General features: G+C 46.3%; 3 protein-coding genes and 1 pseudogene across 5 annotated transcripts; all 4 read left to right on the plus strand.

Moving 5' to 3' along the window:
* The first annotated feature begins 2,840 nt into the window (after nucleotides 1-2,840).
* LOC145337556 (E3 ubiquitin-protein ligase TRIM39-like) lies at nucleotides 2,841-6,167 on the plus strand. Of its 2 annotated transcripts, none has more exons than XR_013885369.1 (2): nucleotides 2,841-3,048; nucleotides 3,242-3,537. XR_013885369.1 is itself a non-coding variant. In XM_080182348.1 (2 exons), the coding sequence occupies exons 1-2, from the start codon at nucleotides 2,979-2,981 to the stop codon at nucleotides 4,703-4,705; spliced, it is 621 nt and encodes a 206-aa protein (XP_080038474.1). In that variant the 5' UTR covers nucleotides 2,841-2,978; the 3' UTR covers nucleotides 4,706-6,167. The 2 variants fall into 2 exon arrangements, 1 of the variants encoding a protein (XP_080038474.1); XM_080182348.1 differs by lacking the exon at nucleotides 3,242-3,537 and adding an exon at nucleotides 4,155-6,167.
* An 11,413-nt stretch (nucleotides 6,168-17,580) lies between these two features.
* Nucleotides 17,581-35,851, plus strand: LOC145337566 (zinc-binding protein A33-like; annotated as a pseudogene). The gene is made up of 6 exons (XR_013885370.1): nucleotides 17,581-18,051; nucleotides 18,139-18,234; nucleotides 18,328-18,561; nucleotides 19,067-19,089; nucleotides 20,850-20,965; nucleotides 35,250-35,851. The product of XR_013885370.1 is annotated as a zinc-binding protein A33-like (transcript).
* Nucleotides 35,852-49,381: 13,530 nt separating this feature from the next.
* Nucleotides 49,382-103,473, plus strand: LOC145337541 (uncharacterized). Its single transcript, XM_080182334.1, has 14 exons — nucleotides 49,382-49,792; nucleotides 49,884-49,979; nucleotides 50,073-50,306; nucleotides 50,852-50,874; nucleotides 51,885-52,000; nucleotides 65,627-66,169; nucleotides 72,506-72,575; nucleotides 79,784-79,905; nucleotides 80,138-80,619; nucleotides 80,702-80,797; nucleotides 80,891-81,124; nucleotides 87,384-87,406; nucleotides 88,538-88,653; nucleotides 102,923-103,473. Exons 1-14 carry the CDS (start codon nucleotides 49,382-49,384, stop codon nucleotides 103,471-103,473), a joined length of 3,117 nt encoding a protein of 1,038 aa, XP_080038460.1.
* A 19,918-nt stretch (nucleotides 103,474-123,391) lies between these two features.
* Nucleotides 123,392-126,317, plus strand: LOC145337564 (nuclear factor 7, brain-like). The gene is made up of 4 exons (XM_080182358.1): nucleotides 123,392-123,850; nucleotides 123,939-124,034; nucleotides 124,128-124,361; nucleotides 125,975-126,317. Exons 1-4 carry the CDS (start codon nucleotides 123,443-123,445, stop codon nucleotides 125,981-125,983), a joined length of 747 nt encoding a protein of 248 aa, XP_080038484.1. The 5' UTR covers nucleotides 123,392-123,442; the 3' UTR covers nucleotides 125,984-126,317.
* The last annotated feature ends 1,953 nt before the right edge of the window (nucleotides 126,318-128,270 follow it).

Consider the following 128,270-nt stretch of genomic DNA (forward strand, 5'->3'; position numbering starts at 1 on the left):
TGAGGAGTAGTTCTGCTGACTTTTTAAGCATCCTATATCAGGAAGACATCAAAGCATGAGAGAACCTGAGCCAGCTGGAGCTAACCTGTAATGATGAATGAGGCACATTAGACAAGTCAAAGAGATGAAGAAACTGCGAGTCTAAAATAAATAAGGAGAAGTGTGATGATTTTATTGAGGAATTGAAGCATGCTGGAGAAGATAAACAGGTTTAACACAGTCACAGCGTCAATAACAAACTAAGGATATCCTTAACCTTGCAATAGGGAAGGTGATGAGTCCATTTATATTGAGTGAGTTTGATTTTATGAGTGATTCCAGAGATCAAGCAATTTGTGAAAGGAATGCTCTCTCTTTGATCAGAGGTCCAATCAAACCCCGAGGTCGGGCTTCAGTTCCAATTTTGCTGGCCAGTTTTCCACGGGTTTGCAGTGAGGGGAAGTGCTTGGCAGTCCTTGAGGAAAGGGCGAAGTAGAGGAAAACCATCGACAACCCGGGGTGGGGTGTGGGTGGTGCCAGGATTATGGAATATGGTGGGTGGGATGACGAGACAGGAAGTAACATAGCGGCAAACAGCTTTGTGAGCAAATAACTCACCTTTTGGTCACATTGACATCATTGCAAAAGAAAAAAGAGGAATTTTCTGTGTTTTAACGTAGGATATTAGAAATCAATTTGCGAATAGTAAAGGCCCTGAAACAGCATGATGGTGTTGTTTTCGGTATAAATATTGAGCAGGAAACAGAGGGAGACTCCTTACATCATTTCCGATGGGAGTTTCCAGTGGTCCCTTTCAGACCAGTGATTGAACCATTGTATAGACTGTTCCTCTGGGTGGGGCATCACCATTCAAAGGAAGATCTAGATTGTATTGAGTCTCCAGTTATAGCAAATGTCTCCAGTTTGGATAGAGAATGAGGCTTCTCCTTGTGTTTAGTGTAGGAACACTGGATAACTATTTTGTTGCTGCCACGTAATTGTGGGTGTTTGATGACATTTGTGGGAAGCAGGTAGGGAGTACTGTGTGTGCATTTAGTCTCAGGGTTGCTCCGATTAAGGTTTAAATCGGGGAGATTCTGCAACGTAAATCATTCCCAGCCATTTTACCTGGAGGGTGTCAAAGTGAATGTGTCAGTGTTAACGTTGTTGATCTCGCTGGCGTATTTTGAAGAGATTACAGAGAGGGTCGATGAGGATAGTGCTGTAGATGTGGTGAACAGTAAATTGACTTCAGAAAAGAGTTTGGAGAAATAGTTTCGCCAGAAAAATTGTTGCTAATAGAACATAACGGACAATATACACAGGAATGAAGAAGTGGCTGAGTGTCAGGAGACAGCATTTAAACATATAGAACATAGAACATTACAGCGCAGAACAGGCCCTTCGGCCCACGATGTTGCGCCGACCAGTTAAAAAACAATGACCCTCTAACCTAAACCAAACCCTTGCCATCCATAAACCTATCCACGGATCTATTAAACGCCCCCAAACTAGGCGCATTTACAACTGCAGAAGGCAGGGCATTCCAATCCCTCACCACCCTCCGGGTAAAGAACCTACCCCTGACATCCGTCCTATAACTACCACCCCTTAATTTAAAGCTATACCCCCTCGTGCTAGCTTTCTCCATCCGAGGAAAAAGGCTATCACTGTCCACCCTATCTAAACCTCTAATCATCTTATATGTTTCAATAAGGTCCCCTCGTAGCCGCCTTCTTTCTAACGAAAACAACCTCAAATCCCTCAGTCTCTCTTCATAGGACCTCCCCTCCATACCAGCTAGCATCCTGGTAAACCTCCTCTGCACCCTCTCTCTTTGGCAAGGAAATTTTGTGTTTTGGGAAGTTAGAATGTTGGGGAGACCTATTAATTGTCAGGCCATCATGAATTTCCTGAGGCCCACCATGAACATCAGACCAATGAGCTGGGTGTTCACAACTTGAATTTGGGGTCACTATGTCGCCAATAGGTTAGGCAAGTCATACAAGAAGCAAAGGGAGAAGTTGACAATTAACAAGGAGGAGATCAAGAGGGGAGAGACTGGACAAGGAGAGCAATGGCAAAGCGGGTGATCGGATGAGCGAAGCAACTGACGGGACAAGATTATCCATGGGAACAATGGAGAAGGAAGGGATCAGGAAGGGAAGAACAGGAAAGTGAAACAAATGAAAATAAATTGAGGGAGGCTATGGGTGATAGCGAGCAGGAGGCAACTAAATGAATTGGGGAGGGAGGGGGCAAACCAGAAGTGATCAGAGAGAGCAGTGATCAATGTGGCCAAAGCATTAGTGTGGGGTCAGGAGGAACATTCTTGCACCTGCTGACTCAATATTCAGTTATGTTTTAACACATGCCTATTTTTATATCTACATCCATATTGGATTATTTACTCTAACACAGGAATAAAAAAGGGCGACATCAGCTGATTTCTAGGCCAAGCTACTCCCAGACCTGTTATGCTTGTCAGATTTTACAAGGGAAACATTTTTATATGGCTGAACAAAAGAGTTCTGCATGTCTTGTCAATTACTTCAGCCTTCCAACATGGATGGCAACTCATAAAAGAGGTGTCACAGTGGGTGATGGGGAACCCAGCAACCACATTCAGACTTGGGCTGTGCTGCCATGGTGCAGTCTGCCAACTCACCTGAGAAACGATCACAGCCAAACCATGAAAGTTGCAGCTCTTGGAAGCTCCCTGCCTAAAAAATCAGTTTGCACATCACAAATGCTAGTAAGGTGAGTGCCAACATTAGCACCAACACCCCCCGCCATGTCATTCTGTGACAAGTTGTGTGTCATTTATTCCCCCTGTGATCCATTTCCGCAGGGGCAACAGACCCAGTATGAGGAGGAGATTCTTTCCCTGAAGGAACGGCTGCAGATGTCTAACCTCAAGCTGGAGGAGTATGAGCGGCGGCTGATGTCACAGGAGGAACAAACAGGGAAGATCCTTCGAGAATACCAGACACGCCTGGATGAAAGTGAGACCCGTCTGCGCCGGCAGCAGGAGGAGAAGGACAACCAGATCAAAGGCATTATCAACAGGTAAACAGCAAACAGCCAACTCAGTAATTTTCTGGTTAGGAAATCTTCAAGTCCAGTATCACTTAATGGCATTAATATTGTCAATAGATGTTTTTCAGGCTGCAGGAAGGTTTAGAGTGGACTTCCTCAGAGGTCAGGATTATGTCCCTTGCTCTTCTTGAAATACATTAATGATCTATATCTTGGTCTACAGGGCACAATTTCAGCATATCTGCATGTTGTGAAGCTTGGGAGTTTTGTGAACTGTGAGGTTAATCGTGGAAAACTTCAAAAGGGCATGAAAATAGTGGAATGGATGCACATGTGAAAGACGAAACTAAATGCAGAGAAATGTGATGTGATTCGTTTTGCTAGAAAGAACAGAGAAAGACAACATAAAAAAAGATACAATTATGATGAAGTTGGAGGAGCAGAGTGTTATGGGTGAACACGTGCATAGGTAATTACAGGTGACGGGAAATGCCGAGAGTGTGGTTCATAAAGCATACAGTATCCTAGACTTAGTGAAAATCTCCCGTGAAAAAAGCCTTATTGCATGATTGACATATAATGAACGTTGTAAATATTGACTGCAATTGTACATGTAATGGGTATCATTCATTATTGGAACAAACTGATTTTTGGCACTTAATATACTGTCAGCTTTCAAGAGTAATCGAATATGCTGTTATAAATGTTAAGAAACAAATATTTTGAGAAAAGTGATACGATTTTGTTTGGCTGCTTCTTGACATCCACAGGGCAGTTTTTCTAATGTTGGCAGAATTCCCTCGTGAGGAGGAGTTTGCAGTATTAACTGGACAGGTTGTTTCGCTGGTGTTTCTGCTTCGGAGGTTCATGCTGAGTGATCCGTCCAGTTTTATTTTAATCACTCTTATTGTAGCGGTTTGACGCAACGATATCTGGGCCATTTCTGATGGCAGGGAAAAGTCACCCACATTGTTCGGGGTCTGGACTCACCGGCAGACTAGAGCAGATTTCAATAGAATGGAATATCCGGTGCGTGACGGAACAAATGTTAATCCACCTGTTCTGTGCCGCCGTCTATTTCCAATTTTACCCCCTCTCTCTAAATCACTGACTGTGTTATTTTAACCTTCCCCCAGCTCCAGCCTGTCTGACTCTGGATCCGAACACAGCGAATCCCCGGCTCATCCTGTCTGAGGACCGGACCAGTGTGAGACTCGGAGACAAACGGCAGCCACTCCCTGACACCCCGGAGAGGTTTGATCCCTTGGAATATATCCTGGGATCAGAAGGATTCACATCAGGGAGACATTACTGGGAGGTGGGGGTGGGGGAGAAGACAGAGTGGGAAGTCGGAGTGGCCCGAGAGTCTGTGGACAGGAAAAGAGTAATCCTCCTGAGCCCTGAGCCCGGGTTCTGGCTAATGGGGCTGATACCTGCAAGAGGCCATTTCGCCATCAACTCCCCGCATGAGACCCCCCTCACCCCGAGTGTGAATCCCCGGAAGATCGGGGTTTTCCTGGACTATGAGGGTGGACAGGTGTCATTTTACAATGCGGACAACATGTCCCATCTCCACACTTTCACCCACACTTTCACTGAGAGAATCTTTCCCATCTTCAGTCCAGGATCAAACATCGGTGATTATAACCCAACACCGCTGACAATCTGCGGCATTAACGGTCTCTAACAGATCCATCCCATAATTTCACACCGTCTCTCTGCCTCCTGCCAGTATGGGTCTCAGTCACGTGTGGAGACAGAAGCCAGGTTAACATATTCTGGGTATAAACCCTGTATGAGAACTGGGAACTGAAAGATCAGCAAGGACCCCTGAAGGGCTGGGGGAAAGAAGGAAAGGAAGGGAAGAAACAAATAGAAGCTCATTGTCGAGAGGAACTTACTGGTTTGAATGAGCTGTGAACTGCAGGAACCCGGTGACCTTCCTGCTTGTAATGTTGTTCTAATGGCGGTAGGTGGCGATAGATCACCGTGTTTGAGATGAATCAGTGCAGTGATTCTCAAACTGGGGACTGGGGAATCTTTACAGGAATCAAGGAAACAATTCCTTTGGAGGATGAAAACCAAAAAGAGGAACATAAGGGGGAAGAGGAAATGAAAGTGAAAAATCGCAGACGTTCCAGTTCACATGTATTCGTAGGTTTTAAGGGACAGACAAAGAGATAAAGACGTAAAGGGACGCGTAAGAGAGTGGCGAAAAAAAAAACCATGTCCCGCTTTGTATAAATTCCCAGTTGTCAGTATTGTTCTCTGAGAACACCTGTCAGCATTTCCATCCCAAACTTCCCAAATTCCCTCCACTCTTCAGTGTGATTGACAATTTCGGCTGCCATGGTTTTCAGCCGTGAGTCTGACATTTTCTTTGAGTAGGAGAGGAGGGGAGGGGAGGGGAGGAGGGAGAGCAGCTGCTGCTGTGATATTCGGATGTCTTGACTTTGAGCTCAGGCAGTGAACAAGTGCCGTTATCATGCTGCCTGGCCTGCTGAATAATCCCATCATTTTCTGACTGTCAGTTTGACTGACTTCAAACATTGGGTATGTTTCAGTAATGTAACTTTCTTTCATGATTAATCAACAGTGGCAAACTGGACTGCGTTTGTAATGGTCTGTAAAAATGGTCTGCCCAGAATGTAATGTCTAATTCTGTACTCCAACAAAATTGAGGGGAAGGAAAGCTGGGTGTTTCTTGGAGGTTTTATTTCACATTAAAATAGGAGCCTGCTTTTCGTCTCTTTAAGCAATAAGGTTCCTGAAGCAACACATTCCAAGCCCACTCCCGCTACCACCCAGAAGGACAAGGGCAGCAAGGGAATACAACGCCACAACCTGGCAGTTCCCCTTCAAGTCACTCACCATCCTGACTTGGAGATATATCGTCACTTCTTCACTGTCGCTGGGTCAAAGTCCTGCAACACACTCCATAACAGGACTGTGGGTGTATCTCAGGGACCACAGCGGTTCGAAAAATGCAGCTCAACACCTTCTTCCCGAGGACTGGGAATAAATGTTGGCCTCGACAACGATGGCCACATTCCATAAATGAATGAAAAAAAACGAAAATGATGTGACACTGCTGTGAATACTGATTTGGCAGTCTATCTGTATTGAGCATGATGTGTGAACTGATTGGATTTGTATGACATTAATACACAATGTTTAACCAGTAGAAAAACAGTTCAGTTGCTGCACTGGAATGTTAGTGAGGTCACAGTTATCATTTATCTCTGGTTTGTCCGGTCTGTCTCACCACTGACCACATCAGTGAATTGGCCCTGAAATCTGTAATGATTTATTATTGAAGCACTCTATCTATGAAAGCCTTTGATATTGTGGCTGTTATTAAACATTATAATTTACACTGTGAATCCAGATACATTTCTGAAGAATCAAAGGTGACAGGAGGGAAAAAGCTTTTTATTGAGGGGCAGCGTTTCTAACTTGAAATGAACGGACTGAGAGGGCGGTGGAGGCAGAGACAGTCAGGGCTTTCAAAAGAGGATTGGATCTTTATCTGAAGAAGAATTTTGAGGACATTGAGGTAAAGGCAGGGGAGTAACATTGATCTTGCAGAGAGCTAGCACAGACGAATGGGACCGAATGTCCTAATTTTGTTCTTTAGCCATTCTCTAATTCAGCGATTTTCCGAATTTTGATTCAATGATGATTGATCTGTCCGTCAGCTCCATTTACTCACCTTGTCTCCAATTCACTACAGTTTACATCAATCCCATCCAGAATCCATAAGAAATACCAACAGCATCCTCCTGTTTCTCAGGAAAAAGGGGACCTGGAATTCTGTTCATCATCACACGCAGTAGGAAGGGTGCAGAGGAGATTCGACAGTTGTTGCCTGTGCTGGGGCATTTCAGCTCTGAAGGGAGGTTAGAGAGACTGTTTTTTTCCCCCTTGCAGCATAGAAGGCTGGGAGGTGCCGGGTAGGGAACTTGTCGAGGTGAACACAATTATGACAGTCATAGATAGGGCACATCGGACGAAACTCCTCCCTTAGTCGATGCATCAATAATCAGGGACATCCATTTAGCGTCAGGGCAGGAGATTTAGAGGGGATTTTAGGAAAAACCTTTGCACCCGGGGAATGGTGAGAACCTGGAATTCACGACATGAAATGGTTAAAGACGATGGAACCCGCAAAACATTTAAGAAGCATTTAGATGAACACTCGAATGCCATAGCATGCAAGGCTACGGGCCAAGTGCTGAAAAGTGGGATTGGAATAGATAGGTGCTTGATGGCAGACGCAGACACATTTGTCAAAGGTCCTCTTCCTGTGCTGTAAAATTCTATGACCATATGACTCGACCGTCTGCGTCTGATGCAATGAACTATGGACTAGGTGCTGGGAGATTGGATTAAAATGAGCGGCTAGTTTATTTTTTCTCTGTTTGTTTGGCCCGCACAGACAAGATGGGCTGAATGGCTTCTTTCTAACTCATATCTTTTGAATGGTTCTGTGCTATAATACTCCATAGCTGCCTTCAGTCCTTCAGTCATTTCATGATGATATGTGAAGTGAATAATATTGGCTGAAACCTAGTCTATGTGATGTTGTAGACCTCAGGGAGAGGCCAAGTTTGACGCTTCTGACTGAAGATTGTTGCAAATGCTTCATCTTGTCTTTTGCACTGATGTTCTGAGCTCTCCCATCATCGAGGACTGGGATATTTGTGGAGTCCTTTCACCCTTCTTTAATTGCATTAAACTCGATATAATTCTTGTTGTGGCTCTCTATAATTCTTACCCACATAAAATCTTGAAGTTCCAGTTCTGCCTCTACCGGATACTGGATATGCATGACTACAAATTATATCAGAACCAGATTTTATGATAGTTAAGAAAAATATGTTTTTATTATACAAACCCAAAATCTAACTATAGTCATAAAAGCTTTCCTTCTGTATAAAAATAATTTGAGTTAACATACTTTTAATAAGCACGAATATTAAAAAACGCGCATATGTATCTCTGAGCTTTAGGCTTATTTGGCTGCTACGGATCAGAAGAAATTGCAAATTTGCATCGACACAGATTTGATATGGACAGTGTGGTTCCTGAAAACAAAAACAAAGAACAAAACAAACCTTTTCACAGCAGCAATCGGGCCTGAGCGGCCGGAAGACGGCAGCTGGTCACATTAAGAATTCTCTTCTTCTCTGGCATTCAACAGAAGTGGATGTAATCACGGTTCACTTAAAATGTGGACGATTTAATCAATGCCTCAGGCGGACCCATGAAAGGACAACAAGGAAGCAACCGTGTGTAGTATCAGGACAGACCCAAGTACACTGTCAAAGGAAAGCAACGTAAGCTGTAGGAGACCACAGCAGTGCAATAGTCTGAACTCATCGGTACAGGTTTACAGCCCTACCAATCTTACAGCTAAATACTATTTCCCAATCTGTGTTCAAACAGAAAATTCTGCGAATACTCAGCAGCTCGGGCAGCATTTGTGGAGAGACAGAGAACCAGGGTAAAGGTTTTAGTGGATGGAATGCTCATTTCTAATGAAAGCTCACACATTCTCATCGTTGGATCCATTTCACAAATTTTTTTCTACACGCTACCCCGATGCCTTCACACGCTCGAAACTGAATTTGCCACAATACTCGAGTTGAGGCCGAAACAATGTTGTATAAGGGGTTCACTCTGAGGACCAGTCATATTGAACTCGAAACGTTAACTCTGCTTCTCTCCACAGATACTGCCGGACCCGCTGGGTTTGTTCAGCATGTTTTGTTTTCTCTTACTTCTAATTCAGTGATATCTAGATATCAACATAGAAACCAGAGTATGCCATTCAGCCAATTGAAAATGTTCAGCCATTCATTAACATTGCTGTTGATCTCTATCTTAACTCCATAGTCCATATCCTGCAAGAAATGCTCTGAAATCCATGTTTTTCTGTTTCACAATGAAATTCCAGCTCTGGTAAAGACTAATGATTCTGAGAGACTGTGTGAGGGGTGAGGGTGGAGAGTGTGTGAGGGGTGGGGGTGTAGTGTGTGTGACGGGTGGGGCTGGAGAGTGTGTGAGGTGTGGGGGTGAGGACTGCATTGCCGCTTGGGGGTGAAGAGTGTGTGAGGGGTGGGGACCAGGGAGTGTCTCGATGTTGGCGGGGGTGTGGTGGAGGAGGGTCTTCTGGTCGTAGGAAGAGGGTGTGGCGCGAATGAAGCGGCGCACTGAGCCACTTCAACTGTTAATCCTTTGGCCAGGCTCCGGTTAAAATGACTGCTGTATTTTCCTTCATAGCGGATGCTCCTGAGATTGTGATTAATTGCTTTCGGGTGCCGTCAGTTTCTGGGATGGGTTGATGTTACAAAGCGCACCGCTGCCATCTGCTGACAGAATCTCGCTGCTGCAGGAAAGAATTCCCCATTGAAAACGGCCCAAAAAGTGGGGACTGTCTTTGAATTTGACAGTCCAGTCCCACGCGTTGGGTCTGATGTCCTTTCTCCGTGTTGGGTCATTCTCGGATTCTTATGTACTCTTAGATGTTATTCTGATCAAATCCACATCGTGATAATTGATTTCATTCGATCCTATTCTTTGATTAAATGTCCCGAGGTCATCATTGGGAAAGAGCAGCGAAAGAATCCCACATTAATATCCACAACCATGTGGAAAATACATACGGATTAGGATTCGCTATTAAAGTGTAAGTTTTGGTGAATACTGCAATATTTAGCTGACTCTGACTTTGCACCACAAAAATCATAAGAACATAAGAACATAAGAAATAGGAGCAGGAGTAGGCCATCTGGCCCTTCGAGCCTGCCCCGCCATTCAATAAGATCATGGCTGATCTGTCGTGGCTCAGTTCCACTTTCCCGCCCTCTCCCCATAACCCTTAATCCCCTCTCTTATCAAAAACCCATCAACCCGCTTCTTAAAAATATTTAGCGAGGCAGCCTCCACCACTTCAACGGGCAGAGAATTCCAGAGATTCACCACCCTTTGAGTGAAGAAGTTCCTCCTCAACTCCGTTCTGAACCGCCCCCCCTTTATCTTGAGGCTGTGCCCCCTAGTCCTACTGTCTTTTTTGAGCGGGAAGAGTCTTTCCACCTCTATCCTATCCATCCCATTCATCATCTTATACGTCTCAATGAGATCTCCCCTCATTCTTCTAAACTCTAACGAAAATCAATATGATTGACATTATTGTTCCTACGGAAGGGTCCAGTAATGTCCAGTAATGGTGGAGGACAAGTGATTGGTGAACTTACGAATTGAACAGGATCACTGGCAGTCTTGATATGGTGACAAGTCTCACAACACCAGGTTAAAGTCCAATATGTTTATTTGGTAGCACAAGACGCGAGCTTTCAGAGCGCTGCCCCTTTATCGGGTGAGTGGGAGTTCTGTTCACAAACAGGGCCTCTAAAGACCGAAACTCAATTTGCAAAATAATGGTTGGAATGCGAGTCTTTACAGGTAATCAAGTATTAAAGGTAGAGACAATGTGAGTCGAGAGAGGGTTAAGCGCAGGTTAAAGAGATGTGTATTGTCTCCAGACTGGACAGTTAGTGAGATGTTGCAAGCCCAGGCAAGATGGGATGTTACAGATCGTGTGACATGAACCCAAGTTCCTGGATGAGGCCGTCCTCGTGTGTCCTCTTGGGTTCATGTCACACTATCTGTAACCCCCACGACTTGCCTGGGCTTGCAAAATCGCACTAACTGTCCTGGCTGGAGACAATACACACCTCTTTAACCTGTGCTTAACCCCATCTCTACTCACATTGTCTGGACCTTTAAGATTTGATTACCTGTAAAGACTCGCATTCCAAACATTATCTTGTAAATTGAGTCTGTGTTTTTATATGCCCTGTTTGTGAACAGAACTCCCACTCACCTGATGAAGGGACAGTGCTCCGAAAGCTTGTGGCTTGTGCTACCAAATAAACCTTTTGGACTTTAACCTGGTGTAGTGAGACTTCTTACTGTGCTTTACCCCAGTCGAATGCCGGCATCTCCACAATCTCTATGTGGATATTTTGGATTGGGAAAATCAACTCCAATCTGCTACACTCCGAGTGTCGGTTCTTCTGATGAATTTTCAGCTGAAATTCACTCTGCAGAGCGAATTGTTTGACGCTCACCTCCGGGTATCTCCTTCGACAAGACAAAGGATAAAACGGAGAGGGGAGTTTAGTCAATGCATCGTTCACCCTGGAATATATATCTAAATTATGTCTTTGTATATTTTATTCTCATTTAATGAGTTCACTGTTAACTCATGTCTTACTTCTATTTGAGAATTTTGCAAGTATAAGAATAAAAAATACTGTCAGCAACTTTAAACAACTTTGCTGAGGCCACACTGGAGATTTATGTACAGTCTTGAAGACTTTATCTGAAGGAAACGGTCACTGCCTTTCAGACAGTGCCACCAAAGTTCTGTATGTGGATTTCTGGGGAGTGCTCGATGAGAAGGAATGAGTAGATTCTGTCGATATTACACAGAGTTTAGAAAAATCAGACGTGATCTCATTGAAATATAACATTCTTAAAGGACTGCAAAGGGATGACGCTGGGAGGAAGTTTCCCCTAGTTGTGGAGACTTGAACGAGAAGTCTCATCAGCAATTAAAGTAATGTTCCTGCAGTGGAAATCCAGAGGCTGAGATTAATGCTCTCGAGTCTTGAGTTCAAATCCCACAGCTGGAGAATTTAAATTAATTCATGAAATAAATCTGGAATAAAGAGCTAGTCTCAGTAATAACGACAATGAAAGAATGAGGTTGTTCCCAAGGAAGGAAATAAAGCGTCCTTACCAGGTCCAAGTCCAGAGAACTGTTGTTTACTCTGAAATGGCCCAGAACACCACTCGATTATACCAAACAGCGGTGGAAACGTCAAACAAGATTAAGTCAAAAGCAACTACTTGGCATTCACCGAGTCTTCAGATGTGGCAAAGGAACCTCGCACTGACATTTCGGGATTTGTGCCAAAATTGGGAGATCTTCTCCGCTGACTGGTCACTGGGGAGTTGTGAATGGTGCTAAACACTGTGTAATTATCATCTTCATTTCTGACCCTATGATGGATGGAAGTTCATTGATGAAGTAACTGAAGATGGTTGAGTTTAGGACAGAAAAAATGTAATCGTCCGATTGTGTCTGTGAACCTTCTCCACTTCTTGGGCCGTTTTCAAAGGGGAATTGTTTGCTGCCGTACCGAGATTCTGTCAGCAGGTGGCAGCGGTGCGCTTTCTAACAATAAAAGACTTGAGTTCACACATAGTCTCAACCCATCCCATAAACTTACTGCACCCGCAATGAATCACTCAGAGTAGCTACCCTACCCTTCACAGTAAATCCCACAGATTGTCCTCTGCTAACGGCACTCATAACAGCAGCAAGGTGGCACAGTGGTTAGCACTGCCGCCTCACAGCGCCAGGGACCCGAGTACAATTTTGGCCTCGTTCCACTGTCTTGTGTGAAGTTTGCACATTCTCCCCGTGTCTGCGTGGTTTTCAGGGGGACTAATAGGTTAAATACCAAGGGTTAAATTACCTCCTTCTGCACCGGAGGGATTCTATGATCCAATTCTATGATCATACTCCTGATTAATACAGAAAATAAAAATGACAGGGACACATTCACAATGCAGCTTTGTCAGTTTTGACAAAGGCTCATCTGCACTCGAAACGTCAGCTCTTTCCTCTCGTTACAAATGCTGCCAGACCTGCTGAGAGTTTCCCTTTTGGTTCCAGATTCCAGCATCCGCAGTAATTTGCTTTTTTCACATTCACAATGAACAGTGCAGATATTCTGTCCGGTAAAAACTGCAGCGGATGAAGCGGGTTGCGTTATTCTGGATGGTGCCAAATTTCGTGTGTGTTGTTGGAGCTGCACTTTACCAGGCACATGGAGAATATCACTTCACAATCCTGGCTTGTGCCTTTTATTGGATGAGCAGACTTTGGCAGATGAGTCACCTACTGCAGAATTCCCAGCCTCTGATCCTGTTTCACAATATTTATCTGATCCGTCCAACTGTGTTTCTGATCAATGACACCACAGGTTATTGATGGTGCAGGACTCAGCGCCGGCAATAGAAACATAGAAGATAGGGGTAGGTGGGGGCCATTCCGCCCTTCGACCCTGTTCCGCCATTTTTCACGATCATGGCCGATCGTCCAACTCAATAGCCTAACCCTGCTTTCTCCCCATAACCTTGGATCCCATTCGCCCCAAGTGCTATATCTAGCCGCTGTTTGAATACATTCAATCTTTTGACATCAAATACTTCCTGTGATAATGAATCCACAGGATCGCCACTCTTTGGCTGAAGAAATGTCTCCTCATCTCCGTCCTAAATGGTTTATCCTAAATCTTCAAACTGTGAGCCCTGGTTCTGGACACCCTCGCCATTGGGAAGATCCTTCCTGCATCTACCCTGTCTAGTCCTGTTAGAATTTTGTAAGGCTCCATGAAATCTACTCTCCCTTCAACTCCCCTCATTCATCTGAACTCCAGCGAAAACAATCCTAACCGAGCCAATCTCTCCTCATACATCAGTCACGCCATACCCGGAATCATCCTGGTAAACCATTGCTGCACTCCCTCGAGAGCAAGAACATCCTTCCTCAGAAAAGGAGACCAAAACTGCACACAATATTCTAGGTGTGGCTGCATCAAGGCCCTGTATAATTGCAACAACACAACCCTGCTCCTGTACTCGAAACCTCTCGCAATGAAGGCCAACGTACCATTTGCCTTTTTTACCGGCTGCTGCACCTTCATGCTTACCTTCAGCGACTGGTGCATGAGAGCAGCCAGGTCCCGCTGCACACTCCACTCGCCTAATTTGAAGCCACTCAGGTAGTGATCTGCCTTCTTATTTTTGATTCCAAAGTGAATTTAGCATTGCTGTTCCATATCACGGGGCGTTGGTTAGTTCTATGAAATGGTGCAGGACAGGAGAGGTTAAATGTCTAAAGGTGTAACGGTACAAAGTATAAGAGAATGGGGACTGGAGAATGGGACTGACGAAGAAACATAAGGTGGTTCCAGAGCAGTGTTAATGGTTACAGCAGAATGGTAACGGTGGTTAGAATCTGAAGTTCCTGAATTCAATGCTGAGGCTGAAAGGCTGGAAAGGGCAGAATGGGAATATTCCTAATTCCTGTCAGGAACATCTAACACTGCATGACCAGAACTGTGCATAAGGGCTGTTGGAAAGGGAGATGTGCCGATGTCCTTTTAGTAAAAAAGACATCAGTTAACAGTGAACTCAGTTAATGAGAAATAATAATTACATCAGAACGAAGTTTAGACGGAACATATCCAGATCACAGTCGATTTTATTGTGTGCAGTGACTCTCTGATCCTCTGGGGACTCTGATAGAGATCGTGGAGCGTTTAATGTCCAACATTTTATCCGGCAGAGCACATTCCATTGCGGTATTCAGATGAACAGACAAACCAGGAGTGCAGTAGATTGGAGTTCTTTTGCACAAGCCAGAGTCGCGATACCAAAACCGAAAGCGACCCTGTTCAGATCTTGAGTTCTCCAATCACTTGTTCTCCACGATTCCTGTTGTTAAATCTCACAACGATTTATATTTAAACGGTTTTCATTGCGGGTTTCTCAGCCAACTAAATGTCGCAGTACACACTGAGTTTTTGCAGAATTTTAATGCGTAATTCCTTCTCACAGAATGGTCAATATTAATGTGACATTCTTCCAATAACCTTTCCCACTAAGAGTCGGGGGAACGTCTCACCAAACAATGGGATTTACTGATTGGGATTTGTTAATCTGGATTTCATCAGATCCAATACGAAGAATATGTAACAATCCTAGTCTCCTACAACACAGAAGGAGGGTAATTCTGTCCATCGAATCTGTGATTCTTCAATGATAGTCTCCACTTCTTGGGCCGTTTTTAATGGGGAATTCTTCCCTGCAGCACTGTGATTCCAGTAAGAAATCTCACAACACCAGGCTAAAGTCCAACCTGTTTGTTTGGTAGTAAACACCACTAGCTTTTGGAGCGCTGCGCCTTCGACGGGTGAGCGGGGAGTTCTGATCACAAACAGGGCATGTAAAGGCACACACAGCTTACAGAATACTGATTAGGATGCGAATCTTTCCAGCTAATCCGCTAATCAAGTCTTAAAGGTGCAGACAATGTGAGTGGAGATAGCATTAAGTAAGTATAGGTTAAAGAGCTGTGTATTGTCTCCAGGCAGGACAATAAGTGAGATGTTGCAAGCCCAGGCAAGTCATGGGGGTTACAGATAGTGTGACATGAACCCAAGATCCCGGTTGAGGGCATCCTCATGTGTGCGGAACTTGGCTATCAGTTTCTGCTCAGCGAGTCTTCGCTGTCGTATGCCGTGAAGGCCGCCTCGGAGAACGTTTACCCGAAGATCGGAGGCCGAGTGCCCGTGACCGGTGAAGTGTTCGCCAACAGGAAGGGAACAGTCTTGCCTGGTGATTGTCGAGTGGTGTTCATTTATCCGTTGTCGTAGCGTCTGCATAGTCTCCCCAATGTACCATGCCTCGGGACATCCTTTCCTGCAGCTTATTAGGTAGACAACGTTGGCCGACTTGCAAGAGTATGTGCCGTGTACCTGGTGGATGGTGTTCACACGTGAGATGATGGCATCCATGTCGATGATCTGGCATGTCTTGCAGAGGTTGCTGTGACAGGGTTGTGTGGTGTTGTGGTCACTGTTCTCCTGAAGGCTGAACAGACAATGGTCTGTTTGAGGTTGTGCGGTTGTTTGAAGGCAAGAAGCTGGGGTGAGGGGATGGCCTTGGCGAGATGTTTGCCTTCATCAATGAAATGTTGAAGACTCCGGAGAAGATGTCGTAGCTTCTCCGCTCCGGGGAAGTATTGCATGACGAAGGGTACTCTGTCCACCGTGTCCCCTGTTTGTCTTCTGAGGAGCTCGGTGCGGTTTTTCGCTGAGGCGCGTCGGAACTGATTCCGTCAGCAGGTGGCAGCAGTGCGCTTTGTAACAGTGAAAGACTGGTGTTCACCCAGAGTCTCAACCTATCCCGGAAACTTACTGCACCCGCAATGAATTAATCACAAGAACAGGAGCAGCCGTCAAGCAGAGAGATTGTCACAAATGGCAGAAACTTCCCAGATTTTCCTTGTGTTGAAATGAAAATCAGTAAATTCTACTGCCCCCATTTCCCCCCAGGTCAGATTGTCCTTTCTGTTCTCCAGACAGGAGCTGTTTAACACCCAGGCAGTAGCAATAAAACCCAATGTTCAATACGGTCAGATGTATGAAACATTTCACAAAAAAACCAAACAATATCTCTGCAATCAAACGAGACATAGAATGACAATCCACATTGATTCTCTGTACTTCCCCAAGACGCCTTTACGTTATATTTTCGTAATTTTGCTAAAATGCCTGATAATGGATCTGAGCCATCGCAAAATTTCACAGCCTGTGATTTTTCTTGCTGGACTAGCGCGGATGTAGGGGGAAATTCTTCAGATTCAATCCCAATAGGATGTCGTTTCACCCCCTTCCATTTCCCATTGGTCTGTCCCACAGTCCTGTCCCCACATCCTGTGGTGAGTTTCCTCTTTATCAGGGACTGGGAGCGCTGCGCAATAAAACCTGTCTGATATATCAATACACAGACCCCAAAATCCCTGAGACCGAGTTGAAATATCTCTGGATTTTTCAATTTCCGAAAATGAGTTCAATTTTCTCAGACACAAAGCAAGCTCCACGTACATCCTGTGCGGTATAAAGTCATCTTGTAATTCAAGCCTCACTGTCAATGTATCAACTCTCTCTACCTCAACCACTCCATGTGACAGCAAGTTCCACATTCTCCCCATTCCCTGTGTGAAAAAAACCCGCAGGACATTAGAGGAGAGATTCCAATTCAAATGTTCCCTCATCAGTTCAAAGCAAATTACTGCGGATGTTGGAATCTGACGAAGAGACATCCAGACTCGAAACATTAGCTCTGTTCTCTCTCCACAGATGCTGTCAGACCTGCTGAGATTTTCCAGCATTTTTTTTTGCTCCATCATCAGTTGATGTTTCTCTGGGTTGGGGCCCCCGAGGGGCATCCATAAATATATATGAAACTACAAGATTTTCGTTCTAGAAAATAAACCAAACATCACAGATCGAACCCTCTAAATATCTTCCCTGTACTTGTTGTGTAAAATGTCTCCTTGACATTTGTGGCATTGTATGTTTTATTGTGAGCGGCTGCAGTCACGAACACAATTCACTTTCTGGATCTGGATCTCACACCGAGTTTCACCAGAGTGGTTTTAATCGACAGCGAGTTCAGACTGGTGAAAAATTCAATGGAATCTCTATCCCTCCCAACTCCACCACCTCTCTCTCTCCACTGCCAACATTCCCGGAGTTCCATCCACCCCCGACAGCTCAAAGATTTCCCTGCGCTAGTTCTCAGTTCGCGCCAGCTTTTATCTCCAGTGTGAAAGTGGTGAGGACATGGCCCGCTCTGTAATAATAATTCCCTGAGTGCTGCAGGGAACTTCATCGGGAATTAGCTGAACTGAGGATGTGCGGCAGTAACACCGAAACTGACTGCGGTTTGAATCAGGAAGTGCTGAGTGTGAAGATGGCTTCCAGACAACAAGCAGAGAGTTGGACCGAGGAGACAATTTGTCCCGTTTGTCTCGATTTCTTCACTGATCCGATAACACTGGAGTGTGGACACAACTTCTGCCGCTCCTGTATCATCCAGTGTTGGGAAAAAAAGGAGATAAACTCCTGCCCGGAATGTAGAGAGGAGTTTCGGGAAGAAAACCTTAGAGCCAGCTTGGCCTTAGCGAATCTGGCCGAGAAAGCTCGACAATTAAAGTTAAATCCGAAAGAGAAGAGAAGTAAATTTCACTGTGAGAAACATCAGGAAGAACTGGAGCTGTTTTGTGAAACTGAGAAGAAATTGATCTGTCTGATTTGTGTGACTGCGGAGGAACACAGAGAGCACCGCCTTCTGCAGATTAAAGAAGCTGTTGAAATCTACAAGGTAAAAGGGAAATATTATTTACCTGATAGTTATATCACTTTTCAACATCCAGCATTTTCACTCTGTGATTTTCTCACCCAATCCCAGGATCAGCTCAAATCTTCCTTAGATTCTCTCACAGAGAAGAAATCGGCGGTTCTACAAACAGAACAGAAACAGATACGGAAGATTTCTGAAGTTAGGGTAAGGTCTCTCTGTGCTGATTTTCTGGGATCTCGGTTAGTTTTGTTCCCTTTATCGCGGGACATTAATTATGTTTCACATTTCATTGGGTAGGAACAGTCGAGCAGTCTGCAGACCCACATCACATCCGAGTTCACTAAAATGCACCAAATTCTCATTGAGAAAGAACAGCGATTACTCAGAAATCTCAGGGAAGAAGAGGAGAGGATTCTAGAACCGATGGAGAGAAACCTTCGAGAGATTCAGGAGAATTTAAATTCTACTGAGGAGAAACTCTCAAAGTTGCAGAAACAGTTGGAGCAAAAAGACGAGCTGGTATTTCTGCAGGTGAGGAAATATATCGCAGCTCAGCTCAGGGAAACGTCACACAGTCACTAAATCACTGTGAAACTAATAGAGAATTTCCTGAAAAATAGCGAGATAATTGAACAGAATTTTGCGTCGAATCTGACGGCTCCCACACTGCTGATTCCTGTGAATACCTGTAATCTCATGAGAATGAGTTTTCTTGATTTTCACACTTCTTTCTGATTATTTCCGTGTTTGTCAAACTTAAGTTTTTCTTGAACTCCCATTGTAATCCAGTTCCAGTTCCATGTTGTGAGTGTGTGGGTGTGTCTGGTACGGTGTGTGAGAGTCACTGTGTCTGTGAGCGGGACTGATGTTCAATTCCAGTTTATTTGACTCTGCACAATCCTCCTTCCAAAATGCATCACTTTACACTTCCGTGTGAAATCTTATCTGCTCTGAGTCTGCTCATTTCACCAGTCTGTCTAACTGCTCCTGAAATCTGTTACTGTTACCCTCACTCTTCCCGATTCATTTCTTTTAGGAGGAAGCTCGTCGGAAGAGAAGGTAGGACATGTTCTTTACTGAAAATCTGCCGTTCGGTAAAATCACCCAGTAAAGTGTTGTTGTTTATTTATGTTTTTATTTCTTGTCACAACTTTAAAGGATATACAAAGAACAAATAACAACACAGCATGGGAAACAGGCCCAACGAGCCAGCGCTGCCATCTTAACAATGTGTTTTTCCTCCTCCACCCTTGACCCATGTCTATGCTTATGGTACCTCCATTGGAAACCAGATTAAGGGGAGAATAATTCAGGGACAATTTGTTACACCAATCAGCCTAAGAGCACATGTTTGGGGTGTGGGAGGAAACCAGAGCACCCGGATGAAACCTACACAACCACAGGGAAAATGCGCAAACTCCCACAGACACTGGCCCAAATCCATGTATCTGCACGGTTAGCAGTGATAGTCACTGAGCTGTTGTGGTACCCATCTGCTGGTCCAGTTTTAAGCATACACACACGACACAAAGTACTAGGCCACTCTCGAAACATCCAAGAGCAGCCACGCATGACCCACCGTGTGCATGCCCCTCGTTAGACAACAAGGTGGACCGACGCACCTGCGGAGTAAAAGAGAAAAACCATCAACAGATGTAACATTAGATTTCCAGGAACATCCCGAGGCTCTGATCCTTATTTAAAACAGTCTCCGATAACTGTTTCGCTCATGTGTCTATCTAAGTAAACCTTAAACAAGTCCAGCATTCCTGCTTTCACCACCTTACTTTGCAGTGCATTCCATACCCCCACGACCCTCTGTGTGAAAAACCACCCTCTAGCATCCAAATTATACCTCTCCCCCCTCACCCTAAGATTGTGACCCCTCGTGATATTTGTCTCCAATCTAGGAAAAAGCCTGCCACTGTTTACTCTATCTATACCCTTCATTACTTTATACACCTCTATCAGATCCCCCCTTAATCTCTGTCTTTCTAAGGAAAAGAGTCCCAGTTTACCCAATGTTTCCTCATAACCCAGTCCTTCCATACCAGGCAGCATCCTGGTACACCTCCTCTGCACTCTCTCCAGGGTCTCCATGTCCTTCCGGTAGTAAGGCGACCAGAACTGGACACAGTACTCCAAATGTGGTCTAACCAATGTTCTGTACAACTGTAGCATTAGACACCAGCTCTTGTATTATATACCCCTTCCTATAAAGGCTAGCATACCATAAGCTTTCTTCGCAACCTTCTCCACCTGTGTTGCCACCTTCAGAGACTTGTGCACTTGCACTCCCAGGTCCTTCTGCATTTCTATACTCTTAATAGGTCTACCCTTTATCATGTAACTCCCTCTACATTATTCCTTCCAAAATGCATCACCTCGCATTTATCAGGATTAAATTCTATCTGCCATTTATCTGCCCAATATACCAGCCTATCTATACGTTCTCCTGGCGCCAACAATTCACACACACTTCATTTGTTTGTATAATAAGTTTTTCCTTTATCTTTGCTCCACATGCTTTTTTGTAATGCAGCAAGTGGATAGGCTAAATGTTTATCATTTCCTGTAGGGTGTGATGTCTTGGTAACGAGTCTCTTCACAATTTTTGACCATTTTTCAGGGCACAGATTTTTCCATTCTCTGCCCATGAATTTCCAAGTTAGATTTTGTGCAGTTAGAGAAACAACATTAACATTTCACTTTGTACATTTTCTCTATCATCAAAAATGTTGCAAACTTGAAGATTTAACCAACTTCTAAAGTACTGTAACAAAGACAAATTTATGATATCAACAGTTTAATGTTCACAGGATTAGTGATGACATCAACACTCTCTCAGTATCTGCTGCCGCCCTGCCTGTCGGAAAGTACAAAGCTCCTTTACAGTACACAGTGTGGAGAGAAATGGTGAACTCCATTAACCCTGGTAAAAAAAAACATTAATTTTATTGATTAGCAGTCCAGTTACGAAGGGACTAAAGTGTCTTTAATGTCCCAGATTAAATGCTCAAATTGCCGACTGTTAATCCTTGGGCGGCACAGTAGAACATAAGAACATAAGAAATAGGAGCAGGAGTAGGCCATCTAGCCCTTCGAGCCTGCCCCGCCATTCAATAAGATCATGGCTGATCTGAAGTGGATCAGTTCCACTTTCCCGCTTTCTCCCCATAACCCTTAATTCCCTGACTATCAGAAACCTATCTACCCGTGACTTAAATATATTCAGCGAGGTAGCCTCCACCACTTCAACGGGCAGAGAATTCCAGAGATTCACCACCCTTTCAGTGAAGAAGTTCCTCCTCAACTCTGATCTAAACTGCACCCCCCCCCCCCCCAATCTTGAGGCTGTGTCCTCTAGTCCAGCTATCCTTTCTAAGCGGGAAGAATCTCTCTACCTCTACCCTATCCGTCCGTTTCATTATCTATAAGATCCCCCCTCATCCTTCTAAACTCCAACGAGTACAGACCCAGTCTATTTAGACTCTCTTCATAGACCAACCCCCTCATCTCTGGTATCAGCCTAGTGAACCTCCTCTGCACTCCCTCCAAGGCCAATCCTTCTGCAAGTGCAGCGACCAAAACTGCACACAGTACTCCAGCTGCAGCCTCACCAGTACCCTGTACAGTTGCAGCAAGACATCCCTACTTTTATATTCTATCCCTCTCGCCATAAAGGCCAACATTCCATTCGCCTTCTTGATCACCTGCCGCACCTGCAGACTGGGTTTTTGCGACACGTGCACAAGGACCCCCAGGTCCCTCTGCACCATAGCATGTTGCAGCTTTTCACCTTTTAAATAATAATCCCTCCTACTACTATTGTGACTAGTGCGGTAGACAGAGGGGAACTGGTGGATGTGGTGTTTTTAGATTTCTAAAAGGCATTTGACAAGGTGCCTCACAAAAGGTTGCTGCAGAAGGTTAAGGTGCATGGAGTTGGGGGAAGGTGTTAGCGTGGATAGAGGATTGGCTGTCTAATAGGAAGCAAAGAGTTGGTAGCATAGTGGTTAGCACTGCTGCTTCACAGTGCCAGGGACCGATTCCCGGCTTGGGCCATGTCTGTGTGGAGGTGCACGTTCTCCCTCTGTCTGTGTGGGTTTCCTCCAGGTGCTCTGGTTTTCTCCCATATCATGAAAGACATGCTGGTTAGTGGCATTGACCCAAAGAGGCACCAGACTGTGGCAACTAGGCGAATTTCACAGTAACTTCATTGCAGTGTTAATATAGAGCCTTACTTGTCACTAATAAATAAACTGCTCATATTTTGTTTTCTGTGGGTTCCCCCGGGTAAATGTCTGAAGCATTGTGTGTCAAAGCATTGAAAGGATCTGTATAACCAGAAGAGTGGAGTATGAATCTCAGGATGTGAAATAGAATTGCTCTAGGAGATTTGACTGGTCCCATCTCAGTCTGGGAAACAACTTTATCATTGATCAGGAAGGCACACAGACGTTAGAGAGCAAGTGATAAATGGCAGGTAACCTGTTCAGTGGAAGTGGAAACATGAATCAAGAGGAGGGGCTGCAGAAACTGCAAGTTTGCACTGTATAAGGGAGGGAGCGTGTTGATCTTTTTGAAATGTTCAAGGTTCAAAAAAAAAAGGGGTGATTGTAAACATCCATAGGTTTAACACAGTCACAGAGTCTAGATCAAAGTATGTACGGATTTAAATCTAGAATAGGGAGGATGACAGGGCAGTTTGGATTGAGTGAGGTTGAGTTTTTGAGTGACTCCATTGAGGTAGTGAACCAGTGAACCCACTGCTCACTCTATGAATTTGATCAGAGGCCCAATGCATTCTGAATGATGATCTTCAGAACAACGTCACTGGCCAGTTTCCCACTGGTTTGCAGTGTGGGGAAATGTTTTGTGGTTCCTTGAGAGGGGACAGGGACAAGTAATCCTCATGAATATGCAGCGGGGGTGAGAGAGAGGAAAAGGAGCAGTGAGCAGCAGTAAGCAAAATAACTCATCTCCTGGTCACAGAGAAATCATGAAAAGCTGCCTCAATTCCTGCATCGTGAGCTTAAACACTTCAGAACAACTGGAATAATTTTGAGGAACAATAATTGTGTGGGACCTTATCAAAAGCTTTCTGAAAATCTAAATACATTCCGTCCACCAGTTATGCTTCACTATTCTGTTGGTTGCATCTTGCACATTTTAAAAAGTCTGACAACACCAGGTTTTAGTCCAACCTATTTTTTTGATAATATACTCACTAGCTTTCGGGGTTACCCCCTTCGTCAGGTGAATGGAGAGTTCTGGCCTCAGACAGAGCATATAAAGCACAGACAGTTTAGAGATTACTGTGCTTATAATTACAGAGCATATAAAGCACAGACAGTTTAGAGATTACTGTGCTTTATATATGCTCTGTCTGAGGCCAGAACTCTCCATTCACCTGACGAAGGGGGTAACCCCGAAAGCTAGTGAGTATATTATCAAATAAATAGGTTGGACTAAAACCTGGTGTTGTCAGACTTTTTACTGTGTTTACGCCAGTCCAACGCCGGCATACCCACATCTTGCACATTTTCACAGTGGTTAGTACTGCTGCTCACAGTACCAGGGATCTGGGTTTAATTCCGGCCTTGGGTAACTATCTGTGTGGAGGTTGCACATTCTCCCCATGTCTGTGTGGGATTCCTCTGGGTGCTCCAGTTTTTTCCCACGTTCTAAAGGTGTGCAGGCTGGTAGATTGACCACTGTAAAATAAAATGTCCTTTAGTATCCCAAGGTGTGTTGATTAGATGGATTATTCATGGTAAGTATTTTGGGTTATGGGGAGAGGGCCTGGGTAAGATATTCCTCAGAGAGACACTGCAGAGGGCCAAAATGTCAAACTTCAGCACTGGATTCCCTTTCATAATCCATCTTGACAAAGCTTAAATTTAGCATTATTTTCTCCCACATCCTTTGTTAAAGATTCTTGCATTTCCTCTCCTACTGATGTCAGCTAATCAGTCTGTCATTTGTCATATTCTCTCTCTCTCCTCTCTTAAACATTGGGTTACATTTGCACCTTCCAATCTGCAGGAACCATTCCAGAGTCTGTAAATTTTTGAAAGATGACCATCAATGCATCTATTTTCTCTACAGTCATCTCTTTCCTCATCTGAAGTCTGGGAGAATTACCTACTTTAAATCCCATTATTTTCTCTACTCTTAGTCTTACAAGCAAGATAAAAGTAAGAGTCTCGCAGTTCCTCATTAATACCAGTCCCTTTATCGTCCATTCTTTATGGGAGGTTTTTGGTGATCATTGACATTTGGGTGGATTATTGACAATGGTTGTGTGTTCTACCTTGGTCGTTTAAATTAACATGAAGTTTATGGTGTCTGTGACCACATTTTTCCTGTTAATTCACACTTCCCTCATGTTAATTATTTATGTTAAAATATAAGATTTATAGTATTAACTGTTTGACTTGAACAGTAAAATTATTCTTCATTTTACTGCTCATCCTAATTTGGGATCCCAAGGAGTCAGACGCTATCCTACAAGGCACTGGGCATTAAATACAGTACACCTGGAACTGAACGCCAGTCTATCACAGGGCCTGCACTCACACACAAACTAAGAGGCAATCAACCATGGCCAGTCGACCTAACTTGCAAATCTTTGGTTTGTTCATGGAAACTGGAGCACCCAGTGAAATGGGGAGCATGTGCAAACTCCTCTCTGACGCTCAAGACTGGTTGGAATCAGGGTCCCTAGAGCTGTGAGGCAGCAGTTCTCACCACTGTGCCACCTCTAAAATTATTGTGTTTCTTTCACATTCGGGAATCTTATGATATTACCTATTGCAAAGGCTCATGTGACACCGGAAGATTGGGAAAATTTTAACGATCAACAAAGGCTCACTAAAAAAGATACAGAGAGCACAGATAAATTATGAAAGTGCAAAATATAAAAACAAGTGCAAAATATAAAAATGGACAGCAAAAGCCTCCATAAGGATGTAAAAAAGGAAAAGAGTAGTGAAAGTGAATGTTGGTATCTTGGAAAATTAGGCTGGAAATTAATGTTGGGAAACACAGAAATGGCTGAGATCCTAAATCAATATCTTGCCTCAGTTTTCACGATGGAGAATAGGAGTACCATCCCAATAACAACAGAAAATTCAGAGGTCATAGAAAGAGAGCAAATTGGGATTATCCTCATCACTAAGAAAAAGGGACATAGGAACACAAGTAGGCCATTCATCCCCTCTAACCCCACTCTGCTATTCAATGAGATCAATCGCTGATTGTGGTCTAACTCCATATACTTGCCCTAGGCTTATATACCTTGATGCCGCTGCTCAATAAAAGTATCATAGACTTAAAGTAGTGTGGCACAGCAGCACAGTAGTTAGCATTTCTGCCTCACATACCCAAGGACCGAGGTTCAATTCTGGTCGTAGGTAACTGTGTGGAGTTTGCATATTTTCCCTATGTCTGTGCGGGTTTCTTCCGGGAGCTGTGGTTTCCTCCCACGCTCCAAAAAAATGTGTGGGCTAGGTGGATTACCCCTTAATGTCAGGGAGATTAGCAGGGAAAATATATAGAGTTACAGGGATAGTTGTTGGTGCAGCCTTGATGGTCCAAATGGCCTCCTTCTGCATTGTAGGGATTAAACCTGACAATTGAACCAGCATCCACCACTATTTGAGAAAGAGATTTCCAAACCTTCACCACTCTGTACATGTAGAATTGTTTTCTACCATCTCTCCTGAACAACTTCATCCTAATTTTTAGATTATGGCCCCTGGTTCCAGAGCTTTCAACAATTTATTCTTATCCACTCTGACCTTCTCTGAATATTTTGTAGACTTCTATTAGATCACCCCTCAACCTCCTGAATTCAAGAGAATAAAGGCCAAATTTATCTAATCTCTCCTTGTAACTAAACCCCTGAATCCAGGTATCATTCTTGTACATCTGCTTGGAACTCCTTCCAGGGCCAAAACATCCTTCCTAAGGTATGAAGTCCTTCCCTGCTCATAATACTCTAAGTGGGGTCTAATGAGGGTTTTAGACAACTGAATCTTTGACTAATTTGCTTTGAGTTCTTCAAAAATGTAACAAGCAAAGTGGATAATGATGATCCTGTAGATGTAGTATATCTGGAGTTCCAGAAAGCATTTGATAAGGTGCCACACAAATGATTAGTACACAAGGTTAGTTCACATGGGGTGAGGGAATAATTCATTAGTTTTGATCGAAGATTGGCAAACGAACAGGTAGCAGTAAGTCAGGATAAATGCGTGTTTTCTGAGTTGGCAAGATGTAACTAGTGGGGTGCCACAGGGTTCAACCCTCAGGCCCCAACTATTTACAATCTATATTAATCACATGCATACAGGAATAGTGGATGCCATAGCCAAATTTTCAGATGACACTAAAATAGGTGGGATGATAAGTTGTGATAACAAAAGAAGAAATATATAAATGGGCAATGGTTAGTTTAAGTGAATAGGACAAAATTTGGCAGATGGAGTTTAAAGTGAATAAGTGTGATGCTATCCACTTTGGTAGGAAAAATACAAAGGCAATTTATTAGTGACCTGGGTGTCCTAATGCATGAATTGCAAAAAAACCTCAGATGCACATATAGTAGATCATAAGGAAAGCAAATGGAATATTTATATTTATTGTTAAAGGAATATAACAAAAGCCTTGCTGCCATTGTACAAAGCATTTGTGTGACCTCACTTAGAATATTGTGTACAGTTTCGTCCCCTTGAGGAGGGATGGAATTGCATTGGAGGTGGTTCAGAAAAGGTTCACAAGCTTGATTCTGGAGATGAAGGTTTTGGCTTATGATGAGAGGTTAGCCAGTTTAGGTCTATGCTCTCTGGAGCTGAGAAAAATGTGAGGAGATCTAACTGAGGTGTACAAGATGATGAGGGACATTAACAAAGCAGACTTAATGCAGGTGTTTCCTTTTGTGGGGCAATTTAAACCAAAAGGTGATAGTTTTAAGATACAGGGTGGCGGATTTAAAAGACAGAAGAGGAGAAGTTACAGGGGTGATTCCCCCACTGCAACACAGACGTATTTTGGAGGGTTGGGTCATGAGATGCATGTGTTAGCCATTTTGTGGGTTCCCCATGAGCCTTGTGCCCCATGCATATCTCCCAACCAGAGACCCGGAACACGCTGAAAACTGGCATGCCTCTGATTTGCATCATTACCATACTTTAGCATGCCATTATCGGGAACGACAGTCTCCACCCACGTTAGCATCTCCCACCTCTTTGACATGATGTCACACCCCAGGAACAAGTGCAGCCGCTATTTCCCCTCCAAACCGACCTCGGCCCACAAACCATCACATGACCCTTCCCCAGCCTCTCTCATCCCACCACCATATCCCCCAGAAACATCCAAACCTGTTAATGTGCCTGGGCTGGCAGTGGTTGTGTGTCTTGGTTGAAAGCTGGAGGATGATGACCACTCGCTGTTGTGCACACTGGGATGCTCTCTCTGGTGCCACTCAAGCCTGATTCCTAACCTTTACTCCGAATGTACGCTGCCACCCTGGCCCATGTAGCTGCAAGGGCTGGGGACATATGTTTGTTGGGCAATCAGGGGGTAGGGGTGGGGGTAGGGGGTGGGGCTCTGCTGCTCCCTGGACATTGGGAATCCCAGCAATGGCAGCGAAGCCTAGAGCCCGGGCCTCCTGCTGCACATGGCCCAAATCGAAGTTTATGTACTGCCCTGCCTGGACAAACAGGCAAACATATCTGTGCACGGAGGCTTGGGAGATCCCAATGCGGCCACCACTGGGTGCCTGAGATGAGCCAAAAGTGTAAAATTCAAGGCATCTGTCACCTTTACGTCCACAGGAAGCGGGTGGCCACCCCTCCCCTGAGGTACCAGGCTTGCGAACACCTTGCACCAAGAGTCTGGTGGATGTTGGGGAAGGTATGGCAGGTACTCTCTAACATGCAGCTGAGTCTCCAAGGGACAACAGACAGCACCTCTATGCAAAGGAATGGGGACCACTCAGCACTTTGCGAGTGGACGGGTGGCCTTCAACCGTGTCCTCTTAGTGAACTACAACTTTCTAACTTAGTGCGGTCTCCTGCTTCTCCTTGCTGTTATCCCAGGATGCACATTGGAGGTTGTGTCCAGTTGTGATGCACGCCCCGTTCCTGTGATGCCCTTGGCGGATGTCCGCTGTGTGGCCGGGACCTGGAGGGCCCCAGCTGCCCAGCAGATCTGTTCCTCCAGCTGGCCCTGAGATGCCCCGGTGTGAGGAAGGGGGAAATCAGAAGGTCTCGGGACGCCCAGGATCTCCCGGGTGGAAGGCCCAGCATGACCAAACCCCAGCCGTAGCCAACAGTTTCACCCACACGCTCCCAACACATTGGCTAAGGAAACCTGTGCCTCCTGGATGCTGCCCACACCCTCGCTCGTGGCCTGCTGTGTCTCCAGGTGGTCACAATCCTTGCAATGTTGGCCTGGTTCACACGCTGTGTCAGCACCACCTCCTGCACCAGCACTCTGTTGGACTCCCCTAAACTGCCTTGCAGTCGCAGCATGGTTGCTGTCAGACCTTCCACAACCCTCCGTGTTTCCTGATGCATCGCCACCAGCCTTGGACTCGAAGCTCGGCATCTGGCTTGGGGACAGCTGAATCCTCGCCTCTGGCTGACCTCTATGTGCCCGAGCCCTAGGATGAGCATCAGTGTCTGTGATGTGCTCACCAGATAGTGACTCAGAAGCCTCAACACTAAAGCTACCCACTGTGGTGATAGTCTCTGTATTCGTGGGTTGTGTGGTAGATGCCGGTGCCGTTTCAGTGGTGCTGTCCTCAGAAGATTCTTCAAAGTCTCCCTCCAAGGTATTCTCCAGGGGGATCGTGGGCAGTTTGCTCCAGAACAGCGGAAGTGGGGGTGGTGGTGGGATCACCAATACCCAAAGGGCCAGGTTCCCCTGGGTCCAAAACTGCAAACAAAACACACATTAGGAGAAGGGAGGTCAAACATTCAAAACAGCATCACACTTATTTCAAAGAGGACTTACATTGAGGGCTATGCTTATGCTCACTTGCAAACTGGATGCCGACCTGGCTGTCCGTCACCATTCTGGATAAACTATCTCCCCCTGCCAACTCCACGGTACGCTCTTCAACGCTGGTCAGCTGCTGCAGGTCAGGCACACCATCACCACTCTGTGCCCTCACGTAGCGGTTATGCTTTTCTGCTGTAGGAGCATGAGGTGTCTCGCAAGCATTAATATATTCAAATGCATGGTGTGTAATGTGTGCCTGTGTCTCGGGAGTTTTGTGCTGGCAGTTGAGGGGAAGAGGGTCACCACTGAAGGGTGCTTGTTGAGGGGTGAGGGGAAGGGGTTAGATTCTGTTCCTGGGGGAAGGGGGCCTTGTTGAATGCTCGCACAGGGTTTAAGATCTGTGCCAAGAAAGTGCGGAGTTCCATGTGGGATGCTCACTCACCCTTGCTGCTCAAAGAAGGTTGTACAGTTTTTTCTGCCCCTGCCGGCCAGAGCACAGTGTCAGGCTCCAGGCATTCACCACTTCTGCCACCTCCCCCCACAATGCCATGGTGACTGCACCCCTTGGACGAGGCACCTGGCTGGGGAAGAGCGACTGAATTCTCTCCTCCATGGCATCAAGCAGGCGCTCTTGGTCGGCCTCAGTGAATCTTGGGGCTGATTTGCTCAAATATATCTTTGTGGTGTGATTAGTTGTGTGTCCATTCCTGCAGTTTATATACAGCTCTTGGGGGGTGGCGGTTGCAGGGACTTTGGCCAGTCAAGGGACAGTTGGCAACAAATCCTTGTGAGAAATTTTGAAGGCTGCTTTCAATTGAATGTTATGCGTCCCTCGGGGTGCTGAGTGACTGCCATTCAATAAGCCGCTGTGTCCTGGGGGAGGTGCAATACTCAGAGCTCCGAATTAATAAGCTGCTGTGTTCAGGGCAGGTGCAATACTGAGGACTCCCATTCAAGAGAGGGAATGCTCACAAGCTGGGGTTGTGTATGGTAGCACAACGCAAGTTCTCTGCAGGGCAGCAGTGAAGTCAGCATGTTCAAGGGGTGGGGTATCCACATTATCCAGATCCGTGGGGCATGGGGTGAGTAGGTAGCAATGTCAGTGCGAGGGGAGGGGTGGGGGGGGCAGGGTGTGCAGTGATGTCTGTACAGCGGGGGTGGGGGGGGTATCGATGTCTGTCAGGAAGGGGCAGCAATGTCTGTGTGGTGGGGGAGGGATGTCACTCTGGGGGTGGGGGAGGTGGTGCAGCAAAGTCAGTAGTGGGTGGGGTTGCCAATGATAAGGCCGGTGATGTCTGCATGGAGATTGTCTCTGCGGGGGAACTGGTTTGGGGGCCACCGATGAGGCCAGCAATATCTGTGGGGGTGGGAGGGTGTTGTGGGGAGCAGCAGTGTTTGTCGTGGGGCTGTGGGGGCAGGCAATGTCTGAGGGGGTTGGAGGGCAGTGCTGGGAGATCTTTTCAGTGATCTCCCAGAGATGTGCACATGCACAGATTCCCGCTCATCTTACAGATTTCAGGCTGTTTGGTGTGAGTATGCTGTGCCCCACAGCATTTAATAATATTCATCATTGTGATTCCTGCAATGCACTGAATGTGGGAGATTCGGGTCTGAAGTTGCACTGAACAGACAGTTGTGGTTTAAACCAGTTTTCCCACCAGTTCCCTCACAGTCATCGCAGGCCTCATCGCTGACCCCTGAAACCATCCCACAGACATGATCGGGACAGATTTTTAATTAGTTTGGCATTGAAGGGGCAGGAAAGTGGAGTTGAGGCTCAGACAAGATTAACCAGGATTGTATTAAATGGCGGAGCAGGTTCGAGAGGCTAAATTGCCTACTCCTGCTCCTAATTCTTATGATTTATACTCTTAGTAAATAACAGGGATTTCAAATTAGATCCAAGAACTAAAACATGATTGGTCCTATTCTGGACACTATCAAATATTAAGGTTTCATCCAAGATCGTAACAAATTTAGGGTTTGGTCTGGTCTGGTATTGTACCAAGAGAAAATGCAGAATTCTAGGGTACAGAGGGAGCTGGATGTCCTGGTGCATAAATCAGAAAACGTTAGTCTGCAGGTCCAGCAAGTAATTAGGAATATAAAGAGGACGTTAGTATCTATTGCAAAGATATCCAGGTATAAAAATATGCAATTGTCCCTGCAGGGGCACAGGACCTTAGTGAGACCATATCTGGAGTAATGAGTACTATTTCTATCCCCTTCTAAGATCATGAGACCATAAGATATGGGAACAGATGGAGGCCATTTGGCCTATCAAGTCTGCTCTGCCATTTAATGTTACCATAACTGATCAAACAGAGGCATTTTCTCCTCACCTATGTCTTAAATGGGTGACCCCTTACTCTGAGATTATGCCCTCTTATCCTAGACTCTGCCACAAGGGGAAACAATGCCTTAGTGTCTGTCCTGTCAAGCCTGCAGAGAATTATATAGGTCTGAATAAAGTCCCCTCTCAATCTTCTAAACTCCAATGAGTACAGGTCCAACTCACTTACCCTCTCCTCATGAGAAAATGTCTCCATACCTGGAATCAATCTAGTGAACCTTCTCTGGACTGCCTCCAATGCCAGTATATCTTTCCTTGGATAAGGGGACCAGAATTGCTGTTGTCTAACTCGTGCCTTGTATAGATCGCCCTATTTTTATACTCCATTCCCTTTTAAGTAAAGATGAACATTCCACTTGTCTTTCCTAATACCTGCTGAACTTGCATGCTAGCTTTTTGTAATCAATGCATGAGGACCTAGAAATCCCTCTGAGCTGCAGCTTTCTGCAGTCCTTCTCCATGTAAATAATATTCAGCTTCTTTATTCTTCCTATCAATGTGCATAACTTCACATTTTCTTACATGATATTTCATGTGCCAAATGTTTGTCACACAGCAAACCTGTCTGTTTGTAGACTCTTTGGGGATGACATTACCATTATACCCCACCAGCTGATGGGCGGAGTGAGCTGGTAAGATTGCCAGAGAGCTGAGAAGTCAGGTTCACACCCGGTTTCTCACCTCACGCGATCTTACCGGCACCGGGCATCAGGCTCGATAAATCTTGCACCTGGAACGGATGCAAGGTTGAATGTATTATTTAAATTTATTGTAATACTAATTTAAACAGAATAAGCAAGCCTGGGATAGAATTATCTGGGATCACTTGCCTGTGTGGCCACACTCCAGTGAGGATCATGTATTGTCCCCCATCAATCTCTCCTTCTTACCTCAGTATTTTCCACTATCTCTCTCGCTACTTCACACAATCAATCTCTCTGCCAAGCACTTACCTTTCCCTCCCACTCTCTATCCCCATTCTCCATCCACTCTCCCAGTCGGCCCCTTCCCATGCTCTTATTCATTTTCACATACATTCTCCTCCTGCCCCTCCTCTTCAAAGAACAGTAAGATCAATAGGTTACATTGGGAGAGCCATTTGAAAAGCAGGTGGGTGTGGAGGGGGTGTTTCAGGAAGAGGAGAGACAGATGGAGAGGTTAAAAGAACTCTGCTCGCCCCCAGCCCAGCAACACATACTACCCCCATTCCCCACCACAGCTCCCCAGCAACTCACACTCCCCCTTACACGGTCCCCGAACAATGCACACTCCCCATATCCCCACACATAAGAACATAAGAACATAAGAAATAGGAGCAGGAGTAGGCCATCTAGCCCTTCGAGCCTGCCCCGCCATTCAATAAGATCATGGCTGATCTGTCGTGGCTCAGTTCCACTTTCCCGCCCTCTCCCCATAACCCTTAATCCCCTCTCTTATCAAAAACCCATCAACCCGCTTCTTAAAAATATTTAGCGAGGCAGCCTCGACCACTTCAACGGGCAGAGAATTCCAGAGATTCACCACCCTTTGAGTGAAGAAGTTCCTCCTCAACTCCGTTCTAAACCGCCTCCCCTTTATCTTGAGGCTGTGCCCCCTAGTCCTACTGTCTTTTTTGAGCGGGAAGAGTCTCTCCACCTCTATCCTATCCATCCCATTCATCATCTTATACGTCTCAATGAGATCTCCCCTCATTCTTCTAAACTCTAACGAGTACAAGCCCAGTTTATTCAGTCTCTCCTCATAGCTCAATCCCCTCAACTCCGGTATCAGCCTAGTAAACCTCCTCTGCACTCCCTCCAGGGCCAAAATATCCTTGCGCAGGTGCGGCGCCCAAAACTGCACACAGTACTCCAGCTGCGGCCTCACCAATGCCCTATACAGCTGCAGCAAGACCTCCCTACTTTTATATTCAATCCCCCTCGCTATGAAGGCCAGCATCCCCTTCGCCTTCCTGACCACCTGCTGCACCTGCAAGCTGGGTTTTTGCGACTCATGCACAAGGACCCCGAGGTCCCTCTGCACCGTCGCCTGCTGCAGTTTTTCGCCACGTAAGTAATAATCCTTCCTACCATTCTTCCTACCAAAGTGGACCACCTCACACTTGCCAACATTAAATTCCATTTGCCATTTCCTGGCCCATTCGCCCAGCCTATCTAGATCCTTCTGCAGACTCTCCACACCCTCCGCACAATTTGCCTTTCCCCCAATCTTGGTGTCATCAGCAAATTTCGACACCCTGCACTCGGTTCCCTCCTCCAGATCATCTATATAAATGGTAAATATCTGAGGCCCCAGCACCGACCCCTGGGGCACCCCACTAGTCACCAACCGCCAATCCGAATAGCACCCATTGACCCCCACTCTCTGCCTCCTATTTGACAACCAATCCTCTATCCACGCTAACACCCTACCCCCAACTCCATGTCCCCTGACCTTCTGCAATAACCTCTTGTGAGGTACCTTGTCAAACGCCTTCTGAAAATCCAGAAAGACCACATCCACCGGCTCTCCTCTATCCACTGCCCTAGACACATCCTCATAGAACTCCAGTAAATTTGTCAGACACGACTTCCCTTTAATGAAACCGTACTACCCACATTCCATCACAGAACTCACCATCACACACTTCCCACATTCCCCAACCCACAGACCCACAGCAACACACACTCCTTATACCTCCCCAGTACCCCTGCAATGCACACTCACCACATTATCCCCCACAGCTCCCCAGCAAAACATACTCCCCACATCGCACCCCCCCCCCCACCCCCCCGTCACAAGACAACCAGCAACACAGCTGTCCTCATTTCCCCTCCACTCACAAACACAAACCTTGAATCCATGCAGTCCAGGCCTGAAACAGCACTTCTTAACAAATTCTGAGGCTACAGCCCTGCCATTTCAGGGCGTTTCCAGCCCATTCCCCGCCAGCAACAGCCCTTGCTGCTGCCAGCACTAGGACCCAGATTCAGCAATAAGACCCAAGATCAGCGCTCAGACTTGGGTCAGCGTTGAGAATCCAAAGTCGAACCCCGTGAACAGCATCAGCCTCTCACCGCACTACAAAATGCAACCTGTACAGCATGAAACAACCTCCAGCAACACAGAGCCATTTGAAACCTGAGACTTACCTCCTCACTCACCCTCTCTGCTCTCTGAATGCGACTGGTGTTTTCCTCATTGATTCTAACTGCAGCAAATAAGCTGGGATGATTCAGAGTGAATTTTGTTAACTACATTGTGATGAATACAAATGATGCAAATTGATGCTTCACCCATTTTGTGCAGGCTCCCGATTGTGCCAATTTTTTTGGTGGTAAAATGGGAATGGATACAAAAATGGGCTCCATTCCAGCTGGTCATATCATGCCAGATTTTATGACACTTTTCCAGCACAAAACGGCCACAATGAGGTTGTTAAATTCTGCCCATACGCTCCACATCTTCATATTGTTCTCTTACAGCCTGCCACAATATCTGCCACCCAGTTGCTGTCTATACACTGTATCTAAAACCTTCAGGCTCTGACTTGCCCTCTCCCTCATGTTGCTCTCATTCTCTCTCTTCACCCTCCTGCTCCCTCTGGTTGCTGCTCTGTTTTCCCTCAGCCCATTTCAGTGCTCCATCTCCTTCTCTTCCTCCTCCCTTTCTCTCCCTTCATCCTCACATCTCCTTTCTGCTCTCTTCCCACTCGTCTCCCCTCCCTCTGTTCCATGCACCCATCATATTTCTGCTGTTTTTCCCCTCCGGCTCACAAACCTCTCTCCTCTCTTCCTCACTCCTCACACTCTCTCCCCTCCCCACCCCCTCTCTCTAAATCACTGACTGTGTTATTTTAACTTTCCCCCAGCTCCAGCCTCTCTGACTCTGGATGCGAACACAGCGAATCCCTGGCTCATCCTGTCTGAGGACCGGACCAGTGTGAGACTCGAAGACAAACGGCAGCCGCTCCCTGACACCCCGGAGAGGTTTGATTACTGGCCCTTTGTCCTGGGATCAGAGGGATTCACATCAGGGAGACATTACTGGGAGGTGGAGGTTGGGGAGAAGACAGAGTGGTTTCTGGGAGTGGCCCGAGAGTCTGTGAAGAGGAAAGGGAAAATCTCCCCGAGACCTGAGACCGGATTCTGGATGGTGAGGCTGAGACCCGGAAGAGGTTATTTTGCCCTCACCTCCCCCTCACCGACCCCCCTCACCCCGAGTGTGAATCCCCGGAAGATCGGGGTTTTCCTGGACTATGAGGGTGGACAGGTGTCATTTTACAATGCGGACAACATGTCCCATCTCCACACTTTCACCCACACTTTCACTGAGAGAATTTTTCCCTTCTTCTTTCCGGGATGGAATAACAGCGGGGAAAATTCGGCGCCGCTGACAATCTGCGGGATTAAAGGTCTCTAACAGATCCATCCCATAATTTCACACCGTCTCCCTGCCTCCTGCCAGCTGTAAACTGATGGAACCTGTTCATATTGTGGTTATTATATAGAATTATAATTTACATTGGGGGCTCCATGGTTACATTTGTAAAATGATTCTTCAAACAGAACAATCTGAGAACCACTGGAATAGAAACAGTTTTTCTCAAAGATTCCACAGTTCATCATTAAATCCAAGAAGCAGAAACTCAACATGTTGTTTGTGTCTGTCACTGAGTGAGGGAGGCGGGATTCCGGGGAATGGAGAAGTCGATTGGCCGCAGCTCCTGTCACTCTGAGTGAGGGAGGCGGGATTCCAGATTCCTGGAAGGTGATTGGTTAGAATCCCTTGACTCTGAGCGAGGAAGGGTCTGAAAGTCTATTGGTCAGAATGCCTGTCATTCTGAGCGAAGGGGCGGCCCGCCTGCGGAATCGGGAAGCGGATTGGCCGCAGTGGCTTTCATTCAGCTGAAGAGGCGGGTTTCGTGGGTCTCGGAAACGGATTGGTCAGAGCTCCTGTCATTCACAGTGAAGGAGGCGGGTTTGAGAGGAATGGGGAAGCCGATTGGCCGGTGTGGTGTTATTTACATTGAGGGAGGCGGGGAATGTGAAAGCTCATTGGCGGTTCCGCCTGTTCATCAGAGAAGAAGAGGGTTTTCTCGGCAAACAGAAAGCGATTGGTCAGAGCTCCTTTCACTGAGACAGAGGGAGGCGGAGATCAGGAAACTTGGAAAGCGATTGTTTGGTCCGCCTGTCACTCTGGGGGGATTGGGGGGTGAAGTGGGGTGGACGGGGGAGGGAGAGGAGGAGGGGGCGGTTGGGGGAGGAGGTGGGCGGTGGGGGCGAAGTGGGGGGGAGGGGGAGGAGGCTCTTCACTCTCACCTCTCACCCCTCACACACTCTCCACCCCACCCTCACACACTCTTCACTCTCACCCCCACACACTCTGCACCCCCACCCTTCACACACTCTCCAACCACCCTCACACACTCCTCATCTCCGCCCCTCACACACTCTGCACCCCACTCCTCACACACACTCCATCCCCACCTCTCACACACTCTCCACCCTCACCCCTCACACAGAGTGTGTTCAGAGTGAACCCCTTATAAAACATTGTTTCGACCACAACTCGAGTATTGTGGCAAATTCTGGGCATCGCAGCTCCAAGTGTGTGAAGGCATCGGGTAGCGTGTAGAAAAAGATTTCTGAAATGGGTCCATCAATGAGAATGTGTGAGCTTTCATTACAAATGAGCATTCCAGCCAATAAAACTTTTACCCTGGTTCTCTGTGTCTCCACAAATGCTGTGGCTATGCCGGCGTTGAACTGGGGTAAACACAGTAAAAAGTCTGACAACACCAGGTTTAAGTCCAACCGATTTATTTGATAGTAAACTCACTAGCTTTCGGAGTTAGTCCCTTCGTCAGGTGAATGGAGAGTTCTGGCCTCAGACAGAGCAGAGAAATCGGTTGGAATCAAACCTGGTGTTGTCAGACTTTTTACTGTCTCCACAAACGCTGTAAAAAGTCTCACAACACCAGGTTTTAGTCCAACCTATTTATTTGATAATATTCTCACAAGCTTTCGAGGGGACAGCCTCTTCGTCACCTGACGAAGAGGCTGTCCCCTCGAAAGCTTGTGAGAATATTATCAAATAAATAGGTTGGACTAAAACCTGGTGTTGTCAGACTTTTTACTGTGTTTACGCCAGTCCAACGCCGGCATACCCACATCATGTCCACAAACGCTGCCCGAGCTGCTGAGTATTCGCAAAATTTTCTGTTTGAATACAGGTTGGGAAATAGTATTTAGCTCTGAGATTGGTAGGGCTGTAAACCTGTATCGATGAGTTCAGACTATTGCCCTGCTGTGCTCTCCTGCAGCTCACGTTGCTTTCCTTTGACAGTGTACCTGGCTCTTTCCTGATACTACACGCGGTTGCTTCCTTGTTCTCCTTTCATGGGCCCCGCTGAGGCATTGAATAAATCGTCCACATTTTAACGAAACCACAATTAAATCCACTTTTGTTGAATGCCAGAGAAGACGAGAATTTTTAATGTAACCAGCTGCCGTCCTCCGGCCGCTCCGGCCCGATTGCTGCTGTGAAAAAGGTTTGTTTTGTTCTTTTTTGTTTTCAGAAACCAGACTGTCCTTTTCAAATCTGTGTCGATGCAAATTTGCAACCTCTTCTGATCCGCAGCGGCCAAATGAGCCTAAAGCTCGGAGATATATATGCGTATTTTTAATATACGTGCGAATTAAAAGTTTGTTAACTCAAATTATTTTTATACAGAAGGAAAACCTTTATGACTATATCTAGATTTTGGGTTTGTATAATAAAACATATTGTTTTAACTCTCATAAAATCTGGTTCTGATATAATTTGTAGTCATGCACATCGAGTGTCTTATAGAGGCAGAAGTGGAAATTCAAGATTTTATGTAGCTAAGAATTACAGACAGCCACAACAAGAATTATATCGAGTTTAATGTAATTAAAGAAGGGTGAAGGGACTCCACGAATAGCCCAGTCCTCGGTGATGGGAGAGCTCAGAACATCAGTGCAAAAGACAAAGTGAAGCATTTGCAACAATCTTCAGTCAGAAGGGTCAAACTTGGCCTCGCCCTGAGATCCACAACACCACATAAGCCAGGTTTCAGCCAATATTATTCACTTCACATGTCATAAGAACATAATAAGAACATATGAAATAGGAGCAGGAGTAGGCCAACTAGCCCTTCGAGCCTGCCCCGCCATTCAATAAGATCATGGCTGATCTGTCGTGGCTCAGTTCCACATTCCCGCCCTCTCCCCATAACCCTTAATCCCCTCTCTTATCAAAAACCCATCAACCCGCGTCTTAAAAATTTTTAGCGAGGTAGCCTCCACCACATCAACGGGCAGAGAATTCCAGAGATTCACCACCCTTTGAGTGAAGAAGTTCCTCCTCAACTCCGTTCTAAACCGCGCCCCCCCCCCTTTATCTTGAGGCTGTGCCCCCTAGTCCTACTATCCTTTCTGAGCGGGAAGAGTCTCTCCACCTCTATCCTATCCATCCCATTCATCATCTTATACGTCTCAATGAGATCCCCCCTCATTCTTCTAAACTCCAACGAGTACAAGCCTAATTTATTCAGCCTCTCCTCATAGCTCAACCCCCTCAACTCCGGCATCAGCCTACTAAACCTCCTCTGCACTCCCTCCAAGGCCAAAATATCCTTGCGTAAGTACGGCGCCCAAAACTGCACACAGTACTCCAGCTGCGGCCTCACCAATGCCCTATACAGCCGCAGCAAGACCTCCCTACTTTTATATTCAATCCCCCTCGCTATGAAGGCCAGAATCCCATTCGCCTTCCTGACCACCTGCTGCACCTGCAAGCTGGGTTTTTGCGACTCATGCACAAGGACCCCGAGGTCCCTCTGCACCGTCGCCTGCTGCAGTTTTTCTCCACGTAAGTAATAATCCTTCCTACCATTATTCCTACCAAAGTGGACCACCTCGCACTTGCCGACATTAAATTCCATTCGCCATTTCCTGGCCCATTCGCCCAGCCTATCTAGATCCTTCTGTATACTCTCCCCACCCTCCGCACAATTTGCCTTTCCCCCAATTTTGGTGTCATCAGCAAATTTCGACACCCTACACTCGGTTCCCTCCACCAGATCATCTATATAAATGGTAAATAGCTGAGGCCCCAGCACCGACCCCTGGGGCACTCCACTAGTCACCATCATGAAATGACTGAAGGACTGAAGCCAGCTATGGAGTATTATAGTACAGAACCATTCAAAAGATATGGATTAGAAAGAGCCCATTCAGCCCATCTTGTCTGTGCCGGCCAAACAGACAGAGAAAAAAAAAACTAGCCACTCATTTTAATCCAATTTCCCAGCACCTAGTCCATTGCTCTGCAGGTACAGCACTTCAGAAGCGGATTGTCGAATCATATGGTCTTAGAATTTTACGCACAGGAAAAGGCCCTTTGACAATTGTGTCTGCGCCTACCATCAAGCACCTATCCATTCTAATCCCACTTTCCAGCACTTAGTCAGTCGCCTTGCATGCTATGGCGTTCGAGTGCTCATCTAAATGCTTCTTAAATGTTTTGCGGGTTCCATCCTCGATCAACATTTCATGTCGTGAGTTCCAGGTTCTCACCATCCCCCGGGTGCAAAGGTTTTTTCCTACAATCCCCTCTAAAGCTCCTGCCCTGACCTTAAATCTATGCCCCTGGCTATTGATCACTCTACGAAGGTGGGGCGGGAATGAAGTTTCGTCCGATCGACCGTATACACGACTGTCATAATTGTGCACACCTCGACCAGCTCCCCACCCCAAGCAGGCACCTCCCAGCTTTCTGTGCTCTAAGGGACAAAAACAGTCTCTCCAACCCGTCTTCACAGCTGAAATACCCCAGCACAGGCAACAACCTGGCGAATCTCCTCTGCTTCCTTCCTAGTGTGTGTGATGATGGATAGAATTCCACGTCCCCTTTTTACTGAGGAACAGGAGGAAGCTGTTGGTATTTCTTATGGATTCTAGATGGGATTGATGTAAACTGTAGTGAATTGGACCTTAGGTGAATAAATCGAGGGACAAATTAGTCGCGATTGAATGAAAATTCGGGGGAGAAAACGGTGAATTAGAGAATGGCTAAAGAACAAAAATAGGATATTTTGCCCCATATTTGGGGTGAGGATGAAGTGTATGTGAGGGGTGGGGTGGAGCGAGTGTGAGGGGTGGGGTGGAGAGTGTCTGAGGGGTAAGGGTGAAGACTATGTGTGCGGGGGGTGAGAAAAGAGGGAGTGTCTCGGTGTTGGGGGGAGATTGTGTGAGGGGTGGGGTGGAGAGTGTGAGGGCTGAGGGTGAGGAGTGTGTGAGAGGTGGGAATGAAGAATGTGTGAGGGGTGGGGGTGGAGAGTGTGTGAGGGGTGGGGGTGGAGAGTGTGTAAGGGGTGAGGGTGGAGAGTGTGTGAGGGGTTGGGGTGGTCCACTTTGGTAGGAATAATGGTAGGAAGGACTATTACTTTCGTGGAGAAAAACTGCAGCAGGCGACGGTGCAGAGGGACCTCGGGGTCCTTGTGGATGAGTCGCAAAAACCCAGCTTGCAGGTGCAGCAGGTGGTCAGGAAGGCGAATGGGATGCTGGCCTTCATAGCGAAGGGGATTGAATATAAAAGTAGGGAGGTCTTGTTGCAGCTGTATAGGGCATTGGTGAGGCCGCAGCTGGAGTACTGTGTGCAGTTTTGGGCGCCGTACTTACGCAAGGATATTTTGGCCTTGGAGGGAGTGCAGAGGAGGTTTAGTAGGCTGATGCCGGAGTTGAGGGGGTTGAGCTATGAGGAGAGGCTGAATAAACTAGGCTTGTACTCGTTAGAGTTTAGAAGAATGAGGGGAGATCTCATTGAGACGTATAAGATGATGAATGGGATGGATAGGATAGAGGTGGAGAGACTCTTCCCGCTCAGAAAGGGCAGTAGGACTAGGGGGCACAGCCTCAAGATAAAGAGGGGGCGGTTTAGAACGGAGTTGAGGAGGAACTTCTTCACTCAAAGGGTGGTGAATCTCTGGAATTCTCTGCCCGTTGAAGTGGTGGAGGCTGCCTCGCTAAATATCTTTAAGACGCGGGTTGATGGGTTTTTGATAAGAGAGGGGATTAAGGGTTATGGGGAGAGGGCGGGAAAGTGGAACTGAGCCACGACAGATCAGCCATGATCTTATTGAATGGCGGGGCAGGCTCGAAGGGCCAGATGGCCTACTCCTGCTCCTATTTCTTATGTTCTTATGACTAGGGAGTGTCTCGATGTGGGCGGGGGGTGTTGGTTGGTGGGGGGGGGGGCGGGGGTGGAGTCTTCTGTTCGTTGGAAGAGGGTGTGGCTCAAATGAAGCGGCGCACTGAGCCACTTTAACTGTTAATCCGCCACTGTCCTTGGGCCAGGTTCCGGTTAAAATGACTGCTGTATTTTCCTTCATAGCGGATGCTCCTGAGATAGTGATTAATTGCTTTCGGGTGCAGTCAGTTTCTGGGATGAGTTGAGACTCTGTGAAATCAAGCCTTCCATTGTTACAAAGCGCACCGCTGCCACCTGCTGACAGAATCGCGCTGCTGCAGGAAAGAATTCCCCATTGAAAACGGCCCAAAAAGTGGGGACTGTCTTAGAATTTGACAGTCCAGTCCCACGCGATGGGCCTAATGTCCTTTCTCCGTGTTGGGTCATTCTCGGATTCTTATGTACTCTTAGACGTTATTCTGATCAAATCCACATCGTGAAAATTGATTTCACTCGATCCTATTCTTTGATTAAATGTCCCAAGATCATCATTGGGAAAGAAAAGCGAAAGAATTCCACATTAATATCCACAACCATGTGGAAAATACATACGGATTAGGACTCGCTATTAAAGCGTAAGTTTTGGTAAGTACTGCAGTATTTAGCTGACTCTGAGTTTGCACCACAAAAATCAATATGATTGACACCATTGTTCCTCCAGAAGGGTTTAAGTCCAGTAATGGTGGAGGACAAGTGACTGGTGAACTCACGAATTGAACAGGATCACTGGCAGTCTTTATACGGACATATTGGATTGGGAAAATCAACTCCAATCTGCTACACTCCGAGAATCGCTTCTTCTGATGAATTTTCAGCTGTAATTCACACTGCGGGGTGAATTGTTTGACGCTCACCTCCGGGTACCTCCTTGGACAAGACAAAGGATGAAACGGAGAGGGAAGTTTAGTCAATGCATCGTTCACCCTGGAACATAAATCTAAATGATCTCCTTGTGTATTTTACTCGCCATTTACTGAGTTCACTGTGAACTCATGTCTTATTTCTATTTGAGAATTTTGCGAGCATAAGAATAAAAATTACTGTCAGCAACTTTAACCAACCTTGCTGAGGCCATACTGGAGGTTTGTGTACAGTCCTGAAGATCTTACCTAAAGGAATAGATAATTGCCTTTGAGACAGTGCCAGCAAAGTTCTGTAGGTGGATTTCTGGGCAGTGCTCGATGAGGAGAAATGAGTAGATTCTGTCCATATTACACAGAGTTTAGAAAAATCAGACGTGATCTCATTGAAATATAACATTCTTAAAGGACTGCAAAGGGCTGATGCTGGGAGGATGTTTCCCCTAGTTGTGGAGAATTGAACGAGGAACCTCATCAGCAATGACAGTAATGTTCCTGCAGTGGAAATTCAGAGGCCGAGATTAATGCTCTCGGATCCTGAGTTCAAATCCTACAACAGCAGCTGGAGAATTTTAATCAATTCTTTCAATAAACCTGGAATAAAGAGCTAGTCTCTGTAATAATGACAATGAAAGAATGAGGCTGTCCTCCAAGAAAGGAAATCTGCCGTCCTTACCAGGTCAGGCCAGCCTGTCCAGAGAACTGTTGTTTACTTTTCTCTCCGAAATGACCCAGAAAACCACTCGGTTATATCAAACAGCGGTGGGAAAGTCAAGCAAGATTATATCAAAAGCAATTAACTGACATTCACCGAATTTTCAGATGTGGCAAAGGCAGATTCTGCTCAGACAACGCATCAGAGACCCTCGCACTGACATTTCGGGACTTGTGCCAAAATTGGGAGATCTTCCCCGCTGACTGGTCAGTGGGGAATTGTGATTGGTGCTGAACACTGTGTAATTATCAGCGAACATCTTCATTTCTGACCCTATGATGGATGGAAGGTCATTGATGGAAGGTAACTGAAAATGGTTGAGTTTAGTACGAAAGAAATGCAATCGCCCAATCGTGTCTCTGAACCTTCCCCGCTTCTTGGGCCGTTTTCAATGGTGAATTCTTTCCTGCAGCACCCAGATTCTGTCAGCAGGTGGCAGCGGGGCGCTTTGTAACAATAAAAGACGAGTTCACGCAGCGTCTTAACCCATCCCAGAAACTTACTGCACCCGCAATGAATCATTCAGCATAGCTGCACCACCCTTCACAGTAAATCCCACAAGTATCCTCTGATAATGGCACTCAGTATAACAGCGGCAAGGTGGCACAGTGGTTGGTATTGCTGCCTCATAGCGCCAGGAAGCCGGGTTTAAATCTGGCCTCGTGTCACTGTCTGTGTGGAGTTTGCACATTCTCCCAGTATCTGTGTGGGTTTCAGCGGGGCTAGTTGTTTTATTATTATTCATTCGTCGGACATGGGCGTCGCTGGCTGGCCAGCATTTATTGTCCATCTCTCGTTGCCCTTGGGAAGATGGTAGTGAGCTGCCTTCTTAAATCGCTGCAATCCATGTTCTGTGGGTTGACCCACAATGCCGTTAGGGAGGGAGTGCCACGATTTTGACCCAACAACTGTGAAAGAATGGCCAGATATTTCCAAGTCAGGATGGCGAGTGGCTTGGAGGGGAACTTGCTGGTGGTGGTGTTCCTATTTATCTGCTGCCCTTGTCCTTCTAGATGGAAGTGGTCATGGTTTTGGAAGGTGCTGTCTAAGGATCTTTGGTGAATTGCTGCAGCGCATCTTGTCATGGTACACACTGCTGCTACTGAGCGTCGGTGGTGGAGGGATTGAATGTTTGTAGGTGTCGTGCCAATCAAGCAGGCTGCTTTGTCCTGGATGGTGTCAAGCTTCTTGAGTGTTGTTGGAGCTGCACCCATCCAGGCAAGTGGAGAATATTCCATCTTGACTTGCGCCATGTAGATAGTGGATAGGCTCTGGGGAGTTAGGAGGTGAGTAACTCGCCGCAGAATTCCAAGCTTCTGACCTGCTTTGTAGTCACTGTGCTTATGAGGTGAGTCCAGTTAAGCTTGTGGTCAAAGATGTTGACAGTCGGGTATTCAGTGATGGTTACACCATCGAATGTTTGGGCCGATGGTTAGAGTATCTCTTATTGGTAATTGCCGGGCACTTGTGTGGCGTGAATGTTATTTGCCACTTGTCAGCCCAAGCCTGGATGTTATCCAGATCTTATTGCATTTGAACACGGACTGCTTCAGTACCTGAGGAGTCACGAATGGTGCTGAACATTTTGCAATCATTGGCGAACATCCCTACATCTGACCTTACGACGGAGGGAAGGTCATTGATGAAGTAGCTGAAGATTCTTGGGCCGAGGACACTCCCCTGAGGGACTCCTGCAGAAATATCATGAGCTGACTTACCCTCCACAACCACAACCACCTTCCCACGGATCAGCAGCGAATTTGCCTCCTGCTACCCATTGATTGTAATTTCGCAAGGGCTCCTTGATGCCACACTCGGTCGAATGCGGCCTTGGTGTCAAGTGCTGTCACTCTCACCTCACCCTCCAATTCAGTTCTTTTGTCCATGTTTGAACCAAGGTCAGGATAATGAGGTCAGGAGCTGAATGACCCTGGCAAAACCCAAACTGGGCGTCATTGAGCAGGTAATTAGGAACATAAGAACTAGGAGCAGGAGTAGGCCATCTGGCCCCTCGAGTGTGCTCCGCCATTCAATAAGATCATGGCTGATCTTTTCATGGACTCAGCTCCACACACCCGCCCGCTCACCATAACCCTTAATTCCTTTACTGTTCAAAATTTTATCTATCCTTGCCTTAAGAACATTCAATGAGGTAGCCTCAACTGCTTCACTGGGCAGGGAATTCCACAGATTCACAACTCTTTGCATGAAAAGTTCCTCCTCAACTCAGTCCTAAATCTGCTCCCCCTTATTTTGAGGCCATGCTCCCTAGTTCTAGTTTCACTCGCCAGTGGAAACAACTTCCCTGCTTCTCCCTTATCTATTCCCTTCATTAGCTTATACGTTTCTATAAGATCTCCCCTCATTCTTCTGAATTCCAATGAGTATAGCCCCAGTCTACTCAGTCTCTCCTCATAAGCCAATCCTCTCAACTCCAGAATCAACCTCGTGAATCACTTCTGCACCCTCTCCAGTGCCAGTATATCCTTTCTCAACTAAGGAGGGCAAAACTATACACAGTACCCCAGGTGTGGCCTCACCACCATCTCATACAACTGCAACATAACCTCATTGTTTTTAAACTCCAGCCCTCTAGCAATGAAGGACAAAATTCGATTTGCCTTCTTAATTACCTGCTGTAGCTGCAAACCAACTCCTTGTGATTCATGCACAAGGACACCCTTTACACAGCAGAATGCTGCAATTTTTTTTTTACCATTTAAAGAATAGTTCATTTTACAGTTATTCCTACCAAAATGGATGACCTCACATTTATCAATATTGTACTCCATCTGCCAGACCCTCGCTCACTCACTTCGACATCTATATCTCTTTGCAGACTTTCTGCATCCTCTGAACTCTTTGCCCTGCCATTCATCTTAGTGTCATCTGCAAATTTTGACACACTACACTTGATCTCCACTCCAAATCATCTGTGTAAACCATAAACAATTGTGGTCCCAACACTGATCCCTGAGGCACACCACTAGTGCCTTATTGCTGAGCAAGTGCTGCTTGATAGCACTGTTGATGACCCCTTCCATCACTTGACTGATGATCGAGAGTAGACTGATTGGGCAGTATTTGGCCGGGTTGGATTTGTCCTGCTTTTTGTGTATAGGACATACCTCGGCAATTCTCCACATTGTTGGGTAGGTGTCAGTATTGTGACCATACTGGAAGAGCTTGGCTAGGGGAGCGACAAGTTCTGGAGCACAAGTCTTCAGTACTAATGTTGGAATGTTATCAGGCCCCATTGCATTTGCAGTATCCAGTGCCTCCAACTATTTCTTGATATCACGTGGAGTGAATCGAATTGGCCGGTGACTCGCATCTGAGATGCTGGGGACCAATGGAGGAGGCCGAGGTGGATCATCCAGTCCGCACTTCTGACCGAGGATTGCTGCAAATATCGTTGGTGCGATTGCTGCCTTATCGTCGGTGCAGGCTCGATGGGCCGAATGGCCTCCTTCTGCACCGATTCTATTCTATGATTCTATTCCTTATTAATATTGCAAAAAGAAGTGACCTATGAATTCACAATGAACAGTGCAGATATTCTCTACAGTAAGCACTGCAGCCAGTGAAGCGGGTTGCGTTGTTCTTCATGGTGCTGAATTTCATGTGTGCTGTTAGAGCTACGCTTTACCAAGTAAATGGACAGTATCGCTTCACAGTCCTGATTTGTGCCTTTTATAGGGGGGCAAACTTTGGCAGATGAGTTACCTACTGAAGTATTCCCAGCCTCCAAACCTGTCCAGCAGTTTATATATGATCCGCCCAACTCTGTTTCTGGTCAATGACACCACAGGTTGTTTATGGTGAGGGACTCAGTGCTGGCGATGCTGCTGAATAACAAGAGGCGTTGCTTAGATTCTCTCTTGTTGAAGATGTTCATTGCGTCATATTTAAGTTACATGAATGTTACTCACCACTGATCATCCCAATTCAGGGTGTTGTCCAGTTCTTGCCGCATGCAGACACAGACTGTTTCAGTCGCTGAGGAGCTGCGATTGGAACTGAGCACTTCGCAATTATCACTTCACTAATATCGGAGAGAAGCTCAGTGAAACTCTCCGCCTGGTGTCTGGAAGCCATGGGGAGTTTCAGCACTTTCTCATTCAAATTGCTGAGGTCACATTTCTGTGAGTGAATCCCGCCCCTGTTCTGTTCAGCTCCCTGCTGTGTGACTGTATTTACCCAGCAGTGAGTGAAAGTTATATATCAGACATTAACAGACCCAATCCTTAATACATCATAAAATACAGGGAGCACTCAATAAATCAGGCAGCATCAATAGAGAGAGCCACAGAATTCACTTTTCAAATCGATCGCCTTTCATCGGAACTGGAATATTTTACAGAGCAAATAATTTCTCAGCAAGGACAGTGTGGGGGAAAAGGGCGGAGAATAACAACAGGGAAAGTTCTATGAAATGGTGCAGGACAGGAGAGGTTAAATGTCTAAAGGTGTAACGGTACAAAGTATAAGAGAATGGGGAATGGGACTGGTGAAGAAGCATAAGGTGGTTCCAGAGCAGTGTTAATGGTTACAGCAGAATGGTAACGGTGGTTAGAATCTGAAGTTCCTGAATTCAATGCTGAGGCTGAAAGGCTGGAAAGGGCAGAATGGGAATATTCCTAATTCCTGTCAGGAACAACTGACACTGCATTACCAGAGCTGTGCATAAGCGGCTGTTGGAAAGAGAAATGTGTCGATGTCCTTTTAGAAACGAATACAGTTGTTAACAGTGAACTCAGTAAGTTAAGATTAATAATTATTTAAGAATACACTTCAGATGGAACATATCGGGATCATAGTAGATTTTATGCTGTTCAGTGACTCTATGATCCCCTGTGAAGTCTAACGAGGTCCATGGAGAGAGTTCAGTGTCCAACATTTCATCCGGCAGAATGAATCCTATTGCGATTTTCACCAGCTGAACCGACAAACCAGGAGTGCAGTAGACTGGAGTTGACTTGTACAAGTCAGAGTCTAGATGCCAAGGCTGACAGCGACCGTGTTCAGATCCTGATTTCCCCAATCACTTGTTCTCCACTATTACCGTTGTTAAATCCTCGTGTTAGCACAACAATTTATATTTAAATATTTTTATTGCGGATTTCAAAGCCAACTAATTGCAGCAGCATAGATTGAATTATTGCAGAATTTCAGTGTGTAAATCCATCTCGTCGAATGGTGAGCTCATTTTTTTCAGACAAAAAACAAACTCCATATACAACCTGTGCGGTATAAAATCATCTTGTAATCCAAGCCTCCCTATCAATGTACCAACTCTCTCTCCCTCAACCATTCCATGTGACGGCGAGTTCCACATTCTCCCCATTCTCTGTGTGAAGAAACTCCGCCGGATATTGGAGGAGAGATTCCACTTCAAATGTTCCCTCATCAGTTCAGAGCAAATTACTGCGGATGTTGGAATCTGACGAAGAGACATCCAGACTCGAAACGTTAGCTCTGTTCCCTCTCCACAGATGCTGTCAGACCTGCCGAGATTTTCCAGCATTTTCTGTATTTACTCCGTCATCAGTTGATGTTTCTCTGGGTCAGGGTCCCCGGGAGGGATTCATAAGCATTTATAAAACCGCAAGGTATTCTTTCTAGAAAATGAACCAAACTTCACAGATCGAACCCTCTAAATATCTTCCCTGTAGCTTTTGTGTAAATTTCTCTTTGATATTTATAGTATTCGATGTTTTCATGTGAGCGGCTGCAGTCATGAACACAATTCAGTTTCTGGATCTGGATCTGACACCGAGTTTCACCAGGGTGGTTTTAATCGGCAGCCAGTTCAGACTGAAGAGAAATGTAATGGAATCTCGATCCCGTTCATCTCTCCCTCCTTTCTCCCTCACGCTCTCCCTCTTTCCACTGTTAACATTTCCGGGAGCCCAACCCCCATCACCACCACCCCCACCCACCCCCGACAGGGCTCAATGATTCCCCACCATCATCCTCTAGACCGCGCCAGTTTTTATCTCCAGTGTGAAAGTGGTGAGGACATGGCCCGCTCTGTAATAATAATTCCCTGAGTGCTGCAGTGAACTTCATCGGGAAATAGCTGAACTGAGGATGTGCGGCAGGAACACCGAAACTGAAAGCGGTTTGAATCAGGAAGTGCTGAGTATGGACATGACTTCCAGACAACAGCTCCAGAGTTGGACCGAGGAGACAACTTGTCCCATTTGTCTCGATTTTTTCACTGATCCGGTAACACTGGAATGTGGTCACAACTTCTGCCGCTCCTGTATCACCCAGAGTTGGGAAAAGAAGGAGATAAACCCCTGCCCGGAATGTAGAGAGGAGTTTCCAGAAAAAAACCTCAGGGTAAATTGGGCCTTAGCGAATCTGGCCGGGAAAGCTCGAGAATTAAAGCTGAATCCGAAAGAGAAGGAAAGTAAACTTCACTGTGAGAAACATCAGGAAGAACTGAAGCTGTTTTGTGAAACTGACAAGAAATTGATCTGTCTGATTTGTAGAGATTCGCGGGAACACAAATCCCACAACTTCCTGCCCAATGATGAAGCTGTTGAAATCTACAAGGTAAATGGAAAATATTTTATAAGATGATAATTTTATCACATTTTCAACATCCAGCACTTTCATTCTGTGATTTTTTTTCTCCCAATCCCAGGATCAGCTGAAATCTTCCTTAGATTCTCTCACAGAGAAGAAATTGGCGGTTCTAGAAACAGAACAGAAACAGAAAGGGAAGATTTCTGAAGTTAGGGTAAGGTCTCCCTGTGCTGATTTTCTGGGATCTCGGTTAGTTTTGTTCCCTTTATCGCGGGACATTAATTATGTCTCACATTTCATTGGGTAGGAACAGTCGAGCAGTCTGCAGACCCACATCACATCCGAGTTCACTAAAATGCACCAGATTCTCACTGAGAAAGAGCAGCGATTACTCAGAGATCTCAGGGATGAAGAGGAGAGGATTCTCGAACCGATGGAGAGAAACCTTCGAGAGATTCAGGAGAATTTAAATTCCATTGAGGGGAAACTCTCCAAGTTGCAGAAACAGATGGAGCAAAAAGATGATCTGATATTTCTGAAGGTGAGGGAATATATTGTGGCTCAGCTCAGGGAAACTTCACACAGTCACTAAATAACTTCTGGTAACTGTGAAATTAATGTAGAATTTACTGAAAAATACTAACCAAATTGAACAGAATTTTGTATCCCTTCCTGAACTGTTTTCTTGCTGTCTCTGAACTAACAGCTCCCACACTGACTGCAGATTCCTGGGAATATCTGAAACCTCCTGAGAATGAGTCTTGATCTTCACACTTGCTTTGTGATTATTTCTGTGTTTCCCACATTCAATTTTCTCCTGGAACTCCCATTGTAATCCGGTTCCAGTTCCATGTTGTGAGTGTATGGGTGTGTCTGGTACGGTGTGTAAGAGTCACTGTGTCTATCAGTGGGACTGATGTTCAATTCCAGTTGATTTGATTCTCCACAATCTTCCTTCCAAAGTACATGACTTTACACTTCCCTGTGAAATCTCATCTGCTCTGATTCTGCTCATTTTACCAGCCTGTTTAAATGCTCCTGAAATCTGTTACTGTCACCCTCACGTTCCTGATTCATTTCTTTCAGGAGGAAGTTTGTCGGGAGAAAAGGTAGGACATGTTCTTGACTGAAATCCGCTGTTTATTAAAATAAAATGTCATTTTCGTTTATTTATTGGTTGTTGTCGCAACATTAAATGACCTGTCATTAGGCCATGGAAATTCAGTGTGTAATTCACGGACCAGAGTTATAAAAAACTGCCTTTATTACAATGATTTTACATAACTGCTACAATAGTGCAATAAATAACCGGGAAGTGTAATTAATACAATCTGGTTCCCAGGCCGGAAGTGATCACTTGCCCGATGTTAGCTGTTAGTGTCTGTGACCTTCCCACTGACCCTGAGAGAACCGCAGAGTCCATGTTTCCAAGGAGTGGGTCACCCATGTCCCCATGGAGCCTGACCAACCCGAGAAGGTCTCACATTAAAGGGGGAACCGATTCTATTTTTATCCGAAATACAAACTGACTCTGTGTTCTTAACAACCACAGTAGTAAAGAGTTGTATTCATATAGCACCTTCATTGTAAATTAATGTCATAAAGAGTTTCACAGGAGCGTTATAAACTAAATTGACACAGAGCCAAATAAGGAAATATTAATCCGGATGACAGAGGTGGATTTCAGAAGGACAAAGGAGAAACAGAGAGAGAGGATCAGGGAGGGAATTCCAGAGCTCAGGATCTCGGCAGCTCAAGGTCCAGCTCTCAATGGGGGAATGACCAAAATCAGAGATGTTCAAGGTGTCGGAAGAAGAGGAGAACAGGATTCTGGGAGAGTTGTGGGGCCCAGGGATTGCAGAATTGGATATTCAGCTTTGGGATGTTTTCAGCCTCTGTCTTTGTTCTACAAACTTTGTCTATAATACACCAAGTGGACAGGTTAAATGTTCATCATTTCCTGCAGTGTGTGATGGCTGTTATCAGAGTTTGAACCTTTTTCAGGGCATGGCTGTTTCCATTCTCTGCCTTAGAATTTATAAATTATCCATTTTTAAATTTAAAAAAAATTATCATTTCACTTTGGATATTTTCTTGTATTTTTTTTTAACATTTACAGGATTAGTAATGGTGAGCGCACACTCTCAGTATTTGATGCCGCCCTGTCTATCAGGAAGTTCAAATACCTTTCTCAGTGCACAGCGTGGAGAGAAATGATGAAACCCAGTATTCCCGGTAAAACTCTTACATTCATTTTCCTGATTACCAATACAGTTGTGAAGAAACTAAACAGACTTTAAGATCCCAGATTCACATTTCCACGAGTTAATCCCTAGAGTCTCCCGTACTCATATTTATCTTTCTGTGGGTTCCTCTGGATAAGCGTCTGAACACAGTAAGAAGTCTCACAACACCAGGTTAACGTCCAACAAGTTTATTTGGTAGCAAAAGCCACTAGCTTTCAGAGCGCTCCTCCTTCATCAGGTGAGTGAGATTTCAGTTCACAAACAGGGCGTATAAAGATACAAACTCAATTTACAAAATACTGGTTGGAATGCAAGTCTTAACAAGTAATCAATTTTTAAAGTTACAGACAATGTGAGTGGATAAAGGGTTAAGCGCAAGTTAAAGAGATGTTTATTGTCTCCAGCCAGGACAGCTAGTGAGATTTTGCATGCCCAGACAAGTTGTGGCAGTTACAGATAGTGTGACATGAACCCAAGATCCCAATTGAGGCCATCCGCATGTGTGTGGAACTTGGCTATCAGTCTCTGCTCAGCGACTCTGCGTTGTCGTGTGTCGTGAAGGCTGCCTTGGAGAACGCTTACCCGAAGATCAGAAGCCGAATGCCCGTGACCACTGAAATGTTCCCCAACAGGAAGAGAACACTCTTGCCTGGTGATTGTCGAGCGATGTTCATTCATCCGTTGTTGTAGCATCTGCATGGTCTCCCCAATGTACCATGCCTCAAGACATCCTTTCGTGCAGCATATCAGGTAGACAACATTGGCCGAGTTGCAAGTGTACTTGGGGGATGGTGTTTTCACGTGAGATGATGGCATCCGTGTTGATGACCCAGTCCGTCTTGCAGTGGTTGCTTTGGCAGGGTTGTGTGCTGTCGAGGTCACTGTTCTCCTGGAGGCTGGGTAGTTTGCTGCGCACAATGATCTGTTTGAGGTTGTGTGGTTGTTTGAAGGCAAAAAGTGGGGGTGTGAGGGTGGCCTTGGTGAGATGTTCGTCTTCATCAATGACATGTTGAAGGCTCCGGAGAAGATGTCATAGCTTCTCCGCTCTGGCGATGAAGGGTGCTCTGTCCACTGTGTCCAAAGTCTGAAGTGTCTGAAGCCATCAGCACTGTGTGTCAAAGAAGTAAAGGGATCTGTATAACCAGAGGAATAGAGCACGAATCTCAAGATGTGAAAAAGAATTGCTCTAGGATTTTGGACTGGCCTCCTTGTTATTCTGGGAAATTTTTTTCATCATCATTTATCAGGAAGGCATACAGACATTCGATAACAAGTAATGAGCTGTAGATAATCTGTTTGGTGGAATTGGGTGACCCAGCAGTGCTGACAGCAAACTATATGCCACATCCAGCTTCATGATGAGAATGGTAAAAGACCCCAAGCTGCACAATACTTTTAGAAGCTCAGCTGACAGGGTGCTGCACAGATACACCTAATCAAGGCGAGGCAGATCTGCCTGTTCCAGCATAGAATTCCTGTTTCATCCTGAGTTTTCACAGTCAGATTGAGTGCTGTCCAGCAGGTATAGAGTTTATGCTTTATTTATACTGAGCATTGGTGAAAGCAGAACTTGAGCACTGTTTAAAAGAAAACACCAACTGATTCCGACTCTCATGTTTTCTGTCCATTTACCTGTTATTATTCCATCAAATTTCTAGTGCACTAAGTTGTTCACTAATCTCTTGTGTGGTCTTAATTGAAAACTTACTGAAACTCTAAATACTCAGCATCCATCAGCTTTAGTTCCACTATTCTGCTAATTGCATTTTGCACTGTGGCACTGTGGTTAGCACTGCTGACTCACAGCACCAAGGACCCAGGTTTAATTCCGGCCTTGAGTAACTGTCTGTGTGGAGTTTGTACATTCTCCCCATGTCTGTGTCGCTTTCCTCAGGATGCTCCGGTTTCTCCCACAGTCTAAAGACGTGCAGGCTAGTAGATTGGCCATGTTTTTAAAAAAATGCCCTTTAGTGTCCCAGGATGTGTTGGTTAAATGGATTAGCAATTGCAAGTGTTTTGGGTTACAAAGAGAGGGTCTGGGTAAAATGTTCTGTCAGAGTCAGTGCAGACTTAAAGGGCCAAATGTCCAACTTTTGCACTGGATTCCCTTTCATGAGTCAATCTTGACTGTGCCCAAATTTACCATTATTTTTTTACCACATTCTTTGTTAAAGATTCTTACATTTTCTCTCCTACTGATGTCAGACTAATCGATCTGTCATTGCCCATATTCTCTCCCCCTCCTCGATGACCCCTGCTGAATAAAAGTATCTCAGACTTAAAGTATGGTGGCACGGTAGCACAGTAGTTAGCATCGCTGCCTCACAGCGGCAGGGTCCCAGGTTCAATTCTGGCCACAGGTCACTGTCTGTGTGCAATTTGCACATTCTGCCTGTGTCTGTGTGGATTTCCTCTGGGAGCTGTGATTTCCCCCCACAGTCCAAAGATGTGCAGGTTAGGTGGATTCGCCATGTTAATTTGCCCCTTAGTGTCATGGAGATTAACAGGCTAAATACGTAGGGTTACAGGGCTAGTTGTTGATGCAGACTTGATGGGCCAAATGGCCTCCTTCTGCAATGTAGGAATTAAAATTAACAATTGAACCAGCATCCACCACTGTTTGAGGAAAAGGGTTCCAAACATCCACCTCTCTCGACATGGAGAATTGATTTCTAACATCACTTCTGAACAACTTGGTTCTAATTTTTAGATTATGGCCCCTGGTTCTCAGCCTCAGCCTTATCCACCCTGACCTTCCCTGTGAATATTTTGTAGACTTCCATTAAATCACCCCTCAACCTTCTGAATTCGAGAGAATAAAGGTCAAATTTTTCTAATCTCCCCTCGTAACTAAATCCTTGAAGCCTAGGTATCATTCTTGTAAATCTGCTTGGAACTTCCTCCATGGTCAAATCATCCTTCTTAAGATATGATGTCCATACTCCCAGTGAGGTCTAACTAAGGTTTTAGACAACTGAAGGGTAAATCTTTGACAAATTTGCTTGAGTTCTTCAAAAATGTAACAAGCAAAGTGGATAATGATGATCCTGTAGATGTAGTATAACTGGAGTTCCAGAAATCATTTGATAAGGTGCCACACAAAAGGTTCATTCATCATGGGATGAGGGATAATTTATTATTTTTGATAGAACATTGGCAAACAAGCAGATAGCAGGAAGTCAGGATAAATGAGTGTTTTTTGAGTTGGCTAGATGTAACTATTGGGGTGCCAAAGGGTTCAGCCCTCTGACCCCAACTCTTTATAATCTACATTAATCACCCGCATTCAGGGAATAGTGGATACCATAGCCAAATTTTCAGATGACACTAAAATAGATGGGAAAGTAAGTTGTGATATCAAAAGAAGAAATTTATAAATGGGTATGGAGAGTTTAAGTGAATAGGACAAAATTTGGCAGATGAGATTAAAGTGAATAAGTGTGAGCTGATCCATTTTGATAGGAAAAATACAAAGGCAAATGATTAGCGACCTGGGTGTCCTCATGCACGAATGGCAAAAAAACTAGGATGAAGGTATAGCAGGTAATAAGGAAAGCAAATGGAATCTTCATATCTATTGTTAAAGGTATAGAATGTGACAGAAGTGAAGTGTTATTGCTATTGTGTAAAGCATTTGTGAGACTGCACTTGTGTACAGTTTTCGTGCCCTTTCTTGAGGAGGGATGGAATTGCATTGGAGCTGGTTCAGAGAAGGTTCACTAGCTTGATTCTGGAGATGAAGGGTTTGTCTTATGAAGAGAGGTTATCCAGTTTAGGCCGATTCTTTCTGGAGCAGAGAAAAATGTGAGGAGATATAATTGAGGTATACAAGATGCTAAAGGGCATTGACAAAGCAGATTCAAGGATATTTTGGCCCTGGAGGGAGTGCAGAGGAGGTTTACTAGGCTGATACCGGAGTTGAGGGGATTGAGCTATGAGGAGAGGCTGAATAAACTAGGCTTGTACTCGTTAGAGTTTAGAAGAATGAGGGGAGATCTCATTGAGACGTATAAGATGATGAATGGGATGGATAGGATAGAGGTGGAGAGACTCTTCCCGCTCAAAAAAGACAATAGGACTAGGGGGCACAGCCTCAAGATAAAGGGGAGGCAGTTTAGAACGGAGTTGAGGAGGAACTTCTTCACTCAAAGGGTGGTGAATCTCTGGAATTCTCTGCCCGTTGAAGTGGTGGAGGCTGCCTCGCTAAATATTTTTAAGAAGCGGGTTGATGGGTTCTTGATAAGAGAGGGGATTAAGGGTTATGGGGAGAGGGCGGGAAAGTGGAACTGAGCCACAACAGATCAGCCATGATCTTATTGAATGGCGGGGCAGGCTCGAAGGGCTAGATGGCCTACTCCTGCTCCTATTTCTTATGTTCTTATGTTCTTATGTTCTTATTCAGAGCAGATGTTTCCTCTTGTGGGGCGACTTAAACCAAAAGCTGACAGTTTTAAGATACAGGGTGGCAGATTTAAAACACAGATGAGGAGAAATTATGGGTGCGATTCTCCCTTTGCAACGCATTCGTTTTTTGGCGGGTTGGGTTGGGAGATGCATGAGTCGAACTTTTCGCAGGTACCCCAGAGTGTTTACGACCCGCGCGCATCCCCTAACCGGGAAAAAATGGGCCGCTGGGAGAACACTGAAAACTGTCCGACCACTGATTTCCATCTGTTACCATACTTTGGAATGCCACTATAGGGATCGACATGACAATCTCCACCCAGGTTAGCGTCTCCCACCTCTTTGGTGTGATGTCACTTTGACACAAATCAGAGTAGATATATAAAAGACTCAACCTGGTGTGGCAGCCTTGAACTGGCGTCAGGAGGTAAGCGCAGCGTGCAGAGTGCGAGGGATGTTGTAGGCAGGCCCTGGAGATGCTTGGTGGGCTTCTTCCTGCTGCCTTCTGATGTTGGCCTGTGGATCAGAGATATCTGGGTTGCGGGCAGGCGTGCTTCTATTTTCTCAGAGCTCTGTGGGTGAGGGTCCCTGAAGGAATCCTGCTCAGCCTTTCCCTCCAGAGCACTGTGCTGTGGCATTGTCTTGCTGTGGGCTATGATCAAGGGTTACACTGAGTGCTGGGAGAGGAGTGCACCATGTGCTGACTGAGGCCTAACCAGATGAAGCATTTACTGCTCCAGGCTGGTGTGCCGAGGTTCAGACATGGACTGCACGGAATCTGCTGTCACTGGGCACACATCTGCTAATGATTTGCTGTCTGTCCCGGCCCTTTGCTGTTTGTAATATAGATAAATGATTTGGAAGAAAATGTAACTGGTTTGATTAGTAAGTTTACGGACAACACAAAGGTTAGTGGATTTGCAGATAGCGATGAGGACCATCAGAGGATACAGCAGGATATAGATCAGTTGGAGACTTGGACAGAGATGGCAGGTGGAGTTTAATCTGGAGAAATGAGAGGTAATGCATTTCGGAAGGTCTAATCCAGACAGCAAAGATACACTAAATGGCAGATCCCTTCAGAGTATTGATAGGCAAAGGGATCTGGGTGTACAGGTACACAGGTCACTGAAAGTGGCAATGCAGATGGAGAAGATAGTCAAGAAGGCATAAGGCATGCTTGCCTTCATCAGCCGGGAGATGAGTTTAAAAATTGGCAAGTTGTGTTGCAGCTTTATAGCTTAGTTGGGTTCCACTTGGAATATAGTGTTCTGGTCGCCACACGACCAAAAGAATGTGGAGGCTTTGGAGAGAGCACAGGAAAGATTTACCATGATGTTGCCTGGTATGAGGGCATCAGCTATGAGGAGAGGTTGGAGAAACTTGGTTTGTTCTCACTGGAACAACGGAGGTTGAGGGTCGACTGATAAAAGTCTACAAGATGATGACAGGCATGGACAGAACTTTTTCCCAGGATGGAAGAATCAGTTACCAGGGGGCACATGTTTAAGGTGCAAGGCGCAAGGTTTAAATAAGATGTACGAAGCAGATCGTTTTTTTACGCAGAGTAGTGGGTGCCTGGAACTTGTTGCTGGGGGGAGGTACTGGAAGCAGATATAGTGGTGTCTTTTAAAGGGCGTCTTGATAAATACATGAATAGGATGGGAATAGGGGGATATAGTCCCCAGAAGGGTAGGGGGTTTTAGTTCAGTCGGACAGCATGGTCGGTAAAGGCTTGGAGGGCCAAAGGGCCTGTTCCTGTGTTGTAATTTTTTTTAGTTCTTTGAAAGGGTTCCACTCCCTAAATGTGCAGATCATATGTGACCATTGAATGGAGACCATGCTGGTCGATGCATGCCATCCAGTGAGTGTCCATGACAGTTTTGTGCTCAGGCAGTCGGACATCCCCGGCCTCTTTGAAGTCCGGCCCAGGCTACCAGGATGGCTACTGAGTGACAAAGGTTACCCACTGAGGTCACGGCTGATGACACCTGTGCGGAGGCCCGAGACCGAGGTGGAGACCTGCTACAACGAGACCCATGCAGCACCCATGTAGAGCGGTGCACCATCCCGCTGAAAATGCAGTGCCGCTGTTTGGACCACTCTTGGGGGGGGTGGGGGGGGTCTCCAGTTTGACCCTGTGTGTGCCTCAAACATTATAATTATCTGCTGTGTGCTGCACAACATCACCCAGCAGCAGGGAGACCAGCTGGAGCAGGAGGAGGAAGAGGAGGAGGATGAGGGGCAAGGGGGCAAAGTGGTCGTCCCACCATATGAGGAGCCGGAGGAAAGAGGATGGAGGCGATAGCAGGTGCCCGGCCGGGAAGGGCAGTGAGGGATGCCTTGATTACAGCCCGCTTCACCGACCTGGTACTGTGCAGTGAGGGGGCTGCAACCACCACACTCCAGGAGCAATTGCAGCCGCTATTCCCCCTCCAAACTGATCTGGGCCCTCAAACTGCCACATCACCCTTCCACAGCCTCTGTCAACCCACCACCATATCCCCCCAGAAAGATCCAAACCTGTTAATGTGCCTGGGCTGGCAGTGGTTGTGTGTCTTGGTTGAAAGCTGGAGGATGATGACCACTCGCTGTTGTGGCACACTGGGATCCTGCCCCTGGGGCCACTCAAGCCTGATCCCTAACCTCTACTCTGAATGCACGCTGCCACCCTGGCCCAAGTAGCTGTAAGGGTTGGGGAGACATGTTTGTTGGGTAATTGGGGGATGGGGGTGGTGGAGGGGCTCACTTGCACTAAGAGTCTGGTGGGTGTTGGAGAAGGTAGGACAGGCACTCTCTAACATGTGGCTGAGTCTCCAAGCACCTCTATGCAAGGGAATGGGGACAACTCTGCACTTTGGGGTGGGGTGGGGTGGGGAGGTCTGGAATTAGAGACACATTAGTCACAGCTGTGAAGTGCAAATAAAAGTTTATTGTGCTCTTAACATTAGTGATCAATAAACCCTGACTACTGACAACCTTCACCCATGTTCTCTTAGTGAAATCGAACTTTCTAACTTTCTGTGGTCTACTGCTGCTTCTATGTGTGACCCCTGGATGCACACCAGAGGTGGAGGTGTCCAGCAATGATGCACATCCGTTGTCTGTGATGCCCTTGGCGGGTGTCCTCTGGGTGGCCGGGACCTGGAGGGCCCCAGCTGACTAGCCGCTGGCACTATTTCGGTGCCACCCTGTTCTTCTAGCCGGCCCTGAGATGCCCCGGTATGCGGAAGGGGGGGGGGGAATCAGAAGGTCTCGGGACGTCTGGGATCACTTGGGCGGAAGGCCCCGGCATGGGCCCAGCCCTTCCTCCTCACTTGTGGGGCCCAGAGGGCCCAGGGACACTCCATGGGACGTCAGAGTAGCTGGACTGAGCTCCAGGAACTCCGGTATCACCTGGCCATGCCAATCCTGGAGGCTCAGATGCGTCTCCCCATGATCTGTGATCTCTCAGTTCTGGCCCTCTGAGACTGGGCCAAGCTCTGGAGCCCCTCCACTGCAGCATTCTGTGAGCAAGCCAGGCTCTGGAGCCCCTCAGCAGTAGCCCTCTGACGCTGGGCTAAGTTATCGAGGCTCACAGGCACGGCCAACTGTGTCTCCAGAATGCCAGTGAGAGTCCCAGCCATGGCCAACAGTTTCCCAACACCCATGGCTAAGAAACGCTGTGCCTCCTGGATGGCGTCAACACCCTTGCTCGTATCCTGCTGTGTCTCCAGGATGTCCTGGACCCTGTCACTCATGAGGACAGACCCCTGGGTCAGACTTTCCACTGTGGTCGCAACCCTTGCAATGTTGGCCTGGTTCACACACTGTGTCAGCACCACCTCCTGCACCAGCATTCTGTTGGACTCCCCTAAACAGCCTTGCAGTTGCAGCATGGTTGCTGACAGCCCTTCCACAACCCTTTGTGTTTCCTGATGCATCACCACCAGCCTTGGCCCCATGGCTCGGCATCTGGCTTGAGGACAGCTGAATCCTCGCCTCTGGCTGACCTCTATGTGCCCAAGCCCTAGGATGTGCATCAGTGTCTGTGATGTGCTCACCAGATCGTGACCCAGAGGCCTCAATACTAAAGTTACCCAATGTGATGATAGTCTCTGTATTCGTGGGTTGTGTGGTAGATGCCGGTGCCGTTTCAGTGGTGCTGTCCTCAGAAGATTCTTCAAAGTCTCCCTCCAAGGTGTTGTCCAGGGGGATCGTGGGCAGTTTGCTCCAGAACAGCGGAAGCGGGGGTGGTGGTAGGATCACCAATACACAAAGGGCCAGGTTCCTCTGGGTCCAAAACTGCAAAACAAAACACACATTTGGGGAAGGGAAGTCAAACATTCTAAACAGCATCACACTTATTTCAAAGAGGACTTACGTTGTGGGCTATGCTAATACTCACTTGCAAACTGGATGCCGACCTGGCTGTCCATCAGCATTCTGGATGGACTATCTCCCCCTGCCAACTCCACGGTACGCTCTTCAACGCTGGTCGGCTGCTGCAGGTCAGGCACACCATCGCCAGTCTGTGCCCTCACGTGGCAGTTATGCTTTTCTGCTGTAGGAGCTTAAGGTGTCTCGCAAGCATTAATATATTCAAATGCATGGTGTGCAATGTGTGCCTGTGTCTCGGGAGTTTTGTGCTGGCAGTTGAGGGGAAAAGGGTCACCACTGAAGGGTGCTCATTGAGGGATGAGGGGAAGGGGTTAGATTCTGTTCTGGGGGAAGGGGGCCTTGTTGAATGCTTGCACAGGGTTTGAGATCTGTGCCAAGAAAGTGCGGAGTTCCAAGTGGGATGCTCACTCACCCTTGCTGCTCAAAGAAGGTTGTACAGTTTTTTCTGACCCTGCCGGCCAGAGCACAGTGTCGGGCTCCAGGCATTCACCACTTCTGCCACCTCCTCCCACAATGCCATGGTGACTGCACCCCTTGGACGAGGCGCCTGGCTGGGGAAGAGCGACTGAATTCTCTCCTCCATGGCATCAAGCAGGCGCTCTTGGTCAGCCTCAGTGAATCTTGGGGCTGATTTCCTCAAATGTATCTTTGTGGTGTGATTAGTTGTGTGTCCATTCCTGCAGTTTATATACAGCTCTTGGGGGGTGGCGGTTGCAGGGACTTTGGCCAGTCAAGGGACAGTTGGCAACAAATCCTTCTGAGAAATTTTGAAGGCTGCTTTCAATTGAATGTTATGTGTCCCTCGGGGTGCTGATTGACTGCCATTCAATAAGCCGCTGTGTCCTGGGGGAGGTACAATACTCAGAGCTCCGAATTAATAAGCTGCTGTGTTCAGGGCAGGTGCAATACTGAGGACTCCCATTCAAGAGAGGGAATGCTCGCAAGCTGGGGTTGTGTATGGTAGCACAATGCAAGTTCTCTGCAGGGCAGCAGTGAGGTCAGCATGCTCAAGGGGTGGGGTATCCACATTATCCAGATCCGTGGGGCATGGGGTGAGTAGGTAGCAATGTCAGTGCGAGGGGAGGGGTTGGGGGGGTGGGGGGGGGGAGGCAGGGTGTGCAGTGATGTCTGTACGGCGGGGGTGGGGGAGGTGGTGGAGGTGGTGCAGCAAATTCAGTAGCGGGTGGGGTTGCCAATGATAAGGCCGGTGATGTCTGTCTGGAGATTGTCTCTGCGGGGAAGTGGTTTGGGGGCCACCGATGAGGCCAGCAATATCTGTGGGGGTGGGAGGGTGTTGTGGGGAGCAGCAGTGGTTGGAGGGGGGCTGTGGGGGCAAGCAATGTCTGAGGGGGTTGGAGGGCAGTGCTGGGAGATCTTTTCAGTGATCTCCCAGAGATGTGCACATGCACAGATTCCCGCTCATCCTACAGATTTCAGGCTGTTTCGTGTGAGTATGCTGTGCCCCACAGCATTTAATGAGATTCATCATTGTGATTCCTGCAATGCACTGAGTGTGGGAGATTCGGATCTGAAGTTGCACTGAATAGACAGTTGTGGTTTAAACCAGTTTTCTCACCAATTCCCTCACAGACATCGCAGGCCTCATCACTGACCCCTGAAACTATCCCACAGACATGATCGGGACAGATTTTTAATTAGTTTGGCATTGAAGGGTTGTATTGAAGGGGCAGGAAAGTGGAGTTGAGGCTGAGACAAGATTAACCAGAATTGTATTAAATGGCGGAGCAGGTTCGAGAGGCTAAATTGCCTACTCCTGCTCCTAATTCTTATGATTTATACTCTGAGTAAATAATAGGGATTTCAAATTAGATCCAAGAACTAAAACATGATTGTTCCTAATCTGGACACTATCAAATATTAAGGTTTCATCCAAGATCGTAACAAATTTAGGGTTTGGTCTGGTCTGGTATTGTACCAAGAGAAAATGCAGAACTCTAGGGTACAGAGGGAGCTGGATGTCCTGGTGCATAAATCATAAAAAGTTAGTCTGCAGGTGCAGCAAGTAATTAGGAATATAAATAGGACGTTACTATCTATTGCAAAGACACCCAGGTATAAAAATATGCAATTGTTCCTGCAGGGGCACAGGACCTTAGTGAGACCATATCTGGAGTAATGAGTACTATTTCTATCCCCTTCTAAGATCATGAGACCATAAGATATGGGAACAGATGGAGGCCATTTGGCCTATCAAGTCTGCTCTGCCATTTAATGTTACCATAACTGATCAAACAGAGGCGTTTTCTCCTCACCTATGTCTTTAATGGGTGACCCCTTACTCTGAGATTATGCCCTCTTATCCTAGACTCTGCCACAAGGGGAAACAATGCCTTAGTGTCTGTCCTGTCAAGCCTGCAGAGAATTATATAGGTCTGAATAAAGTCCCCTCTCAATCTTCTAAACTCCAATGAGTACAGGTCCAACTCACTTACCCTCTCCTCATGAGAAAATGTCTCCATACCTGGAATCAATCTAGTGAACCTTCTCTGGACAACCTCCAATGCCAGTATATCTTTCCTTGGATAAGGGGACCAGAATTGCTGTTGTCTAACTCGTGCCTTGTATAGATCGCCCTATTTTTATACTCCATTCCCTTTTAAGTTAAGATGAACATTCCACTTGTCTTTTCTAATACCTGCTGAACTTGCACGCTAGCTTTTTGTAATCAATGCATGAAGACCCAGAAATCCCTCTGAGCTGCAGCTTTCTGCAGTCCTTCTCCATTTAAATAATATTCAGCTTCTTTATTCTTCCTATCAATGTGCATAACTTCACATTTTCTTACATGATATTCCATCTGCCAAATGTTTGTCACACAGCAAACCTGTCTGTTTGTAGACTCTTTGGGGATGACATTACCATTGTGCCCCACCAGCTGATGGGCGGAGTGAGCTGGTAAGATTGCCAGAGAGCTGAGAAGTCAGGTTCACACCCGGTTTCTCACCTCACGAGATCTTACCGGCACTGGGTATCAGGCTCGATAAATCTTGCACCTGCAAGGTTGAATGTATTATTTAAATTTATTGTAATACTAATTTAAACAGAATAAGCAAGTATGGGATAGAATTATCTGGGATCACTTGCCTGTGTGGCCACACTCCAGTGAGGATCATGTATTGTCCCCCATCAATCTCTCCTTCTTACCTCAGTATTTTCCACTATCTCTCTGGCTACTTCACACAATCAATCTCTCTGTCAAGCAATTACCTTTCCCTCCCACTCTCTATCCCCATTCTCCATCCACTCTCCCACTTGGCCCCTTCCCATGCTCTTATTCATTTTCACATACATTCTCCTCCTCAAAGAACAGTAAGACCAATAGGTTACATTGGAAGAGCCATTTGAAGAGCAGGTGGGTATGGAGGGGGTGTTTCAGGAAGAGGAGAGACAGATGGAGAGGTTAAAAGAACTCTGCTCGCCCCCAGCCCAGCAACACATACTACCCCCATTCCACACCACAGCTCCCCAGCAACTCACACTCCCCCTTACACGGTCCCCGAACAACACACACTCCCCATACCCCCACACTACCCACATTCAATCACAGAACTCACCAACACACACTTCCCACATTCCCCAACCCACAGACCCGCAGCAACACACACTCCTTCTACCTCCCCAGTACCCCTGCAATGCACACTCACCACATCACGCACCCCCCCAGCTCCCTAGCAAAACATATTCCCGAAACATACTCCCCACATCGCCCCCCGTCACAGGACCACCAGCAACACAGCTGTCCTCATTTCCCCTCCATTCACAAACACAAACCTAGAATCCATGCAGTCCAGGCCTGAAACAACACTTCTTAACAAATTCTGAGGCTGCAGCCCTGCCATTTCAGAGAGTTTCCAGCCCATTCCCCGCCAGCAACAGCCCTTGCTGCTGCCAGCACTAGGACCCAGATTCAGCGATAAGGCCCAAGATCAGCGCTCAGACTTGGGTCAGCGTTGAGAATCCAAAGTCGAACCCCGTGAACAGCATCAGCCTCTCACCGCACTCCAAAATGCAACCTGTACAGCATGAAACAACCTCCCCCCCGACCCCCCAGCAACACAGAGCCATTTGAAACCTGAGACTTACCTCCTCACTCACCCTGTCTGCTCTCTGAATGCGACTGGTGTTTTCCTCACTGATTCCAACTGCAGCCAATAAGCTGGGATGATTCAGAGTGAATTTTGTTAACTACATTGTGATGAATACAAATGATGCAAATTGATGCTTCACCCATTTTGTGCAGGCTCCTGATTGTGCCAATTTTTTTGGTGGTAAAATGGGAATGGGTGCAAAAATGGGCTCCATTCCAGCTAGTCATATCATGCCAGATTTTATGACATTTTTCCAGCACAAAACGGCCACAATGAGGTCGTTAAATTCTGCCCATACACTCCACATCTTCATATTGTTCTCTTACAGCCTGCCACAATATCTGCCACCCAGTTGCTGTCTATACACTGTATCTAAAACCTTCAGGCTCTGACTTGCCCTCTCCCTCATGTTGCTCTCATTCTCTCTCTTCACCCTCCTGCTCCCTCTGTTTGCTGCTCTGTTTTCTCTCTGCCCACTTCAGTGCTCCATCTCCTTCTCTTCCTCCTCCCTTTCTCTCACTCTCTCCCTTAATCCTCACATCTCCTTTCTGCTCTCTTCCCACTCCTCTCCCCTCCCTCTGTTCCATGCACCCATCATATTCCTGCTGTTTTTCCCTTCCCCCTCACAAACCTCTCTCCTCTCTTCCTCACTCCTCACACTCTCTCCCCTCCCCACCCCCTCTCTCTAAATCACTGACTGTGTTATTTTAACTTTCCCCCAGCTCCAGCCTCTCTGACTCTGGATCCGAACACAGCGAATCCCGGGCTCATCCTGTCTGAGGACCGGACCAGTGCGAGAGTCGGAGACAAATGGCAGCCGCTCCCTGACACCCCGGAGAGGTTTAATCTCTGGCCCTGTGTCCTGGGATCAGAGGGATTCACATCAGGGAGACATTACTGGGAGGTGGAGGTGGGGGAGAAGACAGCGTGGATTCTGGGGGTGGCCCGAGAGTCTGTGAAGAGGAGAGGGTTTCTCTTCCTGAGACCTGTGACCGGATTCTGGACGGTCGAGCTGAGACCCGGATGTGGTTATTTAGCCCTCACCTCCCCCTCAGAGACCCCCCTCACCCCGAGTGTGAATCTCCGGAAGATCGGGGTTTCCCTGGACTATGAGGGTGGACAGGTGTCATTTTACAATGCGGACAACATGTCCCATCTCCACACTTTCACCCACACTTTCACTGAGAGAATCTTTCCCTTCTTCTTTCCGGGATGGAATAACAACGGGGACAACTCGGCGCCGCTGACAATCTGCGGGATTAAAGGTCTCTAACAGATCCATCCCATAATTTCACACCGTCTCCCTGCCTCCTGCCAGCTGTAAACTGATGGAACCTGTTCATATTGTGGTTATTATATAGAATTATAATTTACATTGGGGGCTCCATGATTACATTTGTAAAATGATTCTTCAAATAAAACAATCTGAGAACCACTGGAATAGAAACAGTTTTTCTCAAAGATTCCACAGTTCATCATTAAATCCAAGAAGCAGAAACTCAACATGTTGTTTGTGTCTGTCACTGAGTGAGGGAGGCGGGTTTCCGGGGAACGGAGAAGCCGATTGGCCGGAGCTCCTGTCACTGAGGGACGGAGGCGGGATTCCAGATTCTTGGAAGGTGATTGGTTAGAATCCCGTCACTCTGAGCGGGAAAGACAGGTTTCCGGAGAGTCTGCAAGTCTATTGGTTAGCATGCCTGTCATTCAGAGCGAAGGGGCGGCCCTCCTGCGGAATGGGGAAGTGGATTGGCCGCAGTGCCTTTCATTCAGCTGAAGAGGCGGGCTTCCTAGATCTCGGTAACGGATTGGTCAGAGCTCCTGTCACTCACAGTGAGGGAAGCGGGTTTGAGCGGAATGGAGAAGCCGATTGGCCGGTGTGGTGTTATTTACATTGAGGGAGGCGGGGAATGTGAAAGCTCATTGGCGGTTCCGCCTGTTCATCAGAGAAGAAGAGGGTTTTCTCGGCAAACAGAAAGCGATTGGTCAGAGCTCCTTTCACTCAGACAGAGGGAGGCGGATATCATGAAACATGGAAACCGACTGGTTAATCCGCCTGTCACTCTGGGGGGATTGTGGGGTAGAGTGGGGTGGACGGGGGAGGGAGAGGAGGAGGTGGGCGGTGGGGGCGAAATGGGGAGGAGGCTCTTCACTCTCACCTCTCACCCCTCACACACTCTCCCCCCCACCCTCACACACTCTTCATCTCCGCCCCTCACACACTCTCCACCCCACTCCTCACACACACTCCATCCCCACCTCTCACACATTCTCCACCCTCGCCCCTCACACAGAGTCTGTTCAGAGTGAACCCCTTATAAAACATTGTTCCGACCTCAACTCGAGTATTGTGGCAAATTCTGGGCATCGCAGCTCCGAGCGTGTGAAAGCATCGGGTAGCGTGTAGAAAAAGATTTGTGAAATGGATCCATCAATGAGAATGTGTGAGCTTTCATTACAAATGAGCATTCCATCCAATAAAACTTTTACCCTGGTTCTCTGTGTCTTCACAAATGCTGTGGATATGCCGGCGTTGGACTGGGGTAAACACAGTAAAAAGTCTGACAACACCAGGATTAAGTCCAACCGATTTATTTGATAGTAAACTCACTAGCTTTCGGAGTTAGTCCCTTCGTCAGGTGAATGGAGAGTTCTGGCCTCAGACAGAGCATATAAATCGGTTGGAATCAAACCAGGTGTTGTCAGACTTTTTACTGTCTCCACAAACGCTGCCCGAGCTGCTGAGTATTCGCAAAATTTTCTGTTTGAATACAGGTTGGGAAATAGTATTTAGCTCTGAGATTGATAGGGCTGTAAAGCTGTATCGATGAGTTCAGACTATTGCACTGCTGTGCTCTCCTGCAGCTCACGTTGCTTCCCTTTGACAGTGTACCTGGCTCTTTCCTGATACTACACGCGGTTGCTTCCTTCTTCTCCTTTCATGGGCCCCCCTGAGGCATTGAATAAATCGTCCACATTTTAACGAAACCACAATTAAATCCACTTCTGTTGAATGCCAGAGAAGACGAGAATTTTTAATGTAACCAGCTGCCGTCCTCCGGCCGCTCCGGCCCGATTGCTGCTGTGAAAAAGGTTTGTTTTGTTCTTTTTTGTTTTCAGAAACCACACTGTCCATATCAAATCTGTGTTGATGCAAATTTGCAACCTCTTCTGATACGCAGCGGCCAAATAAGCTTAAAGCCCGGAGATAAATATGCGTATTTTTAATATACGTGCTTATTAAAAGTTTGTTAACTCAAATTATTTTTATACAGAAGGAAAACCTTTATGACTATATCTAGATTTTGGGTTTGTATAATAAAACATATTGTTTTAACTCTCATAAAATCTGGTTCTGATATAATTTGTAGTCATGCATATCGAGTGTCCTATCGAGGCAGAAGTGGAAATTCAAGATTTTATGTAGCTAAGAATTGCAGACAGTCACAACAAGAATTATATCGAGTTTAATGTAATTAAAGAAGGGTGAAGGGACTCCACAAATATCCCAGTCATCGGTGATGGGAGAGCTCAGGACATCAGTGCAAAAGACAAAGTGAAGCATTTGCAACAATCTTCAGTCAGAAGCGTCAAACTTGGCCTCGCCCTGACATCCACAACACCACATAAGCCAGGTTTCAGCCAATATTATTCACTTCACATGTCATCATGAAATGACTGAAGGACTGAAGCCAGCTATGGAGTATTATAGTACAGAACCATTCAAAAGATATGGATTAGAAAGAGCCCATTCAGCCAATCTTGTCTGTGCCGGCCAAACAGACAGAAAAAAAAACTAGCCACTCATTTTAATCCAATTTCCCAGCACCTAGTCCATTGCTCTGCAGGTGCAGCACTTCAGATGCAGATTGTCGAATCATATGGTCTTCGAATTTTACGCTCAGGAAAAGGCCCTTTGACAATTGTGTCTGCGCCTACCATCAAGCACCTATCCATTCTAATCCCACTTTCCAGCACTTGGTTAGTCGCCTTGCATGCTATGGCGTTCGAGTGCTCATCTAAATGCTTCTTAAATGTTTTGCGGGTTCCATCCTCGATCACCATTTCATGTCGTGAGTTCCAGGTTCTCACCATCCCCCGGGTGCAAAGGTTTTTTCCTAAAATCCCCTCTAAAGCTCCTGCCCTGACCTTAAATCTATGCCCCTGGCTATTGATCACTCTACTAAGGTGGGGCGGGAATGAAGTTTCGTCCTATCTACCGTATACACGACTGTCATATTTGTGCACACCTCGACCAGCTCCCCACCCCAAGCAGGCTCCTCCCAGCTTTCTGTGCTGTAAGGGACAAAAACAGTCTCTCCAACCTCTCTTCACAGCTGAAATACCCCAGCACAGGCAACAACCTGGCGAATCTCCTCTGCTTCCTTCCTAGTGTGTGTGATGATGGATAGAATTCCACGTCCCCTTTTTACTGAGGAACAGGAGGAAGCTGTTGGTATTTCTTATGGATTCTAGATGGGATTGATGTAAACTCTAGTGAATTGGAGCTAAGGTGAATAAATCGAGGGACAAATTAGTCACGACTGAATGAAAATTCGGGGGAGAAAACGGTGAATTAGAGAATGGCTAAAGAACAAAAATAGGATATTTTGCCCCATATTTGGGGTGAGGATGAAGTGTATGTGAGGGGTGGGGTGGACAGAGTGTGAGGGGTGGGGTGGAGAGTGTCTGAGGGGTAAGGGTGAAGACTATGTGTGCGGGGGGGAACGAGGGAGTGTCTCGGTGTTGGGGGGAGATTGTGTGAGGGGTGGGGTGGAGAGTGTGTGAGGGCTGAGGGTGAGGAGTGTGTGAGAGGTGGGAATGAAGAATGTGTGAGGGGTGGGGGTGGAGAGTGTGTAAGGGGTGAGGGTGGAGAGTGTGTGAGGGGTGGGGACTAGGGAGTGTCTCGATGTGGGCGGGGGGTGGTGGTTGGTTGGGGGGGGAGTCTTCTGTTCGTAGGAAGAGGGTGTGGCTCAACTGAAGCGGCGCACTGAGCCACTTTAACTGTTAATCCGCCACTGTCCTTGGGCCAGGCTCCGGTTAAAATGACTGCTCTATTTTCCTTCATAGCGGATGCTCCTGAGATTGTGATTAATTGCTTTCGGGTGCAGTCAATTTCTGGGATGAGTTGAGACTCTGTGAACGCAAGCCTTCCATTGTTACAAAGCGCACCGCTGCCACCTGCTGACAGAATCTCGCTGCTGCAGGAAAGAATTCCCCATTGAAAACGGCCCAAAAAGTGGGGACTGTCTGAGAATTTGACAGTCCAGTCCCACGCGATGGGCCTAATGTCCTTTTTCCGTGTTGGGTCATTCTCGGATTCTTATGTACTCTTAGACGTTATTCTGATCAAATCCACATCGTAAAAATTGATTTCATTCGATCCTATTCTTTGATTAAATGTCCCAGGATCATCATTGGGAAAGAACATAAGAACATAAGAACATAAGAAATAAGAGCAGGAGTAGGCCATCTAGCCCTTCGAGCCTGCCCCGCCATTCAATAAGATCATGGCTGATCTGTCGTGGCTCAGTTCCACATTCTCGCCCTCTCCCCATAACCCTTAATCCCCTCTCTTATCAAGAACCCATCAACCCGCTTCTTAAAAATATTTAGCGAGGCAGCCTCCACCACTTCAACGGGCAGAGAATTCCAGAGATTCACCACCCTTTGAGTGAATAAGTTCCTCCTCAACTCCGTTCTAAACCGCCTCCCCTTTATCTTGAGGCTGTGCCCCCTAGTCGTACTGTCTTTTTTGAGCGGGAAGAGTCTCTCCACCTCTATCCTATCCATCCCATTCATCACCTTATACGTCTCAATGAGATCTCCCCTCATTCTTCTAAACTCTAACGAGTACAAGCCTAGTTTATTCAGCCTCTCCTCATAGCTCAATCCCCTCAACTCCGGTATCAGCCTAGTAAACCTCCTCTGCACTCCCTCCAGAGCCAAAGTATCCTTGCGCAGGTGCGGCGCCCAAAACTGCACACAGTACTCCAGCTGCGGCCTCACCAATGCCCTATACAGCTGCAGCAAGACCTCCCTACTTTTATATTCAATCCCCCTCGCTATGAAGGCCAGCATCCCATTCGCCTTCCTGACCACCTGCTGCACCTGCAAGCTGGGTTTTTGCGACTCATGCACAAGGACCCCGAGGTCCCTCTGCGCCGTCGCCTGCTGCAGTTTTTCGCCACGTAAGTAATAGTCATTCCTACCATTCTTCCTACCAAAGTGGACCACCTCACACTTGCCAACATTAAATTCCATTTGCCATTTCCTGGCCCATTCGCCCAGCCTATCTAGATCCTTCTGCAGACTCTCCACACCCTCCGCACAATTTGCCTTTCCCCCAATCTTGGTGTCATCAGCAAATTTCGACACCCTGCACTCGGTTCCCTCCTCCAGATCATCTATATAAATAGTAAATAGCTGAGGCCCCAGCACCGACCCCTGGGGCACCCCACTAGTCACCAACCGCCAATCCGAATAGCACCCATTGACCCCCACTCTCTGCCTCCTATTTGACAACCAATCCTCTATCCACGCTATCACCCTACCCCCAACTCCATGTCCCCTGACCTTCTGCAATAACCTCTTGTGAGGTACCTTGTCAAACGCCTTCTGAAAATCCAGAAAGACCACATCCACCGGCTCTCCTCTATCCACTGCCCTAGACACATCCTCATAGAATTCCAGTAAATTTGTCAGACACGACTTCCCTTTAATGAAACCGTGTTGCGTCTGCCCTTTCAAGCAATTCCCTTCAAGATGCCTCGCAATTTCCTCCTTAATGACGGATTCTAACATTTTACCTACCACAGACGTTAAACTAACCGGCCTATAATTCCCCGCCTTTTGCCTGGCACCCTTCTTAAACAACGGCGTAACATTAGCCGTTTTCCAATCTTCCGGCACTTCCCCGGAATCCAGCGACGTCTGGAAAATAACCACCAAGGCATCCACTATCACCTCCGCCATTTCTTTCAGAGCCCTCGGATGCATTCCATCCGGTCCGGGGGACTAGTCCACAATCAGCCCCTCCAGTCTGTCGAGCACCACCTCTCTAGTAACAGTAATGTCATTAAGACCCTCCAGAAAAGCTAAAGAATCCCACATTAATATCCACAACCACGTGGAAAATACATACGGACCAGGATTCGCTACTAAAGCTTAAGTTTTGGTAAGTACTGCAGCATTTAGCTGACTCTGACTTTGCACCACAAAAATCAATATGATTGACATCATTGTTCCGACAGAAGGGTTTAAGTCCAGTAATGGTGGAGGACAAGTGATTGGTGAACTCACGAATTGAACAGGATCATTGGCAGTCTTTATACGGACATTTTGGATTGGGAAAATCAACTCCAATCTGCTACACTCCGAGAATCGCTTCTTCTGATGAATTTTCAGCTGTAATTCACTCTGCGGAGTGAATTGTTTGACGCTCACCTCCGGGTACCTCCTTGGACAAGACAAAGGGTGAAACGGAGAGGGAAGTTTAGTCAATGCATCGTTCACCCTGGAACATAAACCTAAATGATCTCCTTGTATATTTTACTCGCCATTTACTGAGTTCACTGTTAACTCATGTCTTATTTCTATTTGAGAATTTTGCGAGTACAAGAATAAAAAATACTGTCAGCAACTTCAACCAACCTTGCTGAGGCCATACTGGAGGTTTGTGTACAGTCCTGAAGATCTTACCTAAAGGAATAGATATTTCCCTTGAGACAGTGCCAGCAAAGTTCTGTAGGTGGATTTCGGGGGAGTGCTTGATGAGAAGAAATGAGTAGATTCTGTCCATATTACACAGAGTTTCGAAAAATCAACGTGATCTCATTGAAATATAACATTCTTAAAGGACTGCAAAGGGCTGATGCTGGGAGGATGGTTCCCCTAGTTGTGGAGAATTGAACGAGGAACCTCATCAGCAATGACAGTAATGTTCCTGCAGTGGAAATTCAGAGGCCGAAATTCATGCTCTCGGATCCTGAGTTCAAATCCTACAACAGCAGCTGGACAATTTTAATCAATTCTTTCAATAAATCTGGAATAAAGAGCTAGTCTCTGTAATAATGACAATGATAGAATGAGGCTGTCCTCCAAGGAAGGAAATCTGCCGTCCTTACCAGGTCAGGCCAGCCTGTCCAGAGAACTGTTGTTTACTTTTCTCTCCGAAATGACCCAGAAAACCGCTCGGTTATATCAAACAGCGGTGGGAAAGTCAAACAAGATTATATCAAAAGCAATCAACTGATATTCACCGAATCTTCAGATGTGGCAAAGGCAGATTCTGCTCAGACAACCCATCAGAGACCCTCGCACTGACATTGAGGGATTTGTGCCAAAATTGGGAGATCTTCCCCGCTGACTGGTCATTGGGGAATTGTGAATGGTGCTGAACACTGTGTAATTATCAGCGAACATCTTCATTTCTGACCCTATGATGGATGGAAGGTCATTGATGAAGTAACTGAAGATGGTTGAGTTTGGTACGAAAGAAATGCAATCGCCCGATCGTGTCTCTGAACCATCCCCGCTTCTTGGGCCGTTTTCAATGGTGAATTCTTTCCTGCAGCACCCAGATTCTGTCAGCAGGTGGCAGCGGGGCGCTTTGTAATGATAAAAGACTTGAGTTCACGCAGCATCTTAACCCATCCCAGAAACTTACTGCACCCGCAATGAATCATTCAGCATAGCTACAGCACCCTTCACAGTAAATCCCACAAGTATCCTCTGATAACGGCACTCAGTATAACAGCGGCAAGGTGGCACAGTCGTTAGTATTGCTGCCTCATAGCGCCAGGAAGCCGGGTTTAATTCCGGCCTCGTGTCACTGTCTGTGTGGAGTTTGCACATTCTCCCCGTGTCTGCTTGGGTTTCAGGGGGGCAAGTTGTTTTATTATTATTCATTCGCGGGACATGGGCGTCGCTGGCTGGCCAGCATTTATTGTCCATCTCTCGTTGCCCTTGGAAAGATGGTAGTGAGCTGCCTTCTTAAATCGCTGCAATCCATGTTCTGTGGGTTGACCCACAATGCCGTTAGGTAGGGAGTGGCAGGATTTTGACCCATCAACTGTGAAAGAATGGCCATATATTTCCAAGTCAGGATGGCGAGTGCCTTGGAGGGGAACTTTTAGGTGGTGGTGTTCCTATTTATCTGCTGCCCTTGACATTCTGGATGGAAGTGGTCATGGTTTTGGAAGGTGCTGACTCAGGATCTTTGGTGAATTGCTGCAGTGCATCTTGTAATGGTACACACTGCCGCTACTGAGCGTCGGTGGTGGAGGGATTGAATGTTTGTAGATGTGGTGCCAATCAAGCAGGCTGCTTTGTCCTGGATGGTGTCAAGCTTCTTGAGTGTTGTTGGAGCTGCACCCATCCAGGCAAGTGGAGAATATTCCATCTTGACTGGCGCCATGTAGATAGTGGATTGGCTCTGGGAAGTTAGGAGGTGAGTTACCCGCCGCAGTATTCCAAGCTTCTGACCTGCTTTGTAGTCACTGTGCTTATGAGGTGAGTCCAGTTAAGCTTCTGGTCAAAGATGTTGACAGTCGGGTATTCAGTGGTGGTTACACCATTGAATGTTTGGGCCGATGGTTAGAGTATCTCTTATTGGTAATTGCCGGGCACTTGTGTGGCGTGAATGTTATTTGCCACTTGTCAGCCCAAGCCTGGATGTTATCCAGATCTTATTGCATTTGAACATGGACTGCTTCAGTACCTGAGGAGTCACCAGGGGTCGGTGCTGGGGCCTCAGCTATTTACCATTTATATAGATGATCTGGAGGAGGGAACCGAGTGCAGGGTGTCGAAATTTGCTGATGACACCAAGATTGGGGGAAAGGCAAATTGTGCGGAGGGTGTGGAGAGTCTGCAGAAGGATCTAGATAGGCTGGGCGAATGGGCCAGGAAATGGCAAATGGAATTTAATGTTGGCAAGTGTGAGGTGGTCCACTTTGGTAGGAAGAATGGTAGGAATGACTATTACTTACGTGGCGAAAAACTGCAGCAGGCGACGGTGCAGAGGGACCTCGGGGTCCTTGTGCATGAGTCGCAAAAACCCAGCTTGCAGGTGCAGCAGGTGGTCAGGAAGGCGAATGGGATGCTGGCCTTCATAGCGAGGGGGATTGAATATAAAAGTAGGGAGGTCTTGCTGCAGCTGTATAGGGCATTGGTGAGGCCGCAGCTGGAGTACTGTGTGCAGTTTTGGGCGCCGCACCTGCGCAAGGATATTTTGGCCCTGGAGGGAGTGCAGAGGAGGTTTACTAGGCTGATACCGGAGTTGAGGGGATTGAGCTATGAGGAGAGGCTGAATAAACTAGGCTTGTACTCGTTAGAGTTTAGAAGAATGAGGGGAGATCTCATTGAGACGTATAAGATGATGAATGGGATGGATAGGATAGAGGTGGAGAGACTCTTCCCGCTCAAAAAAGACAGTAGGACTAGGGGGCACAGCCTCAAGATAAAGGGGAGGCGGTTTAGAACGGAGTTGAGGAGGAACTTCTTCACTCAAAGGGTGGTGAATCTCTGGAATTCTCTGCCCGTTGAAGTGGTGGAGGCTGCCTCGCTAAATATTTTTAAGAAGCGGGTTGATGGGTTCTTGATAAGAGAGGGGATTAAGGGTTATGGGGAGAGGGCGGGAAAGTGGAACTGAGCCACAACAGATCAGCCATGATCTTATTGAATGGCGGGGCAGGCTCGAAGGGCTAGATGGCCTACTCCTGCTCCTATTTCTTATGTTCTTATGTTCTTATGTTCTTATGAATGGTGCTGAACATTTTGCAATCATTGGCGAACATCCCTACATCTGACCTTATGACGGAGGGAAGGTCATTGATGAAGTAGCTGAAGATTCTTGGGCCGAGGACACTCCCCTGAGGGACTCCTGCAGAAATATCATGAGCTGACTTACCCTCCACAACTACAACCATCTTCCCACGTATCAGCAGCGAATTTGCCTCCTGCTACCCATTGATTGTAATTTCGCAAGGGCTCCTTGATGCCACACTCGGTCGAATGCGGCCTTGATGTCAAGTCACTCTCACCTCACCCTCCAATTCAGCTCTTTTGTCCATGTTTGAACCAAGGTCAGGATAATGAGGTCAGGAGTTGAATGACCCTGGCAAAACCCAAACTGGGCGTCATTGAGCAAGTAATTAGGAACGTAAGAACTAGGAGCAGGAGTAGGCCATCTGGCCCCTCAAGTCTGCTCCGCCATTCAATAAGATCATGGCTGATCTTTTCATGGACTCAGCTCCACATACCCGCCCGCTCACCATAACCCTTAATTCCTTTACTGTTCAAAATTTTATCTATCCTTGCCTTAAAAACATTCAATGAGGTAGCCTCAACTGCTTCACTGGGCAGGGAATTCCACAGATTCACAACTCTTTGCATGAAAAGTTCCTCCTCAACTCAGTCCTAAATCTGCTCCCCCTTATTTTGAGGCCATGCTCCCTAGTTCTAGTTTCACTCGCCAGTGGAAACAACTTCCCTGCTTCTACCTTATCGATTCCCTTCATTAGCTTATACGTTTTTATGAGATCTCTCCTCATGCTTCTGAATTCCAATGAGTATAGCCCCAGTCTACTCAGTCTCTCCTCATAAGCCAATCCTCTCAACTCCGGAATCAACCTAGTGAATCACTTCTGCACCCCCTCCAGTGCCAGTATATCCTTTCTCAACTAAGGAGGGCAAAACTATACACAGTACTCCAGGTGTGGCCTCACCAGTACCTCATTCAACTGCAACATAACCTCATTGTTTTTAAACTCCAGCCCTCTAGCAATGAAGGACAAAATTCGATTTGCCTTCTTAATTACCTGCTGTAGCTGCAAACCAACTCCTTGTGATTCATACACAAGGACACCCTATACACAGCAGAATGCTGCAATTTTTTTACCATTTGAAGAATAGTTCATTTTACAGTTATTCCTACCAAAATGGATGACCTCACACTTATCAATATTGTACTCCATCTCCCAGATCTTCGCCCACTCACTTCGAATTCTAAATCTCTTTGCAGACTTTCTGCGTCCTCTGAACTCTTTGCCCTGCCATTCATCTTAGTGTCATCTGCAAATTTTGACACACTACACTTGATCTCCACTCCAAATCATCCGTGTAAACCATAAACAATTGTGGTCCCAACACTGATCCCTGAGGCACACCACTAGTGCCTTATTGCTGAGCAAGTGCTGCTTGATAGCACTGTTGATGACCCCTTCCATCACTTGACTGATGATCGAGAGTAGACTGATTGGGCAGTATTTGGCCGGGTTGGATTTGTCCTGCTTTTTGTGTATAGGACATACCTCGGCAATTCTCCACATTGTTGGGTAGGTGTCAGTGTTGTGACCATACTGGAAGAGCTTGGCTAGGGGAGCGACAAGTTCTGGAGCCCAAGTCTTCAGTACTAATGTTGGAATGTTATCAGGCCCCATTGCATTTGCAGTATCCAGTGCCTCCAACTATTTCTTGATATCACGTGGAGTGAATCGAATTGGCTGGTGACTAGCATCTGAGATGCTGGGGACCAATGGAGGAGGCCGAGGTGGATCATCCAGTCCGCACTTCTGACCGAGGATTGCTGCAAATATCGTTGGTGCGATTGCTGCCTTATCGTCGGTGCAGGCTCGATGGGCCGAATGGCCTCCTTCTGCACCGATTCTATTCGATGATTCTATTCCTTATTAATATTGCAAAAAGAAGTGACCTATGAATTCACAATGAACAGTGCAGATATTCTCTACAGCAAGCACTGCAGCCAGTGAAGCGGGTTGCGTTGTTCTTCATGGTGCTGAATTTCATGTGTTGTTAGAGCTACACTTTACTAGGTATCACTTCACAATCCTGATTTGTGCCTTTTATAGGGGGGCAAACTTTGGCAGATGAGTTACCTACTGCAGCATTCCCAGCCTCCGATCTTCTCCAGCAGTTTATATATGATCCGCCCAACTCTGTTTCTGGTCAATGACACCACAGGTTGTTAATGGTGAGGGACTCAGTGCTGGCGATGCTGCTGAATAACAAGAGGCGTTGCTCAGATTCTCTCTTGTTGAAGATGTTCATTGCGTCATATTTAAGTTGCATGAATGTTACTCACCACTGATCATCCCAATTCAGGGTGTTGTCCAGTTCTTGCCGCATGCAGACACAAACTGTTTCAGTCGCTGAGGAGCTGCGATTGGAACTGAGCACTTCGCAATCATCACATCACGAATATCGGAGAGAAGCTCAGTGAAACTCTCCGCCTGGTGTCTGGAAGCCATGGGGAGTTTCAGCACTTTCTCATTCAAATTGCTGAGGTCACATTTCTGTGGGTGAATCCCGCCCCTGTTCTGTTCAGCTCCCTGCTGTGTGACTGTATTTACTCTGCAGCGAGTGAAAGTTATATATCAGACATTAACAGACCCAATCCTTAACACATCATAAAATACAGGAAGCACTCAACAGATCAGGCAGCATCAATAGAGAGAGCAACACAATTCACTTTTCAAATCGATCGCCTTTCATCGGAACTGGAATATTTTACAGAGTAAATAATTTCTCAGCAAGGACAGTGTGGGGGGAAAGGGCGGAGAATAACAACAGGGAAAGTTCTATGAAATGGTGCAGCACAGGAGAGGTTAAATGTCTAAAGGTGTAACGGTACAAAGTAAAAGAGAATGGGGAATGGGACTGGTGAAGAAGCATAAGGTGGTTCCAGAGCAGTGTTAATGGTTACAGTAGAATGGTAACGGTGGTTAGAATCTGAAGTTCCTGAATTCAATGCTGAGGCTGAAAGGCTGGAAAGGGCAGAATGGGAATATTCCTAATTCCTCTCAGGAACAACCAACACTGCATTACCAGAGCTGTGCATAAGCGGCTGTTGGAAAGAGAGATGTGTCGACGTCCTTTTAGAAACGAATACAGCTGTTAACAGTGAACTCAGTAAATTAAGATTAATAATTATTTAAGAATACAGTTTAGATGGAACATATCGGGATCATAGTAGATTTTATGCTGTTCAGTGACTCTATGATCCTCTGTGAAGTCTAACGAGGTCCATGGAGAGAGTTCAGTGCCCAACATTTCATCCGGCAGAATGAATCCTATTGCGATTTTCACCAGCTGAACCGACAAAGCAGGAGTGCAGTAGATTGAAGTTGACTTGCACAAGTCAGAGTCTAAATGCCAAGGCTGACAGCGACCCTGTTCAGATCCTGATTTCCCCAATCACTTGTTCTCCACTATTACTGTTAAATCCTTGTGTTAGCACAAGAATTTATATTTAAATAATTTTTATTGCGGATTTCAAAGCCAACTAATTCTAGCAGCATAGATTGAATTATTGCAGAATTTCAGTATGTAAATCCATCTCGTCAAATGGTGAGCTCATTATTTTCAAACAGACAAAAATCAAACTCCATATACAACCTGTGCGGTATAAAATCATATTGTAATCCAAGCCTCCCTATCAATGCACCAACTCTCTCTACCTCAACCATTCCATGTGACAGCGACTTCCACATTCTCCCCATTCTCTGTGTGAACAAACTCCGCCGGATATTGGAGGAGAGATTCCACTTCAAATGTTCCCTCATCAGTTCAAAGCAAATTACTGTGGATGTTGGAATCTGACGAAGAGACATCCAGACTCGAAACGTTAGCTCTGTTCCCTCTCCACAGATGCTGTCAGACCTGCTGAGATTTTCCAGCATTTTCTGTTTTTGCTCCGTCATCAGTTGATGTTTCTCTGGGTCAGGGTCCCCGGGACGGATTCATAAGCGTTTATAAAACCGCAAGTTATTCTTTCTAGAAAATGAACCAAACTTCACAGATCGAACCCTCTAAATATCTTCCCTGTAGCTTTTGTGTAAATTTCTCTTTGACATTTATAGTATTCGATGTTTTCATGTGAGCGGCTGCAGTCATGAACACAATTCAGTTTCTGGATCTGGATCTGACACCGAGTTTCACCAGAGTGGTTCTAATCGGCAGCGAGTTCAGACTGAAGAGGAGCGTAATGGAATCTCGATCCCGCTCATCTCTCCCTCCTTTCTCCCTCACGCTCTCCCTCTTTCCACTGTCAACATTCCCGGGAGCCCAACCCGCCCCCAACAGGGCTCAATGAATTCCCTCCTTTACCCTTCAGACCGCGCCAGTTTATATCTCCAGTGTGAAAGTGGTGAGGACATGGCCCGCTCTGTAATAATAATTCCCTGAGTGCGGCAGTGAACTTCATCGGGAAATAGCTGAACTGAGGATATGCGGCAGGAACACCGAAACTGAAAGCGGTTTGAATCAGGAAGTGCTGAGTGTGAACATGGCTTCCAGACAACAGCTCCAGAGTTTGACCGAGGAGACAATTTGTCCCATTTGTCTCGATTTTTTCACAGATCCGGTAGTACTGGAATGTGGACACAACTTCTGCCGCTCCTGTATCACCCAGTGTTGGGAAAAAAAGGAGATAAACTCCTGCCCGGAATGTAGAGAGGAGTTTCTGGAAAAAAACCTCAGGGTAAATCGGGCCTTAGCGAATCTGGCCCAGAAAGCTCGACAATTAAACCTGAATCGGAAAGAGAAGGAAAGTAAACTTCACTGTGAGAAACATCAGGAAGAACTGAAGCTGTTTTGTGAAACTGACGAGAAATTGATCTGTTACACTTGTGTGGTTTCGCGGGAACACAGAGAGCACCGCTTCCTGCCTTTCAATGAAGCCGTGGAAATCTACAAGGTAAAAGGGAAATAACTGAAAACTGAGAGCTCATTTTCCTGCTCTGGCACTTTCATTCTGTGATTTTCTCTCCCAATCCCAGGATCAGCTGAAATCTTCCTTAGATTCTCTCAATGAGAAGAAATCGGTGATTCGAGAAACGGAACAGAAACAGAAAGGGAAAATTTCTGAAGTTAGGGTAAGGTCTCCCTGTGCTGATTTTCTGGGATCTCGGTTAGTTTTGTTCCCTTTATCGCGGGACATTAATTATGTTTCACATTTTATTGGGTAGGAACAGTCGAGCAGTCTGCAGACCCACATCACATCCGAGTTCACTAAAATGCACCAGATTCTCACTGAGAAAGAGCAGCGTTTACTCAGAGATCTCAGGGAAGAAGAGGAGAGGATTCTGGAACCGATGGAGAGAAACCTTCGAGAGATTCAGGAGAATTTAAATGCTATTGAGGAGAAACTCTCAAAGTTGCAGAAACAGATGGAGCAAAAAGACGAGCTGATATTTCTGAAGGTGAGGGAATATATTGTGGCTCAGTTCAGGGAAACCTCACACTAAACAACTGATGTAGGGACATGTGATGTGCTGTTTCTGTATGATGTGGGAGCTGGTGGACTCCAAGGTACTTAGAACATAAGAACATAAGAAATAGGAGCAGGAGTAGGCCATCCGGCCCTTCGAGCCTGCCCCGCCATTCAATAAGATCATGGCTGATCTGTCGTGGCTCAGTTCCACATTCCCGCCCTCTCCCCATAACCCTTAATCCCCTCGCTTATCAAAAACCCATCAACCCCCGTCTTAAAAATATTTAGCGAGGCAGCCTCCACCACTTCAAGGGGCAGAGAATTCCAGAGATTCACCATGCTTTGAGTGAAGAAGTTTCTCCTCAACTCCGTTCTAAACCGCCCTCCCTTTATCTTGAGGCTGTACCCTCTAGTCCTACTGTCCTTTCTGAGCGGGAAGAGTCTCTCCACCTCTATCCTATCCATCCCATTCATCATCTTATATGTCTCAATGAGATCTCCCCTCATTCTTCTAAACTCTAATGAGTACAGGCCTCGTTTATTCAGCCTCTCCTCATAGCTCAGCCCCCTCAACTCTGGTATCAGCCTAGTAAACCTCCTCTGCACTCCCTCCAAGGCCAAAATATCCTTGCGTAAGTGCGGCGACGAAAACTGCACACAGTACTCCAGCTGGGGCCTCATCAATGCCCTATACAGCTGCAGCAAGACCTCCCTACTTTTATATTCAATCCCCCTCGCTATGAAGGCCAGCATCCCATTCGCCTTCCTGACCACCTGCTGCACCTGCAGGCTGGGTTTTTGCGACTCATGCACAAGGACCCCGAGGTCCCTCTGCACCATCACCTGCTGCAGTTTTTCGCCACGTAAGTAATAATCCATCCTACCATTATTCCTACCAAAGTGGACAACCTCATATTTGCCAACATTAAATTCCATTTTCCAGTTCCTGGCCCATTCGCCCAGCCTATCTAGATCCTTCTGCAGACTCTCCACACCCTCCGCGCAATTTGCCGTTCCACCAATCTTGGTGTCATCAGCAAATTTCAACACCATACACTCGGTTCCCTCCTCCAGATCATCTATATAAATGGTAAATAGCTGAGGCCCCAGCACCGACCCCTGGGGCACTCCACTCGTCACCATCCGCCAATCCGAATAGCACCCATTAACCCCCACTCTCTGCCTCCTATTTGACAACCAATCCTCTATCCACGCTAACACCCTACCCCCAACTCCATGACCCCTTACCTTCCGCAATAACCTCTTGTGAGGTACCTTGTCAAACGCCTTCTGAAAATCAAGAAAGACCACATCCACCGGCTCTCCTCTATCCACCGCCCTCGACACATCCTCATAGAACTCCAGTAAATTTGTCAGACACGACTTCCCCTTAACGAAACTGTGCTGCGTCTGCTCTATCAAACAATTCCCCTCAAGATGCCTCGCTATTTCCTCTTTGATGACGGATTCTAACATTTTACCTACAACAGACGTTAAACTAACCGGCCTATAATTCCCTGCCTTTTGCCTGCCACCCTTCTTAAACAACGTTTTCCAATCTTCCGGCACTACCCCGGAATCCAGCGACGTTTGGAAAATAACCACCAAGGCATCCACTATCACCTCCGCCATTTCTTTCAGGACCCTCGGATGCATTTCATGCGGTCCTGGGGACTTGTCCACAATCAGTCCCTCCATTCTGTCGAGCACCGCCTCTCTCGTAACAATAATGTGACCATGTCTGTCGTAAGTGCTGGTTGCTTGAAGAGTTGTGCTTCAGACACTGAGGCTCATTGGGGAGGGGGTGTGTAACCTGGATAATGCGTTACAAGAGAAAGTCAAACCCCCTAAACTGACTAACTCTGAGGGTCAGGAACAGGAGGGGGTTGCTGAGGGGAGGAAGAGTGAGAGGACGGAGGGGGGTGTGGGGAGGAAGGGGGGAGTTGTGGGGAGGAAGGGTGAAAGGAAGGAGGGGGTGGGGGGAGGAAGGGCGAGAGGAAGGAGGGGGGTTGGGGGGAGGAAGGAGGGGGGGACCCAAAAGCCTCAGCCCCTGAATCTGCACAACAGGTTTGAGATTCTTGCCCCCAGTGTGGACAAGAACGAGGGCTGCAAGGTGGACGAGCAAACTGCCCACGGTACAGTGGTGCAGACAGAGGTCAAAGCAGAAGAAGTAAGGAGGAATGTAGTAGTAATTGTGGATAGTGTGGTTAGGGGTATAGACACTGTCTTTTGTGACAAGGATAAAGAATACCGAAGGGTGTGTTGTCTGCTCGGGTCCAGGATATCTCATCTGGGCTGCAGAGGAACCTGGAGTGGGAGGGTGAGAATCTGGTCATCGTGGTTCATGTGGGTGCCAACGACATAGGCAAAATAGGAACTCAGGATCTGCAGAGGGAGTATGATGTCCTGGGAACCAAATTAAAAAGCAAAACCGACAAGCTGGTTATCTCTGGATTACTGTCTGAACAATGTGCAAATTGGTGCAGGGTAAATAGGATTAAGGAGATGAATGTGTGGCTCAGGGATTGGCGTGGAAGGAATGGGTTTGAATTTATGGGGCATTGGCACCAGTATTGGGGCAGATGGGTTCTGTTCAGATGGGATGGTCTTCGTCTGAATCATGCCAGGACCAGAGTCCTGTTGAATCGTATAACGAGGACTGTAAATAGGGCTTTAAACTAATTGCGGGGGGTGGGGGAGGAGGGGGTGCTGGTGGTGTAGTGAGTGGGGGGGGCACGGTGGAATTATAAAATCTAAAGTAAAGGAGAGGGTACGTGTGCAGGTAAGTGTTGAGGATGTTCCACTAATAAAAGGAGTAGGGGGCATGAGAGAGGTTAGTAGCGTTTCTACAAATAAGGTCCAAATAAAAGCTGGTATAAAGACACTTTACCTGAATGCACGAAGCATTCGGAACAAAGTGAATGAGCTGATGGCGCAAATCAGCGCAAATGGATATGATCTAGTGGCCATTACGGAAACGTGGTTGCAGGGTGACCGGGACTGGGAGCTGAATGTCCAGGGGTATCAGGTGTTTAGGGAGGATAGAAGGGAGGAAAAAGGGAGCGGGGTAGCTCTGTTAATTAAGGATAATATCAGGGCGGTCGTAAGAGAAGATATAGGCTCCAAAGAGCAAAACGTGGAATCGTTGTGGCTGGAGATAAGAAATAGTAAGGGGAGGAAGACGATAGTGGGTGTGGTCTATAGGCCCCCAAATAATAACTTTGAGGTGGGGCGGGCAATGAGCAAGCAAATAATTGATACGTACAGAAACGGAACAGTGATAATTATGGGGGATTTTAATCTGCATATGGATTGGATGACCCAAGTCGGACGTGGTGAGCTTGAGGAAGAGTTCTTGGAATGCTGTCGGGATAGTTTCCTTGAACAGTATGTAACGGAACCTACGAGGGAGCGAGCTATCTTAGATCTGGTGCTGTGTAACGAGGCAGGTAGAATTAGGGATCTTCTTGTGAGGGATCCTCTTGGGACGAGTGATCATGGTGTGATTGAATTTCTGATGCAGATGGAGGATGAGAAAGTGGGGTCCCGAACCTGTGTCCTCTGTTTGAACAGAGGGGAGTATGATAGGATGACAGCGGAATTGGCAAATGTAGATTGGGGGCGCAGATTGGTTGGTAGGACGGATGAGGAACAGTGGAGGATTTTTAAGGAGATCTTTTATGGTACTCAGCAGAAATATATTCCGATGGTAAAGAAGGACTGTAGGAGAAGGGTTAACCAGCCGTGGTTATCTAAGGAAATGAAGGAGAGTATTAAATTAAAAGCTGATGCGTTCAGAGCGGCTAAAAATAGTGGGTGATTAGAAGATTGGGAAAGATTTAAAAATCAACAAAGAATGACTAAGAAGGTGATAAAGAAAGGAAAGATAGAGTATGAAGCTAAACAAGCTCTAAATATAAAAAATGACAGTAAAAGGTTTTACAAATACATAAAGAAGAAGGGACTGGCTAGAGTGAATGTTTCACCCTTGGAGGATGAGAGGGGGAGTTTAGCGGTGGGCGATGAGGAAATGGCTGAGGCTTTAAATAAGTTTTTTGCCTCGGTTTTCATGGAGGAGGACACGAATAGTTTGCCAGATATTAAAGATAGAAGGATGGTAGGAGATAAGGGCCTTAATGCGATTACTGTCACTAGAGAGGTAGTGCTTGATAGACTGACAGGACTGAAGGTAGACAAGTCCCCGGGACCGGATGGAATGCATCCCAGAGTTCTGAAAGAAATGGCAGAGGTGATAGCGGATGCCTTAGTAATTATTTATCAAAATTCGCTGGACTCCGGGGAAGTGCCGGAAGATTGGAAAACAGCTAATGTTACGCCGCTGTTTAAAAAAGGTAGCAGACATAAGGCAGGGAATTATAGGCTGGTTAGTTTAACGTCTGTAGTTGGAAAAATGCTAGAATCTGTCATCAAAGAAGAAATAGCGAGGCACCTAGAAAAGAATGGTTTGATCGAGCAGACGCAACACGGATTCATTATGGGGAAGTCGTGTTTTATGAATTTATTGGATTTCTATGAGGATGTGACTAGTGCGGTAGACAGAGGGGAACCGGTGGATGTGGTGTTTTTAGATTTCCAAAAGGCATTTGATAAGGTGCCTCACAAAAGGTTACTGCAGAAGGTTAGGGTGCACAGATTTGGGGGTAAGGTGTTAGCACGGATAGAGAATTGGCTGTCTAATAGGAAGCAGAGAGTTGGAATCAATGGGTGCTATTCTGGTTGGCAGTTGGTGACTAGTGGAGTGCCGCAGGATCGGTGCTGGGGCCTCAACTGTTTACCATTTACGTAGATGATCTGGAGGAGGGGGCTGAGTGTAGGGTGACAAAATTTGCTGATGACACGAAGATGAGTGGAAAAGCAAATTGTGTGGAGGGTGTGGAAAGTCTGCAGAGGGATCTGGATAGGCTGAGTGAGTGGGCGAGGACCTGGCAGATGGAGTATAATGTTAGCAAGTGTGAGGTTATCCACTTTGGTAGAAACAATAGTAGGAGGGATTATTATTTAAAAGGTAAAAAGCTGCAGCATGCTACGGTGCAGAGGGACCTGGGGGTCCTTGTGCACAAATCACAAAAACCCAGTCTGCAGGTGCAGCAGGTGATCAAGAAGGCGAATGGATTGTTGGCCTTTATAGCGAGGGGGATAGGATATAAAAGCAGGCAGGTTTTGCTGCAACTGTACAGGGTACTGGTGAGGCCGCAGCTGGAGTACTGTATGCAGTTTTGGTCACCGTACTTGCGGTGCGGAGGGAGTGCAGAGAAGATTCACTATGTTGATACCGAAGATGAGGGGGTTAGCCTACGAAGAGAGACTGAATAGACTGGGTCTGTACTCGTTGGAGTTTAGAAGGCTGAGGAGGGATCTTATAGAGACGTATAAGATAATGAAGGGGATAGATAGCGTAGAGGTAGAGAGATTCTTCCCGCTTCGAAAGGATAGCAGGACTAAAGGGCACAGCCTCAAGATAAGGGGGGATGCAGTTTAGATCAGAGTTGAGGAGGAACTTCTTCACTCAAAGGGTGGTGAATCTCTGGAATTTTCTGCCTGTTGAAGTGGTGGAGGCTACCTCGCTGAATATATTTAAGTCACGGGTAGATAGGTTTCTGATAGACAGGGGAATTAAGGGTTCTGGGGAGAAAGAGGGAAAGTGGAACTGATCCACTTCAGATCAGCGATGATCTTATTGAATGGCGGGGCAGGCTCGAAGGGTTAGATGGCCTATCCCTGCTCCTATTTCTTATGTTCTTAACTGTGAAATTCATATAGACTTTACTGAAAAATACTAACCGAATTGAACAGAATTTTGTGTCCCTTCCCGAATGGTTTTCCTGCTGTCTCTGAACTAATGGATCCCACACTATCTGCAGATTTCTGGGAATACCTGTAATTTCCTGAGAATGAGTTTTCTTCAGCTTCAAACTTGCTTTGTGATTATTTCTGTGTTTCCCGAGTTTAATTTTCTCCTGGAACTCCCATTGTAATCCAGTTCCAGTTGCATGTTGTGAGTGTGTGGGTGTGTCTGGTACGGTGTGTGAGAGTCACTGTGTCTGTGAGCGGGACTGATGTTCAATTCCAGTTTATTTGACTCTCCACAATCTTCCTTCCAAAATGCATCACTTTACATTTCCGTGTGAAATCTCGTCTGCTCTGAGTCTGCTCATTTCAGCAGCCTGTCTAACTGCTCCTGAAATCTGTTACTGTCACCCTCACTGTTCCTGATTCATTTCTTTCAGGAGGAAGCTTGTCGGGAGAGAAGGTAGGACATGTTCTTTACTGAAATCCACTATTTGTCAAAATAAACTTAGTAAAGTATCATTTTTGTTTATTTATTCGTTGTTGTCACAACATTAAATGATCTGTCATTAGGCCATGGAAATTTGGTGTGTGTAGTTCATGGACCAGAGTTTAAAAATAACCACCTTTATTACAATGATTTCATATAACTGCTACAATATTGTAATAAACAAGCGGGAGGTATAATTGATACAATCTGGTTCACCGGCCGGAAGTGATCACTTGCCCGATGTTGGCTGATAGTGTCTGTGACCTTCCCACTGACCCCGAGAGAGCCACACGGTCCATGTTCCCAAGCAGTGGGTCACCCATATCCCTGCATGGAGCCTGACCAACCCGAGAAAGTCTCACGTTAAAGAGGGGAAACAGATTCTAATTTTATACTAAATACAAACTGGTTCTGTGTCCTTAAACACAACAGTAATGACTTGTATTTATATAGTGCCTTTATCGTAAATTAGTACCTTAAGGAGTTTCCCAGGAGTGTTATATAGTAAATTGACACAGAGCCAAATAAGGAAATATTAATCCGGATGACAAGAGGTGGATTTCAGAGAGCGTTTCGAAGGAAGAAAGAGAATTAGAAAGAAAGAAAGGATCAGGGAGAGAATTCCAGAGCTCAGGACCTTGGCAACTGAAGGTCCAACTCCCAACAGGGAATGACTGAAATCAGAGATCTTCAAGGTGCCGGAAGTAGAAGAGAGCAGGATTCTGGGAGAGTTGTGACTCACCTGATGAAGGGGTAGTGCTACAAATGCTAGTGGCTTGTGCTACCAAAGAAACCTGTTGGACTTTAACCTGGTGTTAAAGTTGTGGGGTCCAGGGATTGCAGAATTGGATATTCAGCTTTGGGATGTTTTCAGCCTTTGTCTTTGTTCTACAAACTTTATTTATAATACAGCAAGTGGACAGACTAAATGTTTATCAATTCCTGCAGTGTGTGATGGGCTGTTGTCAGATTTTGAACCTTTTTCAGGACATGACTGTTTCCATTCTCTGCTCTTGAATTTATAAGTTATCTTTATCAATTAAAAAAAACAAGATTACCATTTCACTTTGGATATTTTCTTGCATCTCTTTTTAACGTTTACAGGATTAGTGATGGTGAGCGCAGACTCTCAGTATTTGATGCCGCCCTGTCTATCAAGAAGTTCAAATACCTTTTTCAGTGCACAGCTTGGAGAGAAATGATGAAACCCAGTATTCCCGGTAAAACTCTTATATTCATTTTCCTGATTACCAATACCGTTGTGAAGAAACTAAACAGGCTTTAAGGTCCCAGATTAAATATTCACATTTCCACTCTATGAATTTGATTAGAGGCTCAATCCATTCTGAGGGCTGATCTTCAGAACAAAATCACTGTCCAGTTTCCCACTGCTTTGCACTGTGGGAAAATGTTCTGTGATTCCTGAAAAGGGGACAGGGGACAAGAAGCCCTCATGAAAAACAGTGGGGGTGAGAGAGAGAAAGGAACAGTGAGCAACAGTAAGAAAAATAACTCATTTCCTGGTCACAGAGAAATCATCAAAAGCTGTCTTCATTCTCGCAGGAGCAGTGCAATAGTTTTGAGAAACAGTCAGTATTTGAATGTAGGAAATGAGAAAACCAATTTCCAAACCACAAACTCACTGGAACAGCATTGTGATAATGATGTCACTTGCGGTTTATAGAGCAGGAAACAGAGCATCATTTCCAAAGGGGTTTCCAGTGGTCCCTTTAAGACCTGTGATTAGTCCATTCTACAGATTGTTCCTCTCGGTGGGGCATCGCCATTCAATTGAAGATCAAGATTGTATAAGAACATAAGAAATAAGAGCAGGAGTAGGCCATCTAGCCCCTCAAGCCTGCCCCGCCATTCAATAAGATCATGGCAGAACATAGAAATGGCTGAGATCCTAAGTCAATGTTTTGCCTCAGTTTTCACGACAGAGCACGCTACCATCCCAAAAGATACAGAAAAGGCAGAGGTCATAGAAAGGGAGCAACTTGGAACGATCCTCATCATTAGAAAAAGGGACATAGGAACATGGGAATATGAGTAGGCCATTCATCCCTTCAAACTCACTCCACCATTCAATAAGATCATGGCTGATCTGTGGCCTACCTTCATATACCTGTACTAGGCCCGTGTACCTTGATACCCCTGCTGAATAAAAGTATCTCAGACTTAAAGTATGGTGGCACGGTAGCACAGTAATTAACATCACTGCTTCACAGCAGAAGGGACCCAGGTCCAATTCTGGCCACAGGTCACTGTCTGTGTGGAATTTGCACATTCTGCCTGTGTCTGTGTGGATTTCCTCTGGGAGCTGTGGTTTTCCCCCACACTCCAAAGATGTGCAGGTTAGGTGAATTGGCCATGTTAAGTTGCCCCTTAGTATCATGGAGATTAACAGGCAAAATAAGTAGGGCTACAGGGATAGTTGTTGATGAAGACTTAATGGGTCAAATGGCCTCCTTCTGCACTGTAGGGATTAAAATTAATAATTGATCCAGCATCCACCACTATTTGAGGGAAAGGGTTCCAAACATCCACCTCTCTCGACATGTAGAATTGATTTCTAACATCTCTCCTGAACAACTTGGTTCTAATTTTTAGATTATGGCCCCTGGTTCTAGGCCTTCAACTAGTGGAAATAGTTTATCCTTATCCACCCTGACCTTCCCTGTGAATATTTTGTAGACTTCTATTAAATCACCCCTCAACCTCCTGAATTCGAAAGAATAAATGTCAAATTTTTCGAAACTATCCTTGTAACTAAACCCTTGAAGCCTAGGTTTCATTCTTGTAAACCTGCTTGGAACTTCCTCCATGGTCAAATCATCCTTCTTAAGATATGATGTCCATACTCCCAGTGAGGTCTAACTAAGGTTTTAGACAACTGAAGGGCAAATCTTTGACAAATTTGCTCGAGTTCTTCAAAAATGTAACAAGCAAAGTGGATAATGATGATCCTGTAGATGTAGTATAACTGGAGGTCCAGAAAGTATTTGATAAGGTGCCACACAAAAGGTTTGTTCATCATGGGATGAGGGATAATTTATTATTTTTGATAGAACATTGGCAAACAAGCAGATAGCAGGAAGTCAGGATAAATGGGTGTTTTTTGAGTTGGCTAGATGTAACTTTTGGGGTGCCCAAAGGGTTCAGCCCTCGGACCCCAACTCTTTATAATCTATATTAACCTCCCGCATTCAGGGAATAGTGGATACCATAGCCAAATTTTCAGAAGACACTAAAATAGATGGGAAAGTAAGTTGTGATAACAAAAGAAGAAATTTATAAATGGGTATGGAGAGTTTAAGTGAATAGGACAAAATTTGGCAGATGAGATTAAAGTGAATAAGTGTGAGGTTATCCATTTTGATAGGAAAAATACAAAGGCAAATGATGAGCGACCTGGGTGTCCTCATGCACGAATGGCAAAAAAACTTGGATGAAAATATAGCAGGTAATAAAGAAAGGAAATGGAATCTTCATATTTATTGTTAAAGGTATAGAACATAACAGTAGTGAAGTGTTATTGCTATTGTGTAAAGCATTTGTGAGACTGCACTTGTGTACAGTTTTTGTGCCCTTTCTTGAGGAAGGATGGAATTGCATTGGAGTTGATTCAGAGAAGGTTCACTTGCTTGATTCTGGAGATGAAGAGTTTGTCCTATGAAGAGAGGTTAGCCAGTTTAGGCCGATTGTCTCTGGAGCTGAGAAAAATGTGAGGAGATATAATTGAGGTATACAAGATGCTAAGGGGCATTGACAAAAAGCAGACTCAGAGCAGATGTTTCCTCTTGTGGGGCGATTTAAACCAAAAGCTGACAGTTTTAAGATATGGGGTGGCAGATTTAAAACACAGGTGAAGAGAAATTACGGGGGCAATTCTCCCTTTGCAATGCGCTCGTTTTTTGGTGGGTTGGGTTGGGAGATGCTTGTGTCGAACTTTTTGCAGGTTCCCCAGTGTTTACGACCCGCGCGCGTCCTCTAACCGGGAAAAAATGGGCTGCCGGGACCGCACTGAAAACTGTCCGACCACTGATTTCCATCTCTTACCATACTTTGGAATGCCATTATCGGGATCGACATGACAATCTCCACCCAGGCTAGTGTCTTCCACCTCTTTGGTGTGATGTCACTTTGACACAAATCAGAGTAGATATATAAAAGACTCAACCTGGTGTGGCAGCATTGAACTGGCGTCAGGAGGTAAGCACAGCGTACAGAGTGCGAGGGATGTTGTAGGAAGGCCCTGGAGATGCTTGGTGGGCTTCTTCCTGCTGCCTTCAGATGTTGGCCTGTGGATCAGTGATATCTGGGTTGTGGGTAGGGGTGCTTCTATTTTCTCAGAGCTCTGTGGGTGAGGGTCCCTGAAGGAATCCTGCTCAGCCTTTCCCTCCAGAGCACTGTGCAGTGGCATTGTCTTGCTGTGGGCTATGGTCAGGGGTTACACTGAGTGCTGGGAGAGGAGTGCACCATGTGCTGACTGAGGCCTAACCAGATGAAGCAGTTACTGCTCCAGGCTGGTGTGCCGAGGTTCAGACATGGACTGCACGGAATCTGCTGTCACTGGGCACACATCTGCTAATGATTTGCAGTCTGTCCTGGCCCTTTGCTGTTTGTAATATATATAAATGATTTGGAAGAAAATGTAACTGGTTTGATGAGTAAGTTTGCAGCCGACACAAAGGTTAGTGGATTTGCAGATATCGATGAGGACCATCAGAGGATACGGCAGGATATAGATCAGTTGGAGACTTGGATGGAGATGGCAGGTGGAGTTTAATCTGGAGAAATGAGAGGTAATGCATTTCGGAAACTCTAATACAGATAGCAAATATACACTAAATGGCAGATCCCTTCAGAGTATTGATAGGCAAAGGGATCTGGGTGTACAGGTACACAGGTCACTGAAAGTGGCAATGCAGATGGAGAAGGTAGTCAAGAAGGCATAAGGCATGCTTGCCTTCATCGGCTGGGAGACGAGTTGAAAAATTGGCAAGTCATGTTGCAGCTTTATAGCTTAGTTGGGCTGCACTTGGAATATAGTGTTCTGGTCGCCACACTACCAAAAGGATGTGGAGGCTTTGGAGAGAGCACAGAAAAGATTTACCATGATGTTGCCTGGTATGAGGGCATTAGCTATGAGGAGAGGTTGGAGAAACTTGGTTTGTTCTCACTGGAACGACGGAGGTTGAGAGGCGACTGATAAAAGTCTACAAGATTATGAGAGGCATGGACAGAACTTTTTCCCAGGATGGAAGAATCAATTACCAGGGGCACAGGTTTAAGGTGCAAGGCGCAAGGTTTAAACAAAATGTACGAAGCAGATTGTTTTTTTTTACGCAGAGTAGTGGGTGCCTGGAACTTGTTGCTGGGGGAGGTACTGGAAGCAGATATAGTAGTGACTTTTAAAGGGCGTCTTGATAAATACATGAATAGGATGGGAATAGGGGGATATAGTCCCCCGAAGGATAGGGGGTTTTAGTTCAGTCGGACAGCATGGTCGGTGCAGGCTTGGAGGGCCAAAGGGCCTCCTGTGCTGTAATTTTTTTAGTTCTTTGAAAGGGTTCCACTCCCTAAATGTGCAGATCATATGTGACCATCGAATGAGGACCATGCAGGTCGATGCATGTCATCCAGGGAGTGTCCATGACAGTTTTGTGCTCAGGCAGTCGGACATCCCCGGCCTCTTTGAAGACCGGCCCAGGCTACCAGGATGGCTACTGAGTGACAAAGGTTACCCACTGAGGTCACGGCTGATGACACCTGTGCGGAGGCCCGAGACCGAGGTGGAGACCTGCTACAACGAGACCCATGCAGCACCCATGTAGAGCGGTGCATTATCCTGCTGAAAATGCGGTGCCGCTGTTTGGACCACTCCGGGGGGGGTCTCCAGTTTGACCCTGTGTGTGCCTCAAACATTATAATTATCTGCTGTGTGCTGCACAACATCACCCAGCAGCAGGGAGACCAGCTGGAGCAGGAGGAGGAAGAGGAGGAGGATGAGGGGCAGGGGGCGAAGTGGTCATCCCACCATATGATGAGACGGAGGAAAGAGGATGGATGGCGATAGCAGGTGCCTGGCCGGGAAGGGCAGTGAGGGACGCCTTGATTACAGCCCGCTTCACCGAGCTGGTGCTGTGCAGTGAGGGGGCTGCAACCACCACACTCCAGGAGCAATTGCAGCCGCTATTCCCCCTCCAAACCGATCTGGGATCTCAAACCGCCACATCACCCTTCCACAGCCTCTGAGGGAACCGAGCGTAGGGTGTCGAAATTTGCTGATGACACCAAGATTGGGGGAACGGCAAATTGTGCGGAGGGTGTGGAGAGTCTGCAGAGGGATCTAGATAGGCTGGGCGAATGGGCCAGGAAAAGGCAAATGGAATTTAATGTTGGCAAGTGTGAGGTGGTCCACTTTGGTAGGAATAATGGTAGGAAGGATTATTACTTACGAGGCGAAAAACTGCAGCAGGCGACGGTGCAGAGGGACCTCGGGGTCCTTGTGCATGAGTCGCAAAAACCCAGCTTGCAGGTGCAGCAGGTGGTCAGGAAGGCGAATGGGATGCTGGCCTTCATAGCGAGGGGGATTGAATATAAAAGTAAGGAGGTCTTGCTGCAGCTGTATAGGGCATTGGTGAGGCCGCAGCTGGAGTACTGTGCACAGTTTTGGGCGCCGCACCTGCGCAAAGATATTTTGGCCTTGGAGGGAGTGCAGAGGAGGTTTACTAGGCTGATACCGGAGTTGAGGGGGTTGAGCTATGAGGAGAGGCTGAATAAACTAGGCTTGTACTCGTTAGAGTTTAGAAGAATGAGGGGAGATCTCATTGAGACGTATAAGATGATGAATGGGATGGATAGGATAGAGGTGGAGAGACTCTTCCCGCTCAGAAAGGATAGTAGGACTAGGGGGCACAGCCTCAAGATAAAAGAGGGGAGGTTTAGAACGGAATTGAGGAGGAACTTCTTCACTCAAAGGGTGGTGAATCTCTGGAATTCTCTGCCCGTTGAAGTGGTGGAGGCTGCCTCGCTAAATATTTTTAAGACGAGGGTTGATGGGTTTTTGATAAGAGAGGGGATTAAGGGTTATGGGGAGAGGGCAGGAAAGTGGAACTGAGCCACGACAGATCAGCCATGATCTTATTGAATGGCGGAGCAGGCTCGAGAGGCTAGATGGCCTACTCCTGCTCCTATTTCTTATGTTCTTATGTTCTTATATCCCCCCAGAAAGATCCAAACCTGTTAATGTGCCTGGGCTGGCAGTGGTTGTGTGTCTTGGTTGAAAGCTGGAGGATGATGACCACTCGCTGTTGTGGCACACTGGGATCCTGCCCCTGGGGCCACTCAAGCCTGATCACTAACCTCTACTCTGAATGCACGCTGCCACCCTGGCCCAAGTAGCTGTAAGGGTTGGGGAGACATGTTTGTTGGGCAATTGGGGGATGGGGGTGGTGGAGGGGCTCACTTGCACTAAGAGTCTGGTGGGTGTTGGAGAAGGTAGGACAGGCACTCTCTCACATGTGGCTGAGTCTCCAAGCACCTCTATGCAAGGGAATGGGGACAACTCTGCACTTTGGGGTGGGGTGGGGCGGGGAGGTGTGGAATTAGAGACACATTAGTCACAGCTGTGAAGTGCAAATAAAAGTTTATTGTGCTCTTAACGCTAGTGATCAATAAACCCTGACTACTGATAACCTTCACCCATGTTCTCTTAGTGAACTAGAACTTCCTAACTTTCTGTGGACTACTGCTGCTTCTATGTGTGACCCCAGGATGCACACCAGAGGTGGAGGTGTCCAGCAATGATGCACACCGCGTTGCCTGTGATGCCCTTGGCAGGTGTCCTCTGGGTGGCCGGGACCTGGAGGGCCCCAGCTGACTAGCGCTGGCACTATTTCGGTGCCACCCTGTTCTTCTAGCTGGCCCTGAGATGCCCCGATGTGCGGAAGGGGGGGGGGAATCAGAAGGTCTCGGGATGTCTGGGATCACTTGGGCGGAAGGCCCCGGCATGGGCCCCAGCCCTCCCTCCTCACTTGTGGGGCCCAGAGGCCCCAGGGACACTCCATGGGATGCCAGGGTAGCTGGACTGAGCTCCAGGAACTCCGGTATCACCTGGCCCTGCCAGTCCTGGAGGCTCAGATGCGTCTCCCCATGATCAGTGATCCCTCAGCTCCAGCCGTCTGAGACTGGGCCAAGCTCTGGAGCCACTCCACTGCAGCATTCTGTGAGCAAGCCAGGCTCTGGAGCCCCTCGGCAGTAGCCCTCTGACGCTGGGCTAGGTTATCGAGGCTCACAGACACGGCCAACTGTATCTCCAGAATGCCAGTGAAAGTTCCCAGCCATTGCCAACAGTTTCCCAACACCCATGGCTAAGAAAGGCTGTGCCTCCTGGATGGCGTCAACACCCTCGCTCATGGCCTGCTGTGTCTCCAGGATGTCCTGGACCCTGTCACCTATGAGGACAGACCCCTGGGTCAGACTTTCCACTGTGGTCGCAACCCTTGCAATGTTGGCCTGGTTCACACACTGTGTCAGCACCACCTCCTGCACCAGCACTCTGTTGGACTCCCCTAAACAGCCTTGCAGTCGCAGCATGGTTGCTGACAGCCCTTCCACAACGCTTCACATTTCCTGATGCATCACCACCAGCCTTGGCCCCATGGCTCGGCATCTGGCTTGAGGACAGCTGAATCCTCGCCTCTGGCTAACCTCTATGTGCCCGAGCCCTAGGATGTGCATCAGTGTCTGTGATGTGCTCACCAGATAGTGACCCAGAAGCCTCAACACGAAAGATACCCACTGTGGTGATAGTCTCTGTATTCGTGGGTTGTGTGGTAGATGCCGGTGCCGTTTCAGTGGTGCTGTCCTCAGAAGATTCTTCAAAGTCTCCCTCCAAGGTATTCTCCAGGGGGATCGTGGGCAGTTTGCTCCAGAACAGCGGAAGCGGGGGTGGTGGTGGGATCACCAATAGCCAAAGGGCCAGGTTCCCCTGGGTCCAAAACTGCAAAACAAAACACACATTAGGGGAAGGGAGGTCAAACATTCTGCACAGCATCACACTTAATTTAAAGAGGACTTCCGCTGAGGGCTATGCTTTTGCTCACTTGCAAACTGGATGCTGACCTGGCTGAATGTCACCATTCTGGATGAACTATCTCCCCCTGCCAACTCCACGGTACGCTCTTCAACGCTGGTCAGCTGCTGCAGGTCAGGCACACCATCACCACTCTGTGCCCTCACGTAGCGGTTATGCTTTTCTGCTGTAGGAGCTTAAGCTGTCTCGCAAGCATTAATATATTCAAATGCATGGTGTGTAACGTGTGCCTGTGTCTCGGGAGTTTTGTGCTGGCAGTTGAGGGGAAAAGGGTCACCACTGAAGGGTGCTCATTGAGGGGTGAGGGGAAGGGGTTAGATTCTGTTCCTGGGGGAAGGGGGCCTGTTGAATGCTCGCACAGGGTTTGAGATCTGTGCCCAGCAAGTGCGGAGTTCCAAGTGGGATGCTCAAAGACGGTTTTTTCTGCCCCTGCCGGCCAGAGCACAGTGTCGGGCTCTAGGCATTCACCACTTCTCCCACCTCCTCCCACAATGCCATGGTGACTGCACCCCTTGGACGAGGCGCCTGGCTGGGGAAGAGCGACTGAATTCTCTCCTCCATGGCATCAAGCAGGCGCTCTTGGTCGGCCTCAGTGAATCTTGGGGCTGATTTCCTCAAATATATCTTTGTGGTGTGATTAGTTGTGTGTCCATTCCTGCAGTTTATATACAGCTCTTGGGGGGTGGCGGTTGCAGGGACTTTGGCCAGTCAAGGGACAGTTGGCAACAAATCCTTGTGAGAAATTTTGAAGGCTGCTTTCAATTGAATGTTATGCGTCCCTCGGGGTGCTGATTGACTGCTATTCAATAAGCCGCTGTGTCCTGGGGGAGGTGCAATACTCAGAGCTCCGAATTAATAAGCTGCTGTGTTCAGGGCAGGTGCAATACTGAGGACTCCCATTCAAGAGAGGGAATGCTCTCAAGCTGGGGTTGTGTATGGTAGCACAACGCAAGCTCTCTGCAGGGCAGCAGTTAGGTCAGCATGTTCAAGGGGTGGGGCATCCACATTATCCAGATCCGTGGGGCGTGGGGTGAGTAGGCAGCAATGTCAGCGTGAGGGGAGGGGTGGGGGGGCAGGGTGTGCAGTGATGTCTGTACGGCGGGGTTGGGGGGGGTATCGATGTCTGTAAGGAAGGGGCAGCAATGTCTGTGGTGGGGGAGGGATGTTTGTATGGGGAGGGCAGCGATGTCTCTCTGGGGGTGGGGGAGGTGGTGCAGCAAAGTCAGTAGCGGTTGGGGTTGCCAATGATAAGGCCGGTGATGTCTGTATGGAGATTGTCTCTGGGGGGAAGTGGTTTGGGGGCCACCGATGAGGCCAGCAATATCTGTTGGAGTGGGAGGGTGTTGTGGGGAGCAGCAGTGTTTGTCGGGGGGCTGTGGGGGCAAGCAATGTCTGAGGGGATTGGAGGGCAGTGATCTGAATGCTGGGAGATCTTTTCAGTGATCTCCCAGAGATGTGCACATGCACAGATTCCCGCTCATCCTACAGATTTCAGGCTGTTTGGTGTGAGTATGCTGTGCCCCACAGCATTTAATGAGATTCATGACTGTGATCCGTGCAATGCACTGAGTGTGGGAGATTCGGGTCTGAAGTTGCATTGAACAGACAGTTGTGGTTTAAACCAGTTTTCTCACCACTTCCCTCACAGACATCGCAGGCCTCATCGCTGACCCCCGAAACCATCCCACAGACATGATCTGGACAGATTTTTAATTAGTTTGGCATTGAAGGGTTGTATTGAAGGGGCAGGAAAGTGGAGTTGAGGCTGAGACAAGATTAACCAGGATTGTATTAAATGGCGGAGCAGGTTCGAGAGGCTAAATTGCCGACTCCTGCTCCGAATTCTTATGATTTACACTCTTAGTAAATAACAGGGATTTCAAATTAGATCCAAGAACTAAAACATGATTGTTCCTATTCTGGACACTACCAAATATTAAGGTTTCATCCAAGATCGTAACAAATTTAGGGTTTGGTCTGGTCTGGTATTGTACCAAGAGAAAATGCAGAACTCTCAGGTACAGAGGGAGCTGGATGTCCTGGTGCATAAATCATAAAAAGTTAGTCTGCAGGTCCAGTAAGTAATTAGGAATATAAATAGGACGTTAGTATCTATTGCAAAGATACCCAGGTATAAAAATATGCAATTGTTTCTGCAGAGGCACAGGACCTTAGTGAGACCATATCTGGAGTAATGAGTACTATTTCTATCCCCTTCTAAGATCATGAGACCATAAGATATGGGAACAGATGGAGGCCATTTGGCCTATCAAGTCTGCTCTGCCATTTAATGTTACCATAACTGATCAAACAGAGGCGTTTTCTCCTCACCTATGTCTTAAATGGGCGACCCCTTACTCTGAGATTATGTCCTCTTATCCTCGACTCTGCCACAAGGGGAAACAATGCCTTAGTGTCTGTCCTGTCAAGCCTGCAGAGAATTATATAGGTCTGAATAAAGTCCCCTCTCAATCTTCTAAACTCCAATGAGTACAGGTCCAACTCACTTACCCTCTCCTCATGAGAAAATGTCTCCATACCTGGAATCAATCTAGTGAACCTTCTCTGGACTGCCTCCAATGCCAGTATATCTTTCCTTGGATAAGGGGACCAGAATTGCTGTTGTCTAACTCGTGCCTTGTACAGATCGCCCTATTTATATACTCCATTCCCTTTAAAGTTAAGATGAACATTCCACTTGTCTTTCCTAATACCTGCTGAACTTGCATGCTCGTTTTTTGTAATCAATGCATGAGGACCCAGAAATCCCTCTGAGCTGCAGCTTTCTGCAGTCCTTCTCCATTTAAATAATATTCAGCTTCTTTATTCTTCCTATCAATGTGCATAACTTCACATTTTCTTACATGTTATTTCATCTGCCAAATGTTTGTCACAGAGCAAACCTGTCTGTTTGTAGACTCTTTGGGGATGACATTACCATTGTGCCCCACCAGCTGATGGGCGGAGTGAGCTGGTAAGATTGCCAGAGAGCTCAGAAGTCAGTTTCACACCCGGTTTCTCACCTCACGTGATCTTACCGGCACCGGGCATCAGGCTCGATAAATCTTGCACCTGGAACGGATGCAAGGTTGAATGTATTATTTAAATTTATTGTAATACTAATTTAAACAGAATAAGCAAGCCTGGGATAGAATTATCTTGGATCACTTGCCTGTGTGGCCACACTCCAGTGAGGATCATGTATTGTCCCCCATCAATCTCTCCTTCTTACCTCAGTATTTTCCACTATCTCTCTGGCTACTTCACACAATCAATCTCTCTGCCAAGCACTTACCTTTCCCTCCCACTCTCTATCCCCATTCTCCATCCACTCTCCCAGTCGGCCCCTTCCCATGCTCTTATTCATTTTCACATACATTCTCCTCCTGCCCCTCCTCCTCAAAGAACAGTAAGATCAATAGGTTACATTGGGAGAGCCATTTGAAGAGCAGGTGGGTGTGGAGGGGGTGTTTCAGGAAGAGGAGAAACAGATGGAGAGGTTAAAAGAACTCTGCTCGCCCCCCAGCCCAGCAACACATACTACCCCCATTCCCCACCACAGCTCCCCAGCAACTCACACTCCCCCTTACACGGTCCCCGAACAACGCACACTCCCCATACCCCCACACTACCCACATTCCATCACAGAACTCACCATCACACACTTCCCACATTCCCCAACCCACAGACCCACAGCAACACACACTCCTTATACCTCCCCAGTACCCCTGCAATGCACACTCACCACATTACTCCCCGACAGCTCCCTGGCAAAACATACTCCCCACATTGCCCCCCGTCACAAGACCACCAGCAACACAGCTGTCCTCATTTCCCCTCCACTCACAAACACAAACCTAGAATCTATGCAATCCAGGCCTGAAACAGCACTTCTTAACAAATTTTGAGGCGGCAGCCCTGCCATTTCGGAGAGTTTCCAGCCCATTCCCCGCCAGCACCAGCCCTTGCTGCTGCCAGCACTAGGACCCAGATTCAGCAATAAGACATAAGAACATAAGAAATAGGAGCAGGAGTAGGCCATCCAGCCCTTCGAGCCTGCCCCGCCGTTCAATAAGATCATGGCTGATCTGTCGTGGCTCAGTTCCACTTTCCCGCCCTCTCCCCATAACCCTTAATCCCCTCGCTTATCAAAAACCCATCAACCCGCGTCTTAAAAATATTTAGCGAGGCAGCCTCCACCACTTCAACGGGCAGAGAATTCCAGAGATTCACCACCCTTTGAGTGAAGAAGTTCCTCCTCAACTCCATTCTAAACCGCCCCCCCTTTTTCTTGAGGCTGTGCCCCCTAGTCCTACTGTCTTTTTTGAGCCGGAAGAGTCTCTCCACCTCTATCCTATCCATCCCATTCATCATCTTATATGTCTCAATGAGATCTCCCCTCATTCTTCTAAACTCTAACGAGTACAAGCCTAGTTTATTCAGCCTCTCCTCATAGCTCAACCCCCTCAACTCCGGTATCAGCCTAGTAAACCTCCTCTGCACTCCCTCCAAGGCCAAAATATCTTTGCGCAGGTGCGGCGCTCAAAACTGCACACAGTACTCCAGCTGCGGCCTCACCAATGCCCTATTCAGCTGCAGCAAGATCTCCCTACTTTTATATTCAATCCCCCTCGCTATGAAGGCCAGCATCCCATTCGCCTTCCTGACCACCTGCTGCACCTGCAAGCTGGGTTTTTGCGACTCATGCACAAGGACCCCGAGGTCCCTCTGCACCGTCGCCTGCTGCAGTTTTTCGCCATGTAAGTAATAATCCTTCCTACCATTATTCCTACCAAAGTGGACCACCTCACACTTGCCAACATTAAATTCCATTTGCCATTTCCTGGCCCATTCACCCAGCCTATCTAGATCCTTCTGCAGACTCTCCACACCCTCCGCACAATTTGCCGTTCCCCCAATCTTGGTGTCATCAGCAAATTTCGACACCCTACACTCGGTTCCCTCCTCCAGATCATCTATATAAATGGTAAAAAGCTGAAGCCCCAGCACCGACCCCTGGAGCACTCCACTAGTCACCATCCGCCAATCCGAATAGCACCCATTGACCCCCACTCTCTGCCTCCTATTTGACAACCAATCCTCTATCCACGCTAACACCCTACCCCCAACTCCAAGTCCCCCGACCTTCTGCAATAACCTCTTGTGAGGTACTTTGTCAAACGCCTTCTGAAAATCCAGAAAGACCACATCCACCGGCTCTCCTCTATCCACTTCCCCAGACACATCCTCGTAGAACTCCAGTAAATTTGTCAGACACGACTTCCCTTTCATGAAACCGTGCTGCGTCTGTTCTATCAAGCAATTCCCTTCAAGATGCCTCGCTATTTCCTCCTTAATGACGGATTCTAACATTTTACCTACCACAGACGTTAAACTAACCGGCCTATAATTCCCCGCCCTTTGCCTGGCACCCTTCTTAAACAACGGCATAACATTAGCCGTTTTCCAATCTTCCGGCACTTCCCCGGAATCCAGCAAAAGATCAGCGCTCAGACTTGGGTCAGCGTTGAGAATCCAAAGTCAAACCCCGTGAACAGCATCAGCCTCTCACCGCACTCCAAAATGCAACTTGTACAGCATGAAACAACCTCCCTCCAACCCCCCAGCAACACAGAGCCATTTGAAACCTGAGATTTACCTCCTCACTCACCCTCTCTGCTCTCTGAATGTGACTGGTGTTTTCCTCACTGATTCCAACTGCAGCAAATAAGCTGGAATGATTCAGAGTGAATTTTGTTCACCACATTGTGATGAATACAAATGATGCAAATTGATGCTTCACCCATTTTGGGCAGGCTCCTTATTGTGCCAACTTTTCTGGTGGTAAAATGGGAATGGGTACAAAAATGGGCTCCATTCCAGCTAGTCATATGGTGCCAGATTTTATGACATTTTTCCAGCACAAAACGGCCACAATGAGGTTGTTAAATTCTGCCCATACACTCCACATCTTCATATTGTTCTTCTACAGCCTGCCACAATATCTGCCACCCAGTTGCTGTCTATACACTGTATCTCAAACCTTCAGGCTCTGACTTGCCCTCTCCCTCATGTTGCTCTCATTCTCTCTCTTCACCCTCCTGCTCCCTCTGTTTGCTGCTCTGTTTTCCCTCTGCCCACTTCAGTGCTCCATCTCCTTCTCTTCCTCCTCCCTTTCTCTCACTCACTCCCTTCATCCTCAAATCTCCTTTCTGCTCTCTTCCCACTCCTCTCCCCTCCCTCTGTTCCATGCACCCATCATATTCCTGCTGTTTTTCCCCTCCCCCTCACAAACCTCTCTCCTCTCTTCCTCACTCCTCACACTCTCTCCCCTCCCCACCCCCTCTCTCTAAATCACTGACTGTGTTATTTTAACTTTCCCCCAGCTCCAGCCTCTCTGACTCTGGATCCGAACACAGCGAATCCCCGGCTCATCCTGTCTGAGGACCGGACCAGTGTGAGACTCGGAGACAAACGGCAGCCGCTCCCTGACACCCCGGAGAGGTTTGATCCCGGTCTCTGTGTCCTGGGATCAGAGGGATTCACATCAGGGAGACATTACTGGGAGGTGGAGGTGGGGGAGAAGACAGAGTGGATTCTGGGAATGGCCCGAGAGTCTGTGAACAGGAAAGGGGGAATTGACCTGAGACCTGAGTCCGGATTCTGGATTGTGGGGCTGAGACCCGAAAGTGGTTATTTTGCCCTCACCTCCCCCTCAGGGACCCCCCTCACCCCGAGTGTGAATCCCCGGAAGATCGGGGTTTTCCTGGACTATGAGGGTGGACAGGTGTCATTTTACAATGCGGACAACATGTCCCATCTCCACACGTTCACCCACACTTTCACTGAGAGAATCTTTCCCTTCTTCTTTCCGGGACGGAATAACAACGGGGAAAACTCGGCGCCGCTGACAATCTGCGGGATTAAAGGTCTCTAACAGATCCATCCCATAATTTCACACCGTCTCCCTGCCTCCTGCCAGCTGTAAACTGATGGAACCTGTTCTTATTGTGGTTATTATATAGAATTATAATTTACATTGGGGGCTCCATGATTACATTTATAAAACGATTCTTCAAATAAAACAATCTGAGAACCACTGGAATAGAAACAGTTTTTCTCAAAGATTCCACAGTTCATCATTAAATCCAAGAAGCAGAAACTCAACATGTTGTTTGTGTCTGTCACTGAGTGAGGGAGGCGGGATTCCGGGGAATGGAAAAGCCGATTGGCGGAATCTCCTGTCACTCCGATGGAGGAGGCGGGATTCTATGAATTCGTGAGTGGATTGGTCAGGTCACCTGTCCGTCCAAAGGAAGGGACGGCCCTCCGGATAATCGGGGATCTGATTGGCCTTAACGGTTGTCATTCAGAGTAGGGAACGAGGTTCCTCGGACTTGGCAGCCTATTGGTCAATGCAGCCGTCATTCAAAGAGAGGTGCGGCCAGCCGCAGGGTGGGGAAGCAGGTTGGTCAAGATCCCTTTCATCCAGAGTCAGGGTCGGGTTTCCTGGGAACCGGAATCCGACTGGACAGCGACCTGTCACTCAGACTCAAGGGGCAGCGTCTCGGAAAAAGATGTCAGTTGGTGGCTGTATCTGTCATTTATAGTGAGTACATAAGAAATAGGAGCAGGAGTAGGCCATCCAGCCCTTCGAGCCTGCCCCGCCGTTCAATAAGATCATGGCTGATCTGTCGTGGCTCAGTTCCACTTTCCCGCCCTCTCCCCATAACCCTTAATCCCCTCGCTTATCAAAAACCCATCAACCCGCGTCTTAAAAATATTTAGCGAGGCAGCCTCCACCACTTCAACGGGCAGAGAATTCCAGAGATTCACCACCCTTTGAGTGAAGAAGTTCCTCCTCAACTCCGTCCTAAACCGCACCCCCTTTATCTTGAGGCTGTGCCCCCTAGTCCTACTGTCTTTTTTGAGCGGGAAGAGTCTCTCCACCTCTATCCTATCCATCCCAGTCATCATCTTATACGTCTCAATGAGATCTCCCCTCATTCTTCTGAACTCTAATGAGTACAAGCCTAGTTTATTCAGCCTCTCCTCATAGCTCAACCCCCTCAACTCCGGTATCAGCCTAGTAAACCTCCTCTGCACTCCCTCCAAGGCCAAAATATCTTTGCGCAGGTGCGAGTAGTCTTACAACACCAGGATAAAGTCCAACAGCTTTATTTGGTAGCAAACGCCACTAACGTTCGGAACGGTGACTCACCGGACGAAGGAGCAACGCTCCGAAAGCTAGTGGCTTGTGCTACCAAATAAACCTGTTGGCCTTTAACCTGGTGTTGTGAGACTTGTTACTGTGCTTACCCGAGTCCAACGCCGGCATCGCCACATCATGCGGTTAATTTTTACCGTGGGAGACGGTTCCGGGGAATGGCGAAGTCGATTGGCCGAGGTTCCTGTCAATCAGACAAGAGAAAGTCATTTCCTTGGCATCCGGAATGGGAAAATTCCTGTCACTGAAACGGCGGGAGGCGGGTTTGATGTCCTTGGAAGGCGATTGGTGAATCCTCCTGTCTCTCTGCGCCAGAAGCACAGCTTTCCGGGAAATCTGTAAGTGGATTGGTTTAAGTGCCTGTCAGTCACAGTTGGAAGGCGGGTTTTTAAATTGTTTGTTGATGGAATGGTCAGACCAGCTGTCATTCATGAGTCGCCATTCACCTGACGAAGGGGTAACCCCGAAAGCTCGTGGGTTTACTATCAAATAAATCGGTTGGACTGAAACCTGGTGTTGTCAGACTTTTTACTGTGTTTACTCCAGTGCAAGGCCAGCACATCCACATCATTCATAGTGAGGGGCCGGATTCCGAACAATGGAGCGACGGATTGGTCAGTGTGACTTATTGACCTGACAGGGAGGCGGATCCCCTGAAGCTGGGAGACGATTGGTTAGTGCTGCTGTCACCCAGCGTCTGATAGGCGGGTCTCCCGGAAACGAACGAGTCGATTGGTAGCGGTGCCTGTCACTCAGGCCGAGGAGGTGGGCTTCCGGTATACCTGTTAACGGATTGGCCGGAGCTCCAGGCACGCAGGGGAAGGGAGGCGGGTTTGCTGAGCTTTGGAAGGGGATTGGTTCGTTCTCTCGACACTCTGGGCGAGGAATACCGGTTTCCGGGAATTCTGCAGCATGACTGGTGAAAGCCCCTGTCAGTCAGAGTGCGGGAGGAGGGGTTCCTGTATAACCGTGAATCGGATTGGTCGGATCCTCTGTCACTCAGGAGGATTTCCGGGGCGTGGCTTTGGCACTGAGGCGGTGAGTTTGAGGTTGCATCCTGTTGTTGTGCGGGGATTTAGAGTCGGTGGTGTTTTGATTTATTATTGTCACATGTATTAGTGTATAGTGAAAACTGTTGTTTCTTGCGCGCTATACAGACAACGCATACCGTTCATCGAGAAGAAAAGGAGTGCAGAATATAGTTACAGTAAGTAATCTCACAACACCAGGTTAGAGTCCAACAGGTTTATTTGATAGCACGAGCTTTCAGAATGTTGCCCTTTCGTCAGTCGAGTGCAAGGTTTGTTTTATAAACAGGGCATGTATAGACAGAAACCCAATTACAAGATAATGGTTGGAATGTGATTCTTAACAGGTTATCAAGTCTTTACAGATGCAGACAATGTGAGTGGAGAGAGGGCTAAGCACAGATTAACCTCCTTAAACTGTGCTTACCAACGATTTACCGTGCTGACCCCAGTTCAACACTGGCAACTCCACATTATAGTGTTAAGGTCACAGCTCGGCTGTAGAGAATGATCAACTCAGTGTGAGGTCGGTCCATTCAGAAGTCTGACGGCAGCAGGAATTAAGCTGTTCTTTAGTCGGTTCGTACAAGACCTCAGAATTTTGCATTGGTGAGGCCGCAGCTGGAGTACTGTGTGCAATTTTGGGCGCCGCACCTGCGCAAAGATACTTTGGCCTTGGAGGGAGTGCAGAGGAGGTTTACTCGGCTGATACCGGAGTTGAGGAGGTTGAGCTGTGAGGAGAGGCTGGATAAACTAGGCTTGTACTTGTTAGAGTTTAGAAGAATGAGGGGAGATCTCATTGAGACATATAAGATGATGAATGGGATGGATAGGATAGAGGTGGAGAGACTCTTCCCGCTCAGAAAAGACAGTAGGAGTAGGGGGCACAGCCTCAAGATAAAGGGGGGGCAGTTTAGAACGGAGTTGAGGAGGAACTTCTTCACTCGAAGGGTGGTGAATCTCTGGAATTCTCTGCCCGTTGAAGTGGTGGAGGCTGCCTCGCTAAATATTTTTAAGACGTGGGTTGATGGGTTTTTGATAAGCGAGGGGATTAAGGGTTATGGGGAGAGGGCGGGAAAGTGGAACTGAGCCACGACAGATCAGCCATGATCTTATTGAATGGCGGGGCAGGCTCAAAGGGCGAGATGGCCTACTCCTGCTCCTATTTCTTATGTTCTTATGAAACGAATATGTGTGTGCAGTCCTTAATTATGCTGGCTGCTGTTCTGAGGCAGTGGGAAGTGTAGACAGAGTAATGGGTGGGAGGCTGGTTTGTGTGATGGACTGGGCTTCATTCACAACCCTTTGTAATTTTTCTTGTCATCTTGGGCAGAGCAGAAGCCGTACCAAGCTGTGAAACAACCAGAAAGAATGCTTTCTATGGTAGATCTGTAAAGGTTAGTGAGAGTTATAGCGGTCATGCCAACTATCCTCAGCTTCGTGAAAAAGTAGAGGCATTGGTGGGCTTTCTTAACTACAGCTTCAGTACGGAGCAACCAGGGCAGGTTGCTGGTGAAGCTCTTGACTATTTCCACTTCATCTCCATTGCTGTAGACAGGGGCATTTTCTCCTCTACGTTTCTTGAAGTCTATGACTATCTCTTTCATTTTGTCGATGTTGAGGGAGAGATTATTGTCGTCATACCAGTTCCCCAGATTCTCTCTTTTCTGTATTCTATCTCATTATTATTTGAGATCTGACCTGTTACAGTAGTGTGTTATCACCAAACTTGAAAATGGAGTTGGGGGAAATTTGGCCACGCAGTCATAAATGTACAAAGGCTATAATAAGGGGCTGAGGGCACAGTCTTGGAGGGCACCGATGTTGAGGGTGATCTTAGAATATAGAACACTACAGCACAAACAGGCCCTTCGGCCCACAAGTTCCGGCGATCATATCCATACCTACCAGGCCATAGAACTATCTGTAGCTCCCAATCCCATTGAATCCGATGTACTCATCCAGAAGTCTTTTAAAAGACCCCAGCGAGTCCACCTCCACCACCACTGATGGTGGCCGATTCTATTCACTCACCACCCTCTCAGTAAAAAAATTACCTCTGACATCCCCTCTGTACTTGCTCCCTAGCACCTTAAACCTGTGTCTTCTCGTAGCGACCATTTCAGCCCTGGGAAATAGCCTCTGACAATCCACCCTATCTATGCCGCTCAACATTTTATAAAGCACTATCAGGTCGCCTCTCAACCTCCGTCTCTCCAGGGAGAAGAGACCGAGCTCCCTCAACCCATTTTCATAAGGCATGCCTCCCAATCCAGGCAACATCCTTGTAAATCTCCTCTGCACCCTCTCAGTAGCTTCCACATCCTTCCTGTAGTGAGGCGACCAGAACTGCGCACAGTACTCCAAGTGGGGTCTGACAAGGGTCTTATAAAGTTGCAGCATTACCTCCCGACTCCTAAACTCAATCCCTCGATTAATGAAGGCTAGCACGCCATACGGCTTCTTGACTACATCCTCCACCTGCGAGGCCGATTTAAGAGTCCTATGGACTCAGACCCCACGGTCCTTCTGCTCCTCAACGCTGCTAAGAGTCCTACCCTTGATATTGTACTCCTTCATACCATTGGACCTATCAAAATGGACCACTACACATTTATCCGTGTTGAAGTCCATCTGCCACTTCTCCGCCCAGTCTTGCATCCTATCTATGTCACGCTGCAACTTCTGACATCCCTCCAGACTATCCACAACACTTCTTGGAGGAAGTGTTGTTGCCTAGCCTTATTGATTACAGTCTGTGGGTGAGGAAATTCAGGATCCAGTCGCAGAGGGAGGAGGCAAGCCTCAGGCGTTGGAGTTGGAGATAAGTTTTGCAGGAATAATGGTGTTGACGTCTGAGCTGTAGTCAATAAAGAGACTGACGTTGTTGTCTTGGTGGCCCAAGATTGCATGTAGAGCCAGGAAGATGGCATCTGTCGTGGCAGTCGGTGAACTGTAATGGATCCAGACAATCTGGGAGGCCAGAATTGATTCATGCTATACTAACCTTTCGTAGCACTTCATAATGATGGATGTCGGAGCCACTGCACAATAGTCATTAAGGCACACTGCCTGGTTTTTCTTTCCCACTGGGACTGTGGGAGGGAGTGATAGTAGCTGCCTAATTTTATCCTCGGAGTGGATATATTATTGAAAAGTTTTAATTCTTGTTATCATTCACTCGCTGGAAGCGTCATGGCAATGGCTTTAGTGAGTGAGCTGGAGAATAACTTCTTCACCAAAAACCTGCTGCACAACGAGGACTGGAGTAAGGAGAAGTGAGGGAGGAGGAGGGAGGAAGAGGTTGACCAAGAAGTGGGGGTGGACATAAAGAGGAGTGGGAAAGGGGGTGCAGGGAGATCTGACAGGGGAAGAAGTTGGGGGTTTGTGATGGTTTTTTTAAAATTCCTTCAGCTTTGGAACAGATTGTTACACAGGGTAAAACTCCTTTTAATCTGTATTTGTGTTCACGTACTCTGCTGACCCAGTGAGTGAGCCCATGGTGCTGGATGTACATGATGTACTCCAGATTGTACCATTCTAATGTATCATCCATTTCACAGTGAGATAGGGAAGTCAAGTGTTGTTTATTTGCTTATTTGGATTCAATATACAGCATCAGCATTTAAATTAACAAACCATAGTCACGTCTTCAACTGTTTAAACCCTGATGCCTGGAATGTTCTCACGGCAGCTCATTCCAACCAGTCCATACTGGTGTTTGGGTTCCGTTTGGATTTCCTTCATCTTTCCTTTTTGCCCACTTACTTAACCTGTCAATGTTGATTTGATGTATTATTGTCACATGTATTGGTATACAGTTCCAACCGTTGTCTCTTACATGCGATATAGACAAAGCATACATGGTACATATGGGAGATGGAAAGGAGAGGGTGCAGAATGTAGTGTTACAGCCAGGGTGTAGACAGAGATCAACTTAATATAAGGTAGGTCTACTCAAAAGTCTGATGGCAGCAGGGAAGAAGCTATTCTTGAGTCGGTTGGTATGCAACTTCAGTCTTTTGTATCTTTTTCCTGACAGAAGAATGTAGAAGAGAGTATGTCCGGAGTGTGTCAGGTCCTTGATTATGCTGGCTGCTTTTTTTGAGAAGTGGGAAGTGTAGACAGAGGCAATAGATGGGAGTCTAGTTTGTGTGATGGACTGAGCTATGTTCGCAATCTTTGTAGTTTGTTGCAGTCTTGGACAGAGCAGGAATTATACCAAGCTGTGATACATTCTGAAAGGTGCATCTGTAAAAATTGGTGAGAGTTGTAGCATTCATGTCAAATTTCCTGAGCCTCCTGAGAAAGTAGAGGCATTGGTGGGCTTTCTTAACTATTGCATTGGCATGGGGGGACCAGCCAAGACAGGTTGTTGGTGATCTGGATACCTAAAAACCTGAAGCTCTTGACCACTTTGACTTCATCCCTATTGATGTAGATAGGAGCATGCCCTCCACTACACTTCCTGAATATCTCTTTGCAAACTGTATGCATCCCTCCCACAATTTGCCCCGCCACCTATTTTTATGTTTCTGCAAATGTGGCTACAGTACATTCACTTCCTTCCTCCAAGTCATTAATATATATGATAAACCATTGCAGCCGCAGCACTGATCCCTGTAGAATCCCACTCCTTGAAAAATAACCCCTTATCCCCACTCACTGTTTCCTGCCCTTCAGCCAATTCTCAATTGATGCCAATATAGTACCTCTAACACCATTGGCACTAATCTTATGACTTAACCTTTTGTGAGGTACCTTGTTGAACATCTATGGGAAGTCCAGATGCAACACATCTACTGTTTCCCTTTATCAAATCTGGTTGAGATTTCCTCAAATAATGCTAATAAACTTGTCAGACATGATTTCCCTGTCATGAATCAGTGCTGACTCAGCTTGATTAGATTATAATTTTCTAAATGTGCCCCTATTACTTTCTTAATTGATTCTGACATTTTTCCAACAATAGATATTAGGCTAATCAGCCTATAATTACCTACTTTTTGCCTCCTTCCTTTTATTGAATAGCAGTGTCACATTGGCAGTTTTCCAATCCTCTGGTAGTTCACCAGGATCAAAGGATTTTTGGTAAATTACAACCAATATAGTTACTTCATTTAGCATTCTAGGATGCAAGCCATCAGGACGAGGGTACCGATCTTCCTCTAGCTTCATTAGTTTATCAAATACTACTTCTCTAGTGATGGTACTCAAATTCCTCCCCCGTGTTCTTTTGTATTAATGGGATGTTTCCAGTATCTTCCTCCGTTAAAAACTAACACAAATTATCTGTTTTGCTCCTCTGCCGTTTACCTGTTCCTCACAACTGTCATCCAGATTCATTTTCAAATGGGCCTGTATTCACGTTGATCCCCCTCTCTCTTTTCATATGTTTAAAGAACCTCTCATTGTCAGATTTCACATACCTAAGCCTTCCTTACATCGAGCCTGCACCAACAACAATCCCACCCAGAGCCTATCCAGTCACCCCATGTATTTACCCTCGTGATCCACCACCCCCCCCCCCCCCCCCCCCCCCCCCCCCCGACTCTAAGTGGCAATTTAGTACAGCCGATCAACTTAACCTGCAGATCCTGAGTGTGGGAGGAAACCGGAGCACAAGGAGAAAATCCATGCAGACATGGGAGAACGTCCAAACTCCACACAGACACTCACCCAACTCTGGAATTGAACCTGGGTTCCTGGCACTGTGCGGCAGCATTGCTAACCACTGTCCCGCACATAGGAATTCCATTTCCTTATCCCTTTAACTGAGTCCTCTGTCCAATTAATATCAGGGTAGTGAAATCCCTCACCCCCTTCTCCAACAATTATAATTCTGTTCTTTATTCAGTTTCTGTATATGTCCTTGTATTTCTTTCTCCACCTTCCTCCCATTGCAGTATGATGCATCCTGAGAATGCTCAGAGAACTGCCTTGGCATATGTTATCAAAGGCGCTACATAAATGCAGGTTGCAGTCAATTTCTGTAGTCATGTTGGGAGAAGGTTACAGTTCCCAATGTGTATGGAAATCTGCTGCCCTTACTCTAGTAAATAGCACGTGGCTGGGAGTTCTGAGGTCAGAGTTGGGGTGGTGACTAGTGCAGTAGCAAAGGGTTGTGTTGATCCAGTGTCTTTACTGTAGAAAACCTTGTCGACGTGTGAAGACAAATAGAGGAGCAGCTCTACTTTCCTAGAGATTGAACTAAAGCAATTCCAGTATCAATTTTTCTAAAGCATTTAAAATGTGCAGTAACTGTTCAGGAAATGAATAACCAATGAGTGAAAATCATTCAAAACTGAGGACAGTCAGCAGTGGGAAAATGCCAGAATCTAATGTTAATAAGAACATAAGAAATAGGAGCAGGAGTAGGCCATCTAGCCCTTTGAGCCTGCCCCGCCATTCAATAAGATCATGGCTGATCTGTCGTGGCTCAGTTCCACTTTCCCGCCCTCTCCCCATAACCCTTAATCCGCTCTCTTATCAAAAACCCATCAACCCGCGTCTTAAAAATATTTAGCGAGGCAGCCTCCACCACTTCAACGGGCAGAGAATTCCATAGATTCACCACCCTTTGAGTGAAGAAGTTCCTCCTCAACTCCGTTCTAAACTGCCCCCCCTTTATCTTGAGGCTGTGCCCCCTAGTCCTACTGTCTTTTTTGAGCCGGAAGAGTCTGTGCACCTCTATCCTATCCATCCCATTCATCATCTTATATGTCTCAATGAGATCTCCCCTCATTCTTCTAAACTCTAACGAGTACAAGCCTAGTTTATTCAGCCTCTCCTCATAGCTTAACCCCCTCAACTCCGGTATCAGCCTAGAAAACCTCCTCTGCACTCCCTCCAAGGCCAAAATATGCTGTGAAAATGCTGATAAATAAATGAAATTGAGACGCACTTATGAGGTAATGATATTTGAGAAGGATTATTTTGAGAACATGTCTAGTCAGATGGATTAGTGGGTGAGGGAGATGCGGAGGAATCGTGTGTAGAGCAGTTGGAGTTTCAAAAATCATTTGATATGGTGCCACGCAAACTTGTCCAAAATGATTAGTCCTGTGATTGGGGGGGTGATATATTAACATCAATAGAAGATTGGTTAACAATTGGAAGGTGATAGTTAGAGAGACTCTGCAGGGATTAGTGGGTTATTTACAGTCTATAATCAGTGACAGTCATGAGACGTCCCAGTTTGCTGCTGGTATGAAGTTCAGTGGGACAGTTTGTGTGGAGAACAGAAAAGGGCTTCAAAGAGATATGAAGAGGTTGTGAGTGGACAAGGACATGGTGGATGGAAGATAGTATGGAGCAGGGTGACGTTTTTCATTTTGTTAACAAAAATACAAAAAGTGCTGAATATTTTTGGGATGGAGAGAGACTGGAAAGTGTTTGCTTTCAGAGGGATCTGGGTGTCTATGTACAGTTAATGTGCAGAGATAGAAAACAATTAGGAAGATAAATGGTATATTCGTTAGTTCAAAGCAATTGGAGCAGTAAAGAGATCTGAGTGTAGTTGATTGGTGACTTGGTGAGTATTGTGTAGAGTTTTGGTCACCTCTCCTAAGGAATGATACAGCAGGGAGTGTCATAGAGGGAAGCCTGTGAAGGTTTGTTTGACTGATTTCTGGGATGAAGGAGGGAGGTGGATGGCTCCAAAGAGCACAGCTGGTGGTTAGTAGGCAACTCGTGACAAAACGTCCATTCTCCTGGGTGAATGATCATTCTTGACAAGGGCTCATGTGTTCAGTCTGTCTATAACGCAAAGACAATGGCCTCTGTGTAAAGTCTAAGGGGCAGTGGAGTCAAACAGGATGATGTTGGAGGAAGGCTACTCGCACAAGGCTCTCATCACCCTGGTCAAAGAGCAAGGTTTCTATGTACATTCATGTATTAACAGGAGCAACATCCATCTCTGCTTCTCCAGGATGTCATTTGCCTAGAAGGATTGAAGTGGGGATGTCATGTCTAGACAGGACCCAGACAAAGAGCGTCACACTGGCCTGCAGGTTTTGAATTGGAGGGAAATTTGTCAAGTGTGTGCTCACTAAATTTATTATTTCAGTGCATTCATAGATGTATTGAGATATTGTTGATGAAAGCTGCAGGCAACCCTGCCTTTGTACTGACTCTCATCCAGATGAAGAGAAGGAGGGTCTGTCACAGATTGACACAGGGTCAGGAGGGGAATGATGTGGCAGACAGGTCCATGTCAATCTGATAGCTACCAGATTCCAGGCAGATTAAACTGGTACATTTATTGAATTTCTTTCAATCCTTCACTGGCTGGACAGCCTCAGGATTTTTTTTATTTATTTACTGACATTATTTTCCTCTTGTGTACCTTGACTTATGAGAGCAGAATTAAACTTCACTAGTTAACATGTTCCTTGCTGTGGGTTTGATCCTTTCCATGCACTAGACTGTTAAAATACAGGTGATGCTAAGTGCACACATGAGGACCTGCACAGCTCCCTGTTCCCCCACAACCTCAAGACACCTGTCAGTAGAATTGTGATTTCACTCATTCACTCACAAAGTCTGTGTGTACAGCGGCTTGAAAACAATATCAAATCTAAACTCGCCAGGGATACACTCATGTCACCCTGACATCTGCTTCCAGTGGGGGACTGAACTGGCAGAGAGCTCTTTCAGGCAGAACCAGATGGATGGGCCCACAGGGAAGAGGAGCAGCATGAGAACAACATTCAGCCCTTTAAGATCGCTGTCGAATGCAGATTGATGACGGATGTTCATGTTTCCTGCTCCTGATTGTCAACTGTACATCATATTTGTAGTCCACTTGCTGAGCCTCTCATCTGCACTGTGCGGTGCAACCAATCTGAACCCACCAATCATAGACATACCTATAGGTCTCAGTCCTAGATTGCCTTAACTTAAGTATGAGACTGTGATCTGCCACTCTGGCTCCCCAACCAAGGTAAACATTTTCCTGCCTGAGCCTTATAGAGGCCGATGATTGCTGCTGATGCTTCACATCGATAGCCCGGCACTTCACAGCACAATCCAGTACACAGGCCCAATCTATTCTCTCTCTCTCTCTTTTTCTTTCCTCATGCACTCAAAACCCGACCCTTGAATGATGTCCATAGAAAGTTGTTTGCCAAATCTTGATGTGAGGTCTATTGCCAGCCTTGATAGGCAGATGAACGTGACACACAAATCTTCATGTGACATCTGAGAAAGGCTTCAAAACCAGGAGCAGGAGAAAGTCATTCGACCCATTGAGCCTGCTCCACCATTCGATTTGATCGTGCTTGAGCCCCCTCTCAATGTCATAATGCTGCTTTCTCCCCATTCCCCAGGATGCCTTGAGAGTGAAGAAATCTATTTCCTTATTGAACATATGCAGTGATTTTGCCTCCACACCTTCTGTGCTAGAGAATTTCACAGGTTCCCCAAGCTCTGAGTGAAGATGTTTTTCCTCACTGCAGTCCTAAATGGCCTTTGCTACATCATGAGAAGGTGAACTCTTGTGGTTTACCCCCAGCCAGAGGAAATAACATCTCCACATCCAGTCTTTCCAACCCTGTCAGCATTTTACATGTTTCAATAAGTTCCCTCTGAACTTATTGTGGTGGATACGAAACTAGTCACCAAAATCTCTTCTCATACAACAATCGGGAATCAAATTGGCCAGCCTCTGCTGCACTTTCTGCCTGTTACGTATAGCCTTATACTGGTCAGGAGACAACACCTGCACACAATTCTCCAGACGTGGTCACACCAAGGCCCTGTACAGCTGCAGCGAGATACCCTTGCTCCTATAGTGAAACTCCTTGCCAATGAAGGCCAACATAGCATTTGCCATTGTAACTGCTCAGTGCATCCGCATGTTTCCTTTCAATGATTAGTGTGCAAGGGCACCCAGGTCCCTTTGTAAATTATTTCACCATTTAAATAATACTCTGCCGCTCTGTTTCCTACTAAAGTGGATAACTTTCCACTTATCCAGCTGATTGCAGATCTGCCATATATTTGACCACCCACACAACTTGTCTCAATCACCCAGATGCCTCTTAACATCTTCTTCACCACTCACATCCCCACCAAGTTTCAGATTGTCAGCAAACTTGGAATATTTGCATTTGAAATGAAAACTGAAAATGCTGAATAAGCTCAGCAGGTCTGGCAGTACCTGTGGCGAGAAGCAGAGTTAAATTTCAGATTTCAACAATCCTGCCCCACAAACTCTGCAGAAATATTGCATTTGGTTCCTTCATCCAAATTATTGATATAGATTGTGAGTAGCTGGACAAGATAGTGCAGAAGATGGAAACCTGGAACAGAAATGCTGGAAATACTCAGCCGGTCTGGCAGCATCTGTAAGGAGAAATAGAATTAATGTTTCAGGTTTCAGTGGGTGGCACGGTAGCACAGTGGTTAGCACTGCTGCTTCACAGCTGCAGGGACCTGGGTTTGATTCCCGGCTCGGGTCACTGTGGAGTTTGCACATTCTCCTTGTGTCTGCGTCGGTTTCCTCCCACAGTCCAAAGATGTGTGGGTTAGGTTGATTGGCCATGCTAAAATTGCCCGTTAGTCTCCTGAGATGATTTGGTTATAGGGTGAAGCGGGTAAAATATGTAGGGACATGGTGGTAGGGCCTGGGTGGGATTGTGGTCGGTGCAGACTTGTTGGGCCGAATGGCCTTTTTCTGCACTGTCGGGTTCTATGATTCTAACACTGATGAAAGGTCATCTCCTTTCACTATATGAAACCTTTTACTATATGAAAAAATGTGGGATTCTCTCTCCCTATAGCCTGTGGATACTGGGACGATTGAAGCTTCCCAGAATATCAAGGGATATTGGAGGTAAGGTGGGTAAGTGGCGTTGCAATAAATTAACCGTGAAACGCGGAAAAGGGCTGAATGGATCACTGCCATCTTCCTCTGAACAGTTTCAACCCGGTGAGATGTTAAACCAAAAGCAGCGTCTGTCTCAAGTGGATGTTTCAAATGCCAGGGTTAAGAGCAGCAGGGGAGTTTCCCTGGTGCCCTGGTCAACATTCCTCCCTCAATCAGCACCACCAAGGAGGAATTATTTGCTCATTCACCTGCTTTCTCTCTCTCTCTCTCTCTCTCTCTCTTTGGGACCTCGTGTTTTTAAAGTGGCTTCCGCGTTTCCGAGTTAACGGCAGTTCCTGCACTTGAGTAATTCATTGCGGGTGCAGTCAGTTTCTGGGATGGGTTGAGACTCTGTGAAGTCGTCTTTCATTGTTACAAAGCGCACCGCTGCCACCTGCTGACAGAATCTTGGTGCTGCAGGAAGTTTCTCTCTGTCGACGCTGCCCAAACCCCTCATTATTTTGTTAGCTTCTGTTCATTCCGCACTCAACAGTCCCGATCTCTTCATCGGCTTTTTTTAAAAGTCTGTCAAATTCAGATTTTAAATTGATTCTTGGTTAGTTATAATTTGTCATTTAAGAAGAGAATTCAAATGTTATTGCACGCCTTGTGTGTCGAAGGTTTTCTTGATTTCACTTCTTGAAGCTCTTCGTCTCATCTTTATGCAGTAAGAAGTCTCACAACACCAGGTTAAAGTCCAACAGGTTTATTTGGTGGCAAAAGCCACTAGCTTTCGGAGCGCTTGCTGCTCTTTCATCAGGTGACGAAAGACTTTAACCTGGTGTTGTGAGATTTGTTCCTGTGTTTACTCCAGTCCAACGCCGGCATCTCCCCATCTCATCTTTATACCATACACCCTCTCATCTGCTCCCGAGTCCTAGAAGGAGCAAAATAGTTTCTCTCCATCTACCCTGTTGTCAATATAGGTATCCTAAATCGATGCAGAATGGAACAATGAGGAATAGGAGTAGTGATTCAATCACAGACCCTTACGTCTGAACCAGAAAGTCCCTTTGGAGGATTTGGTAACCAGAGAAGGGGGTTTATGGATTGATATTCCTTCTGAGACTTCCACCCTATTTTCCAAAGTGAAATAGTGTATGAAGATATGAAACATCGATTTGAAGATACTGAGGTGGAGAAACAATTTCTATCGATTTAATTATTAACAACGTGGAAAGAAATAAATTGCCTTTAAACACTTGCATTTGTGACCAAATTTAGAATTGCAGGCTCAGATAAGCAATAGTCTGACAGATGTTAAACAGTTTTGTTGACAAAAGCACTCTGGAGTAATTTGAAGAAGCTGAATTCTTCAATGTCTCACACAGACTCAGCTGTCTGGCAGAATCAGATCCCAATGCTCGTGCACCACGATTGTATGTAGAACATGCGGCTCTCTATATCTTCTCGGACTCTGAACTCTCCTCCTGGTCGTCCCAAGGGCAGTCACTCAGCACTCGCCCACATTCACTGCCTGATGACATTTACAGACTTTGTCGAACAAGAAAAAACTGTGACCATCAAACTAAATTTGGAAATACAATTCGAGAACAGTGATTCAATTTATAAACTAAATGATTTAAAATCAAATCAAATGATGTGATACAATTAATATACTAAATTTACAAAAACACGGTGGAAGATGGCATTGGAGAATGAGTGTTTCTCACTAATCCGTTTTTAATAATTTAATGATATTGATTAAAAGACATTAACGTCCTTCCAAATTAAGGTACCCAAAATGCTCAGGATGAGTGAAGACGATCTGTCGCCATCAGAAAGCTGAAACGTTCGGGGTGGAGCAGCTCAGTGGGGTCGGAGTGCAGGCTCAGCAACAACGAGAGCGCCTCTCTGGGCCCAGTCTGAGCCGCAAGGCCCAACGAGTGCCCCGGGGGAGATCGGTAACCAAAAAGCGATGGTGCAGCACCTTCCCCATCCGAGCCGCCACTTCCGGGATTCTCCTCCCCTTTTCATTGAGTCGGACTCACAACAAAGGAGCCGATCGGAACGGCCGGCCCAAGGGAGCATGCGCACTATCATCAATACAGGGTGAAAGGAGCATGTTGAATAGAGTGGTTTCTGGAGCGCGGAGCATTGTGGGATTTAATATCGCCATTCTCAACAGATTTGGTATGGTTTATTGCAGCCTGACGGAAGGTCTGTTTCTCTCCACAGATGTTGCCTGAGGTGCTGAGTATTTGGGCGGCACAGTGGCACAGTACCCAGCACTGCTCCCTCACAGGACCAGCGACCCGAGTTTGATTCCTTGCTTGGATCACTGTCTGTGCGGAGTTTGCATGTTCTCCCTGTGTCTGCGTGGGTTTCCTCCGGGTTCTCCGATTTCCTCCCACAGCCCAAAGGACGTGCTGGTCAGGTACATTTGGCCATGCTAAATTCTCACCCTGTGTACCCGAACAGACACCAGAGTATTGCGACTGGGGGATTTATACAGTAACTTCATTACAGTGTTCATGTAAGTCTACTTGTGACAAAAAAATTAACTTAACTATTTCCAGGATTTTCTCTTTCATCTCAGATTTCCAGCATCCTCACCATTTATCTGTTGTAATATTGCCAATGTTGCTCACAGAACCGAGGTGAGAAACACAGCCAAAGTAAGTGCTAATTGTTAGCAGACCAGAACGGTGAGCGCAGAATTGTCTTTTGTGTAAGTTGCATCAGTTTGAATCTGAGTGGAGATGGCAGGAAATCCGTTGATTTCAAAGTTGCGTGCTCTAAGCCCAGTGGAGCTCAATAAATTCCAGCGTGGGATTGCTAAGAAATGTAGATTCTCGAGGAGTTTAGATCGCTAAAACTATTTGATACGTGGAGTGCCATGTAGAAGCTAACTTTCCTTCTGCAGCAACTACCCAACCATGACCACGACTATCTCAAAGATAACAGCAATTGACACATGGGAGTACCACAATTGGAAGTTGTCCTTCATGTGACTGTCCATTCTGACTTGGAAATATATTGCTCTTCCGTCAGTGCCACTGGGTCGAAATCCTCGGACGCACTCCTGAGCAGCACAGACGGTTTACCTACAGAAAATGGACTGCAGCGACTGAAGAAGACAGATCACTGTCACCTTCTCAGGATGGGCAATGTCTGCATGGATTTCCTCCCTGTGCAATAAATATTGCCCTAGGCTAGCGACGCCATATCCAGTCTTAGTTGTTTTCTTGTCTGTATTCTGATTCTGCGCAGTCCTCCAGTCACTGTGTATGAAGTGAGAATATTTTTTTAAAAAGTAAATCACGTTCTGCTACGTGCAAATCGTTCCTTTCTAAATTGTTCCCATCTAAACCGTTGTAAAAGGAGTTTCCAAAATACATCACTATCAATCCAATCCAGTCCAGGGTGACACAGAGGCACAGTGATTCACACTGATGCCTCAAAGCGCCAAGGATGCGGTGCTTCAATGGCAGTGCTCCCATGTGTCAGTTGCTGTTACCTTCGACACGGTAGTGGTCATGTGTTGGGAAGTTGCTGCAGAGGGAAACTTAGCTCCGGAAGGTCTCAACAATCCCCCTCCTACAGCTTTCCTCTCCCTTGCTGAACATGTCCTCTCTCTCAGAACAATTCTCCTTTAAGAGATCTCACTTTCTGCAACTAAAAGTAATAGCTTTAAATTATTATTTCACATTGGAATGTATCTCCTCTGTATATTCTGAAATATTCCTTTAAAGATCTGCCACCACCTCTGGGGATCTATCTTTTAAGCAGATTTGCTATTTATCTTTATCTAGCTCTGCTTCCATTACTACATGACTGCCCTTATTTATGGTTAAAACACGAAACTTTGGTGCACTCTTCCCTCCCTAAAACTGAATTTAAATTTCAAACGTGTCATGGTTGCTGCTATCTAGAGATACCTTCATTATGAGTTCATCAGTGAACATTTTCTCCCTGCACTATACCAGCATGAGTATAGCCTGCCCTCTGGTTGGTTCCACGATGTGCTGTTCTAAGAACTTATCCCACAATTATTATATGAACTTTTCAGCAATGCCAATTTTTCCCATCCACTGTTTTCAATCTCATTGTAGATTCAAAACACCCCTGATTATTGCAGCACCGTTCAGACAAGCTCTCATTATCTCTCCTCTTTTATAGACTGACCTACTGTGTAGTACCAATTACGGGGCCGTACACCACTCCCACAAGTGACTTTCGCATTTATACTTTCTCACCACACTGAAAGTTATATTTACACCCTGAGTTGCAGAACTTAGGTTAACCCTCTCTAATGTGCATCATTTATTTAGCGAGCTTCCTCTCCATCTTTTCTCAACCTCCTATCCTTCCCAAATATCACATTGCCTTTCCACTCTATGCCATCCTGTCGCCATATCGTTGCAAGTACTAACTCATTTGTATTCGTGTTTTCAGCTCATCTGTTTTGTTTTAAATGCGACGTACAGAGCCTTCCGTTTTGTCATTACATTATTTTTGTACCATCCAGTCGTAAGTGCTGGTTTACTTTTAATTTGTACTCTGCTCCTTCCTGTCACGGTCGGCCTATTAGTTCCGATATTAATACTTTGCCTGCCCTGAATAAACTCTTTTTTTTTGTTTTTATTCCAATTCAATTAAATCAAGTCCAATTCAGAGTCTCAACAAGTTGAGATATCCCCGATCCAAGCTGACAAGACAGGGCTCTCACCTCCTGTTTTGGGATTGATCTACATGATCCAAGCTGATTGGAGTAGGCATAGCTCCTCCTCGCAGGTTTGGTCTAATTTGCATCTTTGCCAAAAGTCCGTGGTGCCGCTTTTAAAAATTGATTCAAATGAAGCTGAAATGTAACCTAATGACTTCAACCAAGAACAGTGTGTCGATACTACACTTGATCTTAACCAAAAGGCCGAGAAGATCAGAACTTCCCAAATTCGATCCAATGCCCCTATATTTAGTTTAAAACTCTCTCTCTCTCTACTTCCCTTATTATGCAGCTTGGTCAAACATCAGCCCCAGCACGATTCAGGTGTGGGCAGTCCCAACGGAACAGATCCCACTTTTCCCAGTACTGCTGCCAGTGTCCCACGAATTCTCCCACACCGGTCTTTGGGCTTTGCATTCATCTCCCCACTCTTACTTACTCTGTGCCTATTCGCACATGGCTCACACAATAAAGCAGAAATTATTACGTTTGAGGTTTGTGCCTTAATTTGATGCCCAGCTCCTCAAGCTGACTAAGCAGAAAGCCTTTCCTCGTCCTGCCTATGTCATTGGTACCTCCATGGAGCACGACCACTGGATCTGCAAGTTTCTTTCCTGCCCCGAGCAGATGTCCGGTTCGCTGTAACTGGGCAGGAAACACATCCAACTGAATTGTGTCTCTTTGCTGCGGTGAAAAGTGTCCATTCACCTCGCTCAGCTGCTCTACTACGTACTTATGTGCTCCCTTCACATTAGAACGGCACCTTGCTCCAGTTCCCGGAAGTCTATCCTCGGTCACGTTGGTTCCAATGGGGCCCAACGCAAAGTAGACTGCATCTCACCATCCGACTGAGCAGGTCGGCACTCAACATTGAATTCAATAATTTTACACTATAACCGTTCTCCGCCATTGTGAATATTTTTAAACCTATAACTATTTTTTGTGCCAGGGTAAACCCTCCCCTCCTCAACCGGGCCATCCGTCACTCGTTCTTTAGCATTATTTTCAGTAAGGGCACTGAATTCTGTTCTTCCATTAACATTTTCTGCTCTATTACCTTAACACCGCTGTCAGCTCTTTGCGTAGTCCATCACACTGCCTCTGTCTTGCACCCTAAACACATGTGCACTACAATCTCTCCGAGCTCCCACCTCTCATTGGCTGTCCATCTGCTCCAGCTGCCCCTCTCTCTCTTAAACAACATGTACCCCATCACATTTCTCACCGACTCGAAAAGTTAACTCTCTTTCTCTCTGCACAGAGGCTGCCAGACTTGCTTTCGCGGCACTTTCTGATTTCATTTCTGCAGACTTGTTCTGCAAATAAACATTCCAAGAACTGGGCGGTAAGCGTCTCCCACTTAGAGCTCCCTGTCAGCTGTGAATCAGCTCTGGGTCAAAAAGTGCTGGGGTCGAATCTCACTCCAGATACCTGGGACATCACCAAGGTAAGTTATGAGATTCTGTTCTTACGATAGCCCATATGTATTCTGACTTTGCAGTGAACACCCCGCTGTCAAAAACCTCATTGGTTTCCAGGCGCTGTGGGAGTCCCCGGGTTTGGGGACATGCACCATAAAAACACAACACTTAACTGTGTAACCAATAAAACCGAAAATCACAGCTACAACTCATCTAAATATCTTTCTAGTATTTGTCATTTTCTTGACAAGTGCAGTACTCTCTGCTCCAGGAGGGGCTGTACATCCATCCATACAATTCCTTGCATGGATCTGGAACATTCACCGTGTTTCACCACAGGGTTTGTAATCGGCAGTGAGTTCAGACTGGAGAACAATGCAATAGGATCTCCATCCCGCCCATCCCCGTCTCCTCCCTCTCTCTCGCTCCACTGTCACCATTCTCCAGTGTCCAACTCACCCCCGAAAGAGTTCAATGATTCCTCTCTCGGCTCTAACCCTGTTTCTCCTTCACACTGAGCGAAGAGTTAACAACCCGCCTGACAGTCGAGAGGACAAAGATTAATTTATAATCATATTTCCCTGTGTATTACAGTAAACGTCATCCGGAAACCGCGTACCTGAAGGTGTTCAGGAATGCAGGCACATCCCACAGTTAAACCGGTTTGGATCAGGAAGTGCTGAGAGTGAACATGGCTTCGAAGCAGCTGGTTAAGAGTTTGAGTGAGGAGACAACTTGCCCCATTTGTTTCGGTATCTTCACTGATCCGGTAACACTGGATTGTGGCCATAACTTCTGCCGCTCCTGTATCACCCAGTGTTGGGAAAAGGATATAACCTCCTGTCCGGAATGTAGAGAGGAGTTTCCGGAAAGAAACCTCAGGGTAAATCGGGCCTTAGAGAATCTGGCCGAGCAAACTCGACAATTAAAGCTGAATCGGAAAGAGGAGGAAAGTAAAGTTCACTGTGGGGAACATCGGGAAGAACTGAAGCTGTTTTGTGAAACTGACCAGAAATTGATCTGTTACACTTGTAGAGATTTGCAGGAACACAAATCTCACAACTTCATGGAGATTAAAGAGACTGTTGAAAAATACAAGGTACAAGGGAAAAGATTTATAAACTGACGTTTCATCGCATTTTCCTGCTCTGACACTTTCATTCTGTGATTTTCTCTCCCAATCCCAGGATCAGCTCAAATCTTCCTTAGATTTTCTCACAGAGAAGAAATTGGCAATTCTAGAAACAGAACAGAAACAGCAACGAAAGATTTCTGAAGTTAGGGTAAGGTCTCTCTGTGCTGATTTTCTGGGATCTCGGTTAGTTTTGTTCCCTTTATCGAGGGACATTAATTATGTTCCACATTTCATTTGGTAGGAACAGTCGAGCAGTCTGCAGACACACATCACATCCGAGTTCACTAAAATGCACCAGCCTCTCACTGAGAAAGAGCAGCGATTACTCAGAGATCTCAGGGAAGACGAGGAATGGATTCTAGAATCAGTGGAGAGAAACCTTCGAGAGATTCAGGAGAATTTAAATTCTATTGAGGAGAAAATCTCAAAGTTGCAGAAACAGATGGAGCAAAAAGACGAGCTGATATTTCTGAAGGTGAGGGAATATATTGTGGCTCAGTTCAGGGAAACTTCACACAGTCACTAAATAACTGACGATAACTGTGAAATTAATATAGAATTTATGGAAAAAATAGAAAGCGAGTGAAACAATTTTTGACAATTGTCATTCTCTGCAGTTGTCACAGTATTAATCCCTCGTCACTGCCAGCAAAATTTCAGGAATACCAGCAACTTCCCCGGAATGAGTTGTCCTGACCTGGACATTGGGTTCAGATTATTTCCTGATGCCTTTCGTGCCATTTTCTACTGGAATTGACATTGTAATTCAGTTCCTCACAGCACCGGGGACCCGGGTTCGATTCCTGCCCTGGCTGAATGGGTGGACTTTGCAAGTTCTCCCCGTGTCTGCGTGTGTTTCCTCAAAATGTTCTGGTTTCCTCCCACACTCCAAAGATATGCAGGTTAGGCTGATTGGCCATCGTCAATTACACCTTCGTGTCCCAAGGTTAGGGGTTTAGCGGCGTAGGTACGTTTTTTTTATGGGATAAACTTGTGTAAGAATTAATGTAGTCTCGATGGCCCGAATGACCTCCTTCTGCACTGTGCATTCTTTATGATTCCCTGATTCGATGTTGTGGGTTTGTCTATTAATCTTATATTATCAACTCTGCAGCACATAGGGGGAAAAAATCCTTTTATCTAGTCTGCGCTGGCTCAATGAAAGAGCTTTCCAATTAGGTTCACTCCCACATCTCTTTACTCTGATTGGAAACAAATGTTTCCTTAACAAATATATCAAAGTGCTTCTCAAAATTATCACAGACCTTAGGCTCTTCGGCCTGTAATTCCCACGCTTTTCCCTGCGGCCCTTCTTAAACAAGTGAGTGTGTCTGAAGCTTGGTGGATGGCCAATTTGCCATCCTCCAAATTTCAGAGTCACTCATTCAATCCCACACACACTCACTCATTTCCACACACACACACACACACACACAAAATCCCACACACATTCACTCACTCCCACACACACACACACACACACTCACTCACTCACTCACTCACTCTCACTCTCTCTCTCTCTCACACACACACACACACAAAATCCCACACACATTCACTCACTCCCACACACACACACACTCACTCTCTCTCACACCCACACACACACACTCAATCCCACACTCACTCACACACACACACACACTCACTGTCAGATCCACACATGCACTCCCACACACACTCACTACCACAATACTCACTCCCACACACGCTCCCCAACATCAACACGACTACATACACTCAGTCATCTCCACTAATGTTCATACACACACTCACTTATTCAATCCCACATGCTCCCTCATACATACACACTTGGTCAGAACCCACTTGTGATAGTGTGGTCACTAATCTGTTATCAGACTATGAACCGTTCTCTTCACAAAAGTGTTTCCATTCTGTGTTTTTGTATTTCCAACTTATGTTTTGCTCAGTTATAGGCACAAGATTAATCTTTCAGTTTGTGATACATTCTCTCCAACAGGAAGAGTGCTGGCAGTTGGGAATGTTGGAATAGCTTAAACATTGAAATCCTTCCAAAAATATTGTAACGAAGATGAATGTTTCCACATCATTTCTTTACATTTACAGGATCAGTGATGAATTTCAGCAACTCTGTGTAACAGATGCCGGCCTGTCTTTTGGAAAGTTCAGAGGTCCTTTACAGTACACAACGTGGAGGGACATGATCAACTCCATTAACCCCGGTAAAACACTGATTTTTCCTGATTATAAATCCAGATGTGAAGGGACTAAAGGGTGTCCGAGGTCCCGGATTAAATGCTCACATTTCCGCTTGTTAATTCCTAGAATCTGTCCATTGTCATATTTTGCTTCCTGTGGGTTGCTCTGGGTAAGTGTCTGAAGCCATCATGTGTCAAATTAGTGAGGAGTAGTTCTGCTGACTTTTTAAGCATCCTATATCAGGATGACATCAAAGCATGAGAGAACCTGAGCCAGCTGGAGCTAACCTGTAATGATGAATGAGGCACATTAGACAAGTCAAAGAGATGAAGAAACTGCGAGTCTAAAATAAATAAGGAGAAGTGTGATGATTTTATTGAGGAATTGAAGCATGCTGGAGAAGATAAACATCTACGGGTTTAACACAGTCACAGCGTCAATAACAAACTAAGGATATCCTTAACCTTGCAATAGGGAAGGTGATGAGTCCATTTATATTGAGTGAGTTTGATTTTGTGAGTGATTCCAGAGATCAAGCAATTTGTGAAAGCAATGCTCTCTCTTTGATCCGAGGTCCAATCAAACCCCGAGGTCGGGCTTCAGTTCCAATTTTGCTGGCCAGTTTTCCACGGGTTTGCAGTGAGGGGAAGTGCTTGGCAGTCCTTGAGGAAAGGGCGAAGTAGAGGAAAACCATCGACAACCCGGGGTGGGGTGTGGGTGGTGCCAGGATTATGGAATATGGTGGGTGGGATGACGAGACAGGAAGTAACATAGCGGCGAACAGCTTTGTGAGCAAATAACTCACCTTTTGGTCACATTGACATCATTGCAAAAGAAAAAAAGAGGAATTTTCTCTGTTTTAACGTAGGATATTAGAAATCAATTTGCGAATAGTAAAGGCCCTGAAACAGCATGATGGTGTTGTTTTCGGTATAAATATTGAGCAGGAAACAGAGGGAGACTCCTTACATCATTTCCGATGGGAGTTTCCAGTGGTCCCTTTCAGACCAGTGATTGAACCATTGTATAGACTGTTCATCTGGGTGGGGCATCACCATTCAAAGGAAGATCTAGATTGTATTGAGTCTCCAGTTATAGCAAATGTCTCCAGTTTGGATAGAGAATGAGGCTTCTCCTTGTGTTTCGTGTAGGAACACTGGATAACTATTTTGTTGCTGCCACGTAATTGTGGGTGTTTGATGACATTTGTGGGAAGCAGGTAGGGAGTACTGTGTGTGAATTTAGTCTCAGGGTTGCTCCGATTAATGTTTAAATCGGGGACATCCTGCAACGTAAATCATTCCCAGCCATTTTACCTGGAGGCTATCAAAGTGAATGTGTAAGTGTAAACGTTGTTCATCTCGCTGGCGTATTTTGAAGAGACTACAGAGAGGGCCGATGAGGATAGTGCTGTAGATGTGGTGAACAGTAAATTGACTTCAAAAAAGCGTTTGGAGAAATAGTTTCGTCAGAAAAATTGTTGCTAATAGAACATAACGGACAATATACACAGGAATGAAGAAGTGGCTGAGCGTCAGGAGACAGCAGTTGTCAATAGATGTTTTTCAGGCTGCAGGAAGGTTTATAGTGGACTTCCTCAGAGGTCAGGATTATGTCCCTTGCTCTTCTTGAAATATATTAATGATCTATATCTTGGTCTGCAGGGCACAATTTCAACATATCTGCATGTTGTGAAGCTTGGGAGTTTTGTGAACTGTGAGGTTAATCGTGGAAAACTTCAAAAGGGCATGAAAATAGTGGAATGGATGCACATGTGAAAGACGAAACTAAATGCAGAGAAATGTGATGTGATTCGTTTTGCTATAAAGAACAGAGAAAGACAACATAAAAAAAGATACAATCATGAAGAAGTTGGAGGAGCAGAGTGTTATGGGTGAACATGTGCATAGGTTATTACAGGTGACAGGACATGCCGAGAGTGTGGTTCATAAAGCATACAGTATCCTAGACTTAGTGAAAATCTCCCGTGAAAAAAGCCTTATTGCATGATTGACATATAATGAACGTTGTAAATATTGACTGCAATTGTACATGTAATGGGTATCTTTCATTATTGGAACAAACTGATTTTTTTGCACTTAATATACTGTCAGCTTTCAAGAGTAATCGAATATGCTCTTATAAATGTTAGGAAACAAATATTTTGTGAAAAGTGATACGATTTTGTTTGGCTGTCTTGACA

The sequence above is a fragment of the Carcharhinus amblyrhynchos genome, unplaced genomic scaffold (assembly GCF_965287045.1).
Source record: "Carcharhinus amblyrhynchos unplaced genomic scaffold, sCarAmb.v2.hapA scaffold_52, whole genome shotgun sequence".
Classification (NCBI taxonomy): Eukaryota; Metazoa; Chordata; class Chondrichthyes; order Carcharhiniformes; family Carcharhinidae; genus Carcharhinus; species Carcharhinus amblyrhynchos.

Excerpts from the sequence above, each read along its gene's own strand:
- LOC145337541 (XM_080182334.1), top strand. The coding sequence starts at position 49,382 with ATGACTTCCAGACAACAGCTCCAGAGTTGGACCGAGGAGACAACTTGT. Across the intron at positions 52,001-65,626 it reads GATGAAACCCAGTATTCCCG|CTCCAGCCTCTCTGACTCTG; the intron begins GTAAAACTCTTA and ends ACTTTCCCCCAG. Across the intron at positions 87,407-88,537 it reads GAAGCTTGTCGGGAGAGAAG|GATTAGTGATGGTGAGCGCA; the intron begins GTAGGACATGTT and ends TAACGTTTACAG.
- LOC145337564 (XM_080182358.1), top strand. The coding sequence starts at position 123,443 with ATGGCTTCGAAGCAGCTGGTTAAGAGTTTGAGTGAGGAGACAACTTGC. Across the intron at positions 123,851-123,938 it reads AGACTGTTGAAAAATACAAG|GATCAGCTCAAATCTTCCTT; the intron begins GTACAAGGGAAA and ends TCCCAATCCCAG. Across the intron at positions 124,035-124,127 it reads GAAAGATTTCTGAAGTTAGG|GAACAGTCGAGCAGTCTGCA; the intron begins GTAAGGTCTCTC and ends TTCATTTGGTAG.
- LOC145337556 (XM_080182348.1), top strand. The coding sequence starts at position 2,979 with ATGAAAGTGAGACCCGTCTGCGCCGGCAGCAGGAGGAGAAGGACAACC. Across the intron at positions 3,049-4,154 it reads ATCAAAGGCATTATCAACAG|CTCCAGCCTGTCTGACTCTG; the intron begins GTAAACAGCAAA and ends ACCTTCCCCCAG.